General features: G+C 44.2%; 15 protein-coding genes and 1 long non-coding RNA gene across 20 annotated transcripts; 11 read left to right on the top strand and 5 right to left on the bottom strand.

The window, feature by feature from the left end:
* Positions 1–7192: 7192 nt before the first annotated feature.
* Positions 7193–12224, top strand: LOC112885212 (leucine-rich repeat receptor protein kinase MSP1-like; the record flags this gene model as incomplete). Its single annotated transcript, XM_025950867.1, has 3 exons — positions 7193–7279; positions 7775–11594; positions 11903–12224. Coding segments are annotated over 2 exons (3882 nt in total), but the record flags the coding sequence as incomplete, so codon positions are not given.
* A 2118-nt stretch (positions 12225–14342) lies between these two features.
* LOC112885201 (leucine-rich repeat receptor protein kinase MSP1-like) lies at positions 14343–23979 on the top strand. The gene is made up of 2 exons (XM_025950858.1): positions 14343–14573; positions 20931–23979. The coding sequence occupies exons 1-2, from the start codon at positions 14343–14345 to the stop codon at positions 23775–23777; spliced, it is 3078 nt and encodes a 1025-aa protein (XP_025806643.1). The 3' UTR covers positions 23778–23979.
* Positions 23980–24640: 661 nt separating this feature from the next.
* On the top strand, positions 24641–28350 carry LOC112893062 (non-structural maintenance of chromosomes element 4 homolog A-like). Its single transcript, XM_025960222.1, has 7 exons — positions 24641–24932; positions 25034–25114; positions 26236–26476; positions 26576–26672; positions 27045–27261; positions 27358–27449; positions 27852–28350. Exons 1-7 carry the CDS (start codon positions 24833–24835, stop codon positions 28083–28085), a joined length of 1062 nt encoding a protein of 353 aa, XP_025816007.1. The 5' UTR covers positions 24641–24832; the 3' UTR covers positions 28086–28350.
* An 89-nt stretch (positions 28351–28439) lies between these two features.
* On the bottom strand, positions 28440–31157 carry LOC112893071 (zinc finger CCCH domain-containing protein 14). The gene is made up of 3 exons (XM_025960234.1): positions 30917–31157; positions 30256–30316; positions 28440–29447 (listed from the first exon to the last, which is right to left on the bottom strand). Exons 1-3 carry the CDS (start codon positions 30987–30989, stop codon positions 28694–28696), a joined length of 888 nt encoding a protein of 295 aa, XP_025816019.1. The 5' UTR covers positions 30990–31157; the 3' UTR covers positions 28440–28693.
* A 936-nt stretch (positions 31158–32093) lies between these two features.
* Positions 32094–38243, top strand: LOC112890831 (citrate synthase 4, mitochondrial-like). Of its 2 annotated transcripts, none has more exons than XM_025957700.1 (20): positions 32094–32251; positions 32499–32573; positions 32681–32743; positions 32829–32870; positions 33318–33383; positions 33486–33551; positions 33957–34070; positions 34301–34364; positions 34609–34691; positions 34901–34950; positions 35036–35113; positions 35252–35380; positions 35474–35516; positions 36528–36614; positions 36869–36970; positions 37185–37292; positions 37367–37417; positions 37503–37576; positions 37686–37737; positions 37820–38243. In XM_025957700.1, the coding sequence occupies exons 2-20, from the start codon at positions 32523–32525 to the stop codon at positions 37913–37915; spliced, it is 1419 nt and encodes a 472-aa protein (XP_025813485.1). In that variant the 5' UTR covers positions 32094–32251; positions 32499–32522; the 3' UTR covers positions 37916–38243. The 2 variants fall into 2 exon arrangements, with proteins under 2 accessions (XP_025813485.1, XP_025813491.1); XM_025957706.1 differs by having other exon boundaries at positions 32119–32393.
* Positions 38244–43762: 5519 nt separating this feature from the next.
* LOC112874760 lies at positions 43763–45460 on the top strand. Its single transcript, XR_003225038.1, has 3 exons — positions 43763–43892; positions 44372–44776; positions 44857–45460. It is a non-coding gene; the product is annotated as an uncharacterized LOC112874760 (long non-coding RNA).
* Positions 45461–46063: 603 nt separating this feature from the next.
* On the bottom strand, positions 46064–48915 carry LOC112892617 (protein YIF1B-B-like). The gene is made up of 5 exons (XM_025959752.1): positions 48800–48915; positions 47421–47596; positions 47236–47334; positions 46968–47119; positions 46064–46810 (listed from the first exon to the last, which is right to left on the bottom strand). Exons 2-5 carry the CDS (start codon positions 47589–47591, stop codon positions 46429–46431), a joined length of 804 nt encoding a protein of 267 aa, XP_025815537.1. The 5' UTR covers positions 47592–47596; positions 48800–48915; the 3' UTR covers positions 46064–46428.
* A 927-nt stretch (positions 48916–49842) lies between these two features.
* On the bottom strand, positions 49843–53778 carry LOC112882382 (SWI/SNF complex subunit SWI3B). The gene is made up of 6 exons (XM_025947432.1): positions 53488–53778; positions 52996–53402; positions 51549–51929; positions 50943–51075; positions 50460–50560; positions 49843–50354 (listed from the first exon to the last, which is right to left on the bottom strand). Exons 1-6 carry the CDS (start codon positions 53732–53734, stop codon positions 50154–50156), a joined length of 1470 nt encoding a protein of 489 aa, XP_025803217.1. The 5' UTR covers positions 53735–53778; the 3' UTR covers positions 49843–50153.
* A 307-nt stretch (positions 53779–54085) lies between these two features.
* On the top strand, positions 54086–56782 carry LOC112882390 (bZIP transcription factor 50-like). Its single transcript, XM_025947444.1, has 3 exons — positions 54086–54607; positions 55476–55696; positions 56237–56782. Exons 1-3 carry the CDS (start codon positions 54195–54197, stop codon positions 56539–56541), a joined length of 939 nt encoding a protein of 312 aa, XP_025803229.1. The 5' UTR covers positions 54086–54194; the 3' UTR covers positions 56542–56782.
* A 405-nt stretch (positions 56783–57187) lies between these two features.
* Positions 57188–61084, bottom strand: LOC112882397 (mediator of RNA polymerase II transcription subunit 18). Of its 2 annotated transcripts, XM_025947461.1 has the most exons (6): positions 60970–61084; positions 60709–60772; positions 58450–58549; positions 58319–58376; positions 57891–58247; positions 57188–57746 (listed from the first exon to the last, which is right to left on the bottom strand). In XM_025947461.1, the coding sequence occupies exons 2-6, from the start codon at positions 60742–60744 to the stop codon at positions 57644–57646; spliced, it is 654 nt and encodes a 217-aa protein (XP_025803246.1). In that variant the 5' UTR covers positions 60745–60772; positions 60970–61084; the 3' UTR covers positions 57188–57643. The 2 variants fall into 2 exon arrangements, with proteins under 2 accessions (XP_025803246.1, XP_025803239.1); XM_025947454.1 differs by lacking the exons at positions 60709–60772; positions 60970–61084 and adding an exon at positions 58790–59124.
* A 1519-nt stretch (positions 61085–62603) lies between these two features.
* On the top strand, positions 62604–70701 carry LOC112895134 (brefeldin A-inhibited guanine nucleotide-exchange protein 1). 3 transcript variants are annotated; one of them, XM_025963022.1, is made up of 13 exons: positions 62690–63687; positions 64781–65098; positions 65298–65652; positions 65752–66174; positions 66242–66534; positions 66617–66890; positions 67047–67546; positions 67643–67964; positions 68108–68456; positions 68554–69212; positions 69430–70214; positions 70308–70460; positions 70540–70701. In XM_025963022.1, the coding sequence occupies exons 1-11, from the start codon at positions 62690–62692 to the stop codon at positions 70039–70041; spliced, it is 5103 nt and encodes a 1700-aa protein (XP_025818807.1). In that variant the 3' UTR covers positions 70042–70214; positions 70308–70460; positions 70540–70701. The 3 variants fall into 3 exon arrangements, with proteins under 3 accessions (XP_025818800.1, XP_025818807.1, XP_025818812.1); XM_025963015.1 differs by having other exon boundaries at positions 62604–63687; positions 70308–70701; XM_025963027.1 differs by lacking the exon at positions 62690–63687 and having other exon boundaries at positions 64940–65098; positions 65288–65652; positions 70308–70701.
* A 1967-nt stretch (positions 70702–72668) lies between these two features.
* On the bottom strand, positions 72669–75545 carry LOC112873938 (mitotic spindle checkpoint protein BUBR1). Its single transcript, XM_025937049.1, has 11 exons — positions 75276–75545; positions 75067–75126; positions 74810–74954; positions 74546–74703; positions 73906–73987; positions 73765–73831; positions 73633–73684; positions 73368–73536; positions 73179–73264; positions 73015–73095; positions 72669–72928 (listed from the first exon to the last, which is right to left on the bottom strand). Exons 1-11 carry the CDS (start codon positions 75518–75520, stop codon positions 72868–72870), a joined length of 1206 nt encoding a protein of 401 aa, XP_025792834.1. The 5' UTR covers positions 75521–75545; the 3' UTR covers positions 72669–72867.
* Positions 75546–87767: 12222 nt separating this feature from the next.
* On the top strand, positions 87768–88763 carry LOC112885190. The gene is made up of 3 exons (XM_025950851.1): positions 87768–87977; positions 88092–88310; positions 88515–88763. The coding sequence occupies exons 1-3, from the start codon at positions 87768–87770 to the stop codon at positions 88761–88763; spliced, it is 678 nt and encodes a 225-aa protein (XP_025806636.1).
* A 6531-nt stretch (positions 88764–95294) lies between these two features.
* Positions 95295–95941, top strand: LOC112885182. Its single transcript, XM_025950845.1, has 2 exons — positions 95295–95522; positions 95621–95941. The coding sequence occupies exons 1-2, from the start codon at positions 95295–95297 to the stop codon at positions 95939–95941; spliced, it is 549 nt and encodes a 182-aa protein (XP_025806630.1).
* A 6890-nt stretch (positions 95942–102831) lies between these two features.
* LOC112885173 lies at positions 102832–108090 on the top strand. Its single transcript, XM_025950836.1, has 3 exons — positions 102832–103056; positions 104092–104310; positions 107872–108090. The coding sequence occupies exons 1-3, from the start codon at positions 102832–102834 to the stop codon at positions 108088–108090; spliced, it is 663 nt and encodes a 220-aa protein (XP_025806621.1).
* A 2295-nt stretch (positions 108091–110385) lies between these two features.
* On the top strand, positions 110386–111159 carry LOC112877787. Its single transcript, XM_025942157.1, has one exon. It carries the CDS (start codon positions 110445–110447, stop codon positions 111057–111059), a length of 615 nt encoding a protein of 204 aa, XP_025797942.1. The 5' UTR covers positions 110386–110444; the 3' UTR covers positions 111060–111159.
* Positions 111160–115175: the final 4016 nt, after the last annotated feature.

The following is a 115175-nucleotide window of genomic DNA, read 5'->3' as shown; positions in this document are numbered from 1 at the left end:
ATGCAATGGTCAGAGAGGGAATAGATAGAGCCAAAGAGGTAGGAGGCATGCCACGGCGCAGGGTACTACAACATCCCAAGCCAGAGGCGGGGAGCTCGATAGGGAGACAGAGAGTGGGGTTGTCCCGTAAGGGCAGCTGGATCTCAACGACGAGTCAATGAGGTACGAACTGATGCACCGACCAACATAAAGGGATTTTGATGTACAGTTGGCTGAGAGGGGGAGTCGTCATAGCAGTAGGCCTACATCTCGATGATGCGGAACACATTGGTTTTGGATTTTTTTTCTTTCATTTTCCCTCGAACTTTTCTGATTAGTTTACCACTTTTATCAAGTTTTTTTAAAATCTTCTGCTTTCAAAGAATTCTATAAATTTAGGAAAAGCTTGTAACATTTTCCCCTTGGGCGCAAGGCCCATCTTCCATGCATACCACGACCGAAGCAAAAACTCCTTGTAGGTGCGTGGGCCCATGTTTAGCCACTACTATTTGTTAAATATTTACCCACTAAATCCCACTTGGTAAGATTTCTTCCTTCCTAGGATTCTTCCCATCTCCCCTATTCCACTCATTCTCGTGATTAGCCTTGCCATGATCTCTCTTTCCTAGGCAAATTTCAAAGAGCTACACTATGTGGTCTTAAAAAAGGCAAATAATTAATTCTCTCCTTTTGTTATATAGAAGCTTACTACAATTAAATACACCATCCTATATAGGATTGTATTAAAGAACTACAATTAATTACACCATCCTATATAGGAGCCTATTAAAGAACTACGATTAATTACACCACCCTATATAATTAAGAGCCTATTGAAGAACTACAACTAATTACACAATCATATATAAGGGCAACCTTGTTTATGGTGCAATGATATACTGCTAAAAAAATAGTACTACTCCCTCCGTTTTCTATGGGCGCGGTTTAGCCGCCCAATATTAAGCTTTGATCAACAATTAGTCAAGAATATGCGAATTTTGTGCCACAAAATCGGTACTACTGGATTCATATCTAAAAGCATTTTCTAACCATTTTTATTTTGTAACTACTGATAAAATATGATATGAAGAATTTACAGGGAAATAATAATTTTGGACAGTCACGCTAAAACTGAGCGGGCGAAACTGTCCCAGTCATTACACGCGAAATACTACTCAGCAGCAGAGCAGGCAAACGGCATTTCCGAAAAATAAAAACAATAAATAAATAAATAAACAAAACAGAGAGCAGGCAAACGCCATGCCATGACAAGCCAAGAGGAAGCCTGACGATAAATACCCTTCCAGAACAGGAGCGGAGGCCCACTCCCTTCATTCCTGCTGCGCTCTCCCGTCGCTAGCTCTCTGCATCGCCGACGAGAGAGGGACAAGAGGGGGACCAAGGAAGCGAGCGAGGCGGCCGCCGTCGTCCTCCCGCCGCCGCCGGCCGTTCCATTTCCTGGTATTGCAGCTGCGCTGCTCCTCCTGCGTGCTTCCATCGTGTCGCAGCGAAACTGTTGGTTTGTTCCACGTACTTGTAGTTCGCTCTCGCAGGTCCTTGTACTGGGGTCATCCATGGAAATAAAGTTGGGGATCTGATAGAACGAACAGATCGAGAGAGCTCTTGGAACAGTGTTCTTCCTTTTATTTTCTTTTTTCGTCTTGGAGTAGTGGTAGCTGCCTAGTGCTGTGTAACGCGTAAGGGAATGCAATCCTATCGATCCACACGCAGTGCACGTTGACAAATAATGGAAACAACCCTACAACGTTTTCTTAACATTGGACTAAAGATCGCCTAGATCAGCTATCTATAGATGCACGTAATAACCAAGAATGCTTATGCATGAACTACTTGGACGAGGTTGATGCAAGCGATTACGCTTTTGGTTATTTTGCTAGCTATAGAGATCTGAGTTGCCGCCTTGGCGCTGGATCCTCGGATTCGTTAGAGTTCGCAATCTAGATCTGCTGCACGGCGTGTTCTCTTCCTCCTCAGTGGTGTACTTCGGGGGAAAATTTATGGGTCTTTCTTTTTTCCTTTACACAAACCATCCACGTGTGATAGTAGAGTTTCACGTTTTGATTAACTTACCTTCTAGTAACGTTCTTCGTCTCTTTTGTGGTAGTAAGAGTTATACGTGGAGCTTTGATTAACTTACCTGTGTGGCTATTGATGGTTTAGTACATTCGGTGAAACTAATATTTTTTTATCGATTCAAGTTCTCATCCATTTTGTACATGCCGTTTTTCACTTCATTCGACGGGTTACCGTGCAGTGGTGTTTGTAACCTATTTCGTGCAGTAGAACTATGTAGCTCTGATTACCTTTTTTGTACTATCAATGCTTTAGCACTACTCTTAAATGCTCACTATATTTTCTCCTCCTTTAGCACTACTCTTAAATACTCACTATATTTCCCCCCTTCACTGTTACAGGTTCTTTTTGTGATAGACCATCCTGCTAATGAAGTTCTGATTGCTAAAGCTCAATCTTTCAGGGTGGGACAATCACGGTTAACAAAGGTACTGGTTTTAAGATACTCCCCTAGCTGTTTGATTGTGCGCTTTATTGGTGCTGTTCATTTATTTTTGCAGGTTGTTTCTTTTTAACTTGCAATTGTCCTTATGTTAGTTGGTTCCAAAATATTAAAACCAAGTGAAAAATTCTTTCCAACCTCAATTTCTCTTCATGTTTATGAAAAGGCTTTCTAAAACTAATTAATTTAGCATGTGTAAACGCATTAAACCTTTTCTTTTGCGGTAGTAACGTTACACATACGTGGTGTTCTTACCTGCTAATATACAAAGAACGCAACAGTATATTCGAGGAAAAAGAAAAGAGTTACTATGGTTAACTTATTTGTCTAGCTGTCGATGGGTTAGTCCGTTTCTTTGCTCTAGGAAAGCTTCTCTTTTGTCGATCCAGGTTATGCCTTCATTTTAGACGTGTGTGGGTTTTCAGTTTGATTGGCGGGTTGCCTGTCACTTATCACATCATTTACAGCATTAGAATCGTCGAGCTTTCTGTTTACTTTACTTATTTTATTACCTGCAGTGTTCCTTTTCTTTTCATTTATTTCGTTTTTGGAGTGAGAATAGCTGCCTAGTGTAGACTGTAGAGACACGTACGTCGGGGAATGAAATCCGATCGATCCACAGGTAGTGCAGGTTGGAAAGCTATGGAGGCAGCTCTACACGTTTGTTAATAGTGGACGATAGATCGCCATCAATCAGCGATTCAAAGATGATGCACGTAGCAGAGAATCCCTATACATGAACTACTTGCGCGACGTCGTTGATGCAAAGGGATTAAACTTTGGTTAGTGCTAGCTAGAGACCTGATGAGGTGCCACCTTTTGCTGGATCCACGGCTACGTTGGTCGTTGGAGGGAGTCTAGATCTGTTGCAGCAACATTCTCTTCCTCATTCAGGAATATATTTCGGAGCAAAATTCATGTTTCCATTTTCCCCTCCATACAATTTTTCTCTTTTATTGATTGTTTTGTAACAGAACGCTCATCGCCTCTTTTGCAGTAGTAGAGTTACACGTGGAGTTTTGATTAACTTGCATGGCTTTCAATGGTCATGTGCGTTTCTTTCCTCTAGAAAATAAAACTGCTTTACCTGTCGATCCAAGTTATGCCTATTCTGACGTGCGGTTTTTCGGTGCATTATTCAGGTTAACGTAGAGTGGTGTTTAATCACCTCTTTTGCAGAGCTCTGATTACCTTGGTGCTTTTGGGGGTCAGCAGTTGTTTTATTTTAGCTTGCAGTGTGTCTTCTGTTGGTGTCGTTCAAAATTATTAGAACCAATTGAAAATGCCTTTCCAACCTTAATCACCAAAAAAGTGATTTTTACGGGCTACTACTAAAGTTTTGATTGCTGAAGCTGAACCATTTGTTTTGCTGTTACGCTAAGGGTCAGATAATCACAGTTCCAAAGGTACTGTCATTGAGATCCTTCCCAAGCTGTTTGACCGTGGGCTTTGCTGGTGCCATTCGATTTTTTTTTTTTGCGTCAGCAGTTGTTTCTTTTTAGCTAGCAGTGTGTCTTTTGTTAGTGTTTTTAAAATATATTAGTACCGAGTGAGAACTTTTTAATTTCCAACGTTACTCCCAGTCACATGGAACGCGGATCGTAGCCGCGATCCCCGTTTTCGGAACTTTCGTTCCAGATCGCGGATCAAGAACGGCACGGATCTGACGACGGATCATGGCTGGGACGCCGTTCCAGGCAAACTGGATCGAGAGGAGGATGGGCATCGGCTGGCTTCCGGCAGCCGGCGGTTGGCGGCAACTGGCGACGTAGGCACGCAGCATCGGCTGGGGACGCAACGCTCGAGCGGCGTGATGTAGCTGCCATGGGCGGCGCGAAGCAACGGCGCTAGGTCGAGGAGCATCACCGCGTTGGAGGCTGGCGGTGGCGGCGCCTAGTCTCGACGACGGAATGAATGGATGCTCGACTTGTGTAAATGGGCCTCCAGGCTGGTTCACCTCGTAGGCTGCTGCATTGAGGGGAAAAAATTAGCATAAAAGCTCATGTTGTGTAAATGGGCCTCCAGGCTGGTCCGCCTCGTCGTAATGCAGGCTGAGGGAGCTCCAGCGGTCCAGCCCAGTTCGTTCTATGTGAATTACTCTAAAAAACGTGTTACATATTAGGAAAATAGCATAAAAAGATTTGATCTAGGGATCTTGAAGAGCCAAATAGAATATCTGCGTTCCGCAGCTACGTTCTGGATATATCGTCCCAATTTATTCAGAAACCATGATCCCATTCTCGAACCAAACATCCCGAAAAGGTATACCCCCTACGAACCGGTAACTTAAAATTGATGATCCACGTCCCGCGTACTATGTTCATTCGTACCTACGTATCGGGAACTTTTGTGACTGTGTGTTATTCCCGCTTCATGTTTAATTTATGAAAAAGTCTTTCCATCACTAATTTGACATGTGTAAACACATTAAACTTTTCTTTTCGGCAGTAGAGTTACACATAGTGTTGTTTTGATAAACTTACTTGTCTCGCTATCAATAGTTTAGTGCCTTTCTGTCCTCCAAGGAAAACTATCCTTTTTGTTGATCCAAGTTATGCCTTCATTTTGGACGTGTGGTCTTTCAATTTGTTTGACTGGTTACCGTACAATGTTTCTTATCACCTCTTTTATGTCGCTAGAATTCTCAACTTTGGAACTTTTTTTTTCGTTTTGGAGTGGGAATAGCCTAGTGTAGTACTCTAGTGTAACACTTCAGGAAAATGCAATCCAATTTTTTCTTTTTCTTATCATGTCGTAATGAGCTACCTTCTAGGGTTGCATCTTTTGCGATACAGTGAGTTTTGATCGACCTACTTGTTTGATATGAATAGTTTAGTACATTTTTTCCCTTTGGGAAAACATCCATTTTTGTCTATCCAAGTTATGCCTATTTTGGACGTGCGGTTTTTCAGTTAGTTCAACGAGTTACCACAGAGTGATGCTTATCACCTCTTTTTTGGCAGTAGAACCATAGGGCTCTGATTACCTTATTTGCTTTATAATCGATGCTTTAGCGCTACTCTTAAATGCTTGTATTACTAAATTCCTGCCCATTATTTTTTTAGGTTCTTTTGTGGTAGATCATCCTGCAGCTGAAGTTCTGATTGCTGAAACTGAATCTTACATTGCAGTCACGCTCACTGGGTAGACAGTTGCGGTTCCAAAGGTACTGGCTTTAAGATCCTTCCTTGGCTGTTTGACTCTGTGCTCTATTGATGCTGTTCTTTTTTGTTTTCAAGCGAGCAGTTGTTTCTTTTTAGCTTATAGTGGTCCTTTTGTCAGTGTTGTTCAAAAATACTAGTGCAAAATATTCCAACCTCAGTCGCTCTCTTCATGTTTATGAAAAACTCTTTTCATCAATGATTTAGCATGTGTAGATGCAATAAGCCTTTTCTTTTGCATTAATAGAGTTACATGGAGCTTTGATTAACTCACCTGTCTGAGCGATTCTTTCCTTTGAGAAAAATACCATTTTTGTCGATCCAAATTTTGCCTTTATTTTGTACGAGTCGTTTTTTCAGTTCATTCAGCACGTAATTGTATTGGCTTTAAGATCATCCTTCCTTGACGGTTTGGTTGTGGGCTCTATTGGTGCTGTTCTTTTTTTTTTTTAGAGTTTTACCTTGCGTCGGTTCTCTTTTCAGTGTTGTTCAAAAATATTAGTACCAAGTGAAAAGGTCATCCTCATTTGGTCTTCATATTTATGAAAAGTCTTTCCACCCTAATCTAGCATGTGCGCACTAAACCTTTTCTTTTGTGCAGTGGTAGTAGAGTTACACATGGAATTTTGATTGGTTAACTTGTATTGCTATAAATGGTTTGCTGCATTTGTTTCCTCTAGGAAAACACGCGTTTTGTTGATCCAAGTTATGCCTTTTTCATTTTGGACGTGCAATTCTCCGTTTCATTTGATGGGTTACCGTAAAAGCGATGCTTGATTCTTGTCACTTCTTTTGCGGCACTAGAATGGTGGAGCTCTTTTTGATTATTAGTGCCTTTGCACAACTTTTAAATACTCACAATATTTTCCTCCTTTTGTTATCACAGGTTCTTTGTTGATAGACCATCCTATTGCTCAAGTTCTGATTGCTGAAGCTGAATCTTCGATTCTACAGTGCTGTTGAGCTCAGGGGCAGACAATCATGGTCTCCAAGGTACTAGTTTCAAGATCCTTCATTGCATTGGGTGTTTGACTGTACTGTTCTTTTTTTTTTTGCGTTAGCAGTTTATTTCTTTTTTACTCCTAGCTTGCAGTGGTACTTTCTTAGTGTTATTCAAAAATATTTTTGAGTGGTTATTCAAAATATTAGTACCAAGTGAAAAAGCCTTTCCAATCTCATTTGTTTTTTTTTTTCTGAGCCACCCATCCCAAGCTTGACCAGACCAGGGCCGTTCACTGTCTCTGTCGTCGTCCAAATAGACTCGGTCAAAATCACTCCAGCCAGAGCCAAACGGCCCACGGGCCAAGCCCAAACCGGGCCGCCGGGTAACGCCGTTCCCGCCATGGAACCCTAGTCGCCGCCGCGCTCGCGCAGCTCCGCCCTCCGGCGGACACCGCAGAAGCTTCCTTGCGCCGCGCCACCCACCACATTATCCTTCTTCCGCCCGGCGACCGCCTCGTCTCGCCGCATCGCTGCCTCCCCGCCTTCATGGGTCCTTCTGGCGGTGTCGAGGTGACGTTTGGGGTGGAGGTTGCGCGGAGGCGCGGGCTTTGGCCTGCTCCGTCGGTGCGGCGCCGCGGGCGGGCCGGTGCTGGGGCGCCGGGTGAGTCGATCGCGTCGCAAATTTGGCGGGTTACAAAAGACCGAATTTACAGTTGACTGGTCATCGGTCAAGCAGACTTTTCTTTTTCCTGGTGAAGTTGCAGAGTAGATAGAATGGTTGTCCATCACTAAAGATAGAATGGTTGTCCATCACTAATTTAGCATGTGCATACAAATCCAACGAAGCTGCTTTCTGAAAGCCTGGTTCATATAAACCCTTCATGATCACGAGGCATTGCAAATACCTTTTGTAACTAAGACAAAAAGTAGCTCAACAGTTGACAAACTTAAATACCTTGACTTCTTATTGCTTCTAAGCTAGAACGTACTTGTTGCATGTTCTTTATTTCGTCAGCTTGCCTGTGCTCTTCATTGGTTGGTGGTTTTGTCGCTTTGATACTTGCTCGGAACTCTGATACGTTAATATTAACTCGATGGTACCTTCGCATTGATACCTTATGTTTTAAAGTTTTAACAGCGCCTTTCCTTTTTGCAGGATAGCATCAGCTTGTTCATCCTATTTGTCTGCTTCATCGCAACCTCTGCTTTCCCTGAATCTGATATAAACAATCTATATGCTCTGAGGCACACAGTCGCTGAATCAAAAGGCTTCCTTCAGGATTGGTTTAATTCAGAAACTCATCCATGCAACTGGAAAGGTATAACTTGTGAACGACGACACACTGTTGTGGCCATAGAACTGTCATCTGTGCCACTCCGTGTCCCTTTTCCGTTATGCATCATGGCATTCCGGTCACTTGGTCGCCTCCAACTAAGTACATGTGATTTATCTGGTATGATTCCAGAAGCCTTGGGAGATTTGCAAAATCTTCAGTACCTGGACTTGAGCAATAACGAGCTTACTGGGCCCATGCCTTTCTCGTTATATGATTTGAAGATGCTGAAGGAAATAGTGCTAGACAGAAACACATTGTCTGGACAGTTGAGCCCTGCCATCGCTCAGCTTCAGAAGCTCACTAAGTTATTGATATCCGAGAACAACATCTCTGGAGAACTTCCTCCTGAGCTGGGCAGTCTGAAGAACTTAGAGGTCCTGGGCTTTCACCAGAACAGATTCAATGGATCGATACCAGAATCTTTTGGCAACCTGACTCAGCTCTTCTACCTTGATGCAAGAAAGAATAAGCTCACTGGATCAATATTTCCTGGAATAAGTGCATTGCAGAACATGCAGACACTTGATTTGTCTTCAAATAGTTTGGTGGGGCCAATACCTAATGAGATTACTCATCTGAAAATGCTTGAGCATTTATCTTTGGGGTTCAACAATTTCACTGGAGGGATTCCAAAAGAGATTGGTAACATGAAGCACCTAAAGGAACTCTCTCTGTGTGAATGCAACTTATCAGGCACCATCCCTTGGTCACTTGGTAGTCTTAGAAGCTTAACGGAACTTGATATATCAGGCAATTACTTTGATTCGGAACTCCCAGCGTCTGTTGGTGATCTGGGGAATCTAACCATCCTGATTGCAAGGAATGCAAAGCTCATAGGGAGCATACCCAAAGAACTTGGTAACTGCAAGAAGCTTACTCTTCTACGTCTGTCGTTTAATGGCTTTACTGGCTGTATTCCTGAAGAGCTTGCAGGCTTAGAAGGTATTGCCCATTTTGAAGCAGAAGATAACAGACTGTCTGGTCCTATTAGTGATTGGCTTCAAAAATGGGGAAATGTTGTTTCTGTAAACCTGGCAAACAACAAGTTCAGTGGTTCTATACGTCCCACCATTTGTCAAGCCAAGTTACTGCGGTCACTCGACCTGCATTGTAACGATCTCACGGGGAGTATCAAGGAGGCATTCAAGGGATGCAAGAACCTGGTTCAACTGGATTTGCAAGGTAACAATTTCAATGGTGGGATACCCGAATACCTGGCTGAGCTACCGCTCAAAATATTGGAGTTGTCTTACAACAGATTTACAGGAGTGTTGCCTGGAAAGTTGTTTGAGTCATCAACCATTTTGGAAATGAACCTGAATAATAATATGCTTACTGGCTATATCCCTGACAGCATTGGTAAACTCCACAGCTTGCAGAGGTTGAAAATGAGCAGTAACTGCCTGGAAGGACCTATCCCACAGGCAGTCGGTGCACTAGGGAATTTGACAGAAATATCTCTTGATGGGAATAGACTATCTGGGAGCATCCCGCAAGAGCTCTTCAACTGCAGAAACCTAGTCATGCTAAACCTGAGCTCTAATAATCTGACCGGACCCATCCCGAGATCCATATCACAATTGACTTCGCTCACTGGCTTGGTTTTGTCTCACAACCAGCTCTCTGGCTCTATTCCTGCTGAGATATGTGGGGGATTCACGAACCCAACTCATCCTGACTCAGAGTATGTTCAACATCATGGCTTACTTGATCTGTCATATAACTGGTTGACTGGTCGTATCCCACCAGCGATCAAGAATTGTGTTATTCTGGAGGAGCTACACCTGCAAGGTAACTTGCTGAATGGATCTATTCCTGCAGAGTTTGGTGAGCTGAAGAATATTAGAATTGTTGATCTTTCTTTTAATGCATTAGCTGGACCGATGTTTCCTTGGTCTGCGCCATTGCTCACCTTGCAAGGCCTTTTTCTGTCTAATAACCATCTAAATGGCATTATTCCTGCTGAGATAGGCCACATTCTTCCCAACATTGCAGTTCTAAACTTGTCCAGTAATGCATTTATGGCTACTCTACCCCAATCTTTACTATGCAGCAAGACCCTGAACCGTCTTGATGTCAGTAACAATAATCTATCTGGTAAAATCCCGTTGTCTTGTACTAGCTATGAAAAATCATCGAGCGAACTGGTCTTTTTCAATGCAAGCAGTAACCATTTCTCAGGGAGCCTAGATGAGTCTATCTCAAAGTTCAGACAATTGTCTTATCTTGATATCCATAACAATAGCCTCACCGGAAGCTTGCCATCAGCATTGTTCAATCTTAGTCTTTTGTGCTATCTTGATGTCTCAAAGAATGATTTCAATGGTGCCATCCCTTGTGGTATGTGCAATGTACCAAACATCTCCATTGTCAATTTCTCTGGCAACAATGAGGGCATGCATTGCTTATCGGATTGTGCTGAATCAAGCATTTGTGCAGCTGATAGTGTCAACTGTAAGGGGGCCCATACCCCTCGTGTAATTCTAAGAGTAGTGGCCATTTGTGTCACTGCCACCATTGTCGCTGTGGTTCTTCTGGTGCTTTTTCTGAGATGGAAGCTGTTGAGAAACAGGACGTTGCCCCTTGTACCAGTCACTGCCAGTCAATCCAGGGTTACAATTGAGTCAAGCTTAAGGGAACCTCTGAGCATCAATCTTGCTACATTTGAGCATGCACTGCTGAGGTTTACCATAGATGATATCCTGAAAGCTACCGATAATTTCAACGCGGTGCACATCATAGGTCATGGAGGCTTTGGAACTGTCTATGGGGTAGCGCTCCCTGAAGGCCGGAGAGTCGCGATAAAGAGGCTTCATGGTAGCCACCAGTTCCTTGGTGACCGTCAATTCCTTGCTGAGATGGAGACCATTGGAAAGGTGAAGCATCATAACCTTGTTCCCCTACTTGGCTACTGTGCTTGTGGTGATGACCGTTTCCTAATCTATGAACACATGCATCATGGGAGCCTTGAGATGTGGCTGAGGGACCGAGGAAATACTACTCCTAAAGCAATTGGATGGCCTGACCGTCTCAGGATCTGCCTCGGTTCTGCCCACGGGCTCATGTTCCTCCACCATGGCTTTGTGCCCAATATCATCCATCGGGACATGAAGTCGAGCAACATTCTATTGGATGAGCACATGGAACCGAGGATCTCTGACTTTGGCCTTGCAAGAATAATCAGTGCGTATGATACTCATGTTAGCACCAACGTTGCTGGCACGCTTGGTTACATTCCCCCAGAATATGCACTGACAATGAAATGCACTGCCAAGGGGGATGTCTACAGCTTTGGCGTTGTCATGCTGGAGGTGCTCACCGGGCGGCCACCTACGGGACAAGAGGTGGAAGAAGGGGGTGGGAACCTTATTGACTGGGTGCGGTGGATGATTGCCCAGGGTCGGGAAGGTGAGCTGTTTGATCCTTCCTTACCAGTTTCAGGTCTGTGGCGGGAACAGATGGTGCGTGTGCTTGCTGTTGCTCTGGAATGCACTGCTGATGAGGCATGGAAGAGGCCGACCATGCCAGATGTAGTGAAGGGCCTCAAGATGGCTCAGCTGATGAAACCTGAACCTCACGACCTCCAGGTCCAGGGACGTGTGGTCCAGACATGATCTTGCCACGCACTGCTGCCTACTGGTATGTTTTTATTTATGTATTAAGTGCTTCATGGGAGTTACTAGGACTAAAGTCATGCTTCTTTAGCCAGGATCCAGATCTTCTGTCCTGCATGTAGTCTTACAATGCTAACATATAACAAAAGTTTTAGTATATTAAACTGGATAAATGAAGTCTGCAACAACGTTCATAATATCCTATTGCAATAGCTTGGGATCTTTGGAGCGTTGAAGTGCTAGAATACTGCATTTTCATACAGGATTAGTGCTTATACTGTAACCTATACCACCTTGGACAGCAGTATTTATCATGTGATTTTTCATTTGCAGCCTGTACTTCCTGGAGATCAACCTACCAAAGGAGATGAGCTTGGAACATACAACCACACCCTACAACTCTTCTTCTGCTTCACAGCATCATCTGAAGTGGACAGTTCGTCAGTCTGTCAGGCAAATGGGCATGCATGTGTTAGGGCAACGAGAATAAGGCAGCAGACAGGAACAAAACTTTGGGCTAGATTGGTGCACCAGCCATGTAATGTGTATGCTGTTGTACTCCTGGTCCCCGTGCTTGACCATTTAACGATGAACGTCAACTTGTCGTCGGGTAATAAATTTTATTTTGAACTTTTGACATCCTGATCGCGGTATTATTATTTTGTTGCACTTGTCTGGCTGCCTGGACTTGTTGAGGCAGCCAAACTGTTGCAAAGGCCCCGTTTGGAACGAGGATTTGCGAAGTATTTTGTTGGAATCTGTACGGCTTCTCGTGAAATTGTCTGTCAGTGAGCGACTCGCCTAAGTTTTAACTCTCTTGCAGTCCCTACAGCCATGGAATTGGAAAGCTGTAGAATACTGTTAAACAGAAGCTTCATTTTACTCTGATTGCATCTTTCGCCAAGTTAGCGAAAGTGGTCAGGTAACAGCAGATCAGAAAGACTTCGTTGCTTGGCAGTTGGCACTATGAAAAGAGTAGAATTTTCACTGTTGAAAGTGCGTACATATAGGACTGCTATGGTCTATGGACAATGGAGACCAGGTTACAAGTTCAGCACACACAGGTACGAGGCCTCTCTGGGCAGAGTAGGAAGCTCCGGTTACAAGTTCAGCACACACAGTTCGCCCGAGCCTGCGGGGCTGCGGCAACTGGCCTGGCGGCGCGATTCGTGACGGGAGCTCAGGCTCAGGTTTGCTGCCACCTGCTGAATTGGGAACTGGCAAATCACGATTGGAAGTTTGGACGGTCACGGTCTCATGGGTGGCGTGTGGCGGGAGTACTATGAGGCGCGCGCGCGAGTCGCAGTGGTCGGGTCACAGGACAGGAGGTGCCGTGTCACTGCAGGTGGTTTTGCGAAACTTTGAAGTGATGTGATTAGTAATAGGTGAATAATTAGGCAAAAGAAAATTTTGTATGCACTGCAGCAAACTGAACATACTGCATCGTAAAATGAACGTAATTTGAGTTCTGAGATTGGACTTGCTGAGGACCTAGCACTGGTGGAAGTGCTAAGTATGCAAATGGACTTGCTGGTCTAGTATCATCTGTTACCTTCCTTCAGAATTTCTTGTTTTAAAAGGTATTATGTTACTTTCTGCCATAGCTGAAGCTGAATTCTCAAGTTCACTCTTGCTATCTTTCGAATTAGTTCTAGTACATATCTCATCAAATTGTATCTTTTCAGATCGTGGCACATCGCTATCGCTATCGAGGAATCACTGGTCTCTAATGTGCTGCTCAAAAGCAGTGTGTTGGAAAATGGACATTAGGTCAATTCTGGTTATCTTGTCAAATTCGTCCTCATCATTATTGTATAAAGTTTTTTTTTGAGGGGGTAAATTTTTTTTTTGAGGGGCCGCTCGTCACGCTCGTCAAAAAAAAAATGTCAGGCATGTTTCAGCCCCTTTTTGGTTAATTCTTGACTCAGCTGCATGGAATCAGTATGTATACTCTGTCGTGTCCTGAAAAATCAATACGACATACAGTGTTGGTTTTCTGTTCTGTCATGGTTAAGCAGCTATATTTTCTCACTGAATTGTGAATTGTTTGGGATCAGTGTGCAGTGCTTATGCTTTTCTGGCATTTTGTTTTCTATCGAGCAGTTCAACATATGGACCATCTTGCGGAGCTGATGCTTTCTATTTCTAGCTCTCTGTTTTCTCTTGAGGAAGTTTCAGTGGGAAACTACTGGTTATCTTAGTCATTTGGTGTTTTGCTTATTGAATTTTCTGAACATGACTCAAGAAACTACTGGACATCATCCGAAGTAGTTCGTGATAGCTAATCTGGTTCTTCTGCTGAATTCATCATTTCATCATGATCCTGGTTTGAGAAATGTCTGTTTAACATGGCCACCGGTAACTGTCGTTTTTTGTTCTGAAAAATGGTCTATGTGCATCTACGAATAGTGAGGAAACTGAAGAACGTTGTGTCTTGGATAGGCGTGGAACTCAAATCTTGAAATAAAAGCTTGGGAAAGGCGCAATTGCAGTACACTGGCACAACTTTTTCTGAGGTGTTATGCAGCACAATGCAATTTCAGTACATTGACATGATTAACTTGAAGTATGACTGACATGTTATGTTCAGTTGTGGCTGTTCTTGACAAATAGATCCTAATCAAGTTGTTCAGAAAAATTGTATCGCTGTCTAGTATGTCAGGCATATTTCAGCATAGAAACCATGTTCGGAGTTGCAATCGTTCCAGGCTTCCAGCACAGAGATGCCAATGTGCCATGGACTCCAGCATCATGAGCCACAACAATTTGAGACATGCCGGTGTCCGTTGCTCCGGAGGTGAGGGAGGAAGGATATGGCCGCGCTGGGCTCGCCGACGAGCCTCCACTACCTCCTGCTCCCCCCTCCTCGTCGCCGCCGCCGCGGCGGCCTGCGCCAACGCGGACGCAGGAGGCGCTGCTGGCGACGAAGGCGGCGCTCGCGGACCCGGCCGGCGCGCTGGCGTCCTGGAGAACAAAAAATATTTTTTCCTATTCAATGATGATAGTATAGTACTTAATTATTTACTTTCTTTATTTCTTGGGTTATTCCTAAAATTACCACATCGATTCATATGAACGGAAGAACGTTTTTCAATGGGGCAATGCGGAAGAGCGGAAGCCATGGCATATAATGAATGTGGTCCCTTTAATTTGGCAGGGTTCCGGATTTTCGGATAAACACTTTTTCTTTGGTTTCTTTTAAAAGTAAATAATATTATCAAATTCTATGGAGTATGAGCTGTTTACTGCTATGATAAGGCAAAGTGAAATAAATATCTTGCCAAAAATTAGATGGTGTATCCTAGCAATAATATAGCAGGTGAACAACATGACATCACGAGACCCATCGGTAGGGAGTCTGCCGATAAATATTCCCACCGGGCTAGAATACCATGGCACTGGTTTCTACATTCCTGCTGATTCTCCTCTCGCAGTTTTGCTTTCAGCCGCTGCATCACCGACACGGTTGGAGAGAGACTTGTTGGCTGAGAAAGTGAACAAGATTGTCGACATCGACGTCTTCGACATCCAGCTACTCACTCCGTTTCTCGGTATTGCTACAAGCTGCTCTTCTTAGTACTTATGGTGCATGTGTTCGTCACTTGTCGTGCATACTCCGTTCGTTTGTTGTTTGTAGTATGTTTGCTTGTTGTACGTGGTCCGTTTGCTTTGCGTGTAGTCTTTTTTTAATCTGGTCCGTGTAGACGGGTAGAGCCGGTTTGGTTGCCTGACTAACTCCTAGCAAGTTTTCTAGAGCTAACAAATACATATTTGGTTGCTTAGGTTATACTCTTAGCATGATTTAGGCTCTCTTTGGCACAACTTCTTGGATGGCTTTATGGAGAGATTCATTTTAAGCGCTGTGCCAAGCCGGTATTTTGCTAGTAGCTTCATCCACGCAGCACATGGTGAAGCTATTTTCTGCTTACGAGGGGGAGGAGAAGCCGAAAATCGTAGCTTCGCCTAGCTTCTCTTGCAAGTCCACATTTCGCCAAACGATTTTGAAAACGATTTTACCTTCACTAGAGAAACTACTTTAGAAGTTTTGTTAGAAGAAGCTGAAGCTATGATAAACGAATCCTTAACTAGTGCGAAAGGAACCCGCTAGCCAGGCTTATCTAGCACGCAAAAACCGGTCGTGCTAACTAAGCTAGGCTTGCACAGGCTGTCCCTGGCACAAGTAGCAAGTTGCCATCACCGCCTGTGTGCACACCTCCTCCTTGCACAATGCGCCGGCGCCAAAGCCATTGCTTTTTTTTTGTTGAAACGAAGCCAAAGCCATTGTGGCTCGGCCGCGCCCTGCTCCCCGTCCTCCTCTCCTCTGTCCGCGCCTTCCACCGCGTCCGCGTCGCGGCCACGTCCGTGCGGCGCCAGGCGGCCAAAGACGCCGCACCGAAGGTCCTCCGGCTTGCTGGTGCCGTTCGAATCGACGGGTCGAATTTTTTTTTGCGAGGAATGATTTTTGAATTTGTAACTCTCGATGCAATCTATTACTTTGTAGTCGGTAATTTTCAATTTCAAAGCTGTTATGGGATCCAAAAGGTAGCTATAAGATTCAAATATGCTGTAATTCTCACATCCGAAAGTAGCGCTGAACTTTACAGCTTTATTTTAGCCATTAAAATAGTTTTAAATAAAAATTTAATAACTACTAAGTTGTCGATCTTTATGCGAAGAAAGTTATAGCGTCAAAGCTACAATTTTCATATAAATATATTCTTATCCTAGAGCATACGGTAGAGTTATAATTTTTTAAAAGTCAATCATAGACGGACTAATTTTTGCACTTTAGTTGTGTAAGCATAATTTTAAACAGTAATTTTAATGCTTTTGATTTTTTTTATACAACTGTTTTGTTATTCGAAAGAAGAACTTATGCTTTCTTTTGGAGGACAAAAATATATTTCTCCTTTTCAAAGATGATAGCATAGTACTTAACTATTTACCTTTTTTCATTTCTTAGGTTATTCCTAAAGTTACCATATCGATTCATATGAAAAAATAAACAAATTTGGTGATTTTCAATAGGGCAGTGCGGAAGAACCGAAGCCATGGCATATAATGAATATGCTCCCTTTAATTTGGCAGGTTCCAGATTTTTGGATAAACATTTTTTCGGTTTCTTTTACAAATAAATATAATTATCAAATTCGAGTACAAGCTGTTTACTGCTATAATAAGACAAAGTGAAATGAATATCCTGCCAAAAATTAGATGGTTTATCCTAGCAACAATATAGAAAAATTACCGAGTGGCGAGCAGATGGACAATGTGACACCACAAGAGTCAGGAGCCAGCAGCAGTGAGCCTGCCGATAAATACTCCCATCGGGCTAGGATGCTAAGGCCCTCGGTTCTACATTCCTGCACTCTCTCTTCTTGCAGTCTTGCTTTCATCTGACGCATCACTGGCGCGGCTGGAGAGGGACTTGTCGGCTGAGGAAGCGAACAAGATTGTCGACATCCAGCTACTCACTCCATTTCTTGGTATTGCTACGAGCTGCTCTTCTTGGTACTTGTGGTGTATGTGATCTTCACTTGTTGTGTGTAGTCCGTTTGTTGTGTGTAGTCCGTTCGCTTTGCGTGTAGTCCTTTCTTTTAGATTTGGTCCATATAGAGGAGGAAGGGTCCGTGTAGACGGATAGCCTGTTTGGTTGCTGGCTAACTCCTAGCAAGCTTTCTAAAGCTAACAAATGCATGTTTGGTTGCCTGCTAAATTCCAGCAAGCTTTCTAAAGCTAACAAATTTATGTTTAGTTGCCTGGATTGTACCCTTAGCCTAACTTAGCTAGTGAAAAGGAGCCCGCTAGCCAGGCTTAGCTAGCACGCAAAAAACGGCCGTGCTAACTAAGCCAGGCTTGCACAAGCTGTCGCTGGCTCAAGTCATCCTCTGTGGCTCTTCCACGTTTTCCACCGCGTCCGCGCGGCGCCAGGCGGCCAGAGACGCCGCCCACCGAAGGTCTTCCGGTTTTGCTGGTGCCGTTCGAGTCGACGGGTCGGAGTCCAAGGCGGGGCCGTTCCCGCGGCGCGTCCGCGCTCGAGTCCGACGAGCTCGTCCGCCTCGTCGAGGAGCTGTAGGTAGAGTCCGGTCCGGCGTGCCTCGCCTGGATGCAGATGAGGAGTCGCCGCCGTACAAGATCTGGTCGGGAGAAGGAGCTCTCCGTGCACCAAGGGGCTACCGACGTGCTGGTGCCAGAAGGTAGCTGCAGCTCCTGGATCTTGAGGCAGCGCCATCAGAAATGAGGATTTTGCAGCTATTTTCTTCCTCTCATGATTTTGGGAGGAGAGCATGATTATAATTTTAGCCACTAAAATAGTTCTAGATAAAAATTTAATAACTACTAAGTTGTCGATCTTTATGACGTCAAAAGGCTACAAATTTCATATAAATATCTTCTTATCCTAGAGCATACGGTAGAGTCCTGATTTTTTGAAAGTCCATCATAGACGGACTAATTTTTGCACTTTAATTGTGTAAGCATGATTTTGAACAGTAAGTTTAATGCTTTTGATTTTTTTATGCAACTGTTTTGCTATTCGGAAGAAGAACTTATGCTTTATTTTGGAGAACAAAAATATATTTCTCCTTTTCAAAGATGATAGCATAGTACTTAATTATTTACTCACTTCATTTCTTGGGTTATTCATAAAATTACCATATCGATCATATGAAAAAATAAACAATTTCGGTGATTTTCAATGGGGCAATGCGGAAGAACTGAAGCTATGGCATATAATGAATGTGGTCCCATTAATTTGGCGGGTTCCGGATTTTTGGATAAACGTTTTTTCTTCGGTTTCTTTAAAAATAAACAAAATCATCAAGTTCTATGGAGTATGAGCTGTTTACTTCTATAATAAGGTAAAATGGAATAGATGTCCTGCCAAAAATTAAATGGTTTATCCTAGCAACAATATAGGGAAATTACCGAGTGGTGAGCAGGTGAACAACGTGACACCACGAGAGCCGGCAGGGAGTCTGCCAATAAATACTCCCACCGGGCTAGAATGCCAAGGCACTCGCTTCTACATTCCTGCACGCTCTCCTCTCGCAATCTTGCTTTCGCCCGCTGCATCACCAGCGTGGCCGGAGAGGGACTTGTTGGCTAAGGAAGCGAACACGATTGTCGACGTCCAACCGCTCACTCCATTTCTTGGTATTGTTATGAGCTGCTCTTCTTAGGTACTTGCGATGTATGTGTTCTTCACTTGTTATGTGTAGTCCGTTCGCTTGTTGTGCATACTCCGTTCGTTTGTTGTGTGTACTCCGTTCGCTTATTGTGCATAGTCCGTTCGCTTTGCGTGTAGTCCTTTCTCTGTAGATCTGGTCCGTGTAGACGAAGAATAACCTATGTAGATGGTTTGTATGGGCGTGGGTTGGGATGATCAATCGATGGAAGGTTTTGGATCTAGTAGAATGGATGGAACGCGGTGGCAACCGTGAAAGCATCTATTTTTATTTGCCTATTTTAAGATAATGGCATTACCTTACATATCTCATTACCAGGCCATTGTTGTTTGCTTGATATGTGTAGTTTGTTCACTTGTTGTGTGCAGTCCATTCTTAGTGGTTCAGCATGTGTTGTTTGCTTGATATGTGTAGGTTGTTCGCTTGTGTGTAATCCATTCTTGGAGCTCCAGTTGCATAGACGTGTAGTGTAAACACATATTGTGTAACGACAAGCAATCCATGGGAATTTGGGATCAGATGGAACCAAGATCGAACATGGTGTGATCATGATCTCGTATGAGAGGTTAATCGAGCTTGGATTTTAGATGTTAGCTACTAGAGAAGTCACGGTATTAGAGTTTACTTTTGCATGAAGTTTGAGAGGCTCTTTTTCTGTGCTGCGATATCTACTTACATGTTTCTTTTTTCTCAGGAAAAATCCTAGCTCCATCTTCATTTCGTACAAAGCGTATTTTAAATTTATTTATGTTGGAACAAATTATATTCGGATCATGCGCTGCTTATGACCTCTCTCAAGGCGATAGAGTTGTGGAGCTTTGATTACCGTACCTATGTCGTAGTGCAACACTCTCTGATGCTTACTCTCTCTTGTATTTTCGTTTTCACTATCAGGATCTGCGACGCACTACTGAAGTTCTGGTCGCCAAAAGCAGAGTCTTCGGAATCACCATTACGCTTAGGGGCACGTAACCATGGCTCCAAAGGTGCTGGCTTTAAGATCCCTTCTTTCGTTGTTCAATAGTTACTCATCACTCCATTGGTGTTGTTCAATTTTTATTTCTTTTTTTTCGTCAATAATGTTTTTTTTTCTTGCGGCTGTGCATTTTTTTTCTGATGGTGCAGCGGTACATCGTGCATTTCGTTGTTATTTTTATATGGTACGTTACGTTGTCATTAGTGTCGTTCAAATGTATTGCCAAAAAAAAAGAGCCACGTCAGCCTTTCAAAAAAAAAAAGAGCCACGTCAGTCGTTGCAACCTCACCTGGTCTTCATCTTTTCATCCGAGCCATCCGTGCCAACCTAGATGAAATCAAGGCCGTTCCTCTCATAGACCCGGCCAGAAATCACCCCGTAGCTCAACGGCCAAACCCGACCTCGCGCCCTGTAAGCCAGGAGGCCATGGAACCCTAGTCGCCGCCGCCGTTGCCGTCGTGTCGCTCCGTCCGCTGGCGGCGGCCGCAATAGCTGCCTTGCTCTGTGCAATACACGTTATCTTCTTTGCACTCGGCGACCGCTTCGTGTTGCCGCATCGCTGCCTCCCCGCCGCCATAGGTCCTTTGAGCAGGGGTGGAACGGATGAGCGGGCTTTTGGCTGCTCCGTCGATTCGAAGTCACAGCCTCACGGGCGAGTCGGCGCCAGTGCTGGGGCGCGGGGTCAAGTCGATCGCATTGCTAGTTTAGGGGGTTAAATGACCAATTTTACTGTTGGTCATTGGTCAAGCAGAGTTTTCTCTGCAGGAAGTAGAATGAGCTAGTTCTGTAATATTACAACGTACTAGTAGACATCTGGTTGTCTACCTGCAGTTTAGCACTTTAGCATGTCCTTTCTTAGAAATTCAATTATGTAAGCCCTGCATAAGCGTGAGCCACGAGGCATTGTCAAATAGAGATCCACTAGTTGAAGCACCTATAATAGGAACTTTTCTCATTTAGTAAAAAAAAAAGACTAAAAAATAAGTAGCGCCAACAATTTTACAAACCGTTTGGACTTATTATGTGCAAGGTAGTCTCTGTTTTCAATTCCTTCTTTTAGCATTTTATACATGTAAGTTATAAATGTTAAATGTGCAAGGTAGTCTCTGTTCGTTGGTTGAAGGTGTTGGTAATGTTTAGAACTCTGTTACCTGCACATCTGTAACTCTTATTTTAACTTTGCCTTTCCTTTTTGCAGGATGGAATCAGCTTATTTATCCTATTTGTCTGCTTCATTGCTACTTCTGCTTTCGCTGAATCTGATATAAACAATCTATATGCTCTGAGGCACACAGTCGCTGAATCAAAAGGCTTCCTTCAGGACTGGTTTAATTCAGAAACACATCCATGCAACTGGACGGGTATAACTTGTGAAGGACGGCGCACGGTTGTGGCCATAGAACTGTCATCTGTGCCACTCCGTGTCCCTTTTCCGTTATGCATCACGGCATTCCGGTCACTTGGTCGCCTCGACCTAAGTAGGTGTGATTTATCTGGTATGATTCCAGAAGCCTTGGGAGATTTGCAGAATCTCCAGTACCTGGACTTGAGCAATAACGAGCTTACTGGGCCCATGCCTTTCTCGTTATATGATTTGAAGATGCTGAAGGAAATAGTGCTAGACAGAAACAGATTGTCTGGACAATTGAGCCCTGCCATTGCTCATCTTCAGAACCTCACTAAGTTATTGATATCCAATAACAACATCTATGGAGAACTTCCTCTGGAGCTGGGTAGTCTGAAGAACCTAGAGGTCCTGGGCTTTCACCAGAACAGATTCGATGGATCGATACCAGAATCTTTTGGCAACCTGACTCGGCTCTTCCACCTTGATGCAAGCAAGAATAATCTCACTGGATCAATATTTCCTGGAATAAGTGCATTGCAGAACATGCAGACACTTGATTTGTCTTCAAATAGTTTGGTGGGGCCAATACCTAATGAGATTACTCATCTGAAAATGCTTGAGCATTTATCTTTGGGGTTCAACAATTTCACTGGAGGGATTCCAAAAGAGATTGGTAACATGAAGCACCTAAAGGAACTCTCTCTGTGTGAATGCAACTTATCAGGCACCATCCCTTGGTCACTTGGTAGTCTTAGAAGCTTAATGGAACTTGATATATCAGGCAATTACTTCAATTCTGAACTCCCAGGGTCTGTTGGTGATCTGGGGAATCTAACCGTCCTGATTGCAAGGAATGCAAGGCTCGTAGGGAGCATACCCAAAGAACTTGGTAACTGCAAGAAGCTTACTCTTCTACGTCTGTCGTTTAATGGCTTTACTGGCTGTATTCCTGAAGAGCTTGCAGGCTTAGAAGGTATTGCCCATTTTGAAGCAGAAGATAACAGACTGTCTGGTCCTATTAGTGATTGGCTTCAAAAATGGGGAAATGTTGTTTCTGTAAACCTGGCAAACAACAAGTTCAATGGTTCTATACGTCCCATCATTTGTCAAGCCAAGTTACTGCGGTCACTCGACCTGCATTGTAACGATCTCACGGGGAGTATCAAGGAGGCATTCAAGGGATGCAAGAACCTGGTTCAACTGGATTTGCAAGGTAACAATTTCAATGGTGGGATACCCGAATACCTGGCTGAGCTACCGCTCAAAATATTGGAGTTGTCTTACAACAGATTTACAGGAGTGTTGCCTGGAAAGTTGTTTGAGTCATCAACCATTTTGGAAATGAACCTGAATAATAATATGCTTACTGGCTATATCCCTGACAGCATTGGTAAACTCCACAGCTTGCAGAGGTTGAAAATGGGCACTAACTGCTTGGAAGGACCTATCCCACAGGCAGTCGGTGCACTAGAGAATTTGACAGAAATATCTCTTGATGGGAATAGACTATCTGGGAGCATCCCGCAAGAGCTCTTCAACTGCAGAAACCTAGTCATGCTAAACCTGAGCTGTAATAATCTGACCGGACCCATCCCGAGATCCATATCGCAATTGACTTCGCTCACTGGCTTGGTTTTGTCTCACAACCAGCTCTCTGGTTCTATTCCTGCTGAGTTATGTGGGGGATTCACGAACCCAACTCATCCTGACTCAGAGTATGTTCAACATCATGGCTTACTTGATCTGTCATATAACTGGTTGACTGGTCGTATCCCACCAGCAATCAAGAATTGTGTTATTCTGGAGGAGCTACACCTGCAAGGTAACTTGCTGAATGGATCTATTCCTGCAGAGCTTGGTGAGCTGAAGAATATTAGAATTGTTGATCTCTCTTTTAATGCATTAGCTGGACCGATGTTTCCTTGGTCTGCGCCATTGCTCACCTTGCAAGGCCTTTTTCTGTCTAATAACCATCTAAATGGCATTATTCCTGCTGAGATAGGCCACATTCTTCCCAACATTGCAGTTCTAAACTTGTCCAGTAATGCATTTATGGCTACTCTACCCAAGTCTTTACTATGCAGCAAGAGCCTGAACTGTTTGGATGTCAGTAACAACAACCTCTCTGGTGAAATCCCATTATCTTGTCCTGGGTACGAAGAATCCTTGAGCTCACTGATCTTCTTCAATGCAAGCAGTAACCATTTATCAGGGAGCCTAGATGGGTCTATCTCAAATTTCAGACAACTGTCTACTCTTGATATCCACAACAATAGCCTCACTGGAAGCTTGCCATCGGTACTATCCAATCTCAGTTATCTGAACTATCTTGATCTCTCAAAGAATGATTTCAGTGGTTCCAGCCCTTGTGGTGTCTGCAACATATTTGGTATCACATTTGCCAACTTCTCTGGTAATCGAATTGGGATGCATAGCTTATCAGATTGTGGTGCTCCTGGCATCTGTGCTCCTGATAGTATCGAGCATAAGGAGGGTCATCCACCTCATGTGATTCTAAGAGCAGTGACCATTTGTGCCGCCGTTGTGATTGTCATTCTTCTGGTGGTGTATGTGGGACGTAACCTGTCAAATAAGCTGTCAAGAAGCAGGCCTACACCATTTGAACCTCTCAGTACAACCCAAGGTCTACAATTGAGCTCGCTACAATTCATCCCGCCTCTGGCGTTGAGCTCCTAGGAAAGGAGGCACCGAGTAGAATAAAACTTATGGCTAAACTGGTCCACTAGCCTTGTCAGTTTGTCATTTGTATGCTGCTGTACTCGTGGTCCCTGCTTTTGACCATTTTTCCCTTGTTACAATGAACAGCATTTTGTCGTCGGGATTAAAAGTTTTTCTTGAATCTCACATCTTGATTGCAGTATCATCATGTTGCGGATGCCTTAGCCTGTCGAGGCAGCCAAACTCTTCTTACATTTTTTTTCTTCCCTTTTTGCTATCTTTCAGTAAGCAAAAATCGCGGTAAATTAGATTTTCATCACTTCCCGTGACTGCACTTTTCACTGTGGATTATGCATTCTATTTTCCACCCAGGAGTTGCTCTGATGTACTATTACTGCAGCAGCGCTGGTGGCCAAATCGGCTGAACCGTAGCGCTTGAGCAAGGGCGCGCCGCGCCCAAATTTCCGTTGAATTTTGCGGGCGAAAACCCCAAAAGGCCCCCAAACCCGAAACTCAACCGCGCAAGCGGGAAAACCATGTGAGCCGGACGCTCCAACCCAAAACACAAACGGTCAAAAATCCACCCCACTGACGGCCCGGTCCCACCCGGAGAGCACGCTGACGCCACCAGCCGTCCAGCCCCGCACGCTCACGGGCCCCACGCCTTCACCCGACGCCCCAGTCACTGACGTCCTGGCCCAAAGCGAGGACACGGGAGCCCCACCAGCATCCACCGCCCCAGCGCCCTTCACTGCCAAGCGGGCCCCACCTCCGTCCCCACTGCATTGAAAAAAATCCGGGCAGGGGGGAATGGGCTGCTCGCGTGAGCGGGGGCGCCGCTGGGCTCCTGTTCCTTCCTCCGGAAGATTTCAAATCCCCGGCCGCCCCTCCAGTTTCTCACCCCCCCCCCCCGGCTCGTCCACCTCCCGAAAAAAATTCGCGCATCCAGCCGGCGCGCGCTCCGATTCGCGCCCCTCTTCTCCTTCCGTTCCCCCCATCCGACCGCTCGTAGCCGCCAGCGGTTGGAGCTGGGACTCGGGGCTTAGGGTTTGGAGAGGTTGGTTGGGGGCCCGATGGCGGGGGCGCAGGGGGAGAGCAGCGGCGAGCGGCAGGGGCCGGCGGAGCGGCGGATGCTGCGGTCGCGGTACCTCGCCATGAAGAACCTCATTAGCGGTAGGGCGGCCTCTGTCTCTCTTGTGCGCCCCTGCTCGCGCGGGTTTGGTTCCATTTCGGGGTTGGGTTGAGGTTTGATGTTGACTTTTGAGTGCGCGCAGATGAGCGGGATGAGATGGCCAGGGCGGATTCGGACAAGTTCACGGCCATCATCTCGCAGGTGGAGTGCCTGCACGAGCTCGGTAAGGATCGTCTCCCTGTTGCTTGCGAACGAACTGTGCTTCTTTTTAAATTCCAGAAAAGAAGTTTTTGATTGCTTGAGATTCTTGTTTGAACATTGAAGAGGTGGGACGCTAGAAGGTTTGGCTTGGAATGCTGCATCGATTTTTTTTGGGGGGGGGGGTTGGATAGAGGAATGTATTTTATCATTGAATAGTTTGCTAAGATTGCTGGTTACTGTAGAGTTGCTTGCTGGATTGCTTGAAGCAGGTTTAGGAACAATGGCATCCGTTTTAAGAGAACACAAGTGGGGTACAAAAATGGATCAAATTGAAGGGAGCTGCATTATTTGAACTCAAATTTTGTCAATCGAGAATAGGTTCAGTTACAGCTAACTTGCAAGTTGTGTGCTTGCATTCTTGGTCCAACAATTTTCCACTCAATCTGAAAGCTTTGGGACCAGGTTCTAGTCAGCTTGCGTATAGTTTCACTCTAGAGCTTCAAAGGCCTGTTCTCCAATCATGAATTGCTATTTGACATTCACACTAAATTCGAAACATTTGGAGGTTTTGACTCTGCTGTCAGTTTGTTATCTTGATGAAGGCCCCGCATTATTCCAATTTGTATTTCAATCTACTTGTTGACATTTCTGTTGCAAATTCTGAAGTGAACATCAGGACGTAACAATATCATTGATCTGTTTACTAAAATCCATAGATGTGTTTATAGACTTTGATGCCTCTCTTAGGTGTGTAGCCTGGGCATTAGTATATTTTGACAGCAACTTATCTTAATGCTGTTGCCTTCAATAGTTGAATTTATAAATTTCTGAAATACATGTAGCATGGAATCACATATGCATATTATAGGGACTATGGAGTTTGTATTAGTTTTCAATACATGCTAATTGGTACATGTTGACATATTTGCTTACTCCACATTTTGGTTTATTCCTTGTATCATTGCATTTTGTGGCAAAATTGGGTGTTCCATTTGTTTGCCATGTGGTGTATTAGAGTTTCACTGGTGTATGCCAACTTGGTTATTTATTGTGAGAGCAAATGCTGTATTTTCATTGCTTTGTGGTTGACATACAAAATTAATCTATATTGAAACTCAAAAAGAGTGTCCTTCCACACTGCAGTGCAGAGACCTAGGGAACAAATAGCTGATGCAGAAGCTCTGCTTGACATTGCAAGCACTTTGGTAACTTCGGTGAGGTCCCAGTCAAGTGAAGGTATCACCCCTTCTGATTTCATAACAGCTCTGCTGAAGAAATTTGGGCAGCAAGGGACCTCTGATGATGATGCTGCCTTGTTGCGCTGGGATGATCTTGGGCTTTCTGTTTCACATGCCTTTAGGCCTGTGCCTGGATGCTGTACCATGTAAAGTCCTCTCTTTTTATAAGTTCTCAACATTTCATTCGTCCCCCTCACCTCTGCTAGTCAGATGACTTAAACTGTGCATGCTCTTGATATTTTCAGGCTTGGACCCATGAATACAGAAGTAAAACAGCGAAAAGTTGTGGCTGGTAGTAGAAAACGGACTGCTCGGCCAACAGAAAATACTTGTCCTGAAGAGGTAGACACATGCTTTTCATGATGTAAATCATACATTCGTCAAGCAGAAATCATGGTTTCCTCCAGGCCTTCCTTTTGTCTTTGATTTCAGTGCATTGTAGCGTGTGATAGGTTTTCTGCTGTTTAATTATTAGTTCATTACATATTTAAAATCATAAAACATTTTTGCAGTTTTATGATTTTCTCAGTTTCCCTCAGAAGTCTCCTACAGCCATTCATATTCTCTCAATTTTCCTTCATTCACATTTGAATGTCTCAAATGACAGATGGATTTCTATTCTTCTCTATAAATTTGTTGCCATCTATATAGTCACTAGACTTGCTCACTGTTTCACAGCCAACTTCCAACCATATCATGTTTTTCAATATGCAGCTTGCTGATTCTTCAGAGGAAGTAAAGACAGACACTGACAGGAATGTGTTAGTTATATTTGATATCTTGAGGCAGAAGAAGAGTGCAAGGCTGGAAAACCTTGTTTTGAACAGGCTTTCATTTGCCCAAACAGTTGAAAATATTTTTGCACTGTCTTTCTTAGTGAAAGATGGTAGGGTGGAAATAAATATAAATGATAATGGGCATCATATAGTATGTAAGTACTTTGTTCACAATTCTTTTTGTGCTTAAGTTATATTTTGGATATTCTACTGCAGATGGTTTCTAACATATTATTATTGGCCTCAAACAGGCCCAAGAAATGCACCTGCTGCTAGTGCCATAGCCTCAGGAGAAGTCTCCTACAGCCATTTTGTTTTTAGGTTTGATTTCAAAGACTGGAAGGTATATAGTTTCCCATCATTAGATTTGTGTTTATCGGAAAACCTATATATATTTTACCTAAATATGCATCATCCAACATGATACCTGGAGTTAGTCTGGGGAAGATAATTGTTAGAAATCCAATTGAAGGATTAGCCTAACAAATTAAACCACTCTCCCTTCTGAGTACCACTGATTTAGAAGTGTCAGTTGTACTATGAAAACATTACATTTATCTGTTCAGTTTGCCATGTGTTGTCTTTATAAGCATGCTGCCTTTGCAAGCGATATTGGATAAATTAAAAATGAATAGAATCAAAATCCATAGGCATTCATGGTGTTGGAATAGTGAGTAAAGTCCTATTTGTATATGTTAACTTCAAGTAATCTAAAGTTACCTCTTGGCTTCTCATCCATTTACAGCTTATGAAAGAAATCGTTGCAGAGGGGGAAGAACTGGTGCCACACAGGACTTCCCAGAGTGCTCACTGCACCCAAGATAATGATCAGCCAAATCTGGAGGCACGTGCGCAAAGAACGCCGATCAGAAAACTCACCCGGAACCGAGGCTTGGTCTTGCAAGAACAGGTTGTCGAGGAAACACCTGAGGAGAACCAAACGTCCAAGCGCAGGCGCCTTTTTAGAAATCAGGACTGACCTAGCTGTTGGTTGGCATGAGCAGTGTAGGTAGGCAGCCTACCTTGTTTTGTATGTACAAGTACAACTATTGCCAGAGTAACGTATTTTTTGACTAGGTTTATATGACAGTTGTGCCAATCTGTTGTAGCACTGCACAACTTGTGCTTCGCTGACTAGCGATGTAACCAAGTTCCAATTGTTTGAACTTCTTTTCACACTATGGAATGGTCTTGTATATCACACTTGATGCATTGACGGTCATGATGACTCGAATTCGATGCTTGATCCCTTAAATTTGTACATTTACTGTACTCATGCGAGATCCAATACCATCCTGCAAAATGATGAACTGCAACATGACAAAACATCAAGTTACCAAAAGGAACCCTGGCAACGTTTACATTTAACCATCGGAACCGAGGGTACAAAGAGATACAGGGAAATTAGCAGCACTAACACTTGGCACGTAGAAGGGTATTAGAACCAGGCTCCTAGACATATCACAACTGAACATCCAAGAAAAACAGAAAACGAATTCAGTAGATAGGCCTAAAGAAGTCATCCGAGACCAAGTTAAGAGTTACACTGACTAATCACTACGAAGTATATGGACAACGGCATGGATCTCAAGCAGCAGCAGGCTTGCGTAGCTCATTTTCAACATGGGCAAAGTGGCACCTGTCACCAAAAGTGCACGATCCTTTTGCGAAGTTCTCACACATCTTGGTCTTGAAGTTGCTTCCTGTGCCTCCACCGCGGTGTGGTCCTCTAGGTGGGTTCTTGGCCAGTGGAGGGGCACTGCCACTGATGTTGACAATCAGCTCCCTGACCATAGCGCTAGCATGCTTGATCTGATCAAAGGTGCCCTCAAGCTCGATGTTTTTCAAGCTGGTATCTGATTCATGGTCCCGGATGGCCAACTTGGCCCCAGTGACTCGAGATATCTGCTTCGTGTTAACTCCACCCCTCCCGATGATGCCACCAGCAAGGGATGCATCAACACTAATCTTGGCTGTGGCAGAAGCGCCAAAGCTTGCTGGAGTGGCCATGCCAGGGTTAGCCATAGGCGGAGGTGCAAAGTGACCGGTGGGCCTTGGTCCCACAGGGGAGTGCATAGAGCTGTCCATCAACATAGGCTTGCCAAGCTCCCTTTCACCGTGTGCAAAGTGGCATTTGCCCCCCCATTTGCATCCCTCTGCAGTGTTGTACTTGTTGCACAATCGAGTCTTCACAGTGGGCGTAGGTGGCCCACCCATCATCATTCTTCCAGGAGGTGCAACTGCTGGGCCGCCTAGGTTGGTCATCTTTGAAACTGCCTGGTAGCCACCAGGGAAGCAATGGAGAAAATGGCAGCCCTCGCCAAAGGGGCAACCAGAAGTACTGCACGGTGAGAATATCCGGGTAAGTAACTGAAGTAGCATCTGAATAATAAATATATGGTAACAGCTGAAGCAAGCAAAAGTAATGAAATTATGATGTGCCAGTTTGGACAAACATCAGAATAATCTGAAGAAAATCTAACATGCTTAACAAAATCATAGAAAATGTTCATCTGCAATATTGTTAAAAAAATCAGAGTTAGCTACATTTCAAACACTAGGCTTAACTTTTAAGAGCATATTGTTGGTACCATGTGTTCTAGATCCTGACACACGGTTAAACGATTAGAAGTTCAAATATCATAATATAGGCAGTGAACATTTATTGGAACATCTAATGATGTATGTAATAAGTATAATTTCGAACCATAAAGTAGTAAAATTGTCCCTGTATAGATACCAAATATTAGAATAATTGTTGTAAATTGTGAAGGATATAGGTTGCACAATTTCAAGATGGGATTTCAATTACAGTTCCCAAGTCATGTACTCAAACTTCTTCTCAATTTGAGCAGATGACGCTGCATCATCACAGCAACTGATTGTTCAGCTGAAAAGGAGTTATATATCCTTATACTGTTGTTCCATCTTTCAAAGGTTCAAAGTGATTCACATAACCATTTGCATTCCAATTTTACTCCAGTAGTGTTCTTAAACCTGGATTAGGAGCACCTGTATCACAATATTTCTTAACTGCTCTGTTAGCCATAAGAGATTCTTTCAACAAAAGCAAGTAAATTTTAATTGAAATAAGCAGCTATGCAGAATAAATGTTACCAGGTGGAGTTCATTTTAAGTTGGATTATAACCTGAAAAATTTGGTGCATGGCTTCGTTTTGCTTCCTACACCAGTTTGAAATGACTCCGATTCTGTTACATCAAATTAATTGTACTCGCCAAGTTAATATTTTGTTCATTTACTACTCTAGGTATACAAGAATGAACAATAATGAGGGCTTGCCTACATCAGCATAGTGAATTAATTAAAGTACACAAAGTGGACTGACTTCAGCCTGTATCTACTACCAAGAGATTCTTTCCAGGATTTTGCCAAATTATTGAGTGGGTCAAGGACACAGCAAGCCAACAATTAAAAAAAAATTATAAACCCTTGTAATACAAACAGAAGACCTGTACCCAAAATGAAATGATTCTAGGCCAAAATGCAGTAGATAAGCCCCATGCCCCCACCCGAATAATGCAAAAATGCAACATAATTAAAACTACGCGCCGAGTTGACGAAACTTAAATTAGGTGATTCTCATTTCACTAAGCAACAACCCTAGATCCCGCCAGATCACCGCACCACGCGGCTCCCCCCGAAAATCCCCAAACCCTAACATAGCAAACAGCTCGAACCCAACCAATTCCAGACACGCAGAGTTCAACCGGTACACGAGAAAGCAAGTCCCGACTCCCGAGAGGATGACGGTTCGCGACCAGAGCGAGGGCGGGCTCCGCTCGACTCACCTCGCGCACGCTTCCCGCCGGCGGAGGCCCCATTGGCGCCGTCGGCCGTGCCCCTTTTGCGGCCGCCTTCCATGGATGCTCCCGCTCGCGCGGCGCCCCGCGAGCTCGGTTAGGGTTTGCAAGCTGCGGCGGCGAGGAGCCTGGGGTCGTGGTCGTGGCTTCGTGGGGAAGTGGCCTCTGAACAACGGCCACGGGACGGGAGGCGTGGAGAAGAGTGGCAGCAGTAGAGGGGAGAGAGGGTTATAGGAGTAGAGGGCTAGAGGCGAGGTGGGGCGGAAGGGAATGCACTGAAGTGATCGATGGGCCGCGGCTTAAGTGGGCTCGGGCCTGCAAAGGAAAAAGATGGCATGCGTTCTACTTCTCAGCCCAAGTGACCCGCAGGCCCACATGTCTCATACAGACCAAAAGCTGCCTCCCTGTTCTTCTTGGGTAGCAAGACTTGACGACCTCCCCCGTTCCGTTCAGAATCCTAACGGCAGGTCTGCCAAGTGCCCAAGTGCCAACTACGAGGGAGGGCGCCGTTCCATTTTGAAGTTTCTTTTTTTTCTGAGATGTCTTTGTACTTGTAAAAAAAATTAAACAAACAGACGATCTGCCAGAAAATATCTTTTCCCTGATGAAGTGTGATGCCGTCTTGCTTTTTTAGGTGCCAAAGTGTAACATCGCTACAAACTTTGAAGCATTGACCGATAGATTTTTCAATCGACCTTTCTAAACACCTAGGATCTATGTGTCACAACCGTCTACGTCGCTAGAGCTAGCAACCGATGTCCCTTTCTTCCTCGTAAGGTCAAATGGGGAAGAGGCCCGCGCCACATCAAATTATTTGTCTTGTGGTTGTGCACCAGTCATCGTTTCACATGTTCCAAGCTCCTCAAACCTCCCATCCATTAATCTAGAAATCCCTAGAGTCCATTGAAGGTGGCAGCTGACAACCTTACTGTGCATTGAAGCTTAAATACAAGTCATACTTGTGTTCTTCTAAAAAAAAGAGAGAGAAACTACTCGTGTTCTCTTGTTTTTCCCCTTTCAAACCTGTTGAAAACAAAGTTGCTCGCCTCAAAGAAATTCCCCACTATCTCGGTCTCTCGGATAGCTAAAAATTCAATGCAAACACAACATTTTCTTTTTTTTTAAAAATCCATCGAAACCGAACCCTCAAACGATTGCTCCCCCAAACAAAACCCCAGCATATATTCGGCTCGCCCCTCACCAACCGAGGCCGACGGGCGACGACCACCCCCATTCCTTCCCCCAACTTCTCGGCTCCCCACCATCCTCGCAGCGGAACACGCGCCCCCGCCCTCCCTCCCGTGTTGATCTCTTCATTCCTTGGTAAGCAAGCCTACACAGATTTGCTCGTTTTGTTCGCTCGAGACTCCTCTCCGCCGCGAGCCCTCGAATCCAATCCCGTCTCCCGTCTCCAATCTCCCCCGGCTCTGTTGCGGATTTGTCTGCGGCGTGGCGGACTGGAGTAGTAATTACCGCTTTGTTTCCCCTAGTTCTTTTTTTGTTTTTTGGTTGGGGTTTCGGCTCGATTCAACTGCGGTGGCCTGATGAGATCGTTGCTGTGTCCGCGCAGGTGCGGTAGCCGAGCGCTCCGGCCATGGCGTTCTTCCGGGGCCTCACCGCGGTCTCGAGGCTGCGATCCCGCGTGGTGGGTGGTCCGATTACCTGTGGCGCCTCTGTATTTCGCGTGCTGATTCACCGGTTTTTGGGGCGCTTTCTGCTGAGATTTTCGTTTCCTGTGTTTGTTGCTGGCAGGCGCAGGAAGCCAGCACTCTGGGTGGTGTCAGATGGTTGCAGATGCAGAGCGCTTCCGATCTCGTAAGACTGTTCGTCCTCCTTCGTGCCTTGTGCCAGAATTTTGTGCGGTCTGGGCATGATGCTGATTGTGTTTCTGCAAATGCAGGATCTCAAGTCCCAGTTGCAGGAACTGATTCCCGAACAACAGGTTTGCTACTCAATAGAAAACGTCTGTAAATCTTGTAAAGTTGAAAAGTTCCTGGGGTATCTGATGCCTTATCTTCTGTTCTTTTAGCCAAAAGTGTCAATCCCTTTTATTTAGTTCATGAGGTTCTGTGAGATTTTGCTTAATTCTGCGTCCAATAACATTTTCTTCTCAACATCTGGTGGAACATGAAAGCAGTTTCTTCTCTGAAAGTAGCATCTATTGCACATCAGTTCTATCCCGTTCCTGTCAGAAGCAATCAATCTGTGCATGGCTTTATTTTTGGAACTAGCTGTATTCAGAAAATTTAGAATAATTTTAAGAGAACCTACTTGCAGCTGATTTATCTAACAACTTGTCTTTATGAAATATGAACACCTGTTCATCTCGCCTTGCTGTTCTCAGATGTTAGGTGAAAACAGCACTTACTCTACTGTATTGTTGTTACAGGATCGCCTAAAGAAGCTTAAGTCAGAGCATGGAAAGGTCCAGCTTGGAAACATAAATGTGGATATGGTATGGATATATCACTATCTAATATCTACGGATAGCTCTGTTGCTTTTCTAGAATGTATACTAACTTATCATCTGAAAATTCCCAAAAAAATGTTCTTGCAGGTCCTTGGTGGAATGAGAGGGATGATTGGGATGCTTTGGGAAACATCACTACTTGACCCAGAGGAGGTAATCTCACGTTCATCCACTTCACGATGCTATGTTAGCATAGTGTATAGTTTACTATCAAGTTCATGTCCATTCTATGTCAAAATATGAACAAAGTTTCAGAATTAAGTATTGCACAGTGATCTATAGAAGATGAACATGGATTAATTTTCTAAGAATTTACTATGGCGTGGGAATTTACCAGAATTTTCTAAGGCAGTTTCTTTTCGAATGATGGCTGCATTTCTTGTTTTTATGATAGTGTTGGGGGTTATTTCAATTTTACCATATCTGAATGGGTGGACACACATCTCTCCTCGTTGCTCTTTTTGGATGTAATCTAGTTTCTGCTTAACATATTTAAAGTTCGAAGTGAAGCAAAGAAACACAGCATTCATTAGCTAATAACTACTCTTTTCTATCCAGGGCATTCGTTTTAGGGGCCTGTCAATTCCAGAGTGCCAGGAAGTGCTGCCGACGGCAGTTAAGGGTGGTGAGCCTTTGCCTGAGGGTCTCCTTTGGCTTCTTTTGACAGGAAAGGTAAATGCCTGCCTACAAATCACTTACTCCATTTTAGTCTAGAAATGTGCCAAAAGTGTTCCTCCAAGACTAGGAAACTATTTTGTTGCTGATTGATTCAGAATGGACAAGTTTCTTGCTTATCTTTTGTGGTTTGTATTGTTATTCCTGTATTATGTTTTAAGTTATCTCCAATCACCAATCATCACCCTATTTCTGTCAGCTTTAAGGCTGTTGGTTTTTTGTTTCAGGTTCCAACCAAAGAGCAAGTTGATACCCTATCAAAGGAATTGCTGGCCCGTTCAAGTGTCCCAGGTACTTTGATTACACTGCTGGCTACTTGTGTTATTGTTTTTCCCCTCGGAAGTTTGGCCAATTAAATCCACAGACTGTCTGAATGGATTGATGCTAATGTCCTACAGATTAATAGAGAGATCTGAACTTTCAAAAAAAATCAATAGAGAGATCCATATGTTTTTGTTAGTCTGATCTTGTGAAGTTTATGTGCTCAATCTTGCCACTTTGCTCTCTAGCAGCTGATTATTGATATGGTTTGCAGCTCATGTCTATAAGGCAATAGATGCTCTCCCTGTAACTGCACACCCTATGACACAGTTTACCACTGGAGTAATGGCTCTTCAGGTTAGTCCTTCCACTTCTGGCATGTTGTTTCTTTCTTTCCTCGAAAGTCTTGTGGAAAAAAAATCACATTTACTTGTGGTTTATTTGCAGTTGTATTTTAAAACTGTTGCAAGTAGTATTTAAATTAGTTTCACATTGTATCTTATCTGGTGTTTGGAATTACTTTAAGTCTTCAAAGTGCAACTCTTCTTGTTTTTACTCGATTTCAGGTTGAGAGTGAATTTCAAAAGGCTTATGACAAAGGATTGCCGAAAACAAAGTAAGCTGGAGATTTGTATGTTATCCAAGTTATTAGTTGTTTAATGGTTGCTTTTCATGATGTTTACAATCAAGTGCATGTATAGGTTCTGGGAGCCTACTTATGAAGATGTCTTAAATTTGATTGCTCGGCTTCCACCAGTGGCTTCTTATGTTTACCGGAGGTAGCTTTTGATCACAAATGCTTCATCTTTCAATTCACTTATTGGAGATGACATCAGTGATTGATTATTTTGTGAAGTTAGAGTTGTGAGGAAATCTAGAATTTGTACCAATCATTTTGTTTCACTTGTATTTTGAAGGATTTTCAAGGATGGGAAATCAATAGAAGCTGATAATTCTCTGGATTATGCTGCGAATTTTTCACACATGCTTGGTTTTGACGATCCCAAAATGTTGGAGTTGATGCGTCTCTATATAACAATTCACACGTATTTTTTCATCCATCCTTGTATTTATTTATGTTACATTTCTGAAGAACTTGTTTTAATTTTCGACTCATACTGTGACCTGGGTTCTTGTAGTGATCATGAAGGCGGGAATGTTAGTGCACATACTGGTCATCTGGTAATTTTTGTTCTTTGGTTGTTCTCTTGGTTTCTTAACATGCAAATATGATGAAAACTGGTCACTGTGTGGTGCCTTATTTGGTACCATCATGGCACTTTGCTTCTGGTTTGGTGCAATGTTAGACTAAACTGAATTATTAATCTGGGAATGCCTCTTTAAAAAGTGCAGGATAATACCTTTTAATAGGAATTAGGAACAGGATAAGAGGGTTTGTTTTAGCTGGTCCTTTGTCAATTTAATCATGGCGAACGGGTGCCTAGTCGGATTGGTTAGGTGGCCTCACTAGCACTCCTCAGGTCCTAGGTTTGACTCCTGGTGGGAGCGATTTTTAGGCTGGGGTTCAAAAAATCCCCTCGCCTGCCGTCATGCCAAAGCGCGAAAGGATGGTCCCGGCCCACACTCACACAGGTAACGGTGCCCCCGTGTAAGGGTGGGGCAGGGGTTCGGGGGTTTTCTTGGCCTGCGTGAGAGGTCTTCTCTTATTCAATGCTCGGGGGTTTCTTCCCCCTGCAGGCCGAGTTTTTTTTAATTTAATCATGATCTGTCAGGACTCAAAATGTCTAGTCTCTGCTATCTCCTTTGTAATCCATAGTAGTGAGTATGCAATTGTGGTTCTAATAGTAGTCGAGGTCTGTTGTTACAGCATCGGTATCCACCTCCTCCGTGTGGGTATTTGTAAACCGAGAGAGCTCCATGTGTATCAATGCGTTATTCTTGATGGAATATCATAAAGTGTCATCTTAGAAGAGTGATGAATCTCTTGGGGATCTCGGTAGAAGTTGCAATATTTTATAGCAGACTCTTACTTTTTAGTCTAGCTTGGACTAGAGGTTCAGGATATGTATATGTGGAGAGAATTGTTGCTGTTAGACACTGGCCAGTGGCCACTTTGATCCTGTAACTGCTTACGGCTCACTAGCTACTGTCTTTTTTGGCATTTACTATTCAGTCCATGGCAATGGGTTGTGCACTTCTCATCCTCTGCTCATGTCACTCATCTAATTTCAGGTTGGAAGTGCACTGTCCGATCCCTATCTTTCTTTTGCAGCGGCTCTGAATGGTTTAGCTGGGCCACTTCATGGTCTGGCTAATCAGGTATGCACAGTTTGACACGCCAGATCTGCTCTGCAATATTATCTCGCCTTGTGCTTTCTTTTACTTGTGATTGCTAAAAAGATTTCTCTCAATAAATAACCTCCCCCCTGGCCCACACCCATTGATTGTTTTGTTTCACTATATCACTTGATTTGTAATGCACCTCCTTCTCTCAAAGAAGAAACATGTGTTCCTGCCACTCTTATTTGATGTACTTGATTTTATGATGTGTATAAACTTACAATGTATTGCAGGAGGTGCTTCTATGGATCAAATCTGTAATTGAGGAAACTGGGAGTGACGTTACAACAGATCAACTCAAAGACTATGTCTGGAAGACACTGAAGAGTGGAAAGGTAGCATATCTTAGTGTTATATTAATTGAAAAGGTGTTTACATTATGCTCAATCACAGGTTGACTAAATGTTATGATATTTGAAATGCTGTGCCGTTGGTCTAATAGAGCTGTCTTGGACTGTTTATGCAAATGCTATGCGCACTGTTGTTTATTTGGTTGAGCATGAAGTTGTAGAAATCAAATTTCTAATAGTTGATTACATTCGATCATAGGTTGTTCCTGGCTTTGGTCATGGAGTTCTGCGTAAGACAGACCCACGGTATTCATGTCAAAGGGAGTTCGCCCTGAAGCATTTGCCTGAGGATCCACTTTTCCAGTTGGTCGGTCTGGACCCTTTATCTAATTGCATTTACTTCTTGGGTTCAAAAATATAAAATGTGATGTTCTGTTACAGGTATCCAAGTTGTATGAAGTCGTGCCACCGATCCTCACTGAGCTTGGCAAGGTAATGTGGTACCAGATTTTCATGATCTCTACTCTTGTTTCATTGTACTCATCATGAACACCATTCTTTGCCCATTTATTCTCAGGTAAAGAACCCATGGCCGAATGTTGATGCTCACAGTGGAGTTTTGCTTAACCACTTTGGATTATCTGAAGCACGGTATGTCTATCCGTGGCATTTAGATATCAATTTAATCCTGACTTATGACATTGCAATTCTAGTTCTGAACGAGTACTCATGCCCGGAACACCTTGTTTTGACTGCGCAGGTATTACACTGTCTTGTTTGGTGTCTCAAGGAGCATGGGGATAGGATCTCAGGTCTGCCTTTGTACCTTCCACTCTTAGATTCTTATATTCTGGTTCTTCTATCTGCTAATTCTGTTGAATTACCTTGACATAGCTCATCTGGGACCGTGCCCTTGGCCTTCCACTGGAGAGGCCAAAGAGTGTCACCATGGAGTGGCTGGAAAACTACTGCAAGAACAAGGCTGCTTGAAGCTAAACAATGTCTTCATTTTTACACTGTGATCTTTCCTGTTAATAAGTTACAGTAGTGGTTTTTCTTTTGGCGGTCCAATAACAAGAGCAAGAGGCTCTCAGACGGCAGAATTTTGTATCCTCCGTCACTCGGGACATCCAGATAGCTAATCTCTGCAGCACCACCGGGCAGACGAGATCAGGACATGATTAATCTTTAATACATGATGACGCATGCCAATTCTTTTTTAACCTTTGTTTTTTCGAGTTTGTTTCCAGTTATTTGGGTTTTGGCATGCATGAGCTGACAGTTCTTTCATGAAAAAGCGAGAGTATATTTTGTTGCCTGTTGTGCGTGGTGGCGTGTTTGAAGTTGTGACTAGTGAAATCGTTTGGTGGTTTGCTGATTACTTACTCTGGTGCGGTGTCGGTTCACTGTAACTGAGATGACGAGTGCTATACACAAAAAAATCTATTTATGTTATGAAACCTGTGGCTTCCTTTGTCAAATCTGAAAATCTAGCTTTTATTCAGGTCTCATTTTATTGTGGAAATCATCTTCATCTACCACACAATTGTCCACATCTTTTAGTTGCCTCGCAGGCTCATAAGTTCTCTTTCTGACGACACGGCACACAATGGCAAATCTTTCAAGAGGTCATCGCGCCCAAGTCCGTCCGCCTCCCGCTCCTGAAGAAACTGCACCTCTTCTTTGTGAGGTTCGGCGACCCATCGGCCGACCGGCGGTGGAGAAGCTCAACGCCGGGTGCCCGGCTCTGGAGCCGGCAGCCATCGCCTGCCTCGTATCTTCAACCGCAGGGGGCGCCATGAGCCCATGACGGTCTCGTGAGTGGTGACCGCTCGCCCCTTCGAGGAAGAAGAACCGTCCATGGCCATGCCCCACCGACCATCCGGAAGTCAACAACATCCCGATTCGATGGCTGAGCGAACCCGCAAAAATCATGGGAAAACGCACGTGAACGGATCATGGAGATGTTCGTCAGCCTGCAAAATTTGAGAATCTGATTCGATCTTTGGACTGCAAAAAAAAGAGAGAAACTTCTGCAGGGGTACAGTTACGCAGTTCTATGGCCGCTCGGATGCGCTAAAATCACGAGAAAATTCAGGTACAAGCGGGATGCAGTTACGCAGCATCATGCGAAGTTTCAGGCTCTGGTATGATCTGTAGAGCGAGTGTAGAGCGAGAAAGGAAAAACGAGAATTGTTCGCACCGGATGTGTCGTGGGCGCGACGGGGAGATCGTCCGTACACGAGACCATGAACACGCAGGCGGGTGCCCGCCTGCGTGGCTGCGCCTTCCCCTGACACACGGGACACCGCCAGGCAGGCGCCCAGCGGCGGCCCGTGGTCTCGACGGCGTGGTCGTCGCGAGCACTACCCCACCGTGGATGCCTCCCTGTGCGTGCTTACCAAGCGTGCACCATGTCCCTGAGCGCGCTCGTGTGCAGAACGCGCCGCCCCGAGGCCGCTTGCCCATCAGCAGCATTTCGGCGCTACCATGCCTTGCCCAGTGAAGAACACTCCATGGCTGCCGACGCCGACCAAGAAAATCTCAAGTTTTGACGGAGTTAACGACGCCAATAAATCATGAGAAATTTCATGTACTCGGGGAACGAGGGTAGTCGTCGTCGCACAAAGTTTCGCTCTCCGAAGCGATCTGCAGCGGGAGAACGAAAAAGGTGAAGTTGCTGCAGGGGGTGGACGTACGGTAAACGAAACACCGTTCACCCCGAGATCCGGAAAACTCTAGATTTCACAGGGCTAGAGAGGCGCAAAAATTGCGAGAAAAAACATGGAAACGGGAGATGAAGTTGTTCAGCATCACACGGGATGTCGGGCTTCGAAACGATCTGTGGAGGGAGAAAGAAAATGAAGAAGATTTCTGCAGGCGGTGGTCGGCGAACAGCGACCACCCCTCGCCACGGGACGCGCGTTCCCGGAGCACGCGGCAGGCAGCCAGCAGCCTCGCCGGCGCGGGCTAGCCACAACAGCCTCCAGGGAGGTCCAGGACCAGGCCTCCAGGGAGCAGAGCGCGCACCGGCACGGAACGGTTTGAGGCGAGGTGCGCGCCGTGCGCGGCGAGACCGCGCGCCCAGGACAGGCCGGGATTGAAAGCCCAGCTCGCGCCTCCACGCGCCGCGGCCGCTTGGCTACCAGCAAGGCCGGCAGCCGTCGCCAGCCTCGTCTCTTCTACCGCAGTGGCCAGCGGCCGCCATGCGGGCCTGGTGGTCGCCTTCGAGGAACCATCCATGGCGACGCCCCGCGGTCACCGACCACCCAGAGATCCACAGAATCCTGATTTGATGGCTGATCGGACGCACAAAAATCACGGAAAAATGCACGTCAACGGAGCATGAAGGTACTCATCAGCGTGCAAAGTTTCAGAATCCGATTCGATCCTTGGAGTGAGAAACCAAAAGGAGAAACTTGTGCAGGGGTGGACGGTAAATGAGATACCGTCCACCCCGAGATCCCCAAAACTCGCAGTTTTACGGCGGCTCGGTTGCCCTAAAATCACGAGAAAATGCAAAGATACGGGGAGTGCAGTCACACGGCATCGTACGAAAAATCAGACCCAGTTATGATCTCTAGAGCGAGAACGAAAAATGAGAAATTTCCGCGTAGATGGACGGTAAATGAAATACCGACCACCCCTGCACCACGGCGTACCCCCTCGTCGCCGCCGGACGCAGCGTGCACGGAACCCGTCCCAGCATGTCCTCCGGTGCGCGTTGCCATCCCCCCCTCGCGAGCCGGCGCTGGTAGTTCAGGACACGGTGAGCGCGAGCGCCGCTGCGCCGGTACGGAGCCACCGGTCCGACGGTGCGTGCACGCATCCCCTAGCACCTCTCGCCGCGCGCTCATGGCCCTTGGCGAGGCCGCCGCCGGGAGTCCGCCGAGACCACTCGCCCACTGGTATAGCTTCAGCCGCAGCGTACCCAGAGCACGCGGCGTCGTCCTCGATCCATCCTTGCGCGCAGCGGCTGCGCCTTTCTCCTTCCTCGCGCGCGTCAGGCAGGCAGCAAGCCTGCACCCTCGCCGGCGCCGGCGACCTCCGGAATCAGCGGGTGGTGAAACTGGAGATCCCATCGGCGGCGCGGCCGTTTTGCTGTTGTAAGCATGGTCGAAGGACTTTGGAGCGGAGTTTGGACGAGCGAGATGTCTATGAACGTGCTAGGTCTGCTGTGCGTCGCGCTGTCCAGTCCAGGACGCAACAGGTATGAACAGAACAGTTCATCGCCTACCAGCTTAGCCGTGGCCGTTCGTTCCGTGCACCTGCATCCTTGCGCTGTCGACGAGCCCGCCGGGTAGGAGGCAGCCAAGCTCGCGCGTTTGCAGAGGATCCTTGCGCGGCCCCGAGTGGCAACGCGCGCCGATGCTGCCTTCTTCCTGCCGGCAGCTTGGTCTGCTGCATGCGTGCCGGCGGCCGTCGCCGGTGTCGTGCCCTTCGCCGTCATGGCGGTCTGACTGATCTCTGTAGTCGAGCGCTTACCCTTGTCATCACCACGTACTAGTTACTACTACTGCTACGTGGCTGGCAGTGAATGGGAGAGCTAGCGTTGCAAGCACAATTTGCAGCGTTGGGTTCCAAGGACTTGCGCTGTGCCCACCAAACGCCGACCACCACGTGAATCCCAGCCTGGCGGGTGCCTGCAGATATGTTGCTACCGAGCGAGGGGAGCTTCGGGGTGGCTTTGCTTCGCTATCGCAGACGACGACGGCCGGTCGGAACAGAGCCTGCTGGCGTTCACAGACAAGAGAGAACGCCTCAATCAGTCAATCTACTCGAACACTGAACATCAATCACGCCTGAAGAAGCTGCACCTTCAACACGTGCTCATTGATCCATCCGCAGTGGAGAAGCAGAAGCTCAACTCTGGTTTCCCAGCACTTGAAGACCTGAACCTGCCAATATCCTCGCTTGGTTCGTTCAAGGTTTCGTCTGAAACTCTGAAGGCTCTGTCCACTACTGAATGCACGTACACCGAGATCCATGTCTCGGCTCCGAACACTGGTTCCCTGAAGATAACGGGTTCAGGAAGAGTCCATCTGTCTGCCATGCCATCTCTGGCGAGTGCCTGGGTCTGGGTGTATGTTTGTGATGGTGCAGTTGATCACTTTGCTCCATGTGCATATGATCTCGTCGCGGCACTTTGTAGTGCCCAGCGCCTTGAGCTGTTCAGATTCAGCTCTTCTTTGTTGAATTAGTTCCACTTTTAGAAATAACGTTTCATCTAAACTCTTCTTTGTTGAATTTCATCTCGCTAAAGGATGTTATGCAGAAGTCAGCCAGTGAAGAAGGCCTCTAGTTTAGCAATTTGAAGAGCCTCTATGTTGGAGAATGGCTGCTGGTCACCGATTTCTACCAAGCTCTTGCTTTTTTTATCCTCCGGCGTGCTCCTAAGTCCTAATCTGTCTGTTCTTGCTTTGGATCAATGGAATGGAAGGTACCATGCTGCATATCTACCATATACGCACCTATTGTCACTGAACTTATAACTCAAGAAATTACTCTCTACTTGACTACTTCCACAGATGTATCAAAGCTAAGGCACAATGGGAGCTCATCCAATCAGTTATCTTCTGGGGAAACGAAATCTAGTGCTGATAGCAAGCTGAAACTAACGTGATAAACTAAACTAGGATGGTATTGTGCGAAATTAATTTAGGAGGAGAGATGAACTAGAATGGCATGCCATCGTAATTATTTAGTTGACCCATAAAATACCATTGATATCCACTTGCATCTCTACATGAAACTCTTTGGATCAGACTATCCAAAGACGATGACGTTGAAGAATTCCGCAAGTTATATATGAAGTTACTGACTTGCAGACGGGCTTTAGCCTGGCTGGTGGAAGTTCATGATGGGAAACCATCAGATTGGGAGTTCAACTCCCGGTCTGCACCAAAAAAATCCCCTCGTCTGCCCTATTTTCCAAAGCATAGTTGGACTCCGATCTTTCTCACGAGCGACGGGCCACTATGTACGGTATGGGGTAGAGGTTCGGTGGGTTTCTCGACCTGTGTGAGGGGTTCTTTTTCTTAAGACAATAATGTGGGGGTCTTTCTCTTTGCAGGCCGAGTTTTAAAGTTACTGACTTACACTATATATCCCTCAAGCTAGACGGCTGCAGATCAGATTATCGGAAGGAAAATGAGGAACTGAATGCGCTCAAGATGTGAATATGTGATCACTATCACATAAGGACCCTCTCCCTGCGTGTTTCTTTCTCCATCCTTAGCAATGGCTTGCCACTAAAACCATGGATTGGCTGCAGTGTGGAGAACTACTACATGCAGGAACAAGGCTCTTTCACGGGTGGTGCAGCACCACAAAAAAAAGGATAAAATTATGTATCTTCCTTTAATTAATTAGTTATATAATATAATATTTAATCATGACTTAAATCTGTGTAAAAAAGTTGAGTCAAATAAAAAATTGACTAAACATTTCTTATAACAATTTGAGCCAACGAGAGAATTTAAATCAATATTTCATGTAAAAATGTCGGACCAATAAACTTGTTTAATGAAAAAGGATGTTGAGTAAAAAAATATACATGGGAAGGGGTGTAAAAGGAAAGATGTGGAAATTAGTAGCCCAAAAAGGGAAAAGATAGGATGAAATCAGATAAAAAAGAAAGTGGTGGGAGGACACTGATCAAAATTTAAATTGATCATTACTAAGCTAAGTAGTGATTAGTGATGCACCACGTAATAGTAAAATTCCTATGCCTTTTTTGTTACCGTGTTTCTTCTCGAAGTATGAAATGCCCCACAATGAAGTATGAGCACCGTTTATGACGGGCTTGTTGGGCTGGGCCAGAGCCACTCTGCGGGGATTGAGCCCACCAAGTCACCAACTTCGTGCGAGTTCCCCCCTCACGGCACGCCGTTCCGAACCAGCAGGCGAAAAAGCCGACGAGTCGCGGGGCGGCGTGCGGCGGCGAGCCGGCGAGGCCATCCTCACGGTATGCGAACCCAAGTCCTTTGGCAGATTCTATTTGACGACTGGTAGGTGGTAGCTAACTTTCTCCACCTAGCGACCCAACGACGGCGCCGTAGGGTTGCCCGGGGGTGGATGTGCCGCGGCGGGGGGTGGACCGGTTCTTCTTCCCCGGCTGTATAAGCCGGAAGGGAAGGCTAGTGCGGGAGCGGGGTGGGAGGGGAGGCGGCGGAACTTGAGGTCGGTGCGGCGTGTAGGAGACAAATTGAGTGGTCGATCCTTCATTCCGCCAATAAATTTATCATTTACGCATTGTTGTGTGTACGTTTCTCACTTTCTCTGAGTGGTGATGCGATCTTACCGCTAAAGTTTCTCATCCAACACAGCTTCTCAATCCGGAGGAAATTTGACGCAATTCGCGGGATTCTAATGCTTTTGGTGTCAAGTTTCTATTCGTTGCAGTGCTCGCAAGGTGTTTGACGTAATGCGCCCTCTGATCTGCAGGGGACGGCGTGGTGTTGCACGACGCGGCGCCTGAGTTCAGCGCGCGCCCACGGAGCATAGGCGAGACCATGTCGGTACCGGACCCCACGGAGCATGACCGGCTGAGCGAGCTGCCCGATGACCTCCTGCACTGCATCCTGCAAGTCGTCACCGAACTCAGCAGCCTGTCACGACGGTGGCGGTACCTGTGGGCGACCTTGCCCTTCGTCACACTGTGGCCTGGCTACAACGTCTCTGAGAAGTTCGGGAACTTGCGGCTGCTGCTGCTCCGTGATGGGCCTATCATTTTGCAAATTGAAGAGCCTGTATATTGGAGAATGGCGAGTCGCTGACTTTTATGGTCCATCAGCTTATTTCCTTCCGTGCACTCCTAATTTGGTTGCTCTTACTCTGGACCAGTGGAAGGTAAGCTCTTGCACACCTACAGTCTGTACGCACAATTTTAGAAAGAATGTCTGAAGATTTACATTTCTCTGCTTCCGCAGTTGTATCAGATACATAATGGGAATACCAATCTGGAGGCCCTGGAAAAGAAACCTAAAGTTGAGCTGAAACTGGTGTCTGCTCTGACCAGAGACCTTGAGACGCTTCTGATCAGACTCTCGAAAGGTGATGACATTGGAGAATTCCGCAAAGTGAGACGCTTGTTGAAGGAGAAGACAAAGCCTAAGGAGATAGAGATAGTGTGGTTTTAGACCCTTTTTTTTTCAGCAGCCAGCTTTTTTGCAGCACTATAGTGCTACTGTTCATCGATCTCCCAAATCAAGGTCTGCATCTGGTACCTGTGCTGCCATTCGTAACCGCAATAGTGTCTTACTTCGGAGTGTCTGTACTTGGTTATTAGCACTGTGCTAAATTATCAGGATATTGTCATGTGCTTTATTTAGGGTATCGATCAACCTATTGATCAGTATTAATTTTAGTTTATGGGCTTGATGTACTTTAATCTCTTGCGTATTTGACTCGACTCTGTTTGGACCAGTTAAGTGAGCTGAGGTCAAGCACATGCACTCCCGGTCCCCACCAGGAGCCGGTTACTAGGGGCGGTATGCTCGATCACTTGCTGTTCTGAAACGGAGCAGAGCCACGGAGGGAACTGTAGTTGCTGCCCTACTTCACTTTACTGAAGAAAATGGATACTATACATTTTTGCGTACCCAGAATCTCAACCGTTCCATTTTGTTGGGTAAATGCACATGTTTGAACATATTCCTTCACACGTTTGCCACTTCGGCGCAGTTTCTTCCCTGCTAAACAGAATCCCGCAGTGCGATTGGAACCAAGCAATGCAGGCTACGTTGGAGGAAATTTTATATACGCACATAGCCACGTAGGCAAATTCGAAAGACGAAACCAAGTGATGAATATTGTACGGAAACTGAAAATAGAAAGATGCGTACATTTTCAGTTTCCTGAGCTAGACTGCTTGAGCTGCAATGCCAATCAAGCACACCGGTCACATCCAGTAGCTACCTCAGCTCCTTGATCGGGGTGGGTATGATCTCGTCATGTCACTTTGCAATGCTCAGCAATTTGATATGATTCAATTCAATCCCCAGGTGAAAACCTCTTCTCCTTTTTCAGTGAAAAACTACCGGACACCATTTACGACAAATCGTTTAACAGACATCAGGTTTCAAACTCCAGAAAGTAACACAATTAGATCATCAAACAACACGCAACTCAATCCGATCACAAAACAAATCCATCCTAAACAAATTTAATTGAAACTGAAAATCGTGCAGTGTGATCATTAAAATCAAGTCAGGATTCGAGCATCATGACACATGGTAAATAGATCCAAAGAGCATAAACGAAGCAGTTCATCTTGATCCTATCCCAAGCGTTATGGTTACAATCACCTCCCATTGTCCAACAGGAACAAAAAGAGGTACTCGCACGTCCGTTCATTTGCTTACCCAGATATCTATAGCTAACAGTTCTGTACCATCTCCACAATAGCCCAAGATTCATCAGCAAGCAAGAAGTGCCACACGTCTATTCTGCTCAACAGCCTCTCAAAAATGATTTGTGTGCCCCGACCATAGGATCAAAGATCAGCCGCTGATGCTGCTGAGCCAGAACAGCATAGGAAACTGCACAACCGCCAGGAAGAGCAGGAAGTAGTGGTTCCGGCTAGGGTGCCTCTCATAGCTCCTTGGCCCACCCAGAAGAACCCTCTTCATGGTCTTCACGAGGAAGACTCCCGTGCAGATGCAGAACCATGGCATGATAAAGTAGTACAGGTAACTCCAGAAGATGCGGGCCAGCATTGCGAGGGAAGTACCAGCGAAACCATATCCAGCGTACGCCACGATATCCAACAACGGTGCCTCACCGCTGCCCAGGGAGTACAGCAGACCTTTGATGAGGATAACTTGCAGAAACCAACCAAGTATCCCTTTAGAGAACTGTAGGGTCAGCGCCTCAGGGGTAAACCTGCATCACAAAGCAATAGCCCCAAGATGAATCACCAAATCATGTAAAGTGCAGTGGTTCATATATTTATTTGCCTTCCTATCTGTGCTGCTAGTACAATGTTCTTCTGTAATTCTAGATGAAACACAATAAAATGTTCAGTGTAAAGCGTATGAACCTGCCAAGAACTCCCAAGGCATAGCCAGCAACAACAATGTAGGTGCCAAATGCCATCAGAGGGATGTACAAATCCGGTGCATTGATATCCTGGACTGGAGGTTTGTAGGATAGCCTTCCCCCTACTGGTTCAGTTATTCTTGTCCAGTGACCCTTCAGGAAGGCAATAAAGGCCAGACACATGTTATGAGACTTCACAAAGTTACAATATGCACACACACAGGCAAAAAAAAAACTGCAGAGATAAATGAAAGATCGCCAGCTCTTACTCTGTGCAAAAAAGGGAACAAGATGACCTTCAGTTTGTTCCTCACGTACTGGCTGTTGACTTGAAAGTAGTACTGAGGGTCGGACAAATATTGTGTAATCTGACAACAACAGAATGAGGTTTAGCCTTTCTAATTATGAGGTAGTTACACTGATCTCTAAACAAGAAACCCGTGAACAAACTTACATTGCTTTGCATAAACTCAGAACTTGAATCTAAAATCCTCCCTCCATATGCTTCTAGTCCAGTACGGATCAGTCCTGATCCGGTACCATGCAGGGCACCTCCAAAAGGGTTTGCTTGTGGATTTGTAGGCCTGCCACCTAGGCCTCCCAAATCACTATTCATTGCTGCCATGGTACCTAGATAAATAGCAGTCAGAGAAGAAATCATTTGACACAGGCACAAAGTATGGCCCACATTTTACATCTCATCTTGAACTGTATAACCTACTGCTACATTATGATTTTGTGCCAATCAAACTTCTATTGGCCAAAAAGAACAATTGGACCTACATCAATTACAAGATTCTTGATTTGAGATTGCATAATCTGGAACAATCCTAAATAAATAACAAATTAAGCATCTCTCCAATGCAATTGAAAATTATTGTTGGCATTGCTGTTCAGTATTCACAACACATTATAAAAAAAAACCTACCGAGGAACCAATGATAATTAGAGATGCAAAGCAATGGCAATCTAGAGCCTAATCAGATTTGAGAAATTGAAAATTATATTTATTCTAACGATCAGGCCATCTTACAGCTTTTTCGGGATAATACACACTTAAGGATTCATTGATAAAAGAGCCAGAACTACAACCCTGCATTGCATTTCTGAATCTCAACTAAACGCTACAAAAATTTGTATCTTCCAGTCCTGTGTGGCTGCCTTCCCATATCCTATCTACCTCTTTGCTTAGCCATATCATCATCAAATGGGCAAATATTACTCTCTGCGATCCTTCTTCTTTGACGCTTTAGACTTATGCACTGGTACAGAGGTGATAAGAAAATGAACAAGATGGCCATTTGTATTCATTAAATTTTCTACTACACTAATTTGTTTATCTCTGATAAACCACATACTTAAATTCAGTGGTCTACAAGTAAAGAAATCGAATCTTGTAAATGTAGCACACGTTTAAGTGAGATAGCGGCACTATGCAAAATTTAACTCTCTTCTCAAAACCAGGGGAGCAGACTTAGACGTGGGGATCCCAACTCCCAAATTCTGTTCAACACTTCAACCCCCCAATTTGGTAAATAAAATGAAACCGCGCGGTGAACTAGTTGTGCAGAGTCCACTCCAACTGATCTTGAGCGCATTGAATGAGAAAACCCTAACCGAATGGAACCAACCAGATCAGTACTCCGCAATGCAGTGGTGCAGGGGCGGACCCAGTGTAGGACATGAGTGCACACATGTACACCCCATGATTTTTGCAAAAATCGAAGTTAGTAGGTCGAATACATGGTCAGATCCGAATACAAATAGCATATATTAGAGCTCGTGGTGTTCGATTTCGCACAGCAGAAAGGGAAGGGGAATGCGCAGGCATACCTGCCGGGTGCTCGTCGCCGGCAAAGCGACCGACGGAGACCTGGCCAAGGGCGGCGGTGCTCGCACTGTGCTCGCCGCTACGCGCGCGAGAGAGAGCGATCCAGCGAGGGGGAGGGGGGGGGGGGGGGGGGGGGTTGGGGCGGGCAGGTTGAGAAAGGAGGCGCGACGTGCTCGGGGCGTCCCGGATGCGTTTACTTCAGCACCAATTCTTTACCGTAGCAATTTTAACCGAATTTTTTTCCTGCAAAGAAAATTTAAGGCTTGCACTTTTTATGATTTGTTTATAACATACGCTACAAGCACATAAATCTGATCATAGGCTAGACTACGCCGAATTCGAGTTATTAGGGCAAAAAAATCTGACGGTATTTTTGCAGGACCAAGCCCAAAGCTTAGCTGAAAATTCAGACTTGGGTTCAGCCCTGCCCGGCAATTGGTCGATCAGGTACTTCGGATCGAACCAAGTTATAGTATCATGAGTGTTTTTTTTTTAAAGGATCTCTCAGGTTTCGTGCTAAAATTATGGACCAAGGCCGACCTGTCAAAAGCAACTATGCTGTTTAAGTTCAGAACAAGCCCGGCCCGACAACGGGCCAACAAGGTTACCTGAGCCTGTCCGATGCACTGGACTTTTAACTCCCTCTACTCTTTTGTGCGATGCTCTTTGCACCCATGGTTCGTACGCATAACAGTTACTCAAAACAAATGATGTTTGGTGTAAAGGTGAACAGAGTTTGGCCAAATTAGTAGTTGTTTGGTTGTAGACTTGTAGCCACCAACTATGATAACATTCTCCTAGGTTAGTTACAGCGCGACAAACAATTTGATTAACTAACTTAAGTCAAGTTTGTGAGGAAAGTGAACGACAAATGTTAGCAATCTTATTATACTAACCAAAAGGCTCAAAATCCTTAAACTACGCGTTCACAAAATGTTGCTTTCGTCCACACATTTGTTATAGATACTTGGGTATCTAAATATCCTGACTAGCTGAATTGCTGAAGAACAAGAAAGCCCAGTAAATCGCGTGATTAGTCGACGCAAACAGGAAAGCGTGATCAGTCGACTGTCACGACTGAGGCCGATTGCAAACCGTACCACTTCATCTCTTTACAATTGCTGATCCATGCTACTTTAGGTCTTTTTTGTGCAACAAGATTTGAGGGAAGGAAGTAAACCATTCTCATCAGCCAGAATGTAAAGAATAGACATCACCCTTGCTTCCTATAACATCTGAGGCGACGGTACATGGATTGAACATACAACTAGAATCAGGCCAACAAAGGGGGGAATAAGTTAGCTAAAATGGTGCACACCTATGTCCAGTTCTCACAACTGTCGATCCCTATTTGAATCAACTTATGTTAATCACGGGTTTTGGCTTCTCGTCATATTTGCTCTCCGCGGCTACAGCTTGGGGCTTGCGTTGATGTTGCATGATTGCCAATTGATCTGCGAAAAGCAAATCCCTAAGGCAGCGGAGCTGCTGTCGTTCTTTCTCCATCAGCATCTCCTTATGTTCGAAACGGCATATTTTATCTTGGATTTCCTTCATCTGAGAAAGGTATTACAACAAAAGAAGATAGAGACAAAGAAGTCAGTACAGAAATCAATTTCTACTAGTTATCATCTTATAGTTCTAGTGTTGCAATGTTGGTACCTGGACATCCACTATATCGGATAAAGATTGCTCTATGCCATTCCTTTCTTTTTCAAGTTGTGCCCGTGCATTAGCAGCAGCCTCTTTCAGCAAATCGTTGGCTGAAAGCCCATTTGTGTGAGATGATTCTGACGAGGACAATAATATTAGCAGCTATGTATGCATCAGGCAAGCAGCAATATTTTGAAAATGGACACCGTTCATCATTTAAGTGCCTATGCATGAATAATTCTGGTACAAGTGCCTTTACTACTATTTACGCATGGCACAATGATATAATACTATAAGTGTTATAACTAAGCTTATATCTCTGTACAAACTGTAGCCATCCACACAACAGCACAAGAATCAAACTTCCACAAACCATCATTGCCGGCATTGCATTTTGCACATTGATGTGCAAATCAGTATGTACAACATCAATATGGCAGAAGTTGCAAAAGAAAAAGGTAAAGACATGGTTTCGAAGAGCAGAGCTGATACCTTCTTCCCTGGTGCTACTTATTGAAGAATCAATCTCTCCGTCATTTAGATCAACACGGGATTGTGCAGAAATAGCTGCTTGAGCTGCAGCTGAGGCAGCATCAGAACCCACAATGGCCGATAAGAATGCAACCTGGGAAAACACTTTAGTTACTCAGTTTTCTCCCTCAGTTCTCCATATTCAAAGTAAACAATAACACAGTACAAGGCAGCTTATGAAACATGCCTGCCACCAGCATGCACATAGGAGGTAGTGTAACACATTTGTGCAGTGTGCACACCTAAGTCAGAGATAACTTTCTAAAATGTTATGCCAGAGGTCATATAAACATTATTGCAATGTTTCATGCTTTTGTCTCCGGAAGTAAAGAATTATACATACGAGGAACCAAAGGCTACCTGAGGCACTGAAACAAGTGCAGTTTCCAGGTTACATTCTTAAACACATGAAACGACTCATAAGTTAAAACTCAAAAAAATGGTTGCTCCTAGCCAAGCATTGGCAAATACCATTACCATCTTTGCTCCTATAGCCCAAGCAAATTGAATACTGTTTAAAAGTACTCTAACAGCTACCATATCAGGGTAAAAAGCAATGATACGGACCTGAGCCATTATCGGATTGCTTGCATCTGCCAATGGAGTGAGACGGAGCCGTTTTGAGACATCTGCTCCAGGTTCATCAGTAATGTCATCATCATTTTCAAACCCCATTCTATCCTCCTTGGGTCCCATGAACTGTTCTCCAAAAGGTAGCCGGATGAATCTTGCGATGCAGTCTTTTTCTGATCGACTACCAACATGTTCAGACACCTTTTTCCAGTCTTCACCATAATGCAAGACAGCCTCAAGCAAGTGAAGAGTTTCTTTGTCTGTCCAATCTGATTTTGCATCTTCAGTAATTTCAACTTTCTTGAAGTTTGCAGCAGTCAGACCTGGCCGGTAGTTATTACGTACAAAGCATCTAGCACAGAGACTTATATCTGCCTGATCACACGCAAAAGGTTGAGATAAACAACTTAGTAAGTCTTCAGATTAAAACATCCAAGAAGTCAACAAAAAAGTTTCAGCCAACATGGTAAGAATGGTATGCGATGACAATAGTTGAACTGATATTGGTTGTTCACTTCAAATGACATGAACTTGATCTGCATTGTTGACAATCCTCATTACATGTCCATGCCACTTTGATGGTGCATAGAGCGTCTAACTTCAAAGTTCATTCGAATGTAATGATGTTCTGAGTTCTGACTACAGTTACACCCCTCCGTAAAGAAGCAATGAGCCATTATGGCTACTAGAAAAGATGAAGCAGAGCACCAATGCCTTAATGACTTCTTATGTTCCTACATGAGAAACATTGTTCTAAAACAGGCCTACTGGGCTAAGTGCAACACCACCAATTCATTCATACGAAACAAAATTTAGCAATTCCTGAAACAACACCCACCATTTATCAACAAGCTTGTTTGCCCACCAGTTTTAATGCCCTTTCTTGACAACAATAAGGATAAATACTTCAATATTAGCAGGTGATTCTGTGCACACAAGTTTCACCATGCACGCAGTTTAAAATTCATAAGTAACTAGATATAACAATGGTCAAAGAAAAATATGCTTATGTACACCATGGGATTTTGTCAAAAAGGCTGTTCGCTCATCTATCCTAAAACCCTTTCCAGGAGACATGTCAATGGAGATAACATGGACAAAATGAATTTCTTGATACATGGCTGAACTCATAACAGCAGAACTATTTGCTCCTCCTATTACATATCAAGAGAAACAAAAGATGCGGATTTTTGCAGCTCAAATTTATCTTAATGCTGCCAGCCAAGGAAAAAAAATGATTTTGCACTGCAGCTACTCTAATTGGTGGCCCATCCCAAATATCCGCATATCTGCACTAAGATAGCTCTAATTGGACGTTAATGTTTCATGCGTATTACCAAATCTTATATCCGTAACGGAAAATTTACGCCTACATATATGATATATCTATATCTGTAACGGAAAATCCATGTATGCCAAGTCCAAAATTCAAAAAACTCACCTTCTCGCAGGCAAAGTAAGCAAGCCCACACACAGTGCGGCACCCAGTACAAAGCTTCCTGGGTGCTGTTGCCCCAGAAGGCAACGTCGACTGTGGTGCAGCCTCTTCCCTCTTCTCTTTCGCCTGCTTTGAGCCCGACGGCAAAGCACCGTAGTTGATGAGCCCCCATTCCTCAAGGAAGTCGAACACGCGGCGGACGGAGCCGACGTCGCCGACAAGTCCCCGCCTGGACTCCGTGAGCGTGAGCCGTCGACCCGGCCGCGCCCGGAACCTCCGTATCAGGGTGTCGCGGTAGTACTTGTACGCGCCCGGGCCCCGGCACCCGGACGCCGCCGCGGCCTCCCCCTCGAAGAACTCCGGCAGGAGGCGGCGCTCAGTGTCGTGGATGGAGTCGAACGAGAACCACGCTGCGAGGGGAATCCCCGGTTAGGGTTCCATGTTCTAGCCTCCACGATGTAGGCGCCGGCGCGCTAAGGCACGGGTCTGGTTTACCTGAATAACTCGGGATGGTGATGATGTAGGACGGATCCTCCGGTCCGGATGCGGCGGCAGCGGGGGTGGCGGCGGAGGTAGTGGGCGAGGGGGCTGGAGAGGCCTCCGACTTGACGAGACCCAAGGTGGAGGGGGCCCTTGGAGCGGGTGGCACGCCGGGGCGTGGATGCGGAGCCGCTGGTGTCGCTACGAAGTTGGCGCTGGCCGCCGGCGCCGTCACCGTCCCCGTCGTTGTCGTCGTGGCCATCGGAGGCGGAAGGGGAGAAGGTGCGGCGGAAGCGTGGTCGAATTGGGTTGGGTTTGATAAAAGAGTCTGATGCGTGTGTATTGGGCTTACGCGTTGGGCCCCCAGTACTAGATATGGCCTCATAAGTAGCCCACACAAATCTTTTTCAAAACAAAAGTAGCCCACACAAAGCAAACGCAACCTCTCCAAGATGACGTGGCATTTTCCGCCCTCCCCATTGGTCGTGCCACGGCATCACCATCGGTAGGTCCACCGGATCGTCTCCTTCCTAGAAATGCGTACTAGAAAGCGACAGCCCGCAGAAGAAATGCGTGCGTGTGTTTTTTTTCTCTGAAAAAAGAAGAGAAGAACGTTACAAAAAAAAAGAAAGAAATAAGAGAAGACATTCGTGTTCGCCAACGAGCCCAGCACTCACCTGCCAATCTGCCATGTCTCGGCCCTAGCCCGGGCCAACATCGCCATGGCCGCGGCGGGGGTTTGGGGAGGAGGGGAGTACGACCTTCCGCTCGAGGAGGTCGACGCCGTCCTCGCCTCCTTCTCCGGCGACCCCGCCGCCGTATTCGCCCCGCTGCTGGCACCGGACGCGGAGGCGGGGGCGTCGCGGGAGCTGTTGGCTGCTGGGGAGGGCCACCGGGAGGGGCTGGGGGAGATCGAGAAGTTTCTCATGGAGGACTATGAGGACGAGGCAGCGATGGACGCGGACGGGGTTGATGAGTTCTTGGACGGCGTCCTCGTCGGGGACGGCGAGGACGACGGAAGCCCCAAGTCCACTGGAGAAAGGAGCGCGGATGGTGCCGGTGCGTCCGCAGGGGATGATGAAGAGGTCCTGGGTGCGGATGGCGGCGATGATCTCGACAGCAAGAAGAAGAAGAGGTAGTGCTTTTTTTCTGTATTTTTAGTAGAAAAACAATCCTATTCTCAGCGAATTTTTCGTGTTCTTTTCAAGTAAAAATTAATTTTCCTCATCTGCCTAGGAAATATTTCTATGCCAAAGTTTGTCAAGGAATAGCTAATTTTCCACAAGTATTATGTGCAATATAAACCGAATAGAGGGGGGTAGCTGGGCATCAATTAGTGTGGAAGGAGCTGCTAAACTTTGTTTTTCTTGGCAAGTATCTAGCTCAGTTGGATGATGCAGATTAATTGCATGATTAGTTTCTTCATGGGAAAAATGCAAATGTAATGTTCCCTAGAACTGACTGTAAGATGATTATGTCCAGTGTTTTGGGGAAATGTAGTAGTAGAATCCATAATAGAGTCCTATTGCTTTGTATGCGAAAGTTCGCAAAAGATAAAATACTTCAGCTCTTTTTCTCTGGCCTTTCATTGTTGGTCTAGGTTTCAGGGTCATTGGGTTTATTGTTCGGAAATGGAAGCAGCTACATGTTTCTGTGTCCTTTCATTATTATTATTTGTGAGCTTGAGGACTTGATGAGCTTCTTCTCAACTCATTTCCTGCATACGATGATGCCACGGGCTTCCCCAAGACCCCTTGATCTAATAAAAACATTGTACTCTTTAAACAAAATTAGAAGAAGAAAATGTATGATTGTCTGTGTATATTCTGTTGCCTTTTTGCGCACATTCACCACTACTGTAAGTATCGGTTGAGAGGTTGTCGTAATCATTATAAATAACTATTGAAAGATGGGTAACTAGAGAACCGTAAATGATACATTTGTTTGCCTGGTTTGGCAAGGCAATATATAAAATTAGTGCCTTTCGTGTTGTGTTTCAACAGACGAATGAGGAATAAGGATTCTGCCATGAAATCAAGGGAGAGGAAGAAGTTGTATCTAAAAGACCTGGAGATGAAGAGCAAGTATCTGGAGGCAGAGTGCTGCCGCTTAAGCTATGCCCTCCAGTGCTGCGCTGCCGAGAACATGGCGCTTCGCCAGAGTTTGCTGAAGGATAGGCCGGTTGGTGCTCACACAGCCATGCAGGAGTCTGCCGTACTCACGGGTAAGATCTGCCAGCATATTTACATTAGTTCCACTCAACGTGTCATTCTTGTATGCGGGATGGCTGTGAACATTTTTCATCATTCTTCAGTGCTCTCAGGATGAAGTATGAACTTTGCATCATCCTTTATGCTAGTTTAGTTTTCAGTAGTCCTTGGACTAAATCCTTCTACTGTAAGCATCATTTTACTTGCAAGGCTGTGAATTTATTGCTTGTGCCGATCGCATGAGGATAGCTAATCAGCTATTCAGTTCCACATGTTCAAATTGCCATTAACTCTTCGGCTTTATTGTTTTTCCTGATAGGGCATTTTGGCATTCATTGATGTTTATTTTTTTTACAGTGATGAAATTATAATCCATATTCATTTAATATAAAGTAGGAGATGTAGATTAATTTCTTCTGGTAATCATGTGAAAGACGAATGTGAAAACCAACCACATTTCGTTCTTTTTTGTGTGGAACAAATACTGATTTTTACAATAGCTAAAGGTTGTTTGTTATACTATTGCCTCTAATGCAAACGTTTCTTGTGTGCAGAAACCCTGCCGCTGGTTTCACTGCTTTGGCTAGTGAGCATCGTGTGTCTATTCCTGACCCCCGGCGTGCCCAAAAGAAGCCTAGTGGCTCCAAGCAGCCACGGAAGAGATCTTGTAAAGCTGGCCAGAACATCAACAAACGGTGTAAAGATGTTCCGATTGACAACAAAGGGTGATGATCCAAGGAGTTTGGAACTCGTTCGCCTTGGGAGACGCTGCAGAAGCACAAGGGCGAGGATCAGGTCACCTTTGTTGCCTTGGCATGCAGTAGCTGATACTGCTGGCCATCGTGCAATCCTTCTCTGAGCTGTTATTAAACATGTTGGCACTTGGAACGCCTGTATGCACAGCTGTTAATCTTTGTTCCGCTCTTTTTCTTGACACCTTGTTCATGTGCTTTAAGAAAAAAAAAGCAGTAGCAGAAAATGGTGTTTAAAGCCGAGATGATAAAAGCAGATAGGTAAAGAGGGATTGGCTAACTGGATGGCCACAGTTGCTGTAGCCCTGAACCTTTCAATCTTTCTCGTTGGCCACTTGGCCCATAGTTTTTTCCCCCTCTGGAACTGCCACCCTTGCGGATGGCAATATATCACCTGTCACTAACCATCTGTCACTGACTAGCGGGCCCAGCTAAGTCACTAACAGGGAATTTAGCCTGTCATTTACTCCATAGGGTGGCAAAATAGTTATTTATGCCTCTGGAACTCGATGTGAAGTCGTGATGATGATCCTGCCACCAGGAAATAAGATTGATGCACTGTGAGCTCGTGAAGATGATCCTGCCACCAGGAACGAGGACATAAGCTCAGGATTGATACAGCCCCTGGTTCGTAGTCCAATACGGTTGTTCAGAGTCGTTGTGCATGTCAGAGAAAGACTGTTACTGTACATTTAAGTTACAGTTGTCAAAGTCGTAGAAGACGTAAATAACTCAATTGTACAGGGGCATTGCTTAGTACCATCGGAAATATACCCTATCATATTCCACGTATAACAGTCCAACATCTCCCCAATGCGTCCAATTAGAAAATGGCACCAATAATTGTCATCTGTCTCATAGACATCACAAAACATGACCAAGATGGAAAACACTACTCAACGTGCCACCCCATGATGTCCCAGACACCAAGCACTTGCAGCTTCGTTAGGCGTTACTTCAGAACAAGTACCGCGATCAGATAACAACGCCAGCTAAATGATTTAGTCAATAAGAATACTAAAAATCATTGGATATACACGACAGGTAGGTCTCACAGGCCGTGCAGCTACAAGGCACGACATCAGGTCAACCAATTGGGTAGGCACAACCAGTGGCAGCCACGGGCACCACCAGCCATAAGGCAAAACTGCAGCGGCACAAGACCACCTCAGCCCAAAGAAAACCACCTCAGCAGCCAAGAAAACCACTTCACAAGGTTTTGCCACCACCACTTGACATGAGCGAGGCAGCAGCGGCGCCAGCAGTTGCGACAATTCCAGTTGAATGTCCTGGTTTTGACAGATGTAGCAGCCTGCAGCGTTGTTTGGGTAATGATTATTAACAGAAAGCATGCTTGATTCATTTATATTCATCTTCGAATTGGAGAAAGCATGCTTGATTCATTTATATTCATCTTCGAATTGGAGTCTTGGAATTGAAGCTAAGGGGTACTCACGGAGCAAGAAATTCACAGAATGCAGTGACGGCTGAAACAACATCATTGTAATTGTCATCAGCAGCAGGAGCTGTGATTTCCACTAGCTGTATGCCAGGAGTGACCGGCATAGCTTCATCAGTTGCATGGAGCCTTGGCATCTTGTTAGCAGATGTAACAGTAACAGTGATCTGGGCACCTCGGTGGAAACGGAATGCAAAACCGATCTTCAAGATTTCATGGTCTAGCTTGTACCCTAAAGTGTAGAAGTAGTGCAAGACATTCTTGCTAGCCTTGCTCTCAACAACTGTACGAACCAAAACTGAGATTTGCTCTGCACCAGCACCTCTCATGGCACCACCAACATGTCTTATGGTCCTACAATCTTGCCACAATTAATGACAAATATTACAAAAAGGTATTTTTAGCAGCTTAACACGGTTAGTTACCAGGATGGTGTGGCCTGAGCTAAGTCACACAACAAACGAACCTCTGATGGGACAACACCTGTATGATTGAAAGATGTCAGTTAATATACCACTTGTGTAAGAATGGAAGAGCAGACTAATCACAAACTAACCTAGATTGGGCCCACTTTTAAGACAGAGCTCATGCACCCTAACACGCTCTTTTGGGACACCAGAGAGACCCTGGAGAAGAACCTCAAGAGCCTCAACATGCTGCAAAATGGGAGGATCAATCAAAACACTACTAATGGCAGAGCAGTTCCGGAAGAAAAAAAAAGGCAATGAAGGCTAAGTGACATTCGATGCACATCAACTAGAATATACAAATGAATTAAGTTCCTCTCTACTGTAAAGCACAGTGATAGATCATAAGGATCTCCAAATGCATATTAGATGTTATTATTATAGTAACATGCTGAGCAGAAAAAAAAACTTGGGGGACAGAAGTAGTACTTCAAAGTGAGGAATAAATGATTGACATGTAGTGGTCCACATGGGCCATTCGGGCCGCCTGGCACGGCCCGGCATGGGCCCAGGCTGGCCCGGGCACGAACTGATCGGGCCAGTCCCGGCACGACCATGCTATCAGGCCGTGCCGTGCTGCCTGTCGTACCGCGTCCTCGGACCAAGCACGAGCCCACAGGCCCATTTTTGTGCCGGGCCGCCCCGAAAAGCACGGAACTCCGTCGTGCCCGTGCCGTCCGCCGCCCGCACGCTCGATGGAGGCTGCCGCCCGCTGGCTACAGCGCTTGCCGCCGCCGCCTACGCCCGCCGCGCCCGCATACCGCGCCCGTGCCTGCCGCCGCCTGCCACGCCGCCCGCCGGAGAAGCCAAGAAGGAAAGGAAGGGCCTGAGCTCGGAGGGGAGGGAAGGGAATCGATGAAGAGGATAAGGGAGAGAGATGATGAAGAGGATAAGGGAGAGAGAAAAACTGAGGAGTGGCTGACATTTGATGGGCCGGTGGGATGGAAATAATATGCGGGCCTCTAACGGGCCGGCCTTAAATATGAGGCCGTGCCGTGCCGCGCCGCCTGCCGTGCTGCGCTGGCAGCCCAAGCACGGCACGCCATACCAGGCCGTGCCGTGCTTGGGCCGGGCCAAAAACTCGGGCCTCATGCCGGGCTGTTGGGCCTCGAGCCTTTTGGCCATATATACACATGATCTATCTATAACAATGCTGGAGTGAACAGAAAAGTGACCACCAACTAGTCATGGAGGCAGCGAGTCAAAGATAAGCTCTAATAAATTTTTTTATTATTTGTGTACATTAATCTCTAATAACATTCCACACTTACCTAAAAACATGGCTAGTCAATGCACTTTCTCACTCTCAAGTACATAGTACAGAGATTCGAACAGGCATTAAACTCCATGGTTTGGTTCTCTTTTCTAAAGATAGTTCCACACGAGGTAGATCACCAAAGGTTGGTTGACTGAATCAAAGATTAGCATTCACAAACTATTTAAATAGTTTATTACAAGTCCCCATCAGAAAGCAATTGATAAATTAGTGTCTGAAGAAACAAGAAAGCAGTTATCTTTACTACTATATAAAACACTCTGTAGAGCATGTTCTTTTGCCTGAGTAATTCTCTGAAAAGACTGCCTACTGGGAGAGGGCCAACCCTCCTGCCCTAAAAATCTGTTACCCATTCTTACCTAAAAACCCTCTCACGACAAGAACAGAAAACATCACCTTCCCAACTAACAGATCGGTTTCTAAAATGTCAACCCTACCCAGAAAAAGATCCTTCTCTCTCACACACAAATTTGTTTTAGTGAATCCTATCCCTTTCGCCTGCTTAATTTTTCCCAATGCACACTACATCCTCTCAGTCTTCCCAATTTTACCAATCATTGACACAACAAGGCACTACTTTCTGTGTCAGAGATTGCCAGGATATAGTGCTGGAGTCAAGGTCGAAAAGCAGGCTGAGCACAGTGGTGGAGGAAGTGAGGAATTATACTGGAGAGGGACCTCAACCAAGCGCACTCAATGCAGCTAATGGAGACATGGAGTGGAACACACTAAACTCAACATTGTACATCAATACGATTTTTTATCAGAACATTGACTGCGATGAGAATTCAATTAGTTATGCTGAAATGCTCAGCGACAAAATCAATATTCTAAATCAACTCATATAAACTTATCTATTGATTATTAACATTCTAGACACCATGCTTTGAAAATACTTATCAGATCTAGATGCAATCGGCGAGCGCAAAAGCTTGCGCCAGATCAACAACCTTAGAACATAACAAATTAGGCTACTCAACTGATAAGGAAAGGGCTCCTATCCTTCAAAAGTTCAGATGCGTGACGAACATTGCATACACCATCACTGCCGACCTGCATTATGGCACAATACCTGGGTCTCGATGATTCCCTGCACCACGCACTCCATCGGCCTACTGTCCCCTTCTAGTGGTAGACTGAAAAAACAACAAACATCACAATTCCTCCCAGGACGGCGTTTACATGGAGGGATGGGGGTTTGGGCGGACCCATGGGTGTACACATGTCGACCCGATAATTTTTGGAAAAAAACATCCGAATACAAATAGCTTACACTAGGGTTTAGGGCGCTCCGTTTCACACAGCAGGAAGGGAATAGAAGGAGCGGGCATACCTGGTCGTGCTCGTCGCCGGCAAAGGACCCCGCGAAGACGTTGCGAAGGGCGGGCTGCTCGCCCAGTCTTCGCCGCTGCGCGGGGGGGGGGGGGGTGGTGGGGGCGCGCGCGAGAGAGAAATGAAGCGGGCGACTGCGGCGCAGAGAGGGAGAGAGAACGGGGTAGTGGGGGAGGGGTGAAATCGTGAAGATGAAGGGCGGGCGTTCCGTATTGCTGATTTTTTTTATATATCGGTTATCATACTGCTGTCTTTCATAGGCGCATAATGAAATTGGTTGTTCACCCTTTTTTAATGAATTTTTGTATAATTTATTTTCTCTTTATATTTGGAAAACCGTTAGATCAGTTGGTTCAATTCACCAACCAAACAAGGTAAATGCTCCGAGGATTCTCGGGACTATAATACTAAATAATTATGCTCTTCTTAATATTATCATGTTTTAATGTTATCATGTTGGGTCAGTATCTTTTATATTGCTTATTGATCTAAGTGTCTTTCGTAGATGCATAATGAAATTGGTTGTTCATCCTTTTTTAATAAATTTTTGTATAATTTATTTTCTCTTTATATTTGGAAAACTGCTAGATCAGTTGGTTCGATTCACCAACCAAACTAGATAAATGCTCCGATTATCGGGACTATAATATCAAATAATTGTGCTCTCCTTAATGTTATCATGTTGGGTCAATATCTTTTATATTGCTTATTGATCTAAGTGTATGGTTATTTAGCACTTACTGAGAACATGAAAAACTTTTTCAAAACATTCTTGTCTATTATTCACAAGTTAGCAATGTTTTTTAGTTATCCCGGATCTATATTCAGATTCATTGCTCTCATTAGTACAACATATGACTTAGAGTTAGAGTAAATAGTAAATGGCTTCAGCTGTAGGATGTGGAAAACATGTTAGATTGTAATTTTGTTTGGTTACTGCAGTTTGTATATTGCAATACGTTCTATGATGATATATACGTTGAAGAACATGAATGTGAGTTTTAGGTAAGGATGGTTGATCATATAGGTTGTAATTTTGTTTGGTTACTGCAGTTTGTATGTTGCAATATGTTATATGACGATATATAGGTTGAAGAACATGAATGTGAGTTAGAATGTGACCATCTGCCTTATTTATACCCTAACCAATTTATCATATGTTTTATTTTTTTTTTACATAAGGATGAGGCAAATCCAAGAAAAATACTTCAAAGAGCTACTTTTATATTTATTTTCATTTTGGGCTGTTACATAGAGTCATATTTGAGACACTTTAAAGCTCACAGGGAACTCACCCGTCGTATTCCACTCAGAAAATCAGTTGGAGAAAATGAAATTGAACAAAATAAACTGTTCATTGCCACGAAAGACATATAATGATTGATAGTGGAAGACAACTTAGATAAGTGCATCAAAATGCCGATGAGATGGATGATCTCCCACTACGACAAGCATGAACGTAGTTTGGTTCATGCTCGATAGCTGGAAGTCAAACACCACACCAAACATGAAATTTTCAATTCCATCCTCTTTTCGAGTGCCCCCACGAAAGGTCAAGATCCCAGTCCTAGCCCTCCCTCCTCCCTCCCTTCAATTCCTCCCCCCACGCACCCGTCACCTCCCTCCATTCCCATTTCTTCCACCTCCCTCAGATCTCCGCGCCTCCCCCAATGACGTGACCACCAGCACGACGGCGACGACCATCGCGTAGCCCGCTCAGCATGGCGACCCCCACGGCGCCATTAGGCGGCGCGTCCCCGACGGGCCGCGTCCTGGGCCCGGCGCTGGACCGGATCATCAAAAACGCCGCGTGGCGGAAGCACTCGGCGCTCGTGGCAGCGGCGAAGGCCGCGCTCGACCTCCTCTCCTCATCGCCGGCCTACCCGTCGCCGGACCCTACCTCGCCGAAATCCTCGCCGCTGCTCGGCCTGCCCCCCGCCGCCGCCGACGCGGCCCTCCACGCGCTGCTGCTCGCGCTCGAGTCCGCTTCGCCCAAGGTCGCCGACCCCGCGCTCGATTGCGTCGCCAAGCTCCTCTACCACCGCCTCCTCTTCGGCGACCTCGGTTGCGCCGGCGGCGGCGACGATGCCTCTTCCCCCTCCTCCCGCCTCCTCAACGCCGTCCTCGCGTGTGGCGCTCTCTCCGATGACGCAATGGAGCTCGCCACCCTCCGCGTCGTTGTCGCTGCTGCGCGGTGCCCCACCGTCGCCATCCGCGGGGAGGGCCTCGGCCAGGTCCTCAAGACCTGCTACAACATATACCTCAGCAGCAGCAGCGGCGCCAATCAGCTCTGCGCGAAGCTTGCGCTCGCTCAGGTGCTGGTCATTGTGTTTGCGCGCGTGGAGGTGGACACCATGGACGTGCGCGTGCGGACGGTGTCGATCACAGATATGATGGATGTGTCTGACCGCAGCCTGAACGACTCCAGCATCGTGCAGGTGGCTCAGGGGTTTATAAATGAGGCTATGGAGGGCAGTGATGTCCCAGAGCCAGGGTCACCTGTGGAGCCAATTGAAGTGGACGGAAAGGAGGATGATGGGATGAGCAAGATCAGGGAGGATGGGCTAGCGCTCTTCAAGAACCTGTGCAAGTTGTCAATGAAGTTCTCGACGCCAGATAACCCTGAGGATCAAATGTTGCTGCGGGGCAAGGTGTTGTCTCTTGAGTTGCTGAAAATGGTTGTTGACAATGCCGGCCCTTTCTGGCGAACAAACGAAAAGTATGATCCTGTACCTGCATGTTTCAGTTTTATGCATTTCAATTATTCAACCTGTCACAATGCCCATATAAGAATATTGTTGCAGTGAAGTATAAAATGACTGTTGGGAGGATGGCACAAAGTGTACAATGTTGAGATCTATGGAGCGTTCTTGTTTGCTAAAAGATGTTCCAATAAGCTTAAGCTATATTAGCTCAGAAAATTATGAATCCACCTTTTATTGCTATAATGGCACAACATTTCTCTAATCTGTCTGCTGAACTATGTCAACATGTTCGATAAAGAGTTCTGGAGTTTTACAGATCATGAGGCATGGGGGCTACTATATGTGTGCATTTCACTGGCTAAAAATGTAAAATCCTACGACTTTTGCAATTTCAAAAATTTTAATTCTATATCACAAGTGAAAGGTATAGAAGCAAAGGAATTAAGATAAAACAATAATAATAGTTCTTAGGTAGATGCTATTACCAGTACTTTGTAAAAGGCTAGAATCTAGGTGGATGGCTAGTTGGTGGGCGTTTTTTTTTGAGAAAAATGCTTATATTTATTTGTCAAAACCATTGTGCGTATTCTGAATTTGTGTTCCCACCAATCATGTACTTAAGAACCTGCTAGAATGGTTCGAACGAGATCCTGATGATGTCTTTATTTGGTTTTTTGTTAAGTTTATTGTAGTCCAGTCTTTTCACTAAAAGACTTCATAAAATAAATGTTCACAGGACAAACAGTATTACTGAAAAGGGAGAAAATGAGATAGTATTACTGCATGGATGCTATGTGCTATGATAGTCACTTAGTCAAAAAAGGGAGGCAAAATGAATGCCATTCTGCATATGACTTAACTTTGTACTAGTCCTAAAATGAAATCCTTAATATGTTTTTGAAAAAGAAGAAAAAATCTACATTTTTCTTTGCAAAGTAGAAATGGTAATTCTGAAATATGCTATCGTTCAGCAAATATCTTAAAAGTCTGCACATACAACTATTAGCCTTATGAAGTTTTCTTTAGGTTATTTATAACGGAGTGTAGAAATTACTGTGATCTTGACAGAAAATAAAACTATGGATTGATAATTCTTTTTTGAATCAGGTACCTTGGAGCAATCAAGCAATATCTTTGTTTGTCCTTGTTGAAGAACAGTGCTTTGTCCGCAATGAGTATTTTTCAGCTGTTGTGCTCCATATTTGTGGGCTTGCTATCAAGGTTTAGATCTGGGCTGAAAGAGGAAATTGGAATATTTTTTCCAATGCTTGTCCTAAGGGTTCTTGAGAATGTCCATCAACCTAGCTTTCTGCAAAAAATGACAGTTCTAAACTTGTTGGAGAAGATCTGTAAAGAATCTCAGGTTCTTATCGATATCTTTGTGAACTACGATTGCGATGTAGATGCACCAAATATTTTTGAAAGGTATGTAACTTGGTACTTGATGGATAGCACCTTCTGTTTGTTCTTAAATAAGCAAAGCAATAGTGGCTGGTTTCTTGTTCTTTATGGCAGTTCACTGTAAGGATTAATGCATTGACCTGAGGAAAGCTTTTTAAAAACTACATTTCGTTATCTTTTCATCATATATTAAGGCACCTCTAATTCCAGTAGATGTTTACAGGGCTGTCAATGGACTTCTGAAAACTGCTTTAGGTGTTCCTCCAGGATCTACAACAACATTAACAACAGCCCAAGACCAAACATTTCGGATTGAGTCAGTCAAGTGCCTTGCAACCATAATCAAATCAATGGGTTCATGGATGGATCAACAGCTTAGAATTGGTGAATTTTCACCAAAAGTTTCTGAAGCTTCTTTAAGTTCAGTGAGTTCAATGAGTTCAATAGACATTCCTAACATCCTTATTGGAGAAGATGGGAGTGCAATTGATTATGAACTGCAATCTGACTCTGGTAGCCCAGACGTATCTGGTGCTCCCTCCCTTGAGCAACGTCGTGCTTTTAAAATAGAACTTCAGGTATATGTTATTTCCATGCTTGGTTTAGAACATGAGATTCTCAGTGTTAAGTAGGATTTTACTTTTTTGGACTAATGAAGTACAAATTTCCTTCTCCAGAAAGGAATTTCCTTGTTTAACAGAAAACCTTCCAAGGGTATTGATTTTCTTATTAAAAGCAAGAAGATAGGGCATTCACCAGAAGATGTTGCTTCTTTCTTGAGAAATACTGCTGGTTTAAATGCGACAATGATTGGAGACTATTTGGGCGAAAGAGATGAATTCCCTATCAAAGTTATGCATGCATATGTTGATGCACTGAACTTGGAAGGTATGGACTTTGGTGAAGCCATTCGGTATTATTTGCGAGGCTTCAGGTTGCCTGGGGAAGCACAGAAAATTGATAGGATCATGGAAAAGTTTGCTGAACGATACTGCAAATGCAATCCAGACTCCTTTACCAGTGCAGATACCGCATATGTTCTTGCATATTCTGTAATCATGCTCAACACTGATGCTCACAATAATATGGTCAAGGATAAGGTAAGCCAGATGATAATAAGCATCTTCCTTTCAAGATTAGTTCATTTATGAGATTTTCCCTGTGCAGATGTCCAAGATTGATTTCATACGCAATAACCGAGGCATAGATGATGGAAAGGACTTGCCTGAAGCTTATCTGGGTACACTATATGACCAAATTGTCAAAAATGAGATCAAAATGAGTGCTGATTCATCAGTCCCACAAAACAAGCAAACTAGTACTGTGATGAAGCTATTAGGTTTGGACAATATTATGAGCTTTGTTAACTGGAAACAGGTTGAGGATAGGGCAGATGGAGCAAATGACTTGCTCATCAAGAACATACAAGAGAAATTTAAATTAAAGAGTGTAAAGTCAGAGTAAGACAAATGCAAACTATCAATAGGCAATAGTTTTTATCCGCTGATGCTTGCAATTAATTGAAGCTTGTGCTTTTTGTAGGTCTGTGTTTTCAGTTATTACTGACACGACTATTTTAAGATTCATGATGGAGGTTTGTTGGGCCCCAATGATGGCCGCATTCAGTGTGACACTTGACCAGAGTGATGATAAGGCTGCCACGTTGCAGTGTTTGCAGGGATTCAGATCTGCTGTGCATGTAACCTCTGTTATGTGCATGCAGACACAGAGAGATGCCTTTGTGACATCTGTAGCCAAATTCACATATCTCCATTGTGCCGCTGACATGAAACAAAAGAATGTGGATGCTGTGAAGGTGGGAATCTCAGTCAATCCATAATATTTAGTATTGACTGGATTTTGTTGCTTTATCCTATCATTTATCACTAACACATGAATTAACATTCGCAAGTTATGATATATCTATCAATTTTGAAGCGAGTCATGAGTGTTTTACTTTGTTTCCTGACAGGCTATAATATCCATTGCGATCGAAGATGGTGATTATTTGCAGGAAGCTTGGGAGCATATATTAACATGCCTTTCTCGGTTTGAGCATTTACATCTTCTTGGAGAGGGAGCACCTACTGATGCTTCATTTCTCACAGTACCACTGGTTGATTCAGAAGAAAAAACACAAAAGTCTGCCTCTACGTTGTCAAAGAGAACTAATGCACTTCAGAATCCAGCTGTAATGGCTGCTGTTAGAGGGGGTTCTTATGATAGCACAACAGCAAAAAACAAAGCATCGCCATTGGTTACTCCTGAACAGATTAATAATTTCATATCAAACATAAACCTGCTAGACCAGATTGGCATTTTTGAGCTAAATCACATATTTGCTCATAGCCCAAGACTAAATAGTGATGCTATTGTTGCTTTTGTGAAAGCTCTTTGCAAAGTTTCAATGACGGAGTTGCAGTCTCCTACAGACCCTCGTATCTTCTGCCTAACAAAGATTGTTGAGATTGCGTAAGAACATTTGTATTTAAGAGTCTATGAACCTACACCTACTTCAAGCTACACAAATTTATTCCAAATGTTCTGATTCAAAGTTTCATTGTGCAGGCATTACAATATGAACCGCATACGTTTGGTTTGGTCCCGTATTTGGAAAGTTCTGTCAGACTTTTTTGTTTCTGTTGGGCTCTCAGAGAATCTTTCAGTCGCAATATTTGTTATGGACTCTTTGAGGCAGCTTGCCATGAAGTTTCTGGAAAGAGAGGAACTGGCAAATTATAATTTCCAGAATGAATTCCTGCAACCTTTTGCGGTTGTTATGCAGAAGAGCAGTGCTTCAGAAGTACGCGAACTTGTAGTTCGATGTGTCTCCCAAATGGTTCTGAGTCGTGTCAACAATATAAAATCTGGATGGAAAAGTGTTTTTACGGTATGTATGATATTCTACAGTTAGTTTTAGTATGATATCTTTGCATAAGTTCTTGGGATCTACAATTAGTTGTTCATAGGAAGGAAGCCAGAGTAACTTTTAAAATTTCATCATTCATATTAACAACATTTTTCTACTTACAGGTTTTTACTGCAGCTGCTGCTGATGATCGAAAAAGTATTGTTCTGTTGGCATTTGAAACTATGGAAAAGATTGTTAGGGACTATTTCCCTTACATTACTGAAACTGAAAGCACAACATTTACTGATTGTGTTAAATGCCTCATTACATTCACAAGTAGTAAATTTAGCAGTGATGCCAGTCTCAATGCTATTGCATTTCTTCGGTTCTGTGCTGTCAAACTTGCCGAGGAAGGATTTATTTGCCATGACAAGGATGCTGACCAGCATCCAAATAATTTAGATTCTTCAGATGGGAACATCACAGTGCATAAGGATGATCATGTTTACTTCTGGGTTCCTTTGCTTGCTGGTATACTATTTTTTTTCTTCACAAAATTACATCATTCTTGAAAATTCAGGAATGTATCACATTTGTAACATGTTTTGATCGAATTTTATTTTTCCAGGTCTTGCTAGATTGACAACTGACTCGAGACCAACTATCAGAAAAGGTGCTGTGGAAGTGCTCTTTGACATTTTGAAAGATCATGGGCACCTCTTTTCTCAGTCCTTCTGGGCTAATATCTTCGAATCAGTTATCTATCCCCTATTTAGTAGTGAAAGCTTTGCACCAAATGGTCAGATTTCAAGTGTAAATAGTACTGAGGATGATTCTTGGAATTTCGAAACTAAAATGGTGGCTCTAAAATGTTTAGCAGATTTGTATATTACCTTTTTTGAAGTGATGCGGCCAGAACTTTCTAGAGTTACTTCTGTTATTACAAATTTCATCAGAAGCCCATATAAACAATCAGCTAGCACATGCATATCAGTTTTCCAGCGTTTAACAGAAGGACTTGCATGCAAGCTCTCCAATGATGAGTGGGAGAAGATTTTGCTGTGTTTCAAAGAATCAGCAGCACAGACATTTGTTGTGTTCGACAAAATAGTTAAAATGATGAAAGACATTGAAATTCCAGATAGAAATGAATCTTACTCTGAAGCTGAACAATATTCAGATCATGACGTATACAATGATGATGAAGAGGAAGCTAATATGGAAACAGCATCTTATGCTATTGTCAGAATGAAGAATCATATGGCTTTGCAACTCTTAATTGTTCAGGTAATATATAAATCATGTGGTTTTTTGTTAGTTAAAATAGGTTTTGGAAATCCCCTTAGTTTGATACCATGATTTCCTTTTTCTTTTTCTAAGAATAGACACCATGGCATCCAATTAAAATAGGAATTAAATCTATAGAAAGAGAAGCCTACATGCATTTTTAATTTGCCAATGCCAATGCCTACATGTACTCAATCTTTTCCTGGCTTCCATGCAGGGCATCGTTAAATTGTATGAGATGCACAGGAGCTTTCTATGCGCTGAGCATATAGGCATAATGTTGCAGATGCTATCTGCCATTTCATCTCATGCAAGTGAAGTGAACTCTGAATCTAAGTTGCACATAAAACTACATAAAGCATGTTCCCTTTTGGAGGTATCTGAGCCAGCGGTCATCCATTTCGAGAGCGAATCCTACCAGAGCTATCTGAAGCTTCTGCAAGCTATTCTTCATGACAACCCATCTTTGTCAGCAGATATGAATGTGAATGTGGAGTCACAAATTATGCTTGTCTGTGACAAAATATTGCGAATGTATCTGACCTGTGCAGGACATGAACCATCTAATGATGCTTCTGGTAGAGATCCAGCTTTACACAGGTTGCCTCTGGGTACTGCTAAAAAGGAGGAACTGGAGGCTAGAACTTCGTTGGTCCTTAATGTAATGCGGTTATTGGGCAGTTTAGAGAAGAATTGCTTTAGGAGGAACTTGCCCATGTTTTTCCCCTTATTAGCTAATCTTATCCGCTGCCAGCATAGCTCTGGAGAAGTTCAAGTTGCACTGTATGAAATATTCCAATCATCAATAGGCCCCATAATATCAGCATAGTATATATTATTTCCTCACAAGTTGTACAATTTTGTCAGTCCATTTTCGTAAGGTAGCTCATTTGATAGTGGTTACATCAGAATATGGTATAAGAAAAGGGTACAGATTTACAGTATTGTAAATGACTCATTGTTGAGACCTATCACCTGTCCTTCAGGATTCTGGTGTTGAAGGTGAATTCTCTTTCTTATTCTCTGCCAACTTTAATATGTTAAACTTTCAATAAAAAGTAGGGGATTAATTTATTCGTGCCATATTTTTTGCAGCTACATGTAATGTTGACCCAGATGCCTGAAGAAGGATTTTGAGGCGCATTTGCCGGTCTTTTCTAACATTCATCATGTCAAAGCAGCTGAACATTGGAACAAGGCTCCCTAATTTCTGTCCTGCATCAACAGCTCTGAAATTTTGCTTAAGAGGTGGTTTGCTTGCCACTGAGAGATTTTGAGCATACAGTTTTGGTGTAGTTTTTCTCTTTCTGATAATTGCTCTGTACAGTGTCCTCTCCTGAACCGAGACTACAGTGAAGAGGGGCGTATGTCATGTTGCCTTTTCCCCTAATCTGCTGAATCTCTTGGAATTACCACAACTGTATCTACACTGTAGTTAATATATACTTTCATTCTCAACAGCAATGGATATCCCAAAGCTGTCTGCTAAGGAAAGGTGAGCAATATAGTTGAACACTATACGTCTATATCTCATGATAACTTTTTTGTTAGCTGGGACTCGAATTTACTATGCTTCCAACAACCATATCGAGTTGCGTGCACTTATGAAGGCAGATGGGTTGTCGCTTCAAAAATTGTGTTAAGAAGGTGGCTGTTCTGGTAAAGTCAGCATCACACAAGACGCCCTCGTCTTCAAATTTGTTTGTACTGTGCAGGGCCAGGTCAACCGCCCTGAAAAACAAGCGTGGATGCCTCTCAGTCACCATCCATGACTCGAGTTCACCTAATCCCTTTTTGAAAACCACCTCCCGGAAAAGCGACAACACACGTATTCTTATTGGCAAGAAAATGGCATTTCACCTTTCAGTAGCCATATAAAATCTCTTGTTTTATTCAAGAGCTGAGCTCTCCTAAGTTCTAACACACATTTGGTCATTCTTGACGAACCCTTGATACACAACAAACAGTGGTAACTAACAAAACTGATATATATACAAACTACAAGAGCAAAACATTTTGGCCTTGCTTGGAACGTAGGAATTTCATGGAAATTTCACAAGATATGCAGCCCGCACAAATTGGGAAATTCTTTGGTTCCCACGCAGCGCGAAGAAGGGCAGCTTCGCTAGCAAGCAGTCTTGTGATCATCAGCAAGGTAGGATCTCTTGATGAATTCCAAGCAGTCGGCAATGGCCTCAGCTTGTAAGGAGTTCTCCCTCTCTGCTGGCCCAGGCCGGGGACACCGGCCGGCGTGGCTGAGCATCTTGTGCGCCCTCGCTGTCGCCGGCGACCACCTCCTGGGGCAGCAGTTGAGCTCCTCCAGGCACCGGACAAGGAGGGCGGCGAGGCCGAACAGCCTCACGCGCAGCCGGAGCAGCGAGCCGAGCCGGACGTGGCGCAGGCGCACCCGGTGGCCTCGACGGCTCGCCTGACGATTCATCGCCGCCTGAGAGGAGGGATTCTGCAGCCTCGCCTGAAACCTGAATGGAGCAGGTGCACACGGAGGATGCGTGTGTCAGCTCTTATATAGCAGTGTGCATCACTACTGGGTCCAACCAACCGGCCATGTCACATAGCAGGCCATGATGTAACGCAAGGGTACAAAGGATGTGGATCAGGGCAGCCAGCCACGGTTTTAATACATTATCACCTGGTGAAACTACTTGCCATTGCCCTAAAAATAATCTAATTGTCATTTTCATGATGTGTAGAATGGATCTTCTTGGCTGCACCTGCTCTAGGGCTTGCTCTGGCCTACTTGATGTCCTGAGTGGTGTAGTACACTGGTTGCTATTGCTGCTACAATATAGTACGTGCTGTGTTGGAACATTCACTTTATAGATGGGGTCGTCGATCGAACTTGATCTGAATTAGTGTGCTCTCCATGGTCTCATGCATAGTTAATTGACAAAATGCAGAACTATAATAGTAAGATCAAGAGCTCAGTACCAAAGACAACTGAAAGTCTTACTGATCCAGGCGTGCATACCTGAATTTCTCAACGTCTGCACTCGTCTCACTCTCACCGTCCGATTCCTCTGTTGCATCAAGGTCCTTCTGGAACTGAAGTTGAAATGGCAATGATCATTGATCTCGCCATGTCCCATGTTGTTCAGGTGGCCATGAGGCCCTGTCTGGACATCGGAGAGTTTTGTGTTTATAACTTTATATTGATGTGTCTGATAAAAAAAAGCGCAAGTTGTGGTCCTGACAAAATTACCTGACTCAATGTGCCATGCATCCACTTGCATGACAGTATTCAGTCACGTTTTGTTTGGTTATAGCTTTATTGCAAATTATTTGGAGACTCTGTTTAACTGATTCTTTATTCGCAGGAAAATAATCACCCACTTACTCCCAACATATTTTGTCTGCCCAGTAAATCTAGGGGGGAAAAACAAGCAGAAAGCACCAACTAAAGTTTGTAAAAGCAAATTACTTTGTGAAGATATTAGATTCGTATGAACACTCAAGATCTGCAGGTCTTTCAACTTATTGTAGAAGATTACAACACTTAATAAGCCAACGGGCTCATTGCTTGTCTGATAAGCTTTAGAGGCTAAAGCTTATTTGGGGATACAGACATAACCTCACAACAACCAAATCGAACAGGTTAATACAATTGAAATATTTCATAAAATCAGCCAAATGCTGATTATCTAAGGCTACTCAGGGGGAAGTTGCGCAGTGGATTCTCTTTAAGCAATTCAGTTTCCCTGTTGAAACAAATCGAACAGGTTAATACACTGACAAAGAAAACAAAGGATAAGAAATGGAGCATACAAAGCCATGCCCCACTTACTTCTTAAAGCTTTTGCTTGTTGCTTGCCTGAGCTTCAAAACAGAAGGATTTGGGCTCTTTGGTACCTTCCGAGCTGGTTCCCTATAGCAATTAAAAGTGTTTTTTTTGAAAAAAAAATGATTTCTTAAAAAGCTGAAGTATAAGCTAGGATGTCAATAGCATACTGTGCACATTCTTCATCCACGAAAACCTCAATGGAAGTGGCCCGGGTTGGCTGAACTGCTCCTCTCGCTCCTAACTTTTGTGGAACCTGCACAACAATGTGATATTTTCACAAATTCGTTACTCAATAGTCCCCAATACAAGTATCACACGGGACACTTTAGAGAATTCTAGTAGCCTGGCGAAAATACCTTGTGACACGTCCATTTAGTGGGCATCATGTTATTTTCTTTGTTCCTATCTGCTTGTGTTCCAAGGGTGCGCCAGCTCGTATTTTCTTTTCTCCTTGTTTTGTCAATGCCCTGATTTGGTAACGAGTTCTCATCTTTGTATACTGAAAGTGGTTTGTTAATGTCGATTCTGCAAGTGTGCAAAGGCATAATCAGTGACACTACCAGAAATAGACCTCCAGGTTTCGTTGTATGCTTGACTTTGTTGCATTGTATTGGTACCAACCTTTGCAGAGCCCTTGGCCTCCCAAGGTGGGAGTTATCTGCTTGCTGATTTCCTGTCACGCCAAATACAGTATTAGCTTGCAAACCACTTGAGAAGTTCATTCTAAATCACTGTACAGCTGAACACGCTTACTGTTTTCATCACGTTTCAAGTTAGTCCCAAAGCTACGGATTGGCAGATCATTTGTTGTATCATCTTGCTACAGAAAGAAAGGGTTAATTCAATGGAGATACCGGATCCTAAATAAAAACTGCTGCCATTTATATAGCAAACCTCAGAGTGTTCGCTCGTTTTGGTAGATCTTCGAAGAAATGTCCTGTATACAGCTTCCAACTTCTCCAGAGGCTTTGCTTTTCTGAGAGGGAAAAATGAATATAAGCAATTTCATCCATTCATATACATTAATCAAGTATGAAAACCAATTCACAACTTAAAGAGAGGTAAGCTGACACCACGATAAGGAAATCTATTCTGAGTGTTGCATCACGCATAAGATACTGGCATGACTAGTTGAAGGCATGCCATATCTAGAAGAATAGGAACAATAAGGCTACAAGAAATTTAGTATTTTAGGTTTGCTGACTAGAAACTAAAAGGATTTATCTGTGTTTGTGTACATTGGGGGTCGTGTATCAAATTAGCAGTTGATCATGGTATCTTCACGAGCAGAATGTCTGATTCAAGTTTATGCAAATAATAAAAAAAGAACAAAAGTGCAACTGATTCTGTACCCATGTTCTGTACGACAATCAAGCACAGAAGAAATATATATTTTCCCCAAAAGATAACCACCCCGATGTCCATCACAGGGCAGCATTTCTGGATTGGATATCTAGATTATAACAACACAATCCACTGGGCAATCTCAAATCCAAGAGCCTTATGAACAACAAGTGTCTCGTGGAAATCTCACCTAGTTATACCAAGGTCAAAGATCTCATTAGCTTTCCTCAGCTTGTTCTTTGACTCCAACAACGACGCGTAGGACATGTAGTAAATGGCATGGCTCTGCCCAATCTGGTTCGCCTCCAGAAACCTGTATATCACCTCAGCATCAGCGCAATTCCCAGCCTGCAAAACAAAACAAGGTCGGCAATCAAACAGACACATGAGATGCCTCCACTAACCAGAAGAGAACCAGAGAAAAAAAAATCAATCTTGGATCCCCACAACTCACGTATTCCAGCCACACTTTGAGGAAGCGGAGGTCGTTCTTGTAGCGCTCGTCGTGCCAGAAGGTCCGCACACACTGCTCGTACAACACCACCAGCCCCGAGCACTCGCCGCCGGTAGGGAACGACTCCTGAACCCACTTGATGCAGCTGCGAGGACGAATCAGAGACGAACCAAATAAATGAGCAATCTTTCGGCTCGGGCAGCTACCACGAACCAAGAAATCCGGCAGAGGCGAGTTATGGGGATGGAAACGCTTACTCCAGCCACGGTTGGAGCGGATCCTCGCCCTGGTACTCGTAGATTGCCTCAATCATCCTCCTGGATCAGGCGAATCAATCAAATGGTTAACGCACAAGGTAGATTGCATTATGGCAGCAACTTGCCCCCTCTCCAGATCAAGAAACACAGATCAGATGAAACCATAACTTTTTCCGTAGCTGGGAGAGAGGGAGGGGACGGCGACATACCTGCGGGCTTCGAGGAGGGCGGCGCGCTGGGCGGGGTCGACCTGCGCCTTGAGCGCGCGGTTGAGCTTGGACACGTCGCGCCCGCGCTTGAGCGGCCGCACGTTCTCCTTGAACGTCTCGCACTCGGTGCCCACTGCCACCGGCGCCGCGGCGGCGGCGTTGCTGACCCCCATCAGCGCCAGCGTCTCCTCGTCGAGCACCGCCACCATCTCCTCCGCCGCCTTCGCCGCCACCGCCGCCGCCATGTGAGGTGGATGTGGGTGTCGCTCCGGCTGCAATTCGAACTCGAGGGGATTCGACCGTTGCGTTTAGGAGCGGATGCAGCTGTGGGTCGGGTCTCGGTTTTAAACGGCAAGGGTTTGCGAAAAGTTCGGGCTTCAGTTTGGGCCGTGGGCTCTTAAAATAGTCGGATCTGTAGTTTGGTTTGGGCTGGTTTGTGCCCACGATAGCCCAGCTAAATTTTGGCCGAGGATTTGCTCGACATGAGAAGCGTGAATTGCCTGCAGAACTGGTTGGAAAACATTCATTAGATCTTTTCAACTGGAACATACAGAATTTTACAACCATAACAAACAATCATTGGTTAAACATCAACATCTGCTTAGTTTTCGGAACGATTGCGCATGAGATTATTTCTCGATTCCTGTTCCGCATCATGAGCTCAACTTTAGGACAAGCAGGCTTCATAAGCACTGAACTACATTCGCAACCGAATTTCATCTGATTGTCATACCCTATCATCTTACACAAACACACTAACAACTCTCTGACCCTGCAAGCATTCATCTAAGAGGTTTCGATTCATAACAGGTTTCTGCTGTTTCAACCACAATGTTTACATCCAGAAAGTATTAATAGGTACCGGTTGGAACGCACAATAGCTATCTTTTCAAAAAAGAACGCACAATAGCTAGACGACGCTCCAGATTCCTACAGCTGAAGGAAGGGGACGCCGGGACAAAACTTTTCCATCCGCATGCTAGCTACCGCCAGCGTAAAAATCACATAGTGAGCTTGCGAGATGGGGATGCAACGGTTTTCTCGCAGGAGGAGAAGGCTGCTGTGCTGCACTCATATTTTGAGGCGGCACTTGGCACTGGCTGCTGGGAGCGTGGCAACACTGTAAACCTGGAGGCGCTTGGGGTTCTGCAGCTTGGCATGAGTGATTTGGAGCTTCCATTCTCGGAAGAGGAGGTCTGAAGGACGGTCAAAGAGCTGCCTCCTGACAAGGCCCCTAGACCCGATGGATCCAAAGGGGGCATTCTATGAGACTGCATGGTAAGTTATCCGAGGTGACATCATGTGGGCAGTTAATTCATTTGCTGGCGGGAACTGCAGGAGCTTCCGTTGTCTCAATGCTGCACTGCTAACTCTGATCCCGAAGATTGATGATCCCAAGTCACCAAAGGATTACTGACCAATCAGCCTCATTCACAGCTTCCCAAAATTGCTCTCCAAACTTCTAGCCAATCGGCTCAGCCCAAGAATTGGTCAGCTGATCAGCTGCAATCAGACGGCCTTTATCAAGGGCCGCTTCATTTTGGACTGCTACAAGTATGTTCAGCGGTCAGCAGTGTTACTGAAGAAGCGGAAAATTCCGAAGATGCTGGTTAAGCTGGACATATCGAAGGCTTTTGATACGGTGGCCTGGCCGTTTCTGCTGGAGGTTTTACAGGCTTGGGGATTCGGCCGGAATTGGAGGACCTGGATCTCGACCCTTGTCTCCTCGGCAACTACTAGAGTTTTGCTTAATGGCCAGCCAGGCGAACCAATTCGACATAGACGAGGGCTGAGGCAGGGAGATCCGTTGTCACTGATGCTGTTCATCATGGTTATGGATGTGCCCTTGTTCAGCAAAGCGAGTGCTGATGGGGTGCTAGAACCTTTGGGACATCCGGCGATCAAGCACCAGTGTAGTTTATATGCTGATGATGCTATCTTGTTGGAACAAAATAAAAGGCCAGAGATAACAATGTTCTAAAATATTTTTATCTTATTTTGGAATATTTTATTTTATTCTGGAACATTGTTATCTTGAGCAGATATATGCGATGATATAGTGGTTAGTCGCACGTGCGATGAACAGACGCCTCCTGAAACGACGGTCCACATGCTGGTGGATTGCAGTTATGCTAAAGAGGTCTGGTGGGGTCTCCTGAGCTCCATCAATTGTAATTGCAATTTTCCCCAGCACCAACTTTTACAGCTCCAGGACTGGTGGCACCATCTGAGTTTACTCTAGCCGAGGGAGAAAAGGAAGGGATTCCATTCCATCTTCATGTTGATTGCCTGACACCTTTGGAAGGAGAGGAACAACAGACTCTTCCGGAACAGCGCTGCAACTTCTTTCCAGCTGAGAGGACTGATCATGCAAGAGGCTGTGTTGTGGGTTGCGGCAGGAGCAGCAAAGCTAGGCGACCTGCTGCAGGGTTAGGTGTTGGAGCTCTAGCACTTAGTTGGTTGTTTTAAGTTTTTATGAAATCACAACCTCGTGTGCTCTTAGCGTCAGCGCAAGACGCTCCGCGATGTGTAACGAACTCATCTTTCTCCTTGATACAAAGAAGTGCAGCTCTCCTACGTTTTCGATAACAAAAACAACAACGATCACAGAAACCTAAATACCACTCATGGCCTACGGTGAAACAGCAGCTGCGACGGCTCAACGAGGCCTTCCAAGACAACGAGCTCATCAAGAAACGCAAGCTTTTCCTCCTCAAGCGCCTTGATTTCCTCATCCTCCATGCTCAGTTCTTGGTCCAGGGCAAAGTTCTCTTCCTCCAGCATCATGTACTTCCTCCGCAGCGCACGATATTCGTCAGTAGGACCGGAGTCCGGCAGGGAATATGGAGTCTCTCTGTCTGACGGAGGTGTGGCACGGCGCTCACTCTTCAAGCTTCTTTTGGGCGGCTTTTGGACATTGCCTGATGAATGCGGAACCTCTCTCCGCAGCAGTTCAGGTTCACCCTTCAGCAGGCCTGATGGAAGCGGCCGGTACACAACCTTCTTCTTGTGCAACTTTGGGGCAGAGAAATCGTCGCCGTTAGGGTCTTGCATAGGCCAAGCCTTGGCCTCTCCTGTTGAAATGCAATTAAAGTGAGCCAATTTACTAAAGCAGCGAACACAACTACTCGATATGTGCAGATAAGCCTGCACCCTGTTTCTATCATCAGCAGTTATAAGATATTGTCAGATGCACAAACTAGGCGTTCTGTAAACATTTTTTTTGAACGATTGCGTTCTGTAAACATGCCAAGGAGAAAAAGGCACCAAGTGAATGAAACCACACAGCAGTAACATCATTCCCTTCCAAGTAAAGAAAATTTTTGCCTTGAACCCTGCTGCTTTCCTGCTCAATCAGATGCTATGAATAATCGAGCGAAATTTTGGGAGCTACTACAAAAATCTGAACCCCCCCCCCCCCCCCCCCCGAAAAAAATGGGAAATTAACTACGCCCAAATGCCCCAAATCTCAGTTGGGTACCAAGAATTCCTGTCATGCCAACGGAGAATACACTAACCTAATTCAACCACAAATGGATCGACCGAACATAAATCCACAAGTAACAGAACTGAACAAGAGCATAGAGCAGGAAATTCTCCTATAATTGAGAGCAAAACGCCAAAACCAACTCTCAGGTGAGGAGTCAATCCCAAATTATCAACAATAACAAACAAGCTAGGGTTTACTCACCAAGAAGAACCAAACCGCGTTTGGGCGGATCTCCAATCCACTCGATGGAAGTGAGGGTACAACGCGCCTGGGTGGATCCCCAATCCACTTGATGGAGGTGAGTGACAGTTTACGCGGTAAGCCAGCAACTAATTGAGACCGCCTTCTACCGCACCGCCGCCGTTAGTCCATCACCCACGAAGCCCATGAAGTTTCTTTTGACCCAACTTAAATCCAACCTATGATTAGATCTAGGATGAGGTCGGCCATGGTGTGGAACTTGATCACAAAAGAGTACATTATGTGTTCCAGGATTCCACCAGGATCCGTACCTTCTCACACAAATAAATATAGACTATTTCTAAAAATACAAATCACTCCTTTAAAAAATCTAACAAAGAATTCCCGTGTCAAAAAAAAGAAAAATAAAAGAACAAATTGCACCTAAAAAACCAAACCCTTAAACAAATGATTCCTACTAGGCTACACAAATCTAGATCTAATGAATGCCAATCATAACAAGAACCAAAAATCACCAAAGGTGACGATACAATAGTAGCAAAGCACTAGGGTTTGTGCATACTTATATCACTTAACCTAATAAATAGATCACAGATTGTACACGAAACTAAAGACATGGTAGCACAAGCAAAGAGAGAATCACCAAATTTCTATGCAAAAAGGAGAATGAAGGAAACTTACCATTCCTAGTTGTTTGTGATGATGTCACCTGCCTCTGCCTCTGAGACCTGCCTTGTGATAAAAGACGACGAGGTCTTGGTGGAAGGGGAGGGAGGCGAGCGGAAACCAAATTGGGAGGGAGGTATTTTGGCGCCGGTGGGAGGGGAGGTAGGCGAGTGGTCACCAACAGGTGGGGAGGAGGGTGAATTGTTGCCGACGGGAGGGGAGGGGTGCGAGTAGTCTCCGGTGTGAATTGTAGATCTGGATGGGGTTGAGAGAGATAGTGAGAGGGAGGAGAGGAACGGGTAGCCATAGCTCAACAGTGTAAATGAGGGCATCTTCTGTGCGACGGATTAGGGGGGGAGGGTAGTTATACCCAATCACATGGGCTCTCCAACCTTTTGCAGGCCTAGCCCAGTTAGCCTAGTTTGGCTGGATGCAACTTCATTTTCTCTTTTCTTTCATTCCATCTGGTTTTAAACTTTTGAGTATGATATACAATAATTAAATAGAAAGAGATAATCTGTGCACATGTAGGATATTTGCCTTTTCTAGAAGCTAATTGATTTGTATTTAGATTTTTATAAATTTGTACTAGAGACAATCACATTGAAATTTGTGCAAACCTTAATATCTCCACTATCTGAGATGATTATCCAAATCCAACTACCACTCTCTTTTGTCTGCTGCCACTCCTAATTCGCTTAGTACTTTGCTGAACGCGATCCACACTCCCTATAAACGGATAGTAATTGTAGTACTTTGTACCGAAACACAGAGTGATTGAAAATCCTGACAACCGCGAGCCGCTATTTCATCTGCTACCATACAAATTTTACCGTCTTTTCTCCACCCAACATACCTTCACCATGTATCACACTCACTATCTATTGTCCCACAGGAGTGAACACATGACAACCATGAGATCAATGTATAGCCAATAGCATGCACATATCACTACTAGAATCAAAATATTTGCCGAGAGTTTTTTCGAAGTGACCGAGAGGGCTCAAAAACCCCTTATCATTTTCTCCTCCTAATGCGGACAGTGTTTAAGCATGATAGAATAATTTCCAGTGAGTTGAAATGAACTTCTGACATATCTTTCACCGGCTAGCAAGATCTAACTCTGTGTATAAAAAAACAGGGCCCGACGGCCACCTGCCATCACTCTCGGCAATAGTTGCAAGTCTTGCAGTGTGTAAGCTATGACCAGACCTAGGCATTGCAAGGAAAAATGTTGTACGGCAACATAAGCTAACAATTACCTGCTCGGGTAATGGGGTGGAGACTAGAGGTTTTGGAGCTTCCTTTCTATGTCCTAAAAAAAATAAATGGAATTACTGAATTCAATGTTTAGCAACTTACTCATGTTTATGGTTTCATTTTCATGAGATTTCTTATGGAGTGCAGAAAAAAACTTGGCCATTATCGTTCGGTATTATCAACCACTCTTAATAACCAAGAAACGAATTGGTAATTAGTGTGAAAAAGATTCTAGAATACTAGAAATCGAAAGGAAAGATTCTTCTTTTCTGATGTACTCATTCATTTCATTTCAAGCAAGACATATCTTGTTCAAGCCAATAAATAGAGTTGAGGTTATAGTGCCAGTAGAAAACTGAAATAACTAGTTACAGCAAGCATGAGGGGTTAAATTCTATTTATTTTTTTACTACACTACACTATATTGGTAAATCACTTACCTAAGTTATTGGAAAGTTCATAATTGATCAGTCATTTTAGATGATACTAAAAAAACAAGTTATAGTAATACAAAAGTGTAAAATAATATTTTATTCATCAGATGGGATACAAGTCCCTAATGCTGAATCAAGAGATTTGTTGCGAACTTTGTTAGTTAAGTAAAGTAATGATATTAAGAGTTTTTTACCATAATAATAATAATAGTAGTAGTAGTAGTAGTAGTAGTAGTAGTAGTAGTAATAATAATAATAATAATAATAATAATCATCATCATCATCATCATCATCACCACCACCACCACCACCACCACCACCACCACCACCACCACCACCACCATCACCATCATCATCAAAGAGGCCCGGAATAAAGACATGATTGATAATAAATATCATGAGTAAATAGCATTTTAAGTGATCAATAAAGAAGGGATATGGCAGACCTGCGTAGGAGTACCTGAGCTCAAAGACCTTGTCATAAGTTCAAATCAAACTAGGTGATTCATATTTTTGGAAAAGAGAGAAACTTCCACCAGAACAATGTCTCCCACTAGAGCTCCCCGCCACCTGGCCTTCGTCAGCCGCTACCATCCCTAATGGCTGGTGGTGCTGGCGGTTGTCAGTGGCAGCACCGAGTGATATCCTTTCATTGAGCTTCCTTTTTTTTCCCTGTCTCTTTCAATTTTCTTGTTCTTCTCTAATTTGTGCTGGACTGCTGGTTGCATCCATCTAGGAGCTGTTGGCTAAGGGGGCTTGCTTTAGGCAGCTTTGGGATTCCTGGATTTGGCCTGTTAGGCAGCGCCGGCAACTCCTCATCTAGTTCTTCACCCGTCTCTTGCTAGTTCGACATACTTTCTAGCTTGTGGGACCTTTTTTCTGCGCGGAGTCATTGGTGCCATCTGCATGGGGGGTGTAAGCCGACCGCCCTGTGGTTGTTCGTAGTGGCAGCCACTACCCGTGACTACTAGTCTACTTCTTCCTGCTGTCCTTGTACTTCAGTGCCTCCTCGCTTTCATGGGCTCCTCCCATTGCTAAATTGGTCCCCGTTCCCCACCCCTGATCTAGCCCATGTGGAGACTTGCAACTTGTAATGTCTTTTTTGGCAACATGTACCACAAGGAGTCAACAATAGATTTGTTGTCAACTTGACAGCTGTGTGCCTCGGATGGGGGTGGGGGTGGTGGTGGTGGGGGGTGGGGGCGGGAATGGGAGGGTACAACTTAGCTTTTTGGGCCTTCCTCTTGTGTGTCTGGTGAAGGTGTATGGGCCTGGGTGAAAGCCTAGCTTGATCAATGTCAATGCTGATGATGATGATGCCCTCGGGCACCTTACTATCCATGGAGATATTGTTGGGCCCTCTACTTCTCTTCACCCCCATGGGGTTCTCCATGTGGAAGCCTTTGTGTGGATTTTCTGATGGCGATGACAACACGTCTAATGTCATGACCTCCTTTGAGGCGTCGTTTTGGAATTTCTAGCCTTGTTGGACCTACTGGTGGCTCTTGGTTTCAGCATTGTTTCGGCTTTGCCGTCCACACATACTTAGTTCAGCTAGGTAGCGGTGCTGTCCACATAGGCTTAGTTTAGCTAGGTAGTAGGTCATGTGTCGTTTTACGATGCTTTGGACCTAGTTAATTTAGGTTTATGCCTAGAGTTGTTGTAGGGTTTTAGCTCGATTTTTCCTAATTAAACGAGCACCATATGGTTTGGCCTCATTTCTCTTAATACAAGGCAACTTCTTCATATGATATGGCAATGCACCTATCATTAATCAGCATGATATAATGGCAACTTTGATGGGGCATATGCCACTCAATTTTTCAGTAGAGTGTTAGTTGATAACAAGCTCAGTAGTTGGCACAAACTAGTAGCTAAATATTGCATGCTCAACTAATGAATGAGAAGAATACTTAATTTGGACTTACATAAGCATGGTCATTTTATAGTATCTTCTATGTATCAATTTCTATTAAATCAGCAGGGTGCTCTTTTCTCTCATAAATTCATTTGCAAGCTGAGAATTCCATTTTTGTGGTATGTCCAATGTGGAGTCATGTTAACGAATGATAACCTAGCAAATAGAAAGTGGATAGAAAGTTAAAAGTGTTGTTTCTGTAATGATAATGAAAGAATTAAGCACATTTTCTTATCTACCATCATGTTAGGTCCATTTGGAGAATAAATAATTGAAATTGCTACTGGGTTAACACCGCCAAAATCTATGTATCATATGCTAGGGGCTGGCTAACTTGAATAAGGAACAAAGAGAAACTAAAAAAACTTTGTGATTTTAGCAGCTCTCCGTTGGGCGATTTGATGTTACCGTAATGACGTTGTACTTGAATCAAACTGTATCCTTCCTTTATGCAAGCTACCTTTAGGAGAACATAGTGGTTGTGCTTCTGGATATTGTTGCAACGTAAGAGGCAAGGGAGATATTTCATCCGGCAAGCTTGAAATTGGAAGTCATAGTCATGGACCTATATTCCAAGATTGGATGGATGAACAAACGATAATAGAGTTTGCTCTCTTGGATCATTTCTCCTTTCGGGTTATTTGTTTCCCTATTCTTAGCTAAGTAGCTGACAGTCTTTGTAACAAAATGTGACAAAGTGTTTTACATAGTCTGTGACCTTTTCATTTATTAAATAAAATGTGAAATGATATCAAGTGATGTCCAAATTTACATGTGGAATGGAACGGAGTAACTCGCTCTTCTTGTTTAGAGGGTCAAGGAGGGAAAAGTATTTGAATGATGGAGAGCCTAAAGTTTATTTAGCAGCTTGGTTAAATTTGACAAGAGGTGAGTTTGTGTGATTCTATCATAGGCTCAATGAATTATATGGCAATGACAGGATTGGCTGTTTCTCACCGGTGGCATCGACCAAAAAGATCTGTTCCCAGATATGGTCAAATGAAAATCAAAGGAATACTATGGATCAAGCGATCTGTCTGGATATCAGGTTATTTTTTGGAAGGAATATAATTATCAGCTTGTCACTACTCGCCAGTGTGTAAACCCAGCCAATGTGTAGATTTCAGGTCCTTCCGCAATTGTTTCCATTTTTTGCTTTCTCCCGCTTTGAAATGAAATTCAAATTCCCACGCTTAGTCATTTCACGTACAAATGTGTAGTCAGTCACCTCTTCTCATTCAGGTACATGTATAAATACCTGAAATTTCAGATCCAAATGCATCCCGTTTCAAAAATCGTTGAAAGAAAAAGAGGCTAGGAAATCATCTCTCTCGCTCCTCCATTCATCACCTGATTGAGCAGCAGGCAGGAACCTTGTGATTCTGCGTTTTTGTTCTCATCTTTCGCTGGTAGTCTGTACTTTGTAGCTCAACTTTGATCTTGCTTGCAAGACGACATTGCAGAGATGGCTAGCCAGAAGGAGATCGATGGCCCGTCTCGACGCGGAGCGTGCCCTACTGGCATGCATGGCTCCGCTGCTGGAGACCAAGTTCTTCAATGTCTGCCCCGAGCACCTGGGTGTGATCCTCTCGACGAGGAATTCCGGCTGCAACTTCTTTTCTACCCACAGCTCCGGTCACGCTCTCTGCTCCCGCTGCATTCCTGACCATGCTGGCCACCAACTCACCTAGGTTCGTGGCAAAGCTTAAGCTTTGAGGAGATTTTGAGGTGACCTACTGACGAGTGGTCTCTACTTGCTGGTGCAGATCAGGAAGTCTTCATCCCATTACATGGTGAAGGTGGTGGAGATAGAGCACCTGCTGAGCGTGTCGCTAGTTCAGACCTACCTCATCAACGGCGAGTTGGTGGTGTCCCTGGACAAGCGGACCATTTCGGGGAAGGGGAAGCCTAGCACGACCAGGTGCGAGGAATGCGGCCGGGATCTCCATGATGCGGGCTGCCTCTTCTGCTCGCTCGGATGCAAGGCGAGAAGATGAAAGGCATCGGCAATCATTCATATGTAGGTAGTATATGGCGTGTGCGCCCCCCCCCCCCCCCCCCCCCCCCCACACACACACACGCACGCGCGTGCGCGCGCGTCGCGCCCTCTACTCCGGCTGCATTCTCGACCATGCTGGCCACCAACTCACCTAGGTTCCTGGCAAAGCTTAAGCTTTGAGGAGATTTTGAAGTGACCTACCGACGAGTGGTCTCTACTTGCTGGTACAGATCAGGAAGTCTTCATCCCATTAAGTGGTGGAGGTGGTGGAGATAGAGCACCTGCTGAGCGTGTCGCTGGTGCAGACCTACCTCATCAACGGCGAGCTGGTGGTGTTCCTGGACAAGCGGACCATTTCGGGGAAGGGGAAGCCTGGCACGACCAGGTGCGAGGAATGCGGTCGAGGTCTGCACGATGTGGGCTGCCTCTTCTGCTCGCTCGGATGCAAGGCGAGAAGATGAAAGACATCGGCAATCATATATATGTAGGTTGTATATGGTGCGCGCGCACACACAAGTTAGTGGCAAGGAAAAATGTAGGACACAAGCAAACAGTTGCTGCAACTCCTGTGTGTGTGTGTGTGTTGTGCTGTGTTCTCTACCACTGCACTACACAAAATGGAGTGACCGTAGCACTTGACACTAGGCAGGAAGTAGTGCTTTCCAGATTTGTAGATTACACACTCGCCAGTTTTAAATCCACAATCGCCAATATGACATGGCAGTTTGTTATCTTCCACTTCAATGGGGGCAATAGCTTCTAAACCTGCAAGATCATTGGGGATATAAATAAACCTGCAGAATGTGTGTGTGTGTAGCTTTTATTTTTCAAAAATAAAATAAAATGTATGGATTTGGATCATCTAGAGATTTTTGTTTATATTGTATGTCACTACCAGAATCTGCAGAGCTCCTTAGTGTTGAAAACACTAAGGGGTCACAAAAAATACACTCATGATAAACTTTTCCAAAGCTAGACACCTGGGAAACAACACATGTCAAATATTTCAGATGGACATCCAAAATTATTCGTGCGAGGGATCGGAGTGAGGTGGCAATATTTCGCGTTTTTTGTTATGAGGGTTAGGGACAAAAAGGGGGTAGAAATGAAACTATTGGGTAGTAACTTGATTAATTTACACTTGAGATGAGTTCATGATTATTCTTTGCAAAAGATACTCCAAGGTCAATGAATAATTGATAATCTAGTGTGACTAATTTAATCAGCAGTTTTCGCATGATCTGGATTGAGGATCTAAAAAATTCTGGTTAGATATAAAAAAACCAAACTAATTTATTTTAAATAATAAAAATATGAAAGTGGTACCAAAATTTTTCTAAAAAAAACCTATTGTTGGTGCTCTATTTGAATCTTATTTATTAAACAAATAGGCATAGACAACCAAAAAAATACTAGGAATATGAAAAGATTTGATCCAAATAATTGACAGGTAGAGTGCCAATAGATAGATTATATTTTTAGAAAAATTTTGGTACCCGTTTTGTATTTTTTATTTAAAACAAATTACTTATGAATTTTTAGTTTAAACTTGAATATTTTAAATTTTTATAAATGAAAAACTATCTTTGAAACCACTCAGCGGGTCAAATCTGCCCGGTTTCAACAATTGGATGACCCTCTGCCCGGTTTCAACAATTGGATGACCCTCGTTATCCGGTTTGTAACTAAATGCTGAAAATCAAACTTTTATGATAGTTCAAGAGTGAAAACTTAACTTTTCTCCCTAAAAAATACACTTAGGCTAAACTTTCTCAAAGGGAGACACTTGGGAAACAACACATGCGGAATGATTTCAGATGGACATCCAAATTTATTCGTGCGAGGAGGTGAGGTGGCAGTAATTCGTGTTTTCTGTTGTGAGGGTTAGGGGATGAAACTATTGGCCGGCATGCAGTGACCTGATTAATTTAAAGTTGAGATGAGTTCATGATTATTCTTTGCAAAGGATACTCCAAGCTTAATGGATCATCGATAATCTGTACTAATCAGCAGTTTTCGCATGATCTGGACTGAAGATGGCCAGGAAAGTCGAATGACAACGTTGGAGTGACCTGGAGTCTTGCTGTCTCATGTAACAACTCAGTCGTGTGCAAATTGCAGTCACGCTTTCTCAAGGCCCTACCACAGTTAATCTTTTCCAGCTTTACTCTCTCTCCCGCTGGCAAACGAAAATCTTAAATCTTTTGCCATCCCAGCCGTTTCACATGCAAATTTGCCAGTATGACCCTGATCTCGTTTCATATCCGTAAAAAATTATCAGGCTGCGCCCCAAATCCATCCTTTTCAAAATACTTTGAAACAAAAAAGAGGTTCCAAATCCCCCCATCTATCCTCCGCCATCATCCTCTCTGCTAATATAAATACATAGCTCGTGTGATCCTTCTCTTTGCCTCTCTCGGTAGTCTGTGTAGCACCCGTATAAATGCGCGTGGTTAACTGGTTTCTTGTGGTTGCCGTGGTCTAGCTCCTCTTAGTAGCCGCAAATATGCCAAGCATGAAGGAGATGGCCCAAGCCGACGCCGAGCGCGTCCCCCCGGCGTGGCTGCGGCCGCTGCTGGAGACGAAGTACTTCGAGGTGTGCCCCGACCACCCGCTGGGCGCGAGCCGCGGGACGCGGAGCGGCGGCACCTGCAACTTCTTCTGCACCGACTGCCCCGGCCGCGCCCTCTGCACCTCCTGCCTGGCCGGCCATCCTGGCCACAAAGTCATCCAGGTACGAGCACATACACATGCGCTCGATCTTGCCACGTCTATGCTCTCGTCAGGTTTTCTTGGCTGATCTCTGACGCTATGTGTGTGTGACACGCTGTGACCTACTGACCTTCAGATCCGCAAGTTGTTCGGCCACGGCGTGGTGAGGGTGGCGGACGTGGAGGCCCTGCTGAACGTGTCGGAGATGCAGCCCTACCTCCTGAACTGCCACCATGTGGTCTTCCTGAACAAGCGGCCCATGGCCGGGCAAGGCCGCACCGGGGAAATCATGTGCGCCGAGTGCGAGCGGGCAATCCTCGACGCAGCGTGTCGCTTCTGCTCCATTGGCTGCAAGGTGAGAGATCTCCATGAGTCCGATTAATCTCTTTTGTGCTTCAGTTCCTCTGTGCGTGCTTGATACACATGTGTTTGCTACACTTGATTTTGTGAGCAGATGAACTATCAAGGCAGATTTTTCTTTTGTATACAATATGTTTAGATATCTGATTACTCGCGTTTGTGTATTTTCTGACTCTCAGCTTCCGTTTACTGGTGTTAGCTTGCAGCGTTGCCTGATGATTTGGATTTCACTGTCTCATTCGCTGTTGCACCAAAAAGTGACAGCGAATCATTAGGAGGCAATGATTCAGACTCATCAACAGATGATCACACTTTTCGCCCGAGCGGATCAAGGTCTGCGAAACTTGGGAGAGGAAATTCAGCTCAAGAGGGTGAAGCCGGGACCAGCGGCGCCTCCAAGCTGTCCAGCCAGCATCGCCGGAGTAAGGGCGTCCCAGAGAATTTCTGATGCCGTTTCTCACCATGTATGGCCTGCAAATGGACCATGCGTATAAAAAAAAATAAAAGAATTGGAGAAGTAGAGAAACATGGTTTTAATTAATATATCTTCTGATTTATTAGTTGATGAGTGGTATTTTGTTCGGTCTCTATGTGTACTGAATACATTTCATGACATATAATGTGCTGTGTGTAAGTTTCAGAGCATCATTCCGAGACATTTCTACTAGCTTGTTGGTCTGTTAGTGTTTCATACATATGCAATGTTGTGCAAAGTATGAAGTATCTTTTAAATTTCAATTCATGCAAAGTGCTACACAGGAACAATGCCGGAGAGATTGAAAGCGAAATGAACACTCTTACAAATCATACCAGCAAGTTTTTAAAAAATCTTGAAAAAATCCATTCTACTTGCTTGGGTGCAAGGTGAGATCTCTATCTCTTTTGTGCTTCAAGGTTACAATCGTATGCGCAGCACAGATTGATTGCATCTGTAGAATTATTGTGAGCCTCTTGGTATTATATCTTATTGTCGACTCAATTATAGTTATTCCAAATGTAGTTGTCAAATACTATATTATTTTATCTATCTGGATGCAATGCAAACTTGAAGTAGTACAAAATGCAATTCTTTTCGAAACGTTGTGGATCGAATTGTTATCTAACACTTCCCCTAAATCATCCGTCCCCTGTTGGGATCCTATAACGTACCATTTTTAATTACCCTTAGCCATTAGGTTACCAAAGTTGAGTCATCTCGAACCTTAGCATTACCCATTCCTGACTTTGAACGTCCCAGCCTCCGAGCCATTATTTCATCAATTTTGCCCTGCCTCCACTTTTCTTATGCCACCATCCCTCTTCAGTGAGGCTAGCAGGCAGATGCCATAGATCATAAGCTGAACTTTCCAAATAAATTTACAACATTTTTATTCTTGCTTAAGTAGGTCTCCAAAATACAACTAAATTTGATAACTTAAATCTATTTATACATGTATTAATCACAGTTTAATTACAGTATATTATTACAAAATAGCTTTAAGATAAATCAGAACAAAATGTTGTTTTCATGTTTCCATTAACATGAGTATTCAAAACCGTGAGGATGATAATTAAAGTTTTGAAAATAAAAAGAATGACTATATATATAGACATATATATAAGGGCACGTCGTCATAATTTAGTGACCAGATGAAGTAGCAGCTAGCAAGGCTGATTTTTTGATAGAATATGTTTATACTTCTAATTCCATGTGTTTATTTTGCTACTTTCCTAGTGTACTTTCGGACACGGTTTCCATTTACTGCTGTTAGCTTGACGTGTTGCCTGAGGATTTGGCCGGGTTTCACCATTTCATTCACCCTTCCACCAAAAAGCGACAGTGAATTAAGAGGCAGTGATTCAGACTCATATCATATCAGATGATGATCACCCATCTCAACCGACCGGATCAAGGTCTGATAAATTTGGGGGAGGAAATTCTGGCTTCCGACTTCCGAGCTGTCGATCGGCCATATTGCCAGTGCAAGGGTGTCCCAAGAATTTCTGATGCTGTTTGGGCGCCATGCATGACCTCCAAGTTGGACTGTGTGCTTATTTATATCGAATGAAAATTTTTAAAAACATTTTTTACCTAAATTGGGCCCACCATACCCCTCATGTTGGACCCGTCTGTCAGGATCGAGAGAGGTGGGAGAAAGGATAAACATATAGAAATCGCGAGTTAGAAAATATTTCTGCCAAAAATCTACTTTTTTTTCTCACCGTTACTGTGCATACCCGCCGGCAAATTCCGCACCGCCTACCCATGTCGCTGCCGCTACCGCTGCCGCTGCTCCAACTCCACGCCTCCCGGGCTTCCTATCCTTGGCTTGCGCGCTCATCGTGGCCTCCCTCTCGTCCACTGCACCACCCGTTCCCTCAAGTTCGTCTGTGCCGCCCTCCCCTGCGCAGTACTGTGGTGGTGGAGGCGGATGTCAGGCGCACGGCGGTAGCCGCGAGGGGTGCCAAATCCCGTGATCCCGTCGACAAGACCCGCTCCTGCCCAATTTGGTCATTTTTGGTTCGATCGATCTGCTTTTGGGCCATTAGATATCCACGCTGCTGGTTAGATCAATTGATGCCGTCCCTATTATTGGCTTTCTGCGATCAATTCATATATATGACTGAAACTCTTGACTGGATTCACATTGATTTCTGTAGCTTGGTCATTATCATATTGTATGTCTATATTCCAGTTTGGAGTAAGCATCGTTCATTCGTTTGTCACACTACGTCCATGTTTCTGATTTTTTTTCTTTATGCACAATCTTTCTGATTCCTCCTATTATTTGCCGTAATGATTTCTTTCAAGTACATGAGTATGCTTCACATTTAGTAGTTTTAATTCATTACCACTAGAGCTTCAAACTGTTTTGAGATAAGTTACTGAGTTTTATTCACTACATATATCCGCGCACAAGCTTAATTTTGATCCTGATCTTGATCCCTTTTTTCTTTTTTCTAAGAAGGAGAGTGGAGGTGAGATCATTTCTTTTTCTATGTTTGGAAATTTTGATTCCTTAGGGAGACACAATGCATATAGTTTTATTCTCAATTATCCGTTGTAGTAGTCTGTTCCTGTTGCATTAGATTTATATCAACCTAAGCTACGAGATACCAGTGACGTTTATCATGATACATATTTTTAAAATTTATTTTGAATATTTATTTAATTAATACTTAATTCATTACACTTTTGAATAAAAATCTAATTAGGTTACTTAATTCACGTGCGTCTATGCTAGTGGGCGAAAAAATAATAGAATTGGAGATGTGGAGATATAGGGTGTGTTCGTTTCCTGGGGTATAAAGTTTAGAGGGGTCACATCAAAGAGAATCTTAATATTTAGAAGTATTAAATAAAGTTTAATTACAAAACTAATTGCAGAACCCTAGGGCTAATTCGCGAGACGAATCTAATGAGGTATATTAGTCCATGATTAGCGGATGATTACTGTAGCATAACTGTGGAAAATTATGGATTAATTAGGCTCATTAAATTTGTCTCGCGAATTAGCACCCATCTGTGCAAAAAGTTTTATAATTAGACTTTATTTAATACTTCTAAATGATAAGATTCTCTTTGATGTGATGGGTCTAAAATTTAGAGCGTAGGAAACGAACAGGCCTATAGTTTTAATTTATATATATCGTTTGGATAGTCGATGGTTGTAGTTGGTTCGGTCTCTATTCTATTGTGCACCCATTACATTTCTGACATATAATGTGGTGTATAAGTTTCAGAACCACATTGTTGGTGCAATGTTGTCCAAAGTATCTTTCAAATTTAAATTTCTGCAAAGTGTCAGAAATGAATAATGCCAGTTGCTAGACTCTTATTACAAACCATATCGGCAAGTTTTCAAAAAAACTTGAAAAATCCCACATCTATGGGTAAGATTATTTCATGATGATTTTATATATTTTTTCATGTCTAACTTGATCCCATTCATGTCCTCCGATGATCTCCATGGTTAGGGGGCCGCGACTGTCCAATCTGTTATCCCCTGTTCCCGTCCCGTCAAGGTGTGAACATGGTGGCACCGCCCTATTCACACCCCCATGCGGTTCCCGACAGCGTGGCTCTTGGTGAGGCTTGTGGCTCTTGGTGAGGCTTGACGTCATCTCATTGTAGCGGGTGTGACCAGCACGGCTCCTACTGTCGATGTCTCGTCAATATTGCAGTGTTGACCATAGAGGGCCTGTGCGTACTCGAGTAACTCGGGCGCCCTAGGCAGGTTCGGTGTTAGACCTCGAGATGAAGCCCTGGTTTCGGAATCCCCGACCGGAGCGCTGTTTAGTCAGAAGAGGTCACAAGGCTCCTCCAGGTGGGGCCTGGTGGCCAGCTTGACCCGCACCAGTCGGGGCACGCCCCTAGCCATCTAAGTTCGTGCCCTTGAGGTCAGGGAACAACCATATGTCGAAGGTTTTGGCGTAGGCAATCTCGATACCCCGTTGGGGGTACCCGTGGTATAAGTACTTGTCACATCTATATGTTGTGTTTATCATTCAAAATATAGGTATGATATTGTGCTCCATGGAGGACTATAATGGAATTATCAATCTAGAAGGCTTATCCCATTTATATGGAATTATCAAGCTAGAAGGCTTATCCCGTTTATAATGAGAAGTGCATAATCATTTCCGGCATGACTTGATCACAATGAGATTTATGCAAACCCTAATTAATACCTCCAGCCACCAAAAAAATTTCGATAAGGGAAATTTTATTAATTTCAAGTAATGTTACATTGAGGAGATAAAACAATACTTGAAAATTCCCGACCTCTATCTAGTACCACACAGCCTAACAAAAAAAGAAAAGAGATTGACACTCTAATGGCTATCAATCCGTAGATTAGACTGCCACCCATATGCCCGGGTGAAAAACACCTTGGCCATTTGTGCCAACTGCTGCGATGCCTCCACAGCTAAGTCCCGTATGATAGGCCGTTGGAGGATAGCCCATGTACGTAGCTAGTACGAAATTGTGAAGATAACCTGCAAAAAAGAAGATTGTTTGTTTTCAAATATCAAAGTATTTCGACACAACCACAAAGACTAACATGTAGCCACTGCTCCAAGTAGCACTAGCGATTTAAATTCATTAGAAACCCTCATCAGCCATTGCCCAAACATATCCGTCATACTGCAAGCTGTGGAAGACCAAAAGCCGCATGAGTGATTGTCCAAACCATACGAGCATGGCGGCAGTAGAAAAACAAATGTTGGATTGTCTCATCTTTATGACAATAGCAACACTGTTTACTACCCTGCCGGTTTCTTTTAGCTAAATTGTCTTTTGTTAGTACTACTCCTCTTCTAAGATACCACAGAAAAATTTTGACTTTAAGTGGAGCTTTGAGTTTCCAAAGTCCTTTGTTAATGTTTGGAACCTCATTATGCATGGATTAGAGCCAAATAGTGAGATTTTACTAAGAACACACCATTCTGATGTAGGTTCCAATGAAACTCATCCTCATCCTAGCTTAAAACAATACTAGTGATACACGGCAGTAACATATTCCACATCACTAAGTTGTTGCCAATAAGATCTCTACGCCAGGAGATGTTTGGTGGGTTGGTGCCCAGAACATCTGCAACGGTATCCTATTTTCGACGGGCAATATTATATAATCTAGGATACTGATCTCCTAGTATTCTAATTCCTAGCCATCTGTCCTTCCAGAATCTTATTTGGGATTCATTCTTAATGATGAATGTCCTATATTGTAAAAAGTCTTGTTTGATCTTCATTAGGCTGGCCCAAAAATGGGAGTCACCACTTTTCCACTGTGCTTGTGCCAGTGGTTTGGTTCCTAGATACTTGTTCCGCAGAATCTGTTGCCATGTTCCACCTGTCCTCCAGCCTCCAAATGATAGCACATATTTATTCTTAATTGCTATGTAGTACATACATACTAGTGATCTGTTGATTAGACAAGAAAAATAGTGGACATGAATATCATCACATATCTATATATACGACAGGTTATCGGTGGCAATGTTTGCCGCCTCCTACTTTTTCATTCACTGTGTGAAGTAACAATACTTTTGAGACGTGATCTGTGGATACGTTTCTTTTTATGCCGATGATTTGGGGTGGCCGGGTGGGGATTGAGGGTGGTTTCACTTTTACTTCAAAAGTTAAATTACAGGTTGGTCATGACATGGTTTTTTGGCATTAAGTATATTGGAGGGACCTCTCTGTTGTAAAAGCAATGGGCTAGAGAGCAGGATTGTGAGCGAAACAAGGTTGTCTTGATGCCTTGAAAACGTGTTTTCTTGTTTCTATATGAACCCTTTTTTTTGTACTAGGCTATAAACTTCAAGGGAGCATCAAATTAAAGAGGTGCCTCCGAAGAGGATTTATATGTGAACCTCATATTTATATGTGAAAAATGAGATTTTGTCTCTGCGGACTCACCATTAATTCATTGGGTAATGGTTAGTTCATGCATGTGAAATGTGACAAAGAAGGGATTTTGGACCATCCAGAGATTCAGGCATGTGAAATGTGATCAGATGAAATAATGGAACCAGAGTGTGTGAAATGTGAACCCATCTACAGACGCCAGGCCTTGCACACAGAGCTTCAATTTGAAGCGAAATTCAAGTTTCCCCCGCTCTCACCTATTTCACATACGTACAATTGGCTACCGTATGCCTTTTCACGCAAAGCTGCCAAGGTGCCATTTTAAAGTATACAGATTTACGTTACTTGTTCCTTCACGGACAGCTCTATATCTATCTCTAACATCTGGGAGCACAATCCCCATCCCGTCATTTCGAATCAAAATTGAAAGGAGAAAGGGGATCTGAGATCCCCATATCTTCCTCGTCCTCCATCCTTCGCGATCTCCTGAGCAGGTCTGTGAAACTTCGATCCTTTATTTTCCTTCGCTTCTCGCCTTAGTCTAAGTCTCTGTAGCTTCTGTACACATACTTGTTCGATCAGTTCTTCGCCTGTAGTTTTCGATCCAGAGAAAGGCATCGCACCATGACCGGCCTGAAGAAGATGTCACTTCTGGACGCGCAGCGCGCCGCGCCGGCGTGGCTGCGTCGGCTTCTGGAGACAGACAGCTTCTTCGAGCCGTGCCCGGAGCACCCGGCCGCGTGGCGCTCGACGAGGAGCGCCGGCTGCTGCAATTTCTTCTGCACCACCTGCGCCGGCCGCGCCCTCTGCTCCCGATGCCTCGGCGACCACGCAGGACACGAAACCATCCAGGTATTTGCAGCAGCCGTGGAGCGTGGCAAAGTTATTAGTTTCATTTCGAGGTGACCTGTGCGTTCTGACGCGTGCTAGCTCTGTGGGCGGGGCTGCAGATCCGGAAGTCTTCGTCGCACTGCCTGGTGAAGGTGGAAGACCTCGACCACCTGCTCAACGTGTCGCAGGTCCAGACCTACGTCATCAACGGCGAGCCGGCGGTATTCCTCGACAAGCGAACCATTTCGGGGAAGGGGAAGCCTGGCGTGACCAGGTGCGAGGAATGCAGCCGTGGTCTCCACGACGCGGGCTGCCTCTTCTGCTCGCTCGGATGCAAGGTGATCGACAAAATCTTGCCCGGCTCCTCTGTGGTCTGGTTTTATGTGAAGTCGTGCAGGTTGTTAACTTCTTATGCGAGTCGTGGTGGACTGACTGTCTGATTGGATGCAATAGGATGTGCAAGTGGAACGTGGAGACGTGCATCTCCATGTTGCGATTTTTCAGGATCCGTATTATACAACTACGAAATGGTTCTCGAGTACAAATATATGGAGAGTAATTATAGTGGGGCAAATGACTGATTATTACCAACATCAATCTATGTCTTTCGGGTAGAGACGTAGAGTTGCTGATTGGGAATTCCAAGTCAATCAAAGTTATCGCATATAGTTTATCAGCTACTTCAGCACAGTCTCCTAGGCATTTCCCGCGCACGACATGTTGGCGATCACGATCTTCGACAAACTCCTATTGTTTTTGATATTTTATCCTATTCCATAACTTTTTACTTTTGAAAAGTCATCACGATATTTCTTTTCACATAACTTTCGTGATCAAAGCCTGACAACGACCATTGAGCCCCTTCCCGTGCATCATCTCCATGAGGCGACAGAACCTCTACCGTCTAGAACTTCCCCACACACCCAGCCCATGGGCGTCCACCACTGCCACTTCCTACCAATGACGGCGACGGTTCCCGGCGAAGGCCCCAAGCAGCGGCTACTACATCAGCCCCCCCCCCCCCTTCCCCTTCCTCCTTCCCCTACTCCCTCCTTCACTATGGCTTGGAAGATAGATCAACGCTGTGGATGACTGGATTCCCTTCCTGGCTGCGGTTTCTAGCTAGATCTAGCGATGGAGGACTGGTGGAGGGCGCATCCGCTGGTGTCGACTTGCCAGGATTGTATTTGTGCGTCGGTGGTCGCGTGCTGTCGTGGTCTGCTAGTGGTGGGCTCACTGCATTTCTCACACACGGGGCAGGTTGGGCTCGCTTGGCTATGACGAAGTGCCTCCAGCAGGCGCCGCCTTGGCCAGTATCTACGGACATGGACGCCTAGGCGTGAGCCTTGTGGCTGCAGCTAGCCCTCTCCCACACGAGCTCCACCTCCTAGCCTCCCAGGTGGTCCTTCTCTCCTCCCCTTCATTAGATCTCTCTACTATCGTAGATTCAGCAAGGGGGACTTGGAGGCTTGAGGCAGCTCAGATGTGGTGTTAACAGAGATATATAGTGGCAATGGCTACTGGTTTCGGTTGGGGTAGAGAGCGGGGGTGCTCTTACAATGACCATGACACATGTATATGGGCGCCCCTCCCCTTCCAAAGAGGCATCATCGTGGAGTCCTCCCCACCTCATCATTGTTCATGCAATGGTGCAGACCTCTCTACGTGAAAACCAGCCTCGGTTGCGGTCACAAGATGGCGGCATCATGTTGGGAGAATAATCCCCCTGGTGGTGCATGCAGTGTAGTCCTAATAATAGGTCTTTGTGCGGCGATGGAATCCTAAGCGTTAACCTGGAGCAAGCTACCGGCCTCGGTTGTGGGACTGCTTGTCCATTGTATGTGCAGCAAGTTCATAAACGATGATTAATTTAGTAGGCCTCTTTTCCGTTAGTTGTGCATCTCTTCTCTAAGTGGTCAGTTGTGCTCCGTGTTTGATTTCTAGAGAGTGGCAATGCAGGTTGTTAGATGGTTAGTGGTGCTTTGTGATGCAATCCAGAGCACAATTGTGGTGACTTAAGTTGGCTCAGAGTTGATTGTGTTGTGTGGTTTTTGGATCCGATTTTTCTAGGAAAATGGGTCGCTATTTCTAATTATACAACTAGCGGCAAAGCTTTTGCCGTCCCTTCAGAAAAGAAAAGCTCACATAAGAACTTGACAGCACAATTTTCAGAAAGCTTTTTTGATACCTTTTTGTGAGAACTTTTCAAAGGAACTTGTCTAGGATGACTTTTCATTAGAAATGTCTTCCAAATAACTTCTTTTTTTTGGCAAACTCTTCTAAGGAAAAATCTCTGAAAAACTTCTTCAAATAAGTTTCTAGCAAACTTCTTCTAAACATTTTTTTAGAAAACATCTCCAGAACATATTTTGAGAAAATAGAGAAGAAAAAGGATGTCGATTAATATGAGTAGATCTAATTGGTAGCAAGAGAAGGGGAGTAAGCAAAAAGGATCAGAGAGCAAAAGGACTTCTGCACACCCTACTGCCATAGTTCTTGTTCCAATAGTTAATTGGGGATTAAAAATAAATTTTGCATCTTCAATGTTATTACATGTTTTACCTGTTTTTATTTATGTCTCTGAGTGCTTTCCTTTTAATTTTTTTTGCTTATCTATGGACATTATTCCAAATACTACAAAGGGTAATTTTTTTGCAAACTGCTGGGTAGATTCACACATATATCATAGCTTATGTGGAACACTTATAAGTAGAACATTCACAAATTTTACCTTCTATTACGTGCAAGCTAGAGCTCCTGGCATAAGTGCTGTTTAGTTAGAGGTTTGATTGCGCTCTTAGGTTATTCCTCTTTTTACTAGGTGGTATTTTTATTTTTGTCCTTGCTTCAAATCTCGTTTCAGAGATGTTATTATTAGATCATGCTCAATCCATACATGGTCCTCCCCTACTCAATGAGCATATTTCTTGGGTAGGAACTGTAGTTCAATTCACAAACAATGACAAGTGAGCTGGCTGGGTTTCACATGCAGAGTGAGGAATTCAATTTTTTCTTTGTTGAGAGGGCCAACAGTAACTTTTTAATTTGGATATTTTTTTAAGTAGAGATTCGAGTTCTCTCCCTCCCTCCCTCTCTCTCTGTGGGGGGGTGTGGGGGGGGGGGGGGCAGGGGGGCATTGATTGGCCCCTTCTTTCCCCCATCTCCACCTGCTGATGGGTTTTCATCTCATCGGCAGTCAAAGAAAAATAGATGAGCAAAGCATAGGATTCTAGCATAATGACCTCGCGTATCAGTGTTAACCCTACATTTCACCACCTGGCCGGAACTGACCCAAGGCACCTGGCACATTTCTTAGTACGTAACGTATTTCAGAGAGCAGCAACATTTGGTGACGAATTGAGCCCTCTCTCTAAGAAAAATTTACCACCCACTGAATTCTACTAGTAAACATAGCTGACTGCTGCATGTGAATCATTACAAGTTAAGTTTTGGCACAATTATTTGGGTATAATTCTTTTGAAACTCCTGAGTACTATATCTGTTTGTTATGCTCCTACTAATGACATAAATATGCTTGCTGAAATGCTGATTCAATTCCTTTGGTTAATTTGAAATTTCCATTTGTTGCTAGGCTAAAGGAATAGAGGACCGTCTTGATTTCAGCATATCGTTTGCTGTCGATCCTAGAAGCGACAGCTCTGGAGAAGAGTCAGAATCAGCATCAGACGAGGAAGATTCATCCCGTCCAACCAAGTCTCAGAAGATTTGAACCTTACCAGGGTCTAGGCAGGGTGCTGCAAGAGGACACCAGCCGGTATCTAGATAGAAGGGACCGGCTGAGACTAGCACCAAGCTGCAAGCTACCCTGGAAGAAGCGAGTCACTCGTCATCGAGCAAAGGCAGGTCTGCATAGAAGTAGCTCTGCATACCGGAGCCCTGGACCAGACATGCATGAAATAATAATAATTATGAAATTGGGAACATGTAGACATGTTTAAATTGTTTTCTGGAATATGTTTAGCTTTGTTAATTGTTCTAGTATTATGCTGTTTCATTTCTTGATATTTTGGTGCGAGTATAGTTTGCGTCGCACAACCATGTGGATGATTACATATATCAGATAGAAAAGAAGGCTGCATCGAGGCACCACACAGATTAGACGTTGAGCCGGAATAAAGAGAATAGAGAAGAAGGTAAGCCATTACCACTACTACTGCAATAAGAGATTGTACCTGACTTTTGTTTTATCAATTTATATCATCACTTTGGTTCCGTCAGTTTAAAACCGTCGGTACAATCCCTTATTGTGCAGCAGTGTACATAAAAATAATTTGCAATCTCGATCTCTAGTCTGGCACGGAGCGCCTTCAGGTCCTTCGCACCTATTATGCCCCACACCTGTGCTTGATATCATTCAACAAAAAAGAGCAGCGTATATTGATGTTTTCCTTGTTTACATTGGCGACAGCTTCATCAAGGCTCTAGACAACACAAAAACAGCTGTAGGTGCTGTCAACTAAACCTATTACGAGGTTGTAAGACTTTAGGGCACTGAGAAAAAGCATAATATGGACTAAACATGATTGCAACCTGAAAATACAACTCTGTCCTACACCTCTCGCTCGTAGCTACTAATGTCTGATGTTCCTTCCATCGCAGCAAGCGCACTTCAATCACTGGTATGTATACTGCATTTCACTGGTATATAAGCACTCGACCTTGTCCAATCCAACAAACTGCATGCGCGCTTCTTTGAAGTTGAGAAACAGAACAAGGAAAGTCAATGGACAGATCGAGCTAGCTCATCAACAAACTACAGTTTCATGGTAGGTTCCAGTTCCACCAATCAGCTATGCCAGATCTCAAGGAAGACAAGCACGTACGCACACATCGATCGGTCAGTAAAAAGTCACCGTCATGCGTGTCATATATATCTCGCATGCTGCAAGAAATGAGTGCAGAAACGTCAACGTGAGAAAGCAGAGATGAAGCTGACACGGTCAAGGATTGAAGTCATTCACTTATATTCAGTAATCATTCGTCAGCAGTAAACCGTGTCCCCGGATCTGCACTCAGATGTATGCTTGTTTGACGCTGCGTGTCCACAGATTGTTCAACTAGAGAAGCTCCAACACTGTCGCCCGCCGCGTCGTATCTCTACAACTTCTTCCATGGACACGACTCGCTAGTATAGTAACTGATGGGAGAAAGGCTTCATCTGGCCAGACATTCACATGTGAATGTTTAAGGCCGGGTTTTTCCTTTATCTAAAAAATCTGGCCAGACACGGTGTCGCTATACTGCCTTACTAGTGAGGACATCCACTACCTCCTCTACCTCACGATCTGTCTTTGCGCGTTAAGCAATAATCCCACTGGATATATATTGGCATGCATGATCGATTGTCTAATATCTTAATTTGAATCAGCTTATTGCTACAATCGTTAAAAATGCCCCCTTTGTTTTCCATTTTCTCCGGCCCCTTCTTAGTCTTGGGATTTGTAGCAGATGAGTGTGAGTGAAAGAAAGAAAGAAAGCTCTCATTGCCACGCTGATATATTATATATATTGGCATCCAGGATACGTACGGTCAAGGAGACATGGAGAGTTTAATTACCGTATATGATTACAAAATAGTTTTAAGATAAATTTAAAAATGCTTTTCGTGTTTCCATTAATACGAAATTAAAACCGTGATGACAATCAAAGTTTTGAAAATATAAAAAAAAGACTGAAGACATATAGACGGCATGATTTGTTTCGTGACCAGATGAAGTAGCAGCGCCAAACTTTCCATAGAATATTGTTAGACTTCGTTCTGATTACATGTGTTTGCTACTTGACTACTTGCCTTGTGCACTTTTTGACACAGTTTCCACTGCTTGCTGTTAGCTTGACGCGTTGCTTGAGGATTTTGATTTCACCATTTCTTTCGCTGTTCCAGCAAAAAGCGATAGCGAATCAGGAGGCAGTGACGATTCAGTCTCGTGTCATATCAGATGATGATCACCGATCTCAACCTACAGAACGATTATTGGAATGAAGCCTGATTACAATTTTGTCTGTCACCAAATACACCTATCACGGTCTCTTTTCCACCGCCACAGACATTCACCACGTCGCTGTGATTGTTTTCATAGCATATGGCTTCATCCATTGCGCACAAATAGACCTCCAGCTGGTCACATATATTTATGCTTCATTGCTACGTACTTACATAGTGATCGATATCGATTAGACATTAATCATCACTAATCTATATATATGACAGGTTATTGGTGGCCATGTTTGCTGTCTCCTACTTTTACATTCACTGTGAAATGGCAATAATACTTTTAAGATGTGGTCTGTGGATACAATTTTTTTATGCCGATGATTTGGGCTTGCCGGGTGGGGATTGTGAAGGGGGGTTTCCTCGATCACCTGGCTTTTACTTCCAAAGTTAAATTACAGGTTGGCCATGACCTGGTCTTTTGGCACCAAGTATATTGGAGTGACCTCTCGTGTTGCAAAAACAGTGGGCTAGAGTGCAGGATTGTGAGCGATTCAAGATAAATCAGGGTGCAGGTTGTCTTGATGCTTTAAAAACATGTTTTCTTATTTCTATGAACCTTATATTTATACGCAAAAATGAGATTTTGTCTCTGTGTCGGCGCATTTTTGCTCCCTGCGGACTCACCATAGTAATTCATTGGGTAATGGTGGCGGCTATTGTTGTTATTATCTCCTTGGGTAGGTGAAGATACATGGGGTTTCAGAACTTCGTTTTCTTTTCGTGAAAAAACCAAGATGGGATTTTGGACCATCCAGAGATTCATGCATGTGAAATATGATCAGATGAAGTGATGGAACCGAGTGTGTGAAATGTGAACCCAGCTACAGACGCCAGGCCTTGCCCAGCTGTTCCCAATTTTTTCCTTCCTCCCGCTTCAATTTGAAACGAAATTCAAATCCCCCCCCCCCCCGGCCCGCCACCAACTATTTCACAATTATTTGGCTACCGTTTGCCTTTCCACAGAAAGCTGCTAAACAATGTGTTGCTAAAAAATACACAGATTTACGTTACTAGTCTGGCTCTGGCACAAATTTAATTGTATCCATCCCTAAGCAGATCTGACCAAAATCTCAACCCCGGCCGTATTTCAAATCAAAATTGAAAGGAGAAGGGGATCGAGATCCTCATCTGCCTCCATCCGTAGAGATCTCCTGAGCAGGTTTGTGAAGCTAGCTTCGATCCTTTGTTTTTCTTTGCTTCTCGCCTTCTCGATCGTACGTAGTCTGTAGTTTCTGTACACATACTTCTTCTCCAGTTGTTCGCCGTTGGTCACTGCCTGTAGTTTTCGATCCAGAGAACGGCATCGTCGCAGGCATGGCCGGTCTGAAGAAGATGGCGCTTCTGGACGCGCAGCGCGCCCCGCCGGCGTGGCTGCGTCGGCTTCTGGAGACGGACTTCTTCGAGCCGTGCCCGGAGCACGCGGGCGCGTGCCGCTCGACGAGGAGCGCCGGCTGCTGCAATTTCTTCTGTACCAACTGCGCTGGCGGCGCCCTCTGCTCCGGATGCCTCGGCGGCCACGCAGGACACGAAATCATCCAGGTACGCAGTGTCCATGGCAAAGCTCTTATGTCAGGTTGCAGGCGGGGCGGGTTGCGGCCGGTCGCTACCCCGCAAAACTCGCCGCTAAACTAATCTGGCGGGTTCGTGACCGGCCACTTAACTAATCTGGCAGCTGAAATTTGGCTCCGTGGACTTGGTGGCCAACCTACAGGGACCCGTATGGCCCTGCATGTGCTTGCGCTAGCAGCTCGCTTGCCTATCCTGCACTGACTTGTTAGCCAATATATATAGATGAGTACTGCACGCGCTTGAGTTTGCTCTCAAGAATTTTAGAAAAAGCAAATCACAAATCTTTAACACTAGCAATAGCAAAAAGTTCAAAAGTTTCCAAAGCATCCTCTTGCTTCAAATCTGCAAGTTTTGAAAACAAGAACGTTTATCATTAGAATAGCAAACCTGCAAGATGAAGCCTAAGCTATAAACATTGGCAGATAACTATGACAACAAGTTATTAAAAGCATGTGCAGATTACACTACCCAAATCAGTGTGGCAATCAAGCTGCAGATATGTGACCAAATTGCAAGATCAGAACAATATTCCAGGATTGACAAATAGTTTACTCGATCAATTCAGAATATACAGATTACATTAACAAACGGAACACTATTTCCAGTATATCAACGTACTCTTCACACTTCAACTCGATATCTCATAGGTTTTCAGAAGACTAATCAAATCCCAAATCTTGGCACTACGGTAATCTAGAAGCTTATGATCTGAAATCTTTCGACACTAACAATAGCAACAAAGTAAAAGTATGAATCTTCATCCTCCAATCTTCTCCATTCTTTCTTTGAATCTGGTAAGTTAAAAAGAAAAGGAAAAAATTTATAAGAACTGCATTGTTATATTCAGAATCTAAACATGTGCATAATTATGTTTAAGTTCATGCACTAATGATTTTACTCTCTATATAGAGAAGTGGCAAATATCTGATCACAAAATGGACTGCAAGCATGCAAGAGTCTTATTAGTTTCATTTTGAGGTGACCTATGTCTGACGTGTGCTGCAGATACGGAGGTCTTCATCCCATTGCCTTGTGAAGGTGGCCGACCTGCAACACCTGCTGAACGTGTCCCAGGTCCAGACCTACGTCAGCAACGGCGAGCCAGCGGTCTTCCTGGACAAGCGGACCATTTCGGGGAATGGGAAGCCTGGCGCAACCAAGTGCGAGGAATGCGGTCGGGGTCTCCACGATGCGGGCTGCCTCTTCTGCTCGCTCGGATGCAAGGTAACAAAATCTCGCCTGCTTCTGTGTGGTCCGATTTTATGTATAGCTGGGCAGGTTGTTAATTGTTACGCGGCTCTGGTTGGGGATTTGGGCGGAAATGCGTAATAGTGCCAAACATGTATTGTGATGAGTGCGAGATCTACATGTTACATGTTTCCAAAAAAACTACCGTGATATTATTATGAAATGGTTTTACAGTAGCTATAGCTATATAGGGTGATTAAGGTAACCAACTGTGATTATCAGTATCAATCTGTCTCTTGCGTATAGCCGATGATTGGGAGTACAAAGTTATTGCAAAGTCCAGCTACTGCAGAACACTCTCCGAGGCATTCCCTACACATGCCACGGTGGCGAGCACGATTTTCAACAAATCATTATTTTTTTTGTTGTTGTTTTTTCTGTGACTTTCTATATTTAGAAGGTTATTAGATATCTTTTTTTCTCACAACTTTTCCGATCAAGCCCAATAACTATATAGAGCTAGCCTCTTCCCGCGCATCATCTCCATGAGATGACACGGGGTGACACAGCCTCTATCTTCAAGACCACCCTAACCGACCTCTCATAGACGGCCACCACCGCCACTTCCAACTAATAAATGCTCAAACAGCGGTCGTTGCATCTCCCACCCCTTTTTTCCCTTCCTTCTTCCCCTATCCCTCCTCCATGGCCCCCCTTTCCCCTCCCTCCTTCCCCATAGCTTGGACGATAGATCGACATTGTGGATGGTTGGATCTGCTTCCTCGTTGCGGTTTCCCCTAGATCTAGCGGTGGAGGACACATCTACCGGCGCAACATTGCAACAGCGGGCGTCTATTATTGCTATTGTGCGTCTGTGCATAGATGAGCATGTGCCATTCGCATGTGGCCCACCCCCTCCCCTGGTTTCACTGCCTTAGTTCATGCACGGAGCAAGTTGGGCTCACTTGGCCATCTCAAAGTGGCGCAGAGCAGGCAACGTCATGGCCTCATCTAGTTCCCGTAGCAGACAAGGATGCACAAGCATGAGCCCTGCAACTGCCGAAGTGTGTGTGGAGGCCACGACTGTTGTGGTGGTGTTGACGGGAGCATGCGGCAGTAGGTTGGAGGCAACATTGGTCCTGGGACAGGTACCTGATGTTGGACCTCTCTCACAAGAACTTACCTCCTAGCCTCCGAGATGGTCCTTCGCTCCTCCCCTTTAATGGATCTCTCTAGCTACTCCCGTGGATTCAACAAGGGGAATTCAGTGGCTTGATGATAGCTCAGATGTCGGGTCAACAGAGATGGTGGAAGCTACTTCTAGTTTTTATTGGTGGGATAGAGTGGAGGCAAAGTGCTCTTCCGACGACAGTCGCACCTATGGGTGCCACTTCCCAGCTTTCTGGAGGCATTGTCACGGCATCCTCCCACTTCACCATAGCTCATGCCATGGCGAACTTCTCCGTAACACAGCATGGTCTGTGGTCACACGATGGCGATATGATTGGATGTCAATGTTCTCCTTGGAGGCATCGTGTTGGGAGAATCCCCCTTGTGGTGCATGCGGTGTGGTCCTGAGGTCTTCGTGTGGCGATGGCATCCTAAGCACCGACCTGGAGCAAGCCGATGGCCTCTGATGGAAATCGAAGCTGCTTGGGTGCATTGTACAACAAGCTCAGCAACTATGACTAATTTAGACCTCTTTTTCATTAGTTGTGCTGGTGCTCTTCTTAGTAGTTAGTTGTGCTCTGTATGTGTTTGTGTTTTCCAGAGCGAGTGGAAGTGCAAGTTCTTAGATGGTTAGTGGCGCTATGTGATGCAATTTGGAGCGAGTTGTGGTGAGTTGTTAGTTGGGTCATGCTTCGACCAAGTTGGCTCAAAGTTGATTACCCGAGCAAGCAGATGCATAGAGTAGTTAATTAGTTGGGTCGATCATCATACCGAAGTTGTTTGGGGAAATGTAGTACACTCCCCTAGTTGTGTGGTATTTGGGTCTGGTTTTGCTAAAAAAAATGGGTCGCCACTTGTTTTTATTTTCTTATTTTTATAATACTAGCGGCAAAGCTTTTGGCATCTTTTCCAAAAAAAAGATCACTGAACTTGTCAGTACAATTTTCAGAAAGCTTTTTTGATACCTTTTTATGAGAACTTTCCAAAGGTACTTTTCTAGGGAGATTTTTCATTAGAAATTTCTTCTGAAAAAGTTACTTTATTTTTTGGAGAACTTCTTCAAATAAATTCTCCACAAAAAGAATCTCTTAAAAACTTCTCCAAACATATTTTTGGCAAACTCCTTCTAAACAAGTTTTTCTAGAAACACTCCAGAACACTTTTTGAGAAGAGAAGAAAAATGGATGTTGATTAACATGAGTAGATCCGGTTGATAGCAACAAGAAAATGGAAGTAAGCAAAAAGGATCAGAGCAAAAGGACTTCTGCACACCCTCCTATCATAGTTTTAGGTCCAATAGTTAATTGGGGCTTAAATATAACTTTTGCATCTTTAATGTCTCTGAGTGTTTTCCTTTTAAAATTCTTGCTTGTCTATGTACATTCAAAATACTACAAAGGGCATTCTTTTTGAGAACTGTTGGGTAAATTCACATCATAACTTATGCAGAACACACGTTCCTTAAGTTGAAAATTCATCACAAATTTTACTGATGGTTATCTGTCACCTGCTGTTACATGCAAGCTAGATAGAGCTCCTGGCATATTTTAAAATATAAGTACTTTTTAATTAGATATTTGAGTACGTTCGTATACATATATATATATATATGTTATTCCTATGTTCCATCAGTCTCATTTCGAAGCTCAATCCATTTTCCCTCATATATATGGTCGTCTCCTACTCAGTTAACATATTTCTTGAGTGGGAACTGTAGTTCAATTATACGAACAAGGACAAGTGAGATAGGGTTCTAGGGGCAGGGCCAGGAATTTTTTTTCTTTTGTTGGAGGGGGGGGGGGCAACAGTATTAAGATTTTAAAATTTGCTTGAATTTGAAATTTTTTTCCGTAGAAATTCAAGCGCCTCGAGGGTGGGGGTGAGAGTGGGCTTGGCCCCTGCTCCCCTGCTCCCAAAGAAAAATAGGTGAGCAAGAATGGGATTCTAGGACAACCTCTCATGTCGGTTAATCCTTAAATTTCACTCAGGCCACCTGATACATTTCTTAGTAAGTAATATTTCAGAGAACCGCAACATTTGGTGATGACTGGATCCCTCTCTGTAAGCATACATTACCACACTCTACTGCTACTAGTTAACATAGCTGACTGCATGTGAATCATTTCAAGTTAATAACTTGTTGGCACCTTTTTTTGGTATAATGTATACTTCTTTTCAAACTTCTGAGTACTATCTGTGTTTTACCTATATATATATGATGCTACAGATGACATACATATGCTTTCTGTTGCTGATGCCTATGGTTTTAATTTTTTTTTGTTGGTATAATGTATACTTCTTTTCAAACTTCTGAGTACTATTTGTTTTTTACCTGTATATATGATGCTACGTACTAATATAATGACATACATATGCTAGCTTGTTGTTGCTGATGCCTTTGGTTTTATTTTTTATTGTTGTTGCTAGGCTAAAGGAATAAAGGACCTGCTTGATTTCAGCATAACATTTGCTGTTGATCCAAGAAGCGAAAGATCCGAAGAAGAGACAGAATCAGAATCAGAATCAGAATCAGAACCAGAATCGGAATCGGACGATGACGACTCATTCCATCCAACCAAGTCTCGGAAGCTTGGAACCTTGCCAGGGCCTAGGCAGGTTACTGCTAGAGGACACCAGTCTGGGTAGAAGGGCAAGACTAGCACCAAACTGCTGCAAGCTACCCCGGAAGAAGCAGGTCACTTTGCGTGTCGTCCAGCAAGGGGTAGGTCTGGATAGAAGTAGCTCTGCACACTGGAGCCATGGACCAGACATGCATGAAATAGAATAATGATGAAATTGGGAACATGTAGACATGTTTAAATTGTTTAATTTGCTTGAATATGTTTAGCTTTAAATTGTTTGCTGGAATATGTTTAGCTTTGTTAAGTTTGGCATCTTGATTGTTCTAGTATTATGTTGTTTTGTTTCTTGATATTTTGGTGCGAGTATTGTTTTGCGTCAGACTAAACCATGTGGATGATCCATATTTGATAGAAAAGAAGGCTGCACCGAGGCACAACACAGATTAGACGTTGAGCCCGGAATAAAGAGAAAAGAAGGTAAGGCATTACATAAAATGAATTGCAATCTCTCTCTCGTCTGGCATGGAGCGCCTCAGGTTTGTTTTGGAAGTTGTACGTCCTTCTCAGTGTGTCCTTGCATTGTGTCAGTGTGCTCCGGTTGCGTCCTTGATGTAGTAGCTAGTAACTTGATGGATTATATGCTTGCACGTGATGCTGTAACCTATGCATTTGCCACACGGTTAATGAGAAAAGTACATGTTATTAGCCTCACTCCTATCATATGTCTCAGAAAAAAGTAAAAGATCCATACTACTGGTTTCACACGAGCCATGTCCGATCCGGTGAGTCAAAATGCCTCTTGCAGGAGTACTAGTACGTCAGCCTAGCTGTAGGGTGAATCGTCGTTCAAAATTAGCGACGCAACCTGAAGATGATGGAACATGTCAAAAGGCCCAGGTAAGTCCGTTCTGAAACCGGGTGCTGCAAGGCTGACTGATGAGATCATAGCGTATTAGCAGCTGCCTGAATGAAAGAACGACAGGTCTCCGTCCGATCGACCCTGCCGGAAAAATAAGAGGCTCCACCAATCTGTACCATGAGATGTAGAAAATTAAGCTTGCAGACTTCAGCTTGGCGGACGATGGCCGCAACGAACCGGCGGCGAGCCGTGGAAGAAAAGCCGCGGCAAGCTGAGGTGGTGCGTACGCGCTGATGCAACGCCGTCACATCGTTGGGGGCCGGTAGCGAAAGGGCAAAGGGCACTAGGGCAGGGAAGCGAGCCCAGTGCAGCCACTGGCAGGTGGACCCCACAGGGAAGTCTTCGGCGGTTGACTCCACGAGTCAGGACTCAGGCGTCGAGTCAGGACGGGCGCACAGTGAGCGGAGAATGGGGCCTAAGATGAAATGCTTCCTCTTTCGGACAGGGATGATCCTGCTTTATTTCTACTGTAGCCAAGGAATGTGTCATTTTGCAGAAAGAGACGTAGCAACCAGAAACAAAAACTGATAGGGGTTACTTTTTTTTAGATTATGGATAAAAGTCCGGCCTCAGCTGTCCGGAGGGAGCTTGCAGCTGATGGTTTCGCAAAATGCAGTACTAAGCCTGCCCAGACGACTCAAAACGTTTATATAGTTCAGCAAACAAAAGAAAACTAAGAGCATAGCACTAGCACTCGATTCTGTTTCTGAACTTCCAACCAAATTTGCTGAAGATCTCCAACACATTACACTCCAGTTGTTTGCACTTTTCTTTTAAGAGGATCCTCCATTCCTCTTTAGATAGCAAAGACCAGCTCCTATCCAGTAAGTGCCCCTGAAGATAACCTGCAAAAAGGAGTTAGTGATCGAATTTTTGAAACTGATAGGGGTTAGTGGAGCCAGTGAAACTACTTTGCTTCTTCTTTGAGTTTGTTTCTCGATGGTAGGACAGATTCTTTTGTGGTCATTGACTTTGATAAAGATTTGTGTATTGTTTTATCGAGTGCTAATCAAATGTAAGAATAACTTGTCTCATTGCTATTCAGCTTCGTATCGCTTTATTATCTTCCAATCCTTGTTTTATTTAATTAACTTTTAATGTGGATCAAAGATTAAAACATAGTAATAATGTTCAAAATGCAGTCTTTTTTGTTCTAAAAATGGCATACAATCTAGAGGAGCATAATGTAACAACATACTTACACAATAGTGTTTTATATCTACATGTGCTATATATGTGTGCATTCATCACACAGACAGCCTTGATCCAAGCTACAAAAAAATCAATTGATTTGCCTTACCAGCAAAGGGAATCAGCAAGTGCTACATGTATATTTCTATAATTCAACAACAAAAAGGGGTTGAAATGAAAAATCAACTTTTCTCCATCCAGTTCTCCGTCCTCTCCTCTATATATACGCCACCAATGCTTCAACCTACACATCCAAATTTCAGCAGCCACAAAATTCTCAATACTTGCACGCAAGGTTATTATTCCATATGGGTCTGAGGCTTTCCTGCTTCCACCGAGGCAGCGTCTCGCGGAAGGTGCACCAGCAACCGGACTCGCCAGCGCCAGCCAGGGTCATTGCCGCCGACGGCTCGCTGAAGGAGCTCCCGGCGTCGTCCCCCCTCGCGGCCGTCTCCGACGTGCTTGGCCTTGACGGCGACACGCCCGTGGCGTCGTCCTTCGTGTGCAACGCCGACGCGCTCTACTTCAACGAGCACCCGCCGGCGCTGGCCCCCGGCGACCTGCTCCGACTGGGGCAGATGTACTTCGTGCTCCCCGCGGACTTGCTCGGCCGGCCGCTGTCCACCGACGACATGGCCGCGCTGGCCGTGCGCGCGAGTGCAGCGCTCGCGTCGTCGTCCGGCAAGCGACAGCAGAGACGCGGCGGCAACAGTAAGAAGGCGGTGCGCGTCATGCCGGTGCAAGAGGACGCCGAGAACGACGTTGACTTGTTCAACGAGACGCTCAACGAGCTGACGCTAGGGCAGGCCGGGCCGTTGCTGATAAGCCCGGTGGCGAAGAAGGGCGACGAGAAGCTCGCCGCCGCGGTAGAGCGGTCGCGGCTGAAGTGCGCGCTGAGCATCATTCGAGAGGGTTCCGAGTGAAGCAGTAGGCTCTAGTTTCACTTTCGTTTGTTTTTCTCTTTTCGGGAAACCATTTTGTAAGCTACAAGCTTAAAATGGTTTGTTAGATTTAGGAAAAAGGAGGGCTCTTGACATAGCTGAGAGAAAAAACTGAATATGTATGGTCTCTCAGTGCACATAATCCAGTAGTTGCAAAATTATAAGAATCCAAAAAGAATGGTTCGTCGATCTTCATTCTGGTGTTCATACTTTTTGTGTTTATTCTGACTTTTGACACTTTACTCCCATGCATGTATGAAGAATTTTTCTCTGTCTTAAAAGAAGTTGCTATTATAGAAAAGATCGATGGACTGATCGATCTTTATACAGCACATGTCATTTTCCTCACAATAAATCTTATTATCAGCTTATATATTCATCAAACATAGCAGTGATAAAAAGTTCATCAGTGACGGAATAAGCACTCTTGTCCAATCCAAGAAACGTTTACACACGCCTATGTAACTTGAAAAACAAATTCAAGAAAAGTCGATGGACAGATCGAGCTAGCTCTTTAACAAATTTCAGCTGTTTCATGGTGGTAGGTTCCACTAATCCACTATGCCGGATAAGAGAAGACAAGCGCGCACACATATCTCATCGATCATCCGTAAGTCGCTATCGATCATTGCCATCATACCAGAGATAGTAACGGATCATGGCACTCGTGCTCTCTTCACGATCTAACTCCCTTATATATTTTTGGATCCGACCCTCATTTACCGTCCCTATTCATATCCCCAAGGTCCGAGCTAGAAATGAGAGCAGAAACGTCAACGTGAGAAGCAGAGATGAAGCTGCCATTGTCAAGGATATGGAAGTCAGTTGTATTCAGGATAATCAGTCATCTCAGCAGTAACGTGTCCCCGGATCGACACTCAGATGTATGCTTGTTTGACGCTTGCTTCTGCATATGGATTGTTCCCTGCCGGCCGTATCTCAGCAACTTCGTCCCATGGACGACTCGCTAGTAAAGTAACTCATCGGAGAAATAAAGGCTTCATCTGGCCAGACACCATGCGCGCGAGGGTGCCGCTACCTCACTAGTCAGCCCAGCCACCCACCTCGTCTACCTCACGAACTGTGCAGCACGTTAATCAATCTTTCTGAATATGTACTCCCTCCATTTTTAAATATATAACACCGTTGATTTTTTATCCAAACTTTGACCAGCAATAATTAGTTAAATCAAGTAACATGAGTATCACTACGTCTATCAACAATAGTACTTTGGATTCAGCTAGCTTGTTGATTTACTTATTTGCATAAAAATTTGTAGAAAAGATGAATAGTTAAAAGAATGAAAAAAGTCAATGGTGTCATATATTTAAAAACGGAGGTAGTATAAAGAAGAGTGATCACCTTTGAGATTTCATGCATAGATCTTGATGAGGATGTCACCAAATATGAAGGATGGTGATGCCTTAATAAGGGAATGAATTAGGGATTGAAAGAAAAATAAGGTGCCGCCATACATACGTAGAGTCTACACAAATTTCTATCAAGATCATGCATGTGATATTTCTTTTTGTTTTGCTATCCCCACCACAATAGCACGATCTTATGAATTTTCACTAGTTTGAATTCATGAGACAAGCTCAATTTATCTTTTTGTTCGAGCTTCGATGGCTTCATTTTCTATAGTTGCTTGAGTGGTATTGCAATCTTGTAATGTTTTCAACATGTCCACTTGATATTCATATGCAGGATTTGATCACCCAAGCCCATTGTTTTGTATTCATGAGACATAACATTATGAACTAGCAAACAGTATAATATTAGTCTGATCACATTGACCTTGTTGTCAATAAACCACCAATGTCATATTAATCATAAAGCTAGCTAGGGTCCTTGGCTCTTCAAAAGAGTTGAAGTAGAATGAACTTATTATAATCCTTTAATTGAAATGCTTTGTATATTTACTCTCTGGGCCCTTCTATTTAGTCTTATAGATAGCATGCGTGTGTGAACTAGCATGCTTTGTTTCTCTAGCTGTACCTTGAGAAACAAATCAAGAAAAGTCGATGGACAGATCGAGCTAGCTCTTCAACAAATTGCAGCTGTTTCATGGTATTGCAGGTTCCACTAATCCACTGTGCCGGATCAGAGAAGACAACTATACACATATGTTATCGATTGTCCGTAAGTCGCTGCCGATCATGCCCGTCATATCTCGCATGCGGCATTGGCTATTACTTACTTCTTCCCCCAATGTCCGGGCAAGAAATGATGCAGAAACATCGACGTGAGAAGCAGAGACGAAGCTGCCATGGTCAAGGATGGAAGTTAGTTATATTCAGTAATCTGGCCATCGGCAGTAAACCGTATCCCCAGATCGGCACTCAGATGTATGCTTGTTTGACGCTTGCGTGTGCATGCATTGTTCAACTAGAGCGGCGCGCGGACCATCGCCCACCGTATCTCAACAACTTCTTCGTGGATGACTCACTGGCTACTATAGCAGTTGATGGGAGAAAGGCTTCATCTGGCCAGACACCATGCCAGGGCTGCTCCTCTCGTTCTCTGCACCCTAAGCACATTCCCAACCTATATAGTGTCTATGGGTGGTGTTTAAAGGAAAGAGAGAGTATTAAAGATACATGGACACTATCTTCCCAATGCAGTGTCCATAGCAGTTTCTACAGAGAGGATGTATTAATTACCTTCATGCGTGTACAAGGATCAGCTGTGGCAAATTTGTTGTATGGCCATCACAAAATAGTACACAGCAATACACATTATATGCATAAACAGGAATAGGACTGACATGGAATCCCAATGTGCAGAAGGCATCCATTTGGAACAAACTTAGAAAATAGGTTCAGATTGATTACAGCATATATATATATATAGTAGATAGCATTGTCATACAAATACATAGTAATTTAGGTAATCTCTCATAACAATACATGATTAACTTTAGATACTTTATTTGGTAGCCGTTGATCTAGCAATCAGCAATGTGCAACTTGTTCATCCATAGCACAGCAACAACAAAATGGCATTATTGCTGACCGAATCAGCCACAAGAGAAGGACAGAACAATAAGAGCTTCGCATTGTTGAAAATAAGGTAACAGCTTCACAGATTAGTTGTCATTTAAGAATAAAAGAGAACAAATTGAAATGGCACACAGATTATTGGCTAATTTGTCACAGAGAACTATCTGAAAATTGAGGGGAAAAAAGGTACTGGAACTGAAAGCCTGAAATTTCTGGAATTGGAATTTAAAGCCTGAAACTTCTGAAATGGAAACTAAAAGCCTGAAACGTTTGAATGAGCTATATAGATCATTTTAGCAAACTATTGTTGTGGTTGGGGTCGGTCGTTTGTTAGTCCTTCAGCGGCTTACTGGCATCAACTGGAATAGCCGTCATGCTAGCTTGCCAATTAGTCAAATATACTAGCTACGAGACAATTGAAACAACACCACGAAAGGCTATGGAAAGGCATGCAATTTCAGTTAATCCCTCAAGCAAGGGCGGAGCCAGAAATCAAATTTGGGGGAGCCAAGCCAAGTCGTATAAAATCAATAAATAATAAATCTATATGTAACGGTGTCTAGAACGTTGGCGTCAGTAAAAAGCTACGCCAGACTTATTTTTTCACACTGAACAATGATCAGGATACGGGCTCCAAACGACAAATACAAGAAGTAGCTCTTCTGGACGCACTCATATAGAATGCGCTGTCGCGTGAAACAGTTTCAAACAAACCTAATAATAATTATGGTCGTAGAATATATAGCATGATAGAATACTTATTTATATTGTAATGTAGTATGGATAATTATATTTCACACACATGGCCAAAAGATAAATAAATTGACGGTGTTTTTACAGTTTCAACACAATATGTAGCTTATCTATAGAAAAAATAATTTGCATGTCCGGTAAATAGAATAGTAGAACATGATATTTATATCTGTAAAAATCTAACAGTGCTTGGTTCTAATGATTTAAGTTCTAATTATTAAAAAAAGATGTAAATGATTTATAATCAATCTAAATCAGTAATCTAAGCTTGTTTATCTGGATCCCCGCCCTCAAGGAACCAGCACACCTGTGCTCAATATTGATTATTGAATGATAACAGATC

This window comes from Panicum hallii, chromosome 1 (assembly GCF_002211085.1).
Source record: "Panicum hallii strain FIL2 chromosome 1, PHallii_v3.1, whole genome shotgun sequence".
Lineage (NCBI taxonomy): Eukaryota > Viridiplantae > Streptophyta > Magnoliopsida > Poales > Poaceae > Panicum > Panicum hallii.
The sequence above is the reverse complement of the archived record's forward strand: the minus strand, read 5'-3'. Positions and strand labels throughout refer to the sequence as shown.

Excerpts from the sequence above, each read along its gene's own strand:
- LOC112885201 (XM_025950858.1), top strand. The coding sequence starts at position 14,343 with ATGCCGGTGTCCGTTGCTCCGGAGGTGAGGGAGGAAGGATATGGCCGC. Across the intron at positions 14,574-20,930 it reads TTTCCTATTCAATGATGATA|GATGGAATCAGCTTATTTAT; the intron begins GTATAGTACTTA and ends TCCTTTTTGCAG.
- LOC112893062 (XM_025960222.1), top strand. The coding sequence starts at position 24,833 with ATGGCGGGGGCGCAGGGGGAGAGCAGCGGCGAGCGGCAGGGGCCGGCG. Across the intron at positions 25,115-26,235 it reads GGAGTGCCTGCACGAGCTCG|TGCAGAGACCTAGGGAACAA; the intron begins GTAAGGATCGTC and ends TCCACACTGCAG. Across the intron at positions 26,673-27,044 it reads AAAATACTTGTCCTGAAGAG|CTTGCTGATTCTTCAGAGGA; the intron begins GTAGACACATGC and ends TTCAATATGCAG.
- LOC112893071 (XM_025960234.1), bottom strand. The coding sequence starts at position 30,989 with ATGGAAGGCGGCCGCAAAAGGGGCACGGCCGACGGCGCCAATGGGGCC. Across the intron at positions 30,317-30,916 it reads CGGCGGGAAGCGTGCGCGAG|AATCGGAGTCATTTCAAACT; the intron begins GTGAGTCGAGCG and ends TTGATGTAACAG. Across the intron at positions 29,448-30,255 it reads CCATGCACCAAATTTTTCAG|TACTTCTGGTTGCCCCTTTG; the intron begins GTTATAATCCAA and ends CTCACCGTGCAG.
- LOC112890831 (XM_025957700.1), top strand. The coding sequence starts at position 32,523 with ATGGCGTTCTTCCGGGGCCTCACCGCGGTCTCGAGGCTGCGATCCCGC. Across the intron at positions 34,365-34,608 it reads GGCCCGTTCAAGTGTCCCAG|CTCATGTCTATAAGGCAATA; the intron begins GTACTTTGATTA and ends TATGGTTTGCAG. Across the intron at positions 34,692-34,900 it reads CTGGAGTAATGGCTCTTCAG|GTTGAGAGTGAATTTCAAAA; the intron begins GTTAGTCCTTCC and ends ACTCGATTTCAG.
- LOC112892617 (XM_025959752.1), bottom strand. The coding sequence starts at position 47,591 with ATGGCAGCAATGAATAGTGATTTGGGAGGCCTAGGTGGCAGGCCTACA. Across the intron at positions 47,335-47,420 it reads CTGAGTTTATGCAAAGCAAT|ATTACACAATATTTGTCCGA; the intron begins GTAAGTTTGTTC and ends TGTTGTTGTCAG. Across the intron at positions 46,811-46,967 it reads GCCTTGGGAGTTCTTGGCAG|GTTTACCCCTGAGGCGCTGA; the intron begins GTTCATACGCTT and ends TTTGTGATGCAG.
- LOC112882382 (XM_025947432.1), bottom strand. The coding sequence starts at position 53,734 with ATGGCCACGACGACAACGACGGGGACGGTGACGGCGCCGGCGGCCAGC. Across the intron at positions 53,403-53,487 it reads CACCATCCCGAGTTATTCAG|CGTGGTTCTCGTTCGACTCC; the intron begins GTAAACCAGACC and ends TTCCCCTCGCAG. Across the intron at positions 50,355-50,459 it reads CCGATATAGTGGATGTCCAG|ATGAAGGAAATCCAAGATAA; the intron begins GTACCAACATTG and ends TACCTTTCTCAG.
- LOC112882390 (XM_025947444.1), top strand. The coding sequence starts at position 54,195 with ATGGCCGCGGCGGGGGTTTGGGGAGGAGGGGAGTACGACCTTCCGCTC. Across the intron at positions 54,608-55,475 it reads GACAGCAAGAAGAAGAAGAG|ACGAATGAGGAATAAGGATT; the intron begins GTAGTGCTTTTT and ends GTGTTTCAACAG. Across the intron at positions 55,697-56,236 it reads GGAGTCTGCCGTACTCACGG|AAACCCTGCCGCTGGTTTCA; the intron begins GTAAGATCTGCC and ends TCTTGTGTGCAG.
- LOC112882397 (XM_025947454.1), bottom strand. The coding sequence starts at position 58,864 with ATGCCGGGCCGTGCCAGGCGGCCCGAATGGCCCATGTGGACCACTACA. Across the intron at positions 58,377-58,449 it reads TAAAAGTGGGCCCAATCTAG|GTGTTGTCCCATCAGAGGTT; the intron begins GTTAGTTTGTGA and ends TCAATCATACAG. Across the intron at positions 58,248-58,318 it reads GCTCAGGCCACACCATCCTG|GACCATAAGACATGTTGGTG; the intron begins GTAACTAACCGT and ends GCAAGATTGTAG.
- LOC112895134 (XM_025963015.1), top strand. The coding sequence starts at position 62,690 with ATGGCGACCCCCACGGCGCCATTAGGCGGCGCGTCCCCGACGGGCCGC. Across the intron at positions 63,688-64,780 it reads TTCTGGCGAACAAACGAAAA|GTACCTTGGAGCAATCAAGC; the intron begins GTATGATCCTGT and ends TTTTTGAATCAG. Across the intron at positions 66,891-67,046 it reads AGAATGTGGATGCTGTGAAG|GCTATAATATCCATTGCGAT; the intron begins GTGGGAATCTCA and ends GTTTCCTGACAG.
- LOC112873938 (XM_025937049.1), bottom strand. The coding sequence starts at position 75,520 with ATGGCGGCGGCGGTGGCGGCGAAGGCGGCGGAGGAGATGGTGGCGGTG. Across the intron at positions 73,685-73,764 it reads CTTGAAACGTGATGAAAACA|GAAATCAGCAAGCAGATAAC; the intron begins GTAAGCGTGTTC and ends TTGGCGTGACAG. Across the intron at positions 72,929-73,014 it reads ACAAGCAAAAGCTTTAAGAA|GGAAACTGAATTGCTTAAAG; the intron begins GTAAGTGGGGCA and ends TTGTTTCAACAG.
- LOC112885190 (XM_025950851.1), top strand. The coding sequence starts at position 87,768 with ATGGCCCAAGCCGACGCCGAGCGCGTCCCCCCGGCGTGGCTGCGGCCG. Across the intron at positions 87,978-88,091 it reads CTGGCCACAAAGTCATCCAG|ATCCGCAAGTTGTTCGGCCA; the intron begins GTACGAGCACAT and ends ACTGACCTTCAG. Across the intron at positions 88,311-88,514 it reads TCTGCTCCATTGGCTGCAAG|CTTGCAGCGTTGCCTGATGA; the intron begins GTGAGAGATCTC and ends TACTGGTGTTAG.
- LOC112885182 (XM_025950845.1), top strand. The coding sequence starts at position 95,295 with ATGACCGGCCTGAAGAAGATGTCACTTCTGGACGCGCAGCGCGCCGCG. Across the intron at positions 95,523-95,620 it reads CAGGACACGAAACCATCCAG|ATCCGGAAGTCTTCGTCGCA; the intron begins GTATTTGCAGCA and ends GCGGGGCTGCAG.
- LOC112885173 (XM_025950836.1), top strand. The coding sequence starts at position 102,832 with ATGGCCGGTCTGAAGAAGATGGCGCTTCTGGACGCGCAGCGCGCCCCG. Across the intron at positions 103,057-104,091 it reads CAGGACACGAAATCATCCAG|ATACGGAGGTCTTCATCCCA; the intron begins GTACGCAGTGTC and ends CGTGTGCTGCAG. Across the intron at positions 104,311-107,871 it reads TCTGCTCGCTCGGATGCAAG|GCTAAAGGAATAAAGGACCT; the intron begins GTAACAAAATCT and ends TGTTGTTGCTAG.
- LOC112877787 (XM_025942157.1), top strand. The coding sequence starts at position 110,445 with ATGGGTCTGAGGCTTTCCTGCTTCCACCGAGGCAGCGTCTCGCGGAAG.